At 45.2% G+C, this 144,179-nt stretch overlaps 5 protein-coding genes and 1 long non-coding RNA gene across 12 annotated transcripts in view; all 6 read right to left on the reverse strand.

The window, feature by feature from the left end:
• Window positions 1–6,966: 6,966 nt before the first annotated feature.
• gtf2a1l (general transcription factor IIA, 1-like) lies at window positions 6,967–66,384 on the reverse strand. Of its 3 annotated transcripts, XM_077237546.1 has the most exons (10): window positions 66,160–66,384; window positions 56,790–56,891; window positions 56,538–56,658; window positions 48,538–48,584; window positions 48,237–48,330; window positions 44,295–44,776; window positions 15,318–15,476; window positions 14,356–14,445; window positions 7,595–7,726; window positions 6,967–7,304 (listed from the first exon to the last, which is right to left on the reverse strand). In XM_077237546.1, exons 1-9 carry the CDS (start codon window positions 66,181–66,183, stop codon window positions 7,619–7,621), a joined length of 1,227 nt encoding a protein of 408 aa, XP_077093661.1. In that variant the 5' UTR covers window positions 66,184–66,384; the 3' UTR covers window positions 6,967–7,304; window positions 7,595–7,618. The 3 variants fall into 3 exon arrangements, with proteins under 3 accessions (XP_077093661.1, XP_077093660.1, XP_077093662.1); XM_077237545.1 differs by having other exon boundaries at window positions 6,967–7,726; XM_077237547.1 differs by lacking the exon at window positions 66,160–66,384 and adding an exon at window positions 57,080–57,129 and having other exon boundaries at window positions 6,967–7,726.
• On the reverse strand, window positions 53,269–54,297 carry LOC143745444 (uncharacterized). Its single transcript, XR_013205993.1, has 2 exons — window positions 54,116–54,297; window positions 53,269–53,367 (listed from the first exon to the last, which is right to left on the reverse strand). It is a non-coding gene; the product is annotated as an uncharacterized LOC143745444 (long non-coding RNA).
• LOC143745430 (uncharacterized) lies at window positions 57,407–60,105 on the reverse strand. Its single transcript, XM_077237528.1, has 5 exons — window positions 60,020–60,105; window positions 58,647–58,825; window positions 58,148–58,333; window positions 57,883–58,056; window positions 57,407–57,441 (listed from the first exon to the last, which is right to left on the reverse strand). Exons 1-5 carry the CDS (start codon window positions 60,103–60,105, stop codon window positions 57,407–57,409), a joined length of 660 nt encoding a protein of 219 aa, XP_077093643.1.
• A 398-nt stretch (window positions 66,385–66,782) lies between the features above and the next one.
• LOC143745432 (general transcription factor II-I repeat domain-containing protein 2B-like) lies at window positions 66,783–74,780 on the reverse strand. Its single transcript, XM_077237530.1, has 3 exons — window positions 73,922–74,780; window positions 72,897–73,540; window positions 66,783–66,845 (listed from the first exon to the last, which is right to left on the reverse strand). Exons 1-3 carry the CDS (start codon window positions 74,778–74,780, stop codon window positions 66,783–66,785), a joined length of 1,566 nt encoding a protein of 521 aa, XP_077093645.1.
• Window positions 74,781–82,244: 7,464 nt separating this feature from the next.
• ston1 (stonin 1) lies at window positions 82,245–106,452 on the reverse strand. 5 transcript variants are annotated; one of them, XM_077237540.1, is made up of 5 exons: window positions 106,343–106,452; window positions 105,974–106,068; window positions 90,735–92,570; window positions 88,310–88,512; window positions 82,245–83,987 (listed from the first exon to the last, which is right to left on the reverse strand). In XM_077237540.1, the coding sequence occupies exons 3-5, from the start codon at window positions 92,539–92,541 to the stop codon at window positions 83,922–83,924; spliced, it is 2,076 nt and encodes a 691-aa protein (XP_077093655.1). In that variant the 5' UTR covers window positions 92,542–92,570; window positions 105,974–106,068; window positions 106,343–106,452; the 3' UTR covers window positions 82,245–83,921. The 5 variants fall into 5 exon arrangements, with proteins under 5 accessions (XP_077093655.1, XP_077093657.1, XP_077093656.1 ...); XM_077237542.1 differs by lacking the exon at window positions 105,974–106,068 and having other exon boundaries at window positions 106,343–106,441; XM_077237541.1 differs by lacking the exon at window positions 106,343–106,452 and having other exon boundaries at window positions 105,974–106,330.
• Window positions 106,453–106,770: 318 nt separating this feature from the next.
• Window positions 106,771–144,179, reverse strand: part of ppp1r21 (protein phosphatase 1, regulatory subunit 21) — a 54,744-nt gene continuing 17,335 nt past the window's right edge. Inside the window, exons 6-22 of the mRNA XM_077237564.1 lie at window positions 140,616–140,674; window positions 139,961–140,055; window positions 139,806–139,858; window positions 139,584–139,733; window positions 138,428–138,529; window positions 137,742–137,830; window positions 137,445–137,581; window positions 133,181–133,273; window positions 132,986–133,113; window positions 127,002–127,148; window positions 126,204–126,296; window positions 125,866–126,129; window positions 116,675–116,710; window positions 116,392–116,508; window positions 110,064–110,162; window positions 109,855–109,983; window positions 106,771–107,998 (exon numbers count right to left, since the gene is read on the reverse strand). Coding sequence (XP_077093679.1) covers window positions 107,969–107,998; window positions 109,855–109,983; window positions 110,064–110,162; window positions 116,392–116,508; window positions 116,675–116,710; window positions 125,866–126,129; window positions 126,204–126,296; window positions 127,002–127,148; window positions 132,986–133,113; window positions 133,181–133,273; window positions 137,445–137,581; window positions 137,742–137,830; window positions 138,428–138,529; window positions 139,584–139,733; window positions 139,806–139,858; window positions 139,961–140,055; window positions 140,616–140,674 — 1,821 coding nt within the window. The 3' untranslated portion in view covers window positions 106,771–107,968. The remainder of the gene's footprint in view (window positions 107,999–109,854; window positions 109,984–110,063; window positions 110,163–116,391; window positions 116,509–116,674; window positions 116,711–125,865; window positions 126,130–126,203; window positions 126,297–127,001; window positions 127,149–132,985; window positions 133,114–133,180; window positions 133,274–137,444; window positions 137,582–137,741; window positions 137,831–138,427; window positions 138,530–139,583; window positions 139,734–139,805; window positions 139,859–139,960; window positions 140,056–140,615; window positions 140,675–144,179) is intronic.

The raw sequence follows: 144,179 nt of genomic DNA on the forward strand, positions 1-144,179 counted from the left end.
AATCTAAGTTGACAATGTAAATAAAATATAACATTAGGTTTCAGGCTTAATGTTGTGCTCTACTACTTCAGTAGCAGGTGGCAAGGTAAGTCATGTTATCTATAGGAATACCAACACTACGTACAGTTTAGGCACCCCTGTTCATTATTAAGATTTCAGTTTATCATCTGCTGCGCAGACACTAGGGACTAAGCAGTGGCCAGAGGAAGCATTTACATGCTGTTGCAACTTTTGCACCAATTATTGTATTATTGTTATTATATAACACTGTTGAAGTTGATTCTATAAATGTAATTTCATATGTCAAATATCACTATTTGTAAAAAAAAAAAAAAAAAAAATATATATATATATATATATATATATATATATATATCCAAAGGAAGTTACTGCTTTCAAAGCCCAGCAGATGATAAACTGAATTACCAGGGGTGCCTAAACTTGCCTAAAAAAACAACAACAAAAAACTGTATAGCCTACATCTAGACACTTAACTCACTATCATCTCTGGTTAACCTACCAACATAGTTTTGCATAATACAGGTTAGAATCTAACTGAATAAAAAGCAATGTATTAGGCTAACTTACAATGCTCATGGGTTGTGGATGTTTGTCGCTCATCCAAGAATGAAGTCTCCGGAGTTGTGTCAGAGTGGAAGTGGGTGCATGCACTCTAATCTATGTAAGCAATTGAAACACATTGCATTAGGCTACAGTAAGGCTAATTTAAAAAATTGCTAAAGGATAAATCATGCATTTTCTGTAACAGTTCATTATTTATGCATGCCATCATGCGAAATAAAGATGTTGCATAAACTAATTACTTACGAGGTTCTTCCTGTTTGTGTTACACTTCAGTGTTGCTGGTCGAAGCTGATGTATGACTCACGTTATCAGGTGCAAGGATAACTTGGAGGTACAAGCTGAGTGTTTGCCTTTTCTTAACTGGTTGTTGTTCATAACCAAGGAATAACTCCGGATTCCGGTGGAGCTCCGTTGGTTTGTGTTCGATAAAATGGTAAGAACAGACATCTCTTCGGTGGATTTTTTAGCTTTAGGGCTGCTAACCATTCTTTTGTTTTTTTCCTGTCCTTGGGCATTGAATGGAGTGTGTAGGGTGCTGGGCAACAGGTCAAGCGGGTAAGTTTATGTTGGAAACAGGTCCCATTCATAAAATCCTTCAGTTTTTGCGTGTGGTTTGTGCACCCGACAATGGCACACGTTGAGCCACAAGGAGCCATTGCTTAATCTGTCAGCATTAGTACTTGTCAGTTTCACTCATTTGTTTCACTTGTTTGTACCACGAGTATCCCTTGTGTGAAAGATCATTAAGCATTGGGCTAAACCGGAACTGGGATACCATCAACAGGAAGTATCGTCATGTCGACGCCCAATTAGACTCGCAGGAAATTTGTGAATATAGTCTATAGTCTCAAATTTACTTTAAAATCAAACTATCATAACAGTGTGTATCATAACATATCACTATGATCAGATACTTTCTGAACTGCCGTTTTCTCACCGCTGACATTGCTATTGTGTATCGTGTGTCTGTCCGAGGAGAGGCTCTGAGCTCTCCGTGTTCAGCCCGATCCCAGAGTCCCCTGTATCTCTGGTTAGGAGAGTAACCAGGCAAGTGTGAGGAGAGTAACCACATGAGGGTGAGGAGAGTAACCAGGCGAGTGTGAGGAGAGTAATCAGGCGAGTGTGAGGAGTGTAACCAGGTGAGTGTGAGGAGCGTAACCAGGCGAGTGTGAGGAGCGTAACCAGAAGAGTGTGAGGAGAGTAAACAGGCGAGTGTAAGGGCGAGTGTGAAGAGAGTAACCAGGCGAGTGTGAGGATAGTAACCAGACGAGTGTGAGGAGCGTAACCAGAAGAGTGTGAGGAGAGAAACCAGACGATTGTAAGGGTGAGTGTGAGGAGAGTAACCAGGCGTGTGTGAGGAGAGTAACCAGGAGAGTGTGAGGAGAGTAACCACGAGTGTGAGGAGAGTAACCAGTCGAGTGTTAGGAGAGTAAACAGGCGAGAGTGAGGAGCGTAACCAGGCGAGTGTGAGGAGAGTAAACAGGCGAGTGTGAGGAGCGTAACCAGGCGAGTGTGAGGAGAGTAAACAGGCGAGTGTGAGGAGCGTAACCTGGCGAGTGTGAGGAGAGTAACCACATGAGTGTGAGGAGAGTAACCAGGCGAGTGTGAGAGAAGTACCAGGAGAGTGTGAGGAGAGTAAACAGGCGAGTGTGAGGAGAGTAACCAGGAGAGTGTGAGGAGAGTAAACAGGCGAGTGTGAGGAGAGTAAACAGGCGAGTGTGAGGAGCGTAACCGGGCGAGTGTGAGGAGAGTAACCAGGAGAGTGTGAGGAGAGTAACCAGGAGAGTGTGAGGAGAGTAAACAGGCGAGTGTGAGGAGAGTAACCAGGAGAGTGTGAGGAGAGTAAACAGGCGAGTGTGAGGAGAGTAACCAGGCGAGTGTGAGGAGAGTAACCAGGAGAGTGTGAGGAGAGTAAACAGGCGAGTGTGAGGAGAGTAACCAGGAGAGTGTGAGGAGAGTAAACAGGCGAGTGTGAGGAGAGTAACCAGGAGAGTGTGAGGAGAGTAAACAGGCGAGTGTGAGGAGAGTAAACAGGCGAGTGTGAGGAGAGTAACCAGGAGAGTGTGAGGAGAGTAAACAGGCGAGTGTGAGGAGAGTAAACAGGCGAGTGTGAGGAGCGTAACCAGGCGAGAGTGAGGAGAGTAACCAGGCGAGTGTGAGGAGAGTAATCAGGCGAGTGTGAGGAGAGTAATCAGGCGAGTGTGAGGAGAGTAACCAGGCGAGTGTGAGGAGGGTAACCACATGAGTGTGAGGAGAGTAACCACATGAGTGTGAGGAGAGTAACCAGGCGAGTCTGAGGAGAGTAACCACATGAGTGTGAGGAGAGTAACCAGGCGAGTGTGAGGAGAGCAACCAGGAGAGTGTGAGGAGAGTAACCAGGAGAGTGTGAGGAGAGTAACCAGGAGAGTGTGAGGAGAGTAACCAGGAGAGTGTGAGGAGAGTAACCAGGAGAGTGTGAGGAGAGTAACCAGGAGAGTAACCAGGAGAGTGTGAGGAGAGTAACCAGGAGAGTAACCAGGAGAGTGTGAGGAGACTAACTAGGAGAGTGTGAGGAGAGTAACCAGACGAGTGTGAGGAGAGTAACCAGACGAGTGTGAGGAGAGTAAAACCAGACGAGTGTGAGGAGAGTAACCAGATGAGTGAGGAGAGTAACCAGGCGCGTGTGAGGAGAGTAACCAGGCGAGTGTGTGAGGAGAGTAACCAGGCGAGTGTGTGAGGAGAGTAACCAGGCGAGTGTGAGGAGAGTAACCACATGAGTGGTTACTCTCACAAATTTCCTGCGAGTCTAATTGGGCGTCGACATGACGATACTTCCTGTTGATGGTATCCCAGTTCCGGTTTAGCCCAATGCTTAATGAAGCTAGCACACAAGGGATACTCGTGGTACAAACAACTGAAACCAGGTGTGTGAGGAGAGTAACCAGACGAGTGTGAGGAGAGTAACCAGGCGAGTGTGAGGTGAGTTACTCACTGGTTACTTCTCTCACACTCGCCTGGTTACTCTCCTCACACTCATGTGGTTACTCTCCTCACACTCGCCTGGTTACGCTCCTCACACTCGCCTGTTTACTCTCCTCACACTCGCCTGGTTACGCTCCTCACTCTCGCCTGTTTACTCTCCTAACACTCGACTGGTTACTCTCCTCACACTCATGTGGTTACCCTCCTCACACTCTCCTGGTTACTCTCCTCACACACGCCTGGTTACTCTCCTCACACTCACCCTTACACTCGTCTGGTTTCTCTCCTCACACTCTTCTGGTTACGCTCCTCACACTCGTCTGGTTACTCTCCTCACACTCGCCCGGTTACTCTCTTCACACTCGCCCTTACACTCGCCTGTTTACTCTCCTCACACTCTTCTGGTTACGCTCCTCACACTCGCCTGGTTACGCTCCTCACACTCACCTGGTTACACTCCTCACACTCGCCTGGTTACTCTCCTCACACTCGCCTGGTTACTCTCCTCACACTCGTCCTCACACTCACCTTGTTACTCTCCTCACACTCGCCTGGTTACCCTCCTCATACTCGTCCTCACACTCACCTTGTTACTCTCCTCACACTCGCCTTGTTACCCTCCTCATACTCGTCTTTACTCTCGCCTGGTTACTCTACTCTCACTCGCCTGGTTACTCTACTCGCACTCGTAACCAGTAACCAGGCGAGTGTGAGGAGAGTAACCAGGCGAGTGTGAGGAGAGTAACCAGGCGAGTGTGAGGAGAGTAACCAGGCGAGTGTGAGGAGAGTAACCAGGTGAGTGTGAGGAGAGTAACCAGACGAGTGTGAGGAGAGTAGCCAGGCGAGTGTGAGAAGAGCAACCAGACGAGTGTGGAAGAGTAACCAGACGAGTGTGAGGACGAGTGTGAGGAGAGTAACCAGGCCAGTGGTCGCCGCCACGTCTGTTTCCGAGCCGGTATCTGTTCCTGTGCCCGAGCCGGTGTCTGTTCCTGTGCCCGAGCTGGAGTCTGTTCCTGTGCCCGAGCCGGTGTCTGTTCCTGTGCCCGAGCCAGTGTCTGTTCCTGTGCCCGAGCCAGTGTCTGTTCCTGTGCCCGAGCCGGTGTCTGTCCCTGAGCCAGTATCTGTGCCTGTTCCTTAGCCAGGGTCTGTTCCTGTTCCACCGCCCTGGCCGCCCGAAGGGTCTTCACCGTCCTGGCCGCCGGATGGACTGTCTGCTTTGCCATGGGCATCTGAAGGGCCTGCTCCGCCCTGGTCACCAACACAGCCTGCACCACCCTGGACCTCAGCCGGGACTCCTGATAGGCTTGAACCTCCCTGGCTCAACCCTCCCATCGCTCCCTGGTTATTGCTTTGGACTTTATGGACTCTGTTGTGCAACCCTGTTCACATTTTAAATAGTACAAATTGAATTATTGATTACAAAAATGCATCCTGTGAGTGAATAAAAGCTAAAATGGCTTGTCATAGCATGTCACTGTGCTTTAAATGATAAAAGCAATACTTGATGGTTATTATTTACTGAGGGATATACATCCATATTGACCAGTATGTCCAGCCAATCAACATTTTAAATGCAATATAGCCTATGAATCAATAGTCAATGTCAATACATTGCTTTTCTTCTTGCTTTATTGCAGAGTTGTAACTAAACTGACTTGTGGACTAGATAATCATTGTCTAGTTTTAAAAGTATGTGCGTCTATAATGAGGAGTGCCATCACGCCCATACTGTACTGGTCCCCACAGATCTGTAGCTGGAAACTCCGTGTTTCTTTTCGTGCACGCACATATGAATTCATGTTAAAGGCGCCACGGATATCTTTTTCGAGCTGCAGTTTATAAACAAACACCATTGATCTTTGCCTTTATCAAACGTAATTAATAGTTCTATTTCACTCTCACTTTTTTTTGTCAGGCACAAAGTCACAGAGCACAGCCCCGGCCGGCATTAGCAAACAAGACAGACAGACCAAAAGATGCACTGGGTTAGGGTGACACAGACAGACAGACTAGAGAGAGAGATGCACATAACTTAACTTTACTGTTCTCTGCTGACGTCACACTCAGAGAGGAGAGAACACAAGTCTACCTGATCGCTGTTCCCGGGATTCACTCTTGTGGTGTTTTTTTCTCTCTATTCGTAACCAGAAGGATAGTTCCGCTTAATTTTCTCATCGATATTCTAAACTTTGATTGACGCGCTTTGACGCGAGGCCTTGAGTAATTTGTGGGGCCCTACGCAACTAGTTTAGTGTGCCTATAGGGCTGATCGGCTCTAGTATTTACTTCGCTGCCCGTCTTGGTAAGTGGCCTGGCCTATAAGATTGTGGAGACCCTGCATACAGACCCTTTAACATCTCTTGGAAAGAGTCATCGGATTCAAACAGTGAAAGAGTGATTCAGAGAGCATGAGGAATTATTTTCACCACAGAGTCGTGACCTTTAACCCCACTGAAAGTCTTTGGAATGTGCTGGAGACTTTACAGAGCAGTTGTCAATTCAAGATCTCAGCCAAACATTTACGCAACTCTTGATAAATGTTGTGATGTTGCATAATGTTGTCGAAACATTGCAATGAGGAATGCACACTAATCAGAGTGAGACATGTTTTTTTTTTTGGCCAGCTTAGAATGAAGCTGCTCTAAACCAGTCTAACTGTTTATCTAGTTGAGAAACACAGAAGACAGAATATGCCATGGAACAGCGGCTCATACGCCGTTGTCAGGGTCAGTGAAGTTAGGGTCAGAGAAGTTAGGGTCAGTGAAGTTAGGGTCAGTGAAGTTAGGGTCAGAGAAGTTAGGGTCAGTGAAGTTAGGGTCAGTGAAGTTAGGGTCAGTGAAGTTAGGGTCAGTGAAGTTAGGGTCAGTGAAGTTAGGGTTAGGGAAATGCTTTCCCTGCAGCTCTCCCAGTTTTAGTGCATGTTTCTTGCAGCTGAAGTTTCCCAGCTCCAGGTTCATGAGGCATTTGTTGAGCTGAGATAATCTCTCAGCGCTGATTCTGAGGAGATACAGAAGGAGAATACAGGAGTGTGTCCTGAGTGTTAGACGGATCTGGCCCTCGTCTGTAGGAGAACGTGACCCTGAACTCTGTGTGTGATCCACGTTCACCAGCTGCAGACTCGTCTCTCTCTCTCTCTCTCTTCTCTCTCTCTCACAAACACACACACACACACACACACACACACACACACACACACACACACACACACACACACACACACACACACACACACACACACACACACACACACACACACACCTTAGGAACGTAGACCGGAGGTTGATGGCCTCCATTGTGTCCTTGTTCTCCTTTCAGAGCACGAATGCTTTCCAGGGGCTTCAGTGGGAGACAGAAAAGAAGAGATGAAAGACACCAAATAAAAAAGGACAAAATAATTAAGCACAGGCTGAAACATATAACTGACTTTAAATGCTTTATTTTATTTTCATAAAGAAAACATACATGGTCAACACCAGCAAAGCAACAGCTATGCAGGGTTAGAGTATTGATGAAAACAATCAATGAAGCTTCACACTGTTCGAGCTTCGACACTTATGCCATATTATATTTTGAAGACTTACAACAATAATTGTAGAAAGTAAATCTCTGTCGAGTCATTAGTATAATTCAATATAATCAATATAAAAATATGTATATATATAATTCTGCCGAGTTCAATATAAATCAACCACATTTCCTGATGTGGACTTAAACATCTTTATAACAGTCACAGTGTTCGGGTCCATCACTGTCGTCAGCTGGGAAAAGAAAAGCAGCAGATGGCAGAAAACAAACAAAAACAGAAGTCCACATTTCAAAAATAACAAAAACATAAAACACAGGGAATCATATTTAATGAAAACTACACCTCTACATTTATCTTGTCAGACCCATTTAAAAAATATTTAATTATCTAAACATTTTTTCAATTCAATAAGCATCAACATTAATTTCTGTATCACAGAATACAGTATCAAATGTTACAAACTCGTACAAAGAAAATCTGAAGATCGTGTAAATTAATAATTATGCAAGATAAGGAAAATACTTGTGAAAGAGTAAATTCTCTCCATCACCACTCCGCCTCTCCTACAGCCTTGGAGAACACATAGTCTTTCCCTCCGTAACACATCACACCATCTTTCAGGTAAAACTTCCAGCGGTTTTTGCTACGGTGAATCTATAAAACACAAACAAACAAAAAAGTAAACAATTTAAGACATTTAAAATATTATTTCTTTGAAAATGGTTTTGTATGGGAGATTTGTTCCAACTAAAAACTAAAATACAAATGAATGTAGATTTAGTGCGTTTACATGAGCAGTTAAACTGAACTGGAAGATCTTTATCTGTCTGTCCAACACAATGAGTGTCACGATGGACTTCATTCACATAATGAAAACAACACATTGGCATTAGAATTTATTAATATTCTCAACCATGTCGGATTCAGACAAAATGTCTTCCACTCACGGTCAAAATCATAAATTAGATTTAGTTCTGTCATAAGGACTTTTTTGCCCAAGATCAGACCTCCTTTGTTCAAACGCATCGCACACACATTTGAGTTTTCAGTGGCCACCTACAGCACGACACATGCACAGACACTTTTCAGCTGTTTTCACATGCTTCATATTCTCAGTATTCTCTGCAAAACTCAAAAAATGCCATTATTCTGCACAGGTTTAACCATGTTCTCATTCAGAAAACACAAAGCCATAAATAACTACTGCCAACGCAACCTCTACATGCACACACATTAAGTAGTAAAACTGATGACACATCAATCAGAATCTCAGGATGAACAAAAAAAGCGACATTGCCACAGAATGAACCCTAACAGTGGTGAAAGAGCTGAAGAGCTGGGACACACAGAACATCAGTTCCTTATGAAAGGCAAGCAGCACTAGATGATGATTTATAATTATTGGATTAAAACAAAATCGGGTTAGGTTAGGGTTAGGGTTAGAGTAGGGTTAGACCCCGCTCGCTCGCTCCCTCACTCTCGCCGCCTCAGTCTCGCTCGCTGCCTCAGTCTCGCTCGCTGCCTCAGTCTCGCTCGCTCGCTGCCTCAGTCTCGCTCGCTCGCTGCCTCAGTCTCGCTCGCTCGCTGCCTCAGTCTCGCTCGCTGCCTCAGTCTCGCTCGCTCGCTGCCTCAGTCTCGCTCGCTCGCTGCCTCAGTCTCGCTCGCTGCCTCAGTCTCGCTCCCTCCGTCTCGCTCCCTCCGTCTCGCTCCCTCCGTCTCGCTCCCTCCGTCTCGCTCCCTCCGTCTCGCTCCCTCCGTCTCGCTTCTCGCCCCCTCAGTCTCGCTGCCTCAGTCTCTCTCGCTCGCTGCCTCAGTCTCTCTCGCTCGCTGCCTCAGTCTCTCTCGCTCGCTGCCTCAGTCTCTCTCGCTCGCTGCCTCAGTCTCTCTCGCTCGCTGCCTCAGTCGCTCTCGCTCGCTGCCTCAGTCGCTCTCGCTCGCTGCCTCAGTCGCTCTCGCTCGCTGCCTCAGTCGCTCTCGCTCGCTGCCTCAGTCGCTCTCGCTCGCTGCCTCAGTCTCTCCGCTCGCTGCCTCAGTCTCTCTCGCTCGCTGCCTCAGTCTCTCTCGCTCGCTGCCTCAGTCTCTCTCGCTCGCTCCCTCCGTCTCGCTCCCTCCGTCTCGCTCCCTCCGTCTCGCTCCCTCCGTCTCGCTCCCTCCGTCTCGCTCCCTCCGTCTCGCTCCCTCCGTCTCGCTTCTCGCCCCCTCAGTCTCGCTGCCTCAGTCTCTCTCGCTCGCTGCCTCAGTCTCTCTCGCTCGCTGCCTCAGTCTCTCTCGCTCGCTGCCTCAGTCTCTCTCGCTCGCTGCCTCAGTCTCTCTCGCTCGCTGCCTCAGTCGCTCTCGCTCGCTGCCTCAGTCGCTCTCGCTCGCTGCCTCAGTCGCTCTCGCTCGCTGCCTCAGTCGCTCTCGCTCGCTGCCTCAGTCGCTCTCGCTCGCTGCCTCAGTCTCTCCGCTCGCTGCCTCAGTCTCTCTCGCTCGCTGCCTCAGTCTCTCTCGCTCGCTGCCTCAGTCTCTCTCGCTCGCTCCCTCCGTCTCGCTCCCTCCGTCTCGCTCCCTCCGTCTCGCTCCCTCCGTCTCGCTCCCTCCGTCTCGCTCCCTCCGTCTCGCTCCCTCCGTCTCGCTCCCTCCGTCTCGCTCCCTCCGTCTCGCTCCCTCCGTCTCGCTCCCTCCGTCTCGCTCCCTCCGTCTCGCTCCCTCCGTCTCGCTCCCTCCGTCTCGCTCCCTCCGTCTCGCTGCCTCCGTCTCGCTGCCTCCGTCTCGCCCGCTTCGTCTCGCTCCCTCCGTCTCGCTCCCTCCGTCTCGCTCCTCGCCCCCTCAGTCTCGCTGCCTCAGTCTCTCTCGCTCGCTGCCTCAGTCTCTCTCGCTCGCTGCCTCAGTCTCTCTCGCTCGCTGCCTCAGTCTCTCTAGCTCGCTGCCTCAGTCTCTCTCGCTCGCTGCCTCAGTCTCTCTCGCTCGCTGCCTCAGTCTCTCTCGCTCGCTGCCTCAGTCTCTCTCGCTCGCTGCCTCAGTCTCTCTCGCTCGCTGCCTCAGTCTCGCTCGCTCGCTGCCTCAGTCTCGCTCGCTCGCTGCCTCAGTCTCGCTCGCTCGCTGCCTCAGTCTCGCTCGCTCGCTGCCTCAGTCACGCTCGCTCGCTGCCTCAGTCACGCTCGCTCGCTGCCTCAGTCTCGCTCGCTCGCTGCCTCAGTCTCGCTCGCTCGCTGCCTCAGTCTCGCTCGCTCGCTGCCTCAGTCTCGCTCGCTCGCTGCCTCAGGCTCGCTCGCTCGCTGCCTCAGCCTCGCTCCCTCCCTCAGCCTCGCTCGCTCCCTCATCCTCGCTCCCTCCCTCATCCTCGCTCCCTCCCTCAGTCTCGCTCGCTCCCTCAGTCTCTCGCTCCCTCAGTCTCGCTCGCTCCCTCAGTCTCGCTCGCTCCCTCAGTCTCGCTCGCTCCCTCAGTCTCGCTCGCTCCCTCAGTCTCGCTCGCTCCCTCAGTCTCGCTCGCTCCCTCAGTCTCGCTCGCTCCCTCAGTCTCGCTCGCTCCCTCAGTCTCGCTCGCTCCCTCACTCACTCCCTCAGTCTCGCTCGCTCCCTCAGTCTCGCTCGCTCCCTCAGTCTCGCTCGCTCCCTCAGTCTCTCGCACCCTCAGTCTCGCTTGCTCCCTCCCTCTCGCTCCCTCAGTCTCGCTCGCTCCCTCAGTCTCGCTCGCTCCCTCAGCCTTGCTCCCTCAGTCTCTCGCTCCCTCAGCCTTGCTCCCTCAGCCTTGCTCCCTCAGTCTCTCGCTCCCTCAGTCTCTCGCTCCCTCAGTCTCTCGCTCCCTCAGTCTCGCTCGCTCCCTCAATCTCTCGCTCCCTCAGTCTCTCTCGCTCCCTCAGTCTCGCTCGCTCCCTCAGTCTCTCGCTCCCTCAGTCTCTCGCTCCCTCAGTCTCTCGCTCCCTCAGTCTCGCTTGCTCCGTCTCGCTCGCTCCCTCAGCCTCGCTCGCTCCCTCAGCCTTGCTCCCTCAGCCTCGCTTGCTCCCTCCCTCTCGCTCCCTCAGTCTCGCTCCCTCAGTCTCGCTCGCTCCCTCAGTCTCGCTCGCTCCCTCCCTCTCGCTCCCTCAGCCTCGCTCCCTCAGCCTCGCTCCCTCAGCCTCGCTCCCTCAGCCTCGCTCCCTCAGTCTCTCGCTCCCTCAGTCTCTCGCTCGCTCCCTCAGCCTCGCTCCCTCAGCCTCGCTCGCTCCCTCAGCCTCGCTCGCTCCCTCAGTCTCGCTCGCTCCCTCAGCCTCGCTCGCTCCCTCAGCCTCGCTCCCTCCCTCTCGCTCCCTCCCTCTCGCTCCCTCAGTCTCGCTCCCTCAGTCTCGCTCGCTCCCTCCCTCTCGCTCCCTCAGTCTCGCTCGCTCCCTCAGCCTCGCTCCCTCAGTCTCGCTCCCTCAGCCTCGCTCCCTCAGTCTCGCTCCCTCAGTCTCGCTCCCTCAGTCTCGCTCCCTCAGTCTCGCTCCCTCCCTCCCTCTCGCTCCCTCAGCCTCGCTCACTCCCTCCCTCTCGCTCCCTCAGCCTTCGCTCCCTCCCTCTCGCTCCCTCAGTCTCGCTCCCTCAGCCTCGCTCCCTCCCTCTCGCTCCCTCAGTCTCGCTCCCTCAGTCTCGCTCCCTCAGTCTCGCTCCCTCAGTCTCGCTCGCTCCCTCAATCTCGCTCCCTCCCTCAATCTCGCTCGCACCCTCCCTCTCGCTCCCTCAGTCTCGCTCCCTCAGTCTCGCTCCCTCAGCCTCGCTCCCTCAGCCTCGCTCACTCCCTCCCTCTCGCTCCCTCAGCCTCGCTCACTCCCTCCCTCTCGATCCCTCAGTCTCGCTCGCTCCCTCAGCCTCGCTCGCTCCCTCAGCCTCGCTCGCTCCCTCAGCCTCGCTCCCTCCCTCAGCCTCGCTCCCTCAGCCTCGCTCCCTCAGCCTCGCTCCCTCAGCCTCGCTCCCTCCCTCAGTCTCGCTCCCTCCCTCAGTCTCGCTCGCTCCCTCAGTCTCGCTCGCTCCCTCAGTCTCGCTCGCTCCCTCAGCCTCGCACCCGCTCACCTGCCTATAATTATCAAGCAACCCTGAACAGCTTGATTAGCTGGTCAAGGTGTGTTTGATTGGGGCTGGAGCTAAAATCTGCAGGACAGTAGCTCTCCAGGAGCAGGGTTGGAGACACCTGCACTAGCGGGAGAAGGGAGGTGCAGCGGGGGCTCCCCCTGGTGGGGGGTTGTGGACTAACATAATATTGTACTTAAAAACATGAAATAAAAAAAATAATTAAAATAGACATAACATATTGTGTTTGATATGGGATTAAAATGATGGGCAGTGTATAAGATATAAACTAATGATTTAAATGAATGATTTTAATATTTCGTTGATAAAGGACTAGCCTACACCTCAGGAAGTGCTTTCAGAAATGTGGAATATGTAGTTGAGAAAATGCAAGATGGAACAAGTCGAAAAGTGGACGACAAAATGGGGATTTAAGTTTTCAGTGGAAAAAACAAAAGTTATGTTGTTCACAAGAAAGAAAGTCAGGGAATGGTATTTGGTAAAAATAATTTAGAGAGAGTTGAAAATTTTCGTTTTTTGGGAGTATATTTTGATGTGAGATTAACATGGAGGGAGCATATTAGATATGTAGTTAAGTGTAAAAAAGTTATAAATGTCATGAGGTGTTTTGCAGGATTGGGGTGGGTAGTGGATGTAGCATCGCACCAGCAGCCATATCACCCTGTAGCCCCTAAGCAGGGCTGAGCCTGGTTAGCACCAGGATGGGAGACCTCCTGAGAAAACTAGGTTGCTGCTGGAAGAGGTGTTAGTGAGGCCAGCAGGGGGTGCTCACCCTGTGGTCTGTGTGGGTCCGAACGCCCCAGGATGGTGACAGGGACACTATACTGTCAAAGAGCACCATCCTTCAGATGAGACGTTAAACCTAGGTCCTGACTCTCTGTGGTTATTAAAAATCCTAGGATGTCCTTGAATAAAGAGTAGGGGTGTAACCCCGGCATCCTGGCCAAATTTGCCCCTTGGCCTCTGTCCATCATGGCCTCCTAATCATCCCCATATACTGATTGGCTTCATCACTGTCTCCTCTCCACCAGTAAGCTGGTGTGTGGTGGGCGTTCTGGCGCAATATGGCTGCCATCGCATCATCCAGGTGGATGCTGCACACTGGTGGTGGTTGAGGAGATTCCCCCTTCCATGTGAAGCGCTTTGAGTACCTAGAAAAGTGCTATATAAATGTAATGAATTATTATTATTTATTATTAAAATACATATATATAGCCTTAATAAGGTCAAGGTTAGACTATGGAAGTATTGTATATGGTTCAGCAGCCAAATCTGTGTTGGCAGACCTGGATGTTATACAAGCTCGGGCTTTAAGAGTGTGTGTAAGAGCAGTTAGAACCTCCCCAGTATGTGCTCTCCAAGCTGAAGCAGGTGAAATGCCATTGTGGTTAAGGAGGAAGCAGCTGGGGGCTAATTATTGGGTTAATTTAAGAGGGCATGGAGATAGTCATCCAGCAAAAAAGGTGCTGCAGACATGCTGGGAGAAGGAGACAAAACAAAAAACAAGTTTTGGGTGGACAGGGGATCAAATGGCAAAGGATACAGGGGTTTATGATAAAGAGTTTGGCGCAAATGTGGTGTGGCCTATCAGTACTGTCTGGGAATTAGAAATACCGTGTGTAGATTTGGAGCTATGTAAGATTAAACGTAATAAGAATGCTGATTTAAATAGTATATATTATAGTTATAAGGAATGTAAGTAGAAGGAAAGTATACAGATTTTCACAGATGGGTCAAAGGACATGCAAACAGAGGCAACAGGGTCTGCAGTTGTTATTCCTAGATATAAGCTGGAAATTAGTAAAAGGACATCGGATTTTCTGAGTGTATTTGCAGTTGAAATGTTTGCCATATTGATGGCGTTGGAATGGACAGAACAAATTAGTGACCAGGAAATATTAATATGTAGTGACTCATATTTGCAATATTAATATGTAGTGACTCATATTTGCAATATTATAAAAAGTCTTGATTTTTATTGTTTTTACCAAGATTGTGTAAAATTACATTTGTATTACATGGTGATCTCAAACTTCTGAACGCTAGTGTACATTCAGATATATTTTAACACTCATAATTCTACAGGTTTTTTCTTTTGGGCAACCCAATCTATGAACCCATAACTTATAGCTTATTTTTCCTGTACAAAACGGTACGGTTTCATCTTTACCCAGTGTATGATTTGCAAAGGCTGATTTTCTACTCCTTTCACCTCATTCAATAAAATCACCCCCAAAAAGTTTCTCTGTAGTTTTTACCTTGTCATACTGGCAAACGATGACATTCTCTGTGTCAAAGATCTCTGGGATATCTTGGTCACTCACGTCATCTCCAGAGTTCAGCGGATCCTGAGAGAACGCATGAGAAGAGAACAAAAGCGTTAATTTCTTCGCCTTTAAACTAGATCAGACTTTCATGAGCACAAGATTGACAGAATCAGTGTGTGTGAAAATCTTCCAGCTCGTTCTCTTATAATGAGACCTGATTTTAGTCATCACTCACAGGCTTTCGATTCAAAAGCAATTTATGGATTTCCGTGATTATTATTATTTCCATAATTATATTGAATTCTCTGAAATGTTCAGGTTTTCCTGAAAAGTTCAGAGTTTCTTTATTTTTATAACCGGTGATTCCCTGGAGGTCAAGCTTTAAGGTCTAAAATAAACACTTATAACAAGTTTACCTTAGTGAATCAGAGCAAGGCAAAAACACGCTTTAGAAGACGGATTTACGACACACTCACTTCACTGTTCAAATTTGGTTAATCAGTATCGGCACTTGTCAGATTCTTGTAATCCTCTGAAAACTGACAGACCGGCTCATTCTTTGATTCAGTAACTGGTCTATAGTGTATCGTGTCTGTAAGAATTCAACTCTCACCAATAACATAATATTAGATCATGAACAAATAAAATGTCTCCACAATCTCCTTTTGAAGAGAGATTGCTAGTATGGTGCTACACTGCACATTATATCAGATTCTATCACAACACACTGCCCAACGCCACGTATATTCACATCTCGTGTTAAACAGCGCAGCAGAAGAAGTGCATGCCATTACAATTTTTCAAAAGAATCAAATCAATCTAAAGATTTGACTGAAATGATTTGTCCGTAAACTGGAACGACCTGGATACAGTTTATATTTCTGATGAAAGAAAAACAACAATAACATAACAGGAACCATTGGTGTTCTGTGTACTGTAAGTGCTTTCATTACCTCTTCCTCTTCCAACTCCTCATTGCCATTGATCATTCCCAGAAACTCTTCCTCTCCAACGAGCCCCAGATCTTCATCATCATCATCATCTTCCTCCGTGTCGGAGCTGCTGTCAGCGACTCCATCCAGTTGTGTGATGAAGTTTAGATCCGTCTCAAGCTGATGAAACATCATCAGTTACATATTCTGTGTTTGAAACGACAATCTTTGAGCAGAAACATTTATATGGCTTCATTAAAACTGCAAGGCTACATGATGAAAGAGTTTTTACTAAAATGAAAATGGTTGCTGATCTCAAATACACGTGATTTCCTTTCTTCTACCCTCAAATCTCATTAACATTAACATATTTAACTGAAGAGCAATATTCAGTTACAACCCATTTTACATGCACATTTTTTAACGGATTAGGCAAACGCTTTTACCCAAAGCAATTCACATTTAGTTCAAGGTCTACTTTTTCATGCATCGGTTCATACATAAGTCTGGGGGGCAAAAACAATTTGCCTAACTAGAATAGATATAATTCATATTCAATTGCTAAATTTTCGTCTTTGCTTTTATAAAGGTAATTTAAAAATTGGTGCAAATAAAGCATTGCTTTATTAATAGGGTTGCCCTCGACTAAAGATTTTTCTAGTTGACTAGTATTCATTTATTTAAGCAATTTATTTAATTTAATTACTTGAATATATACAGGGGGGTAGAATATATTCCTATTCCGTGCTCAAGAGCTCGCATAATTCTTGCTGCAAAGCACTGGCAAAAGTAATGATTATGAATGTATCAGAAAATTTAAGCAAGGAGACATTTTAATTGTTTATTAATGAACTAGTGTTTTCTTAGTCAGTGTTTTCTGCAAAGATGAAGTTAACGAAGCTGACTCGCCAGTGGGCGTGCCTATAGAGTGAAATCCAACTTTCATTCGGATTAAAAAATCAGAGAGTATTTGTTTTCCATTTTAATTGGTTCTGTAGCATCTGGACCAATCACACACACACAAATTATTCATTATTTCACTCACTCTCCCAACAAAGATCTGTATAACTTCCCCCGAAACTAACATGACAATGAAACTAACACCACTGGTAGAACTCAGGATCCTGTTACATCGATAAGAATTGTTATGACCCCAAAAAGGGAATTCCCTAGAGATGTGACACTCACTTAATTCTTACTGAGAAGTAAACCCTGTTATTTAACATATTTATATATATATATATATATATATATATATACAGGTCCTTCTCAAAAAATTAGCATATTGTGATAAAGTTAATTATTTTCCATAATGTAATGATAAAAATTAAACTTTCATATATTTTAGATTCATTGCACACCAACTGAAATATTTCAGGTCTTTTATTGTTTTAATACTGATGATTTTGGCATACAGCTCATGAAAACCCAAAATTCCTTTCTCAAAAAATTAGCATATCATGAAAAGGGTCTCTAAACAAGCTATTAACCTAATCATCTGAATCAACTAATTAACTCTAAACACCTGCAAAAGATTCCTGAGGCTATTAAAAACTCCCAGCCTGTTTCATTACTCAAAACCGCAATCATGGGTAAGACTGCCGACCTGACTGCTGTCCAGAAGGCCATCATTGACACCCTCAAGCAAGAGGGTAAGACAGAAAGAAATTTCTGAACAAATAGGCTGTTCCCAGAGTGCTGTATCAAGGCACCTCAGTGGGAAGTCTGTGGGAAGGAAAAAGTGTGGCAAAAAACGCTCCACAACGAGAAGAGGTGACCGGACCCTGAGGAAGATTGTGGAGAAGGACCGATTCCAGACCTTGGGGGACCTGCGGAAGCAGTGGACTGAGTCTGGAGTAGAAACATCCAGAGCCACCGTGCATAGGCGTGTGCAGGAAATGGGCTACAGGTGCCGCATTCTCCAGGTCAAGCCACTTTTGAACCAGAAACAGCGGCAGAAGCGCCTGACCTGGGCTACAGAGAAGCAGCACTGGACTGTTGCTCAGTTTTGCATGTCATTCGGAAATCAAGGTGCCAGAGTCTGGAGGAAGACTGGGGAGAAGGAAATGCCAAAATGCCTGAAGTCCAGTGTCAAGTACCCACAGTCAGTGATGGTCTGCGGTGCCATGTCAGCTGCTGGTGTTGTTCCACTGTGTTTTATCAAGGGCAGGGTCAATGCAGCTAGCTATCAGGAGATTTTGGAGCACTTCATGCTTCCATCTGCTGAAAAGCTTTATGGAGATGAAGATTTCATTTTTCAGCACGACCTGGCACCTGCTCACAGTGCCAAAACCACTGGTAAATGGTTTACTGACCATGGTATTACTGTGCTCAATTGGCCTGCCAACTCTCCTGACCTGAACCCCATAGAGAATCTGTGGGATATTGTGAAGAGAAAGTTGAGAGACGCAAGACCCAACACTCTGGATGAGCTTAAGGCCGCTATCGAAGCATCCTGGGCCTCCATAACACCTCAGCAGTGCCACAGGCTGATTGCCTCCATGCCACGCCGCATTGAAGCAGTCATTTCTGCAAAAGGATTCCCGAACAAGTATTGACTATTGTGTGCATAACTGAACATAATTATTTGAAGGTTGACTTTTTTTTTGTATTAAAAACACTTCTTTTATTGGTCGGATGAAATATGCTAATTTTTTGAGACAGGAATTTTGGGTTTTCATGAGCTGTATGCCAAAATCATCAGTATTAAAACAATAAAATACCTGAAATATTTCAGTTGGTGTGCAATGAATCTAAAATATATGAAAGTTTAATTTTTATCATTACATTATGGAAAATAATGAACTTTATCACAATATGCTAATTTTTTGAGAAGGACCTGTATATATATATATATATATATATATATATATATATATATAACCACTTGAGAAATGTATAAACATGCATCTAATTTTCCCATCTCATTATTTTCCTTTTATGATGCTGTGGCGAGGAGGGCGTGGTTCAGCGAAGTCTGGACGCTGAAAGTGGAAAGAGTGTTGCCTGATATAGTGGAAAGAGTGATATTTTAAATAGTGGAAAGAGTAATATTTTTATATAGTGGAAAGAGGAGCAGGGGGGAGAGGGGGGGAGGCTGCAGGCTGAACGGCTCCCCGGCCTGAGTCGGGCGGTGGGGGTATGTGGCGAGGGGGGCTTGGTTCAGCGAAGTCTGTAGTGCGAGAGCAACGACGGAGCCGAGCAGTGAGTAAGTAGGTTAAGTGCAAAATGACGAACACCTGTCTCTGATTGCAGTAATTGGCGTGGGGAGACCGCATAAAAGCCGGCTGGTGCAAGAGAGCAGAAAGAGAAGGACTGGGTACTCGTGCACGAGATGTGAGCTGGACACTGAAAGTGGAAAGAGTGTTGCCTGATATAGTGGAAAGAGTGATATTTTAAATAGTGGAAAGAGTAATATTTTTATATAGTGGAAAGAGTGTTCTCTGAACGAGGTTTATGTTAGAGCGCGCACAGCGCATTTCTTCTGTTTTTCAACCAAATAAAAGTGTACGAGTCCCAGCCACGCCGACCCCTGTCTTCTTCCATCACACCAACACCGAACCTTCACTACACTGGTGCCGAAACCCGGGATGGAAGAAGAGGCCGCTGATCCCGTTGCTGACCGGAGAAGCCCAGATCGCCACACAACAGCTGCCAGTCCAGAACCTCCTGGTCTACGAAGACCTCAAACGCGCCATCCTGCAGCGGGTCGGCCGGACCCCGGAGCAGAGCAGACAGCGGTTCCGGTCACTGGAGCTCGGGGAATCTGGCCGACCCTTCGCCTTTGCGCAGCAGCTCCCGGACGCGTGCCGCAAGTGGTTGATGGCCGACGGACGCGACGTCGAGGGAATTATAGACCACGTGGTACTGGAGCAATTCGTCGCGCGGCTCCCCCAAGACCGCGCAGTGGGTCCAGTGCCACCGCCCGATGTCGCTGAAGCAGGCCATCCAGTTGGCGGAGGACCAGATGGTGGCGTGCCCAGGGGTCGGCGAACCCCTACCAGCAGCTTCTCTCTCTCTCTCTCTCTCTGAGCCTGTTCCCGCACCCAGAGCGCCGCCCAGGGGAACATTGGGGCGGCGGGAAGGACTGGGCCGGCCTGTTGGCGTTGCGGGGACTCTGGACATTTTATCGACCGGTGCCCCGTTATGGAGGTGGGGACACTGGTCAGGGTCCCTGACACACCGCAGGCTGCCCCCGATCAAGCTGGGTTGTACCAAATACCAGTGAGTATTAAGGGGGGTACCGATCAGGCTTTGGTGGATTCAGGCTGTAACCAAACCTCCATCCATCAAAATCTGATACAACCAGAGTCATTGGATAAGAGCCACACGGTTAGGGTTCGGTGTGTGCACCGGGAGGTGATGGATTACCCTTTAATGCCAGTCATTATCCAATTTCAGGGCCAAAAGCATAGTGTGGAGGTGGCCGTTAGCCAACACCTCCGGCACCCGTTAATTTTGGGGACCAATTGGCCGGGGTTTAAAACACTATTGGGTTATTTGTGTGCGGGTGCTTCTGGGACAAAAAGGAAGCAGGAGAGGGGAGCGGTCGCTCAGGTTGGAGAGGCTGTGCTGGGGCCTTCGGTACCTGTCCCAGAGGTTCGGAACGCGGTTGAAAGAAGGATTCTTTCAGAGCGTGATGACTTTCCTCTGGAACAGTCCCGAGATGAGACGCTTAAAAATTCGTTAGACCAGGTCCGTACAATCGACGGGCAGCCCCTCCACCCCGACTGATCGCCCACATATCCTTATTTTGCTATCATAAAAGATAAGTTGTATCGGGTGACCCAAGACACCCAGTCAAAGCAAGATACAACTCAGTTATTAGTTCCGAAGAGCCGTCGGGAAATGCTTTTCCAGGCGGCTCACTGTAATCCGATGGCTGGACATTTAGGGCAGGCAGCTACACTAAATCGTTTAATGACCCGATTTTTCTGGCCGGGCATTCACGAGAACGTGCGCAAGTGTTGCGCGTCTTGTCGTGAATGTCAGTTGGTGAATCCACCGGCCAACCCAAAAGCACCTTTGTGCCCTCTTCCCTTAATGGAGGTCCCCTTCAAAAGAATTGGAATGGACCTCATCGGGCCATTAGAACGATCTGCACGGGGGCATCGCTTTGCATTAGTCCTGGTGGATTATGCAACGCGATACCCAGAAGCAGTGCCGCTTCGCAATATTTCCGCTAAAAGTGTGGCGAGCGCACTGTTTTAATTGATCTCCCGGGTGGGAATCCCGAAAGAGATTCTCACCGATCAAGGCACGGCGTTCATGTCACACACTATTCGCGAACTGTACGAATTATTGGGCATTAAATCGATCCGCACCAGCGTCTATCACCCACAAACAGACGGCTTGGGGGAACGTTTTTAATTGCACATTAAAATCCATGATTCGTAAGTTTGTGCAGGAAGACGCCAAAAATTGGATTAGTGTCTAGAACCCCTCTTGTTTGCTGTACGCGAGGTCCCCCAAGCCCGCACGGGGTTTTCCCCCTTCGAGCTTCTCTATGGGCGTCAGCCCCGCGGGGTGCTGGACGTGCTTAGAGAGGCTTGGGAGGACGGACCTTCGAATAGCAAAAACGAAATTCAGTATGTCTTGGACCTGTGAACAAAACTCCACACTTTGGGGCGGCTCTCTATGGAGAATTTGTTACAGGCTCAGGACAAGCAAAGTCGGCTGTACAACAGGGGGGCTAGACTACGCAAATTTGCACCAGGAGATAAAGTACTTGCATTGCTCCCCACATCCAGCTCTAAATTACTCGAAGTGGCAAGGGCCGTTTGTGGTCACACGGCGAGTCGGGGACCTCAACTATGAGGTTGTCCGATCAGATAGGGACGGGGCACATCAAATTTACCACCTCAACCTCCTTAAAAAAAAAAATGAGGCGGAGTCAGTGATGCTGGCGACAGTGGTAAGTGAGGAGGAGGATCTCGGTCCAGAAGCGAGTTCAAAACCCCAATCTCTCGCTCTGGCATTTGGTGGAGACCACCTCTCGCCGTCCCAGATCACTGACACACGTAATTTACAAGCAGAGTTTGCTGATGTGTTCTCGCCCCTACCTGGTCGGACAAATCTCATTCAGCACCACGTTGAGACCAAACCGGGTGTAATAGTACGCAGCTGGCCGTATCGTTTACCTGAACATAAAAAGAAAATAGTTCAGGATGAATTAGAAGCTATGCTGGACATGGGGGTAATAGAAGAATCCAACAGTGACTGGGCAAGCCCGATAGTTTTAGTGCCTAAAACCGACTGCTCCGTCCGGTTCTGTGTGGATTATCGCAAGGTGAATGCTGTGTCGAAATTCAATGCATATCCAATGCCACGGGTTGACGAATTACTTGATCGGCTCGGTACCACTCGATTTAATTCGACACTGGATTTGACAAAAGGGTATTGGCAGATCCCCTTATCTCCAATATCTAAAGAAAAAACTGCTTTCACAACAACGTTTGGATTACACAAATTTGTTACTCTTCCTTTCGGCTTGTTCGGGGCTCCCGCAACCTTCCAGCGCCTGATGGACAGAATTCTCCGGCCGCATACTGCATATGCCGCTGCTTACTTGGATGATATTATCATCTATAGTAACGACTGGCAGCGGCATATGCAGCATTTGCGAGCTGTCCTCAGGACGCTGCGAGGGGAAGGGCTCACTGCCAACCCAAAGAAGTGTGCAATTTGGCGCGTGGAAGTTAGGTATCTGGGCTTCCACTTGGGTCATGGACAGGTGGGTCCCCAAATTGATAAGACCGCAGCAGTTGCGACCTGTCCGAGACCTAAGACCAAAAAGGAGGTTAGACAGTTCCTGGGGCTAGCTGGATATTACAGAAGGTTTGTGCCTAATTATTTGGACCTTGCTAGCCCGCTGACTGATCTGACTAAAAAGGAAGCACCAGATACTGTCCAGTGGACGGAGCGGTGTCAGCAGGCCTTTACTCAGATAAAGGCTGCTCTATGTGGCGGACCGCTCTTACAGGCTCCTAACTTTTCTCTCCCTTTTTCCCTACAGACTGACACGTCGGACAGAGGGCTGGGCGCAGTCTTGTCCCAGGAGATAGAGGGTGAAGAACGGCCGGTGCTATACATTAGTCGGAAGCTCTCGAAGAGAGAGACTATGTACAGCACCATTGAAAAGTAAGCTTTAGCCATCAAGTGGGCCGTTCTCACCCTCCGCTACTACCTCCTGGGTCGAGAGTTCACCCTCTGTTCGGACCACGCTCCCCTGCAGTGGCTCCACCGCATGAAGGATACCAACGCGCGGATCACCCGTTGGTATCTGGCCTTACAGCCTTTTAAGTTCAAGGTGATCCACAGGCCGGGTGCACAGATGGTTGTGGCTGACTTCCTCTCCAGGAGGAGGGGGGAGAGGGGGGGAGGCTGCAGGCCGGACGGCTCCCCGGCCTGAGTCGGGCGATGGGGGTATGTGGCGAGGGGGGCGTGGTTCAGCGAAGTCTGTAGTGCGAGAGCAACGACGGAGCCGAGCGTTGAGTAAGTAGATCAAGTGCAAAATGACGAACACCTGTCTCTGATTGCAGTTATTGGCGTGGGGAGACCGCATAAAAGCCGGCTGGTGCAAGAGAGCAGAGAGAGAAGGACTGGGTACTCGCGCACGAGACGTGAGCTGGACGCTGAAAGTGGAAAGAGTGTTGCCTGATGTAGTGGAAAGAGTGATATTTTAAATAGTGGAAAGAGTAATATTTTTATATAGTGGAAAGAGTGTTCTCTGAACGAGGTTTATGTTAGAGCGCGCACAGCGCATTTCTTCTGTTTTTCAACCAAATAAAAGTGTACGACTCCAGCCACGCCGACCCCTGTCTTCTTCCATCACACCAACACTGAACCTTCACTACAGATGCTTTGGCCAATGTTTTCTTGTAAACTCTAATGGGTTAATGTTTCAGACTTTGCATACTATGGTTAACCAAAATCATATGTGTGGCATGTTTGATCTCTATAAACTTCAATCTTCGCTCCCCATTTGTTAATTTACTTTACATTTTGCTAACTTTGTGACGCATGGGTATTATAAGAATCTTGAAGATTCTTTTTCTTAAACACCCAATGAAATTACAGATTCAAACGCCTTGCTCGAACACAAAGGGTCGTAAACTCTCCCTCCAAAGTGACAACTTCTTATTGGCTCACACACCTCCAGAGGGTGTGGCATCTTCACACTTTAAATTCACTGAACACAAGATCATCTTCTCTCTCTGGACCCACTTGACCCTCTCGGCTTTTTGATCTCTTAGCGATCTCTAATCCCTCTCTTTCTCTTGGTCCTTCCTGAGAAGTCCTGATGTGAAGATGATGCTAAACTAGAAGTTTTTTTAGGACCCCCATGCTAGTGCCAGGCTGCGGCCTTGTCTTTCCACCTTAGATTGCCAATACTAACCTACGACCAGATATTGTTTGGTGGTCTGGATCAGCACGCGTTGTTCAACTGATAGAGTTAACAGTGCCATGGGAGGATGCGGTAGATGAGGCATATGAGAGGAAGAAACTGCGGTATGCTCATCTGGCCACTGAAGCAGAACAGCAAGGATGGAGAGTCCAGGTTTATCCAGTGGAAGTGGGTTGTCGAAGGTTTTGTGGCACACTCTACAACCCGGTTCCTCAGAGACGTCGGATTCAGTGGCCAAGAGTTGCGTCGCACAGTAAAGAACTTATCTGAAGCAGCAGAAAGGAGCAGCAACTGGCTGTGGTTGAGACGGAAAGATTCTAGCTGGCTGTGTACAGGCCGCCATGCTACGGTTTAGTAGAATTCTTGAAAACTTGAAGAGTCTTGGTTTATTTGTATAGGTTGTATAGTTATTACAGTCATTATGTTCCTGTGTATATTGCGTGAATGACGGGTGGTTGGGCAGATATTGTGTTTTGCAGTGGTATGCCATACGGAACCGTTGCCACTGAAACTGCATATTAACGCACCAGTGGGGCTCGACAGCCTTAGTCAAACGGGTTGGCGTGTATGGTTGGGTTGCGGAGAGATTGTGAGATTGTGGTTAGGTCTCAGCAGCAAGAGGGAAGTAGAGGTCGGTAAGCTGGGCTGAGTTGAGTGGGGACGGAGGGGGGTGACTCTGGGACGCCAGAGTCACTGTCGAGCCCTCTTGAGGTGTCATGGGCTAGTCGACGAAACACTGAGGACGGAAGGTGCCCACTTGAAGACCCTAGAGATGTTCCCTACTCCGCTCAATCCAGAGGGTTGTCATGGGGGGACCGCACTGTGGTTGCAGCCGTTGTGTGTGCTGACGCGTGTTAACACTAGACAGAAGGAGATTTACATCACCATATGGAAAGAAGCGTAAATGGATGGAGAAGCATAGGTTACTGTAAAGCTATGTCTTAGTTGGTGCTTATCTTGGCGAAAGCCGAGTACAAATCTGCATAAAGTTTTAACATCTACTCTCCTGTAATGGAAATCGTCATATGCTCTCATTGACAAATGTAGAACAATTAGTTCATGCCTTTATGACCTCAAGGTTAGATTATTGTAATGCTTAACTGGCTTGCCCTGCACGCTTAATAAACAAACTACAGCAGGTCCAAAACGCAGCCGCTAGAGTTCTTACCAGAACCAGGAAGTACGACCATATTAGCCCGGTTCTGTCAACACTGCATTGGCTCCCTATTAAACATCGTATACATTTTAAAGTATTGCTGATTACTTACAAAGCACTAAATGGTTTAGCTCCACAGTACTTGAGCGAGCTCTTAACGCATTATAGTACTTCACGTCTATTGCGATCTCAAAACTCTGGCCAGTTGATAATACCTAGAATATCAAAATCAACTGCTGGCGGTAGATCCTTTTCCTACTTGGCACCAAAACTTTGGAACAATCTTCCTAACATGGTCCGGGAAGCAGACACAGTCTGTCAGTTTAAATCTAGAGTAAAAACACATCTCTTTGGCTTAGCATACACATAACACATTATAGATTGCTATAATTCAATGTTAGGCTGCATAGTTTAGATCAGGAACCGGGAACACTTCACATAAATCCTAATGTACTTTGTACATCATAAGAAGGATGGCGTCTACGCTAATATTAGTCTCTCTGTTTATCCCGAGGTTTACCGCAAACCGCCGGATCCAGGCCATATCCAGATCTGATGAAGGACCATCACATGGACACGACGACAACGCATCCCTGAAGTGCCAGCCTCATCAACACTGTGAAGGCCTCATGGACACCTCAACAAACTCGTCTCCATACCGGCGTGATGACTCCGACCCCTAACCAGATGAACTGGATAAATATTGTGAAAGTTCTGATCCAATCTGACCTCTGACCTATAATGATGCCTAAATCATAATCATACACTGTTCGTTTGTTGGCCAAAGGAGAACTGCCCCCCGACTGAGCCTGGGTTCTCCCAAGGGTTTTTTCTCCATTCTGTCACTGATGGAGTTTTGGTTCCTTGACACTGTCGCCTTTTTTCGCCTTCATTCGCCATTGGCTTTTGGCTTGCTTAGTTGGGGACATTTAACATTTAATTTTGAATTTAACAATACTATTACAACTTTACTTTCCTGTAATCTCTGTAAAGCTGCTTTGAAACAATTTGTATTGTAAAAAGCGCTATATAAATAAAGGTGACTTGACTTGACTATTCTTATCTGTATGACCAAAACTGACAGAGCATTTTAAGTTAAAGGGGTCATATAACGGTACATGCACTTTTACAAGTTGATTGTACTGAAATGCGTGTTGGCAGTGCCTGTACACAACCATCATATAATGTTAAAAATCCATCCAGTGTTTTTGTTTTAATCTCCTTATATGTTTTTCCCCTGCCTCAAATTGAGCCGTTCGATTTTGTGACATCAATAAAACCGACGCCCCTCCCACGATTGTTAATTGACAGCAGCGTTTCAACACAGAAGCAGAATGGCGTCCAAGCGATTGTGGTGTTCTGTTCTTGGCTGTAATAAGGAACACAGCAGTAATTTTGGTGGTCCTAAATTCGAACCGCTGAAGACGCAGTGGCTGAGTTTTATTTTTGAAGGGAATATTCACAAAGATCTACGTAAATGCTTTGATGTTTGCGCACAAGACTTTTTATCATTTGTCACCAGACTGCTTTATAAACGAGTGTCAGTGTAAATCTGGTTTTGCTAAGAAGCTGGTCCTGAAAACAGAATCGGTACCAACTATTCGTGTTCCTGCTGCACCTCCAGAAGAAGTGAGTGTAACGTTTTATTAACCTTTAAATATGAATCTTTGCAAATCGCTTGCACGCTTCACGATGAACGCGGCTAATGTTTACACACAGGGTATATTACGGCATGTTTTCTCTGTAACGTTACGACGTTCTCAATATAATTCATAATCCCACGTTTATAATAATGAACAACGCGTTATGGTTAATGTTTCAGCACTGACAGTTGTACCCAGTAGCGTACCGTGGGGTTTCAGTCAGGGCCTTCAGTAACGCACCCCCCCCCCCCCCCCCAAAATATTATGTGAAACGATGATGTCATCACCACACGTCGACTAGTTAGCCACGCTAAATCAGTAGCCTAACATCAACAACAACTGCGACTACATGCTTGTGTTCCTGCTTCAGAAGATACTGAGCCTCTTTTATTTATTTATTTATTATTTAGGCCTACTTTAATGTATTTTTATTTTACTTCTTTATTTATATTTCTTTCTTATGCTATGATGCTTGTATTTTGTCTGATTAAGACATTTCGTATTTTGTAAGGAAGGGCATTTCCAGCAAAGATAATATTTGACGATCGCTGGCAATAATTTGATTATTATTCAAAACCCCGCCCCCCCTTTCCATTTCATTTCATTACATTACATTACAATACATTTCTCTGTACTGTAGGCCTACGTTTTGTAGCCATTAAAGTAAAGTTAGTTTCAAATTTATGTTTAAATAATATGTTATTTTTTCCATTTCATCAATGTTGATTATATGAAAAGTGATCAGCCTATCAGCCAGTATGAGTAGCCTAATCATAAGATGCGTAATATCGAGAGACATCATTTTGACCGCTTTATTAAGTTTTGTTTTGTATAAAGCCTTTCTTTAAAGTGAATTTCGTTTTGTATAAATTGTATCTTAATTTTAATCAATGTTTTAACCATTTGCCTGGATTTAATAAATAAGTAGCAAATATAGCAGACAATAGCCTATAATCAGGACATGGAGGCGCCGACGCGATATAACTTGGATCGCACGTGAACTGGAGCTTGTCTCATAAATGAACAGAAACTCAGAAATATATCTAAGCTTGAAATGTCTACTTTTAAACAAAACAATTCAAAACGAAAATAAACAGACAACTCTCTTATAATCGTATGAAGTGTGCATTTCTCTCTGTAGGCACCTTCACAATACTGCGAAGGTGGCAAAACAGCATCGTCACAGAAAACACTATTTATTAATAAACAATTAAAATGTCTCCTTTTTATATTTGACACATTCATAATGATTAGGCTACATTTGCCGGTTCTTTGTGGCGAGCTTTATGCGTCTTCTAACTCAGGGGTTCCCAAACTTTTCAGCCCACGACCCCCAAAATAAAGGTGCGAGTGATTCGCGACCCCTATACTTACAACACAAAATAACACAACAGTCAAAACAACCATTATATTATTTTATATTAAATATTAACATCACCTAATGAGATGGGTGCATAGACGTTGGAACAGGGGGGGCACGACCGCCCCCTAAATTTACATAAGTACTAAAAAACAATACATTTAGAGTTTGTAATATACACACTGATGTTTATGGAAGAGGTAATAATAATCCTTTCCATTATAATTCGACACATCTTTTATTCATATCAGATACACATTGTGTAAGTAACTTTAATGTTTAGGCTACTCTATTTTTCCAGTTCACCAGCCACTACTTTAAGTATTTCAGTTCAAAACTGAGTCCCAAAAGTCCGCGCAAGAAGCATAACTGTACGTTCACACCGCCGCCGACTTGAGCGGTAAAGAAGCTCTGGCCGCCCTGTAGAGGACGCTTGTCAAAAAGTACGGGGAAGCTTATTGAATCTTGTTGACGCTTGTTAAAGCTTGTTGACGCTTTGGTCGCTCTGACGTACCAGCATTATGTTCGCGAGAAGTGTCACAACATGAAATGTACACAGAAAAACAAGCAATACATTGGCACTAGAAACCTTTTATAATGACAGCATTTTTTTATTGCCTTTTCCGCATCTCAACGTACACATAAAGCTTGCCACAAAGAACCGGCCAAAGTAAGGATTGTGCATTAAACATTTGAATCGTTTATTAATAAACTAGTGTTTTCTGTCAGTTTTCGGTTCATTTATGAGACGCGCTCCAGTTCACGCGCCGGCACATCCGTGTCCTGATTATATTGTCTACTATATTTGCTTTTTATTTATTAATCCAGTCAATTTGTTGATGAAAACATTGATTAAAATGAAGATACAATTTATACAAAACGAAATTTACTTAAAACAAAACTTAAGTGGTCAGAATTATGTCTGACCCATTCCAAATGTTTTCCGATATATGGTGACTCAAGCACTGACGGACCAAAGAGCGCGCATTTTGACATTTGCAGTAAAAACTTGAAATATAAATTCTCAGAAAATGCATTTAATACAAATATATTGAAAAGTCTGTTTATATAGGCCTACTCCGTTAATAAAGTAGTCCGGACATTGGAAAAATATCAGTCCACATGCGTTTTATATTTAATATGAGGGAAAAATGACAAAAAAAATCTTTAACCTTTAGGTAGCAAAAAATTTAGAAAATTCTACTAGACGTCACTCATAAATCATGAAATTCCACACATCCACCATCTCTTGAGTTTTATTAAAAATCTTTAACTTTTAGGTAGCAAAATTTTTTTTAGTAATTCTGTCAATTACACTTCTGGAAATTATCTCGCGACCCCCCCTCGCTGTCTCAAGACCCCCCGGGGGGTCGCGACCCCTACTTTGGGAACCCCTGTTCTAACTGATCGAATATCGTGACATCCCTATTTTGTACCGGGCCATTTATGGTTTTTCACATTGTTCAATAAGGTTCTTGGTAAAAAAGAAAAGAAGCTACTGTGCCTAATATTATTGTATACAGCTTGTATTTATAATAAGTCTTCTTCTCTGTTTAACAAACGGCTCTTAGCCACCAATTACATTAAACTCATAGTTTAGCTAAGGACTTATAGTTTAAAAGTGTATATAACATGGATTTAAAAATAATATGAAACAACCATGATTGTTGAAAATATTTTTGTGCATTATTTAAAATGATTAAAATATATTTAAAACTGATTACAATATTTCTAAACATAAAAAATAATTCATACAACGTAACTTTTTTTATTAATAAGCTAGTCGATGAAAATGGTTGCATAGCGACAAAACGTCTCGGTTACGTATGTAACCCTCGTTCCCTGAGTAGGGAACGGAGACGTTACGTCGGATGACGACGAATGGGGTTTCGCTTAGAACGCCTATCGACTTCGAGTATTACAAAACGAGCCAATGGCAAAGAAATGCCATGGGTCTGCGGAATTTGCATAGCGTATCTCCGCCTTACCTCGTGGGTATAAAAGGAGGACACCGGCAACAGGCAGATATGTTTCTTCGCTGAGGAGCCAAGACTGAGCTCAGGCGATCCCCGCGGTACAGCGGAGAGTGGCAGGAAGACGTAACGTCTCCGTTCCCTACTCAGGGAACGAGGGTTACATACGTAACCGAGACGTTCCCTTTCGTTGTCACTCCGAGTTACGTCGGATGACGACGAATGGGGTTACCAGTCTAATCACGCCACCTTCTCAGCTGTCTTCCAGTGCCCTGCGTAAATCTGAGATCCCTGTCGTGAGACTGGCACGGACGAAGGACTCCTATTTAGCCCAGGAATACCAAGGTACACTGGGGAGCATATCCCAAAGTTTAGGGGAAATATGCAATTACTGCCAACCCAGAGGGGGGGACTTAGAGAATACACATATGACCCGAAGGAGACATATGGAGAACACTGGGGTGTCCAGCCGCAGGTGGAATATTTCAACCCCAGGGGTGGCAAGGTGGCTTGCCAAGGGAAAGACACATGCTCAAGAGGCTTACAGTGGAAATACACATGTGGGGGTCGCTCAGAGGAGGGACCATGCACACGGGAGGCACCTAGCCGACGCGCAGGCAATAGACCCTGGCGCCGACGTCAGGAGTGCTGGAGGAGCTCAGGGCTTTCGGGGAAGCTCACCTGAGGAGAATATCGCACGTATCCAGTCCGTGGAGTGGAATGGCGAGCAAGCGAAGACACCTGAGCGGGTCCGGTACTAGCTGGTTGAAGCGAGTACATGAGAGGACACTGGCTCCACTCGGAGATTATAGAATCTGGCGAATGTGTTAGGTGTCGCCCAGCCTGCAGCTCTGCAGATGTCTGTTAGCGAGGCGCCATGCGCTAGAGCCCAAGAGGATGCCACACTCCGGGTGGAGTGGGCAGTCACACCAAGGGGGCACGGTCGACCTTGCTGCTGGTATGCCAAAGCAATGGCGTCCACTATCCAGTGAGACAACCTTTGCTTTGAGAGAGCCTTTCCCTTCAGCTTCCCACCATAACAGACAAAGAGCTGGTCTGAGGTCCTGAAACACTACGTCCTGTCTACATAGGCGCGGAGAGCGCGTACTGAACAGAGCAGTGCAAGGCTGGGTCTGCCTCCTCCAGGGGCAGCGCTTGCAGGTTCACCACCTGGTCCCGGAAGGGAGTGGTAGGAACCTTGGGCACGTATCCAGGCCGGGGTCTCAGGATCACGTGAGAGTAAGCCGGCCCGAACTCCAGGCACGCTTCGTCAACGGAGAATGCGTGCAGGTCCCCTACCCTCTTGATGGAGGCCAGTGCAACCAGGAGCGCTGTCTTCATAGACAGGAATTTAAGCTCAACTGATTGCAGGGGCTCAAATGGAGCACTCTTCAGGGCAGTTAGAACCACTGAGAGGTCCGAAGAGGGAACGAGAGGAGGGCGAGGCGGATTTAGTCTCCTCGCTCCTCTCAGGAACCTGATAACCAGGTCGTGCTTCCCCACCGACTTACCTTCGATGAGGTCATGGTGTGCGGCAATAGCGGCAACGTAGACCTTCAGGGTGGAGGGAGACAGCCTTCGCTCCAGCCCCTGTTGAAGGAAGGAAAGCACAACGCTGATCGAGCATCTCCGGGGGTCTTCTCAGTGAGAAGAGCACCAGCTGACGAAGAGGTTCCACTTCAACGCATAGACGTGTCACGTGGACGACGCCCTAGCGGAAGTGATGGTAGCCACCACCGCTGGTGGTAGGGTACTCAAACCTGCCTCGTCCCATCGAGGAGCCACACGTGGAGGTTCCAGAGATCGGGACGAGGGTGCCATAGGTGGCCCCGTCCCTGAGGAAGAAGGTTCTTCCTCAGAGGGATCGGCCAGGGAGGTGCTGTCGCGAGGAGTACTAGTTCGGAGAACCAGGTCCGGGCGGGCCAGTACGGCGCGACCACAATGACCTGCTCCTCGTCCTCCCTGACCTTGCGCAAGGTCTGCGCAAGAAGGCTCACTGGGGGAAACGCATACTTGCGGCCCTGCGGCCAGTTGTGCGCCAGAGCATCCGTGCCGAGCGTGCCCTCGGTCAGGGAATAAAACTGGGCGCAATGGGTTGAGTCGTGGGAGGCAAACAGATCTATCTGTGCGTCCCCGAACTGGTCCCAAATCAGCTGGACCGACTGGGGATGGAGTCGCCATTCTCCAGGGAGTGGCTGAAGCCGTGAGAGCTTGTAGGCTGCACAGTTCAGGGCTTCTGGGATATAAATGGCATGAAGCGGCCTCAGATGCTTCTGACTCCTTATGGGGAGGTGGCGAGCGAGTTGCGACAAATGGCGGGAGCGTAGACCACCTTGATGGTTGATGTACGCTACAGTGGCGGTATTGTCTGAGCGGACTAGTACGTGTTGGTTCTTGAGCACGGCCCGGAAGCGGCGCAAAGCAAGACGTACGGCCAGCAACTCGAGGCAATTGACATGCCAGAGGCGACGGGGTCCTGTCCAGGAGCCCGCGGCAGCACGTCCATTGCACATGGCACCCCAGCCCGTGGAGGAGGCATCTGTCGTTACAACAACATGCCGCAAAGTTCGTTCCAGGGGCACTCCGGCCCGTAGAAAACTGAGGTTCGACCACGGGGTGAAGGTCTGATGGCAGGTCGGAGTAACTGTTACTCGGAGGGTGCCGTGTTGCCATACCCACCTCGGGACTCGGTCGCGAAGCCAAAGCTGAAGCGGTCTCATATGAAGCAATCTGAGCGGCGTTGCCGCGGCTGCAGAAGCCATATGCCCCAGGAGCCTCTGAAAAAGTTTCAGTGGAACCGCACTCTTGCCCTCGAACTGTCTCAGGCAAGTCAGCAGTGACTGCGCGCGCGCTAGCTCGTAAGCTGCGCGGACATGGCGACCGAGTCGATATCCATACCGAGAAAAGAGATCCTCTGCACGGGGCAAAGTTTGCTCTTCTCCCAGTTGACCCGAAGGCCCAGACGAGCTAGGTGCCGAAGCACTAGGTCCCTGTGTTCGCAACCTGAACTCGAGAGTGAGCTATGATCAGCCAGTCGTCGATATAACTCAGGATGCGAACCCCGTGTTCCCGAAGGGGAACAAGGGCAGCCTCGACGACCTTCGTGAAGATGCGAGGAGACAGGGCTAGCCCGAAAGGGAAAACCGCGTACTGGATGCCTGCCCCTGAAAGAAAACCGAAGGAACGGTCTGTGTCAAGGAGAATAGAGACATGAAGTAGGCGTCCTTCAGGTCGATCGCTGCAAACCAATCCTGGGCCGTATGCATTCGAAAATGCGTTTGAGCATCTTGAACGGCATCCTGTGAAGGGAGCGGTTCAGCACGCGCAAGTCCAGGATTGGCCATAACCCACCGGTTTTCTTGGGGACAATGAAGTAGGGGCTGTAGAAGCCGGACCTCATCTCGGCTGGAGGGACAGTCTCGATTGCACCCTTCGCCAGCAGGGTGGCAATCTCTGCTCTCCTGATGGGGGCATAGCCACCGACAAAAGTGGAGCGGACTCCCCAAGCGGGGAGGAGACCGTGCGAACTGAATCGCATAGCCGAGCCTGATGGTCCGCACGACCCAGCGGGACAGACGGGGAAGCTCTAACCAGGCTCCCAGGAACTGAACCAGCGGGATCATGCGAACCACAGGCGTCCCCCCGGAGGGGCAGCGAAGCGGAGTAACTGGCCCAGACGTGGACGGCATAGCGCCCCGATGTGGGGGCACAGTTAGCAACCGCGCCCTGGCAGAGGGGCCAGGGGAGGACCAGGCTGGTCGTCCCGCGAGGGCCTGCTCTGCCAGGGGTCTGGCGACAGAGGGGGACAGGGGCGAAGCGGTCCGTGGACGGCGTGCATTGTCAACTACCTCTGGGACAGAGGGGGACGAGGAGAGCACGGCTTGTGGGTGGCGCTCTGTGACGTCCGAGAACTCTGTGCTCAGAGACGGGAGAGTCAGCTCTTTGGAGAATAAGGATTCTTCCCCGGCCCTCCCCCGGGGAAAGGAGTGGTCCTGCTACCAACTCCTGGAAAGAACTGAGTCCCATCTCTGAGGAGCCTAACTCAAGAGCGCCGCTTAACCCGGCGTGTAGCGGGGTGCGGGGCTGGAGAGGACTGTGGCGTCCGACCGCGGAGAGAACTGTGGCGTCCGACCTCCAGAGCCGACCCGGGTGAACGGGCGGGGTGGGAGCCGCGGGGGGGCGCCCTCGGCGGTGGGCAGACCGAGGGATCTGAGCGGACGGCGGGGCCGTCGGGACAGAATCAACCTCAGTCTGCTCCATCGCCGAGGAGCCCGTCTCACGAGCGCCGCTTAACCCGGCGTGTAGCGGGGGGCGGGGCTGGAGAGGGCTGTGGCGTCCGGCCGCGGCCCCCAGAGCCGGCCCGTGAACGGGCGGGGTGGGAGCCGCGGGAGGGCGCCTTCGGCAGTGGGCAGACGAGGGATCTGAGCGGACGGCGGGGCCGTCGGGACAGAATCAACCTCAGTCTGCTCATGGGCGGCTGAGAGCTGTTGGGCAAGCCCTCAACTGCACCGCCGAAGAGGCCGACCTGGGATAGGGGAATGTCGGACAGACGGGTCCGCGCGACATCCAGCACATCAGACAGGTTCAGCCACAGAATGGTGAGCATCACCTGACCCAGGGAGCGTACGGCCACTTTCGTCGCTCAGAGAGCAAGGTCAGTGAAGAGCCCTGGGTCAGTCCCGCCCTCGTGCAGGTCCATGAGCATCTGGGTCAGGTGGACCAGCAGAATGACCATGGCATGCAGTGAGGCGGCTGCCAGTCCCGTGGCGCTATAGGATCTCGCCACAAGCGTAGACGAAAAACTACAGGCCACGGGCGGGTGCTTAGGATTGCGCCGAGAAGCACTCTGAGGACACATAGCATCGCAACAGAGCGTTCAGCCGGGGGGACCCCAGTGTACCCATGGGCAGCGGCCCCATCAAGGGGAGGAAAGGCGGATGAGATCAGCGAGCGGTCCCGAGAAGACAAGGGGGTCTTCTTGGACTTCGAGATCTAATCATGCACGTCCGGGAAGAGTGGTATTGGGGTTTGCCGTGGACGAGGGTCGGCGGCCTTACCCAAAACCCATCGTCCCAGGAAAGCATGGTCGTCATCTCCGGATCAGACTCAGGCACAGCCGTATGCACACCGGAAGGTGGCAGCTGTGACGAGCCCTCACTTCCAGAAGACTCAAACCCACCTAGTGATGCTGCAACAGACATGGCATCTTCCTCTGTAGCTTCAACTGAAACACGCGGGCCACCAGAGGGTAGACTCGCGGGAATCAGCAGTTCACTAGCGGGCACCGTCATTGAAGAGGGGGGCTGGGGTCACGGACACATAGTCGGCGCCTTGATCCAGACCGTAACCCTCAGGTCACCCTGGCCACCAGCCGAAGATCGGGGGGTGGATGAGGGGACTCTCACTCTTGCGAGTTCACCGAGTCTCGACCTATATATGACGCCATGATCACGTTCCCAGCGAGAACATGAGTCACCCACGAGCGCTGTTCAAGCATGATCAAAGCCCAAACACACTAGACAGCGCTCGTGCCCATCAGAGTCCGATGCCAGTCCGCTGCAACCAGAAATGCACGGGCGAGCCGTCAGCTCTTTTATGAGAGGAAAAAAAAAAAAAAAAAAACTCTGCGATGTTGAAGCACACAGGGAGACACACACACACACTGGCAGATCACTGCACAGATCAGCAGGCACTGTGAGCTCGCTGCAGATCGCCGTCACACCAACACCGGAGAGAGAAGCTCGTCTCGTAGAGCGAAGTCAGAGATGACTGTGGAGCGAAGAAATACTCTTGGCTCCGAAGCGAAAACATATCTGCCTGTTGCCGGCGTCCTCCTTTTATACCCACGAGGTAAGGCGCAGATACGCTATGCAAATTCCGCAGACCCATGGCATTTCTTTGCCATTGGCTCGTTTTGTAATACTCGAAGTCGATAGGCGTTCTAAGCGAAACCCCATTCGTCGTCATCCGACGTAACTCGGAGTGACAACGAAAGGGAACTTACTCTTACTCTTTTACAAAACATTTACAAAAACTTGGTCCCAACAGGGCCTTTAACGTCAACATGTTGAACAAGTCTGCTGGCTCCAGCATTAAACAGACAGACGTGAACGTGGTTCCTCACTGCACTTTGGTTCCTCATCCCGTTCCTCACTGCACTTCCTGTTTGAATGATACTGTGTGTGTGTGTGTGTGTGTGTGTGTGTGTGTGCGTGCGTGCGTGCGTGCATGCATGTGAGGGAGAGAGAACAGGGTGCAGCTGACAGCACTGCGAGGGTAACAAGCTTACTAACACCCCTCACAGTGTTGTCAGCTGCACCCATAGACAGTAAAAGAAAGGCTGCACACCGTTCCTCACTGTACTTCCTGTGTGAATGATACTGTGTGTGTGTGTGTGTGTGTGTGCGTGCGTGCATGTGAGGGAGAGAGAACAGGGTGCAGCTGACAGCACTGCGAGGGTAACAAGCTTACTAACACCCCTCACAGTGTTGTCAGCTGCACCCATAGACAGTAAAAGAAAGGCTGCACACCGTTCCTCACTGTACTTCCTGTGTGAATGATACTGTGTGTGTGTGTGTGCGTGCATGTGAGGGAGAGAGAACAGGGTGCAGCTGACAGCACTGCGAGGGTAACAAGCTTACTAACACCCCTCACAGTGTTGTCAGCTGCACCCATAGACAGTAAAAGAAAGGCTGCACCCCGTTCCTCACTGCACTTCCTGTGTGAATGATAAATAACCTGTTCCGCTCAGTGATAGCTGTTAGCCAGTCATAGCGGTCATAGTTACCCTCAGTGAAGTGCCGCACAAAACCTTTTCCGGCCTTGGTCAGCCCATCCAGCTTAGGTGTAGATCTTCCTTTTTAAATGATCTCTTTCTTCTCTCCAAACATACGCCTTGAAAAAGGCACACGAAGGAGATCGTCAACTGGACCAGTAAGAGGTGTGAAGGCAGCGGCCATATCTCAGTTCACTGACATTGCTCACAACCCGCCAACATTTCAAACGGTTGATGACATCAGCGGGGGCTTGCGCCGACACATCGCTGGGCCCTGACGGCGTTCTGTCACTGCGCATCGATATTTGATTGGCTAATGATACACGTCAGTCAAAGTTATGATCAAATGGGAAATGGCAGCTTCAACGGAAGGGTAGCTATACTTCTAGTGCTGGTCCACGGAGCTGTGATGCGTTTAGATGACCATATGGAAAATCCAGCTCAGCCTCACAAAAAATAACCATATTCTTTATGGAAATATAATCGTAAAAATGAAAAATATATATTTTACATATTATATTATATTATATTATATTTATATTTAAGATTCTGACAGGGCAAGCAGAGAAGGCCCTGATGGCCCTGACAGCCCACCTCTGGTTGTACCTAACACTGAGATAACATTACGCATCACTGACAAGTCAAGTCAAGTCACCTTTATTTATATAGCGCTTTTACAATACAAATTGTTTCAAAGCAGCTTTACAGAGATAACAGGAAAGTAAAGTTGTAATAGTATTGTTAAATTCAAAATTAAATGTTAAATGTCCCCAACTAAGCAAGCCAAAGGCGAATGAAGGCGAAAAAAAAGAAAAGAAAAAAGCCAAGCCTACATTTACCAAAAAAAAGTTTTTCAACATCAATCTGTAAACGAACTAACCTACACATCAGTAAACACATAGCGTCTGTATCTCACTACTCTAAGTTACCTTGCCAGTACATAAGTTACAAAAATAGATCAAAGTGACATTACGTTAACCAACCATTCAGAAACGTCCTGTTCGAGCCTAAATTGTCGAACTTCTTCGGTGCCGTCATCTTGTTCCGGGTCCGACTCCGGTTCAGATTAGTATGGTAGAACAGATGTTTCCTCAGAGACTCCCGCTGCCATTCTTGTTGCAAAATATACCCTCAACTGTTGTCAAGGCAACACTCAATGTGCAAAAACGCCCCACAGAACAGAGGGGCGGAGTCAGCAAAGCTCATTATCATTTAAAGGCATATGCACTGAAACGGCGTGCTGAAAACAGAGCTGTTTTTGACCATGTAAAATTAGTGTTTTCTTACAATACAAATGATAATTTTTAATAAAAGTATATTACAAAGTTTTCATTTAGACCCTAAAGATTCATATTAACTTGTAGAAAAATGGCATTATATGACCCCTTTAAATGTTTGAATTTCCTGCCCGACATACTGTAATTACAACAAGGACCCGTCATTAACGATCTGTCCCTCACAGACTGCCTGACTTCGCCACTTTCTGTGACAGGGACAGCCCTATTTAGTAGGAAATACATAGCAAACTTTTAGGGGGCTTTCACACTAGCACTTTTGGTGCGCACCCGGGTTCGAATGACGTCAGAGTTCAGTTCGTTTGGATGATGTGAACGCTGTCTTCCGAACTCCGGTGCGCACCCGCGAATCGTACTTGGGTCCGCTTAAAAAGGTGGTCTGGGGTACGGTTCATGTGAACTCCAGTACGGTTTGCTGCTGATATGAATGCAATCGAACCAAACCGTGGAAGTGTACCGCTATTGATGACGTATAATGTATAATGTGGTCGACAGGAAAGTCGTCAGTGCGCGCACGTGTGTGTGTATACACTTAACTTGATGAAAAGCAGGATTGACGCACTGCAAGCAGAGAGATGATTTGTGCTTGCCTCCACAAAAATTGTCTTTGGCGGACAGCCAGCTGTCTTTGAAACGATTTTAGTACTTTTGCAGCAGACAGACGCATGTGTGTTTCTGTATGCTTTCTTTTGAAAACAAAACCAAAGGTTAAAAAAAAGAAGAACAAATGTGGAATCAAGAATCAAGAATCAAGAATTTTTTTATTGCCAAGTAGTGTTGTGCACATACAAGGAATTTGCTTTGGTAATAAGGTGTTACCGAGGCTGCTATATTCAGCGCCAACTTGAGAAAAACAAAAAAACAGCATGACATGAGGAGAGGTGAGGAGAAAAAAAAGGCGACCCCCAGACTATGCTCCTGTAAGGAGAACAGTCTGGGAACAGGAAAAAACACCTCAGCAACATTAGCACATAAACAGTACACTCTACAAACAAGACATTGCAACATGGTGGGGAGTGGGGGATGGAGGTAGTCCAGCCCAGGCAAGCAGCATCCGGTCCTGCAGCCATTATGGCGCTGGTCACAGACCCGCCTGTCAGACTGGGGGTACGAAGCGGCGAAGGCGTGGGATGGGGTGTGGGTTAGGTGCATATCTGTGTATGTGTAAGTTCATGTGTGTGTAGGCCTGGAGAGAGTCGCTAAGCCAGCACCATAATCTAGGAGCCTCAGTCCGCAGGATTGTCATAGCGATACACAGCAAGTTGCCATGGAGACAACCTTGATCATGTCCCAGGCAGAGTCAACAATCAGCAGGTGTCTGAGGAGTCGGGGAAGGAATGCAAGAGCGGCTCACTGCAGTGCTCTTCCGGGAGAGTTGTTGTTCCAACAGCGGCCTTGGCCAAGGCCAGTGCTGGTAGGGGGGTGCCGAAACAGATAAGATTGGGATTGTTTGGTCTTCGGGCGAGTAGCCGCATTCAATTTATGCAGGCTATTCTCCTGGTCCGTTTTGGTCTCTGAAACGATCCATTTGCCTTTGCAAAGCTGTGAGCTTCTCCATGATGTTATCCATATTGTGGTTCATAGACCCAGTCTGAGTGCAGACAGCTCTGCCCACCGCCTCAATCATCACGGGCAGCCTTGCGGGGCTTTTGACAGCTGTCACCGTCTCCTTAGTTCCTCGGTAAACCAGGGCAATGCCTAATCCAATCAGCAGAAGACCTGTTATCATGGTGCCGAATAGGTAGATATCTTCAACGTCCTCCACGGAAAGAGCCGCCAGACACACGACCCGCCACTTCTCCCACGCGTCCATCGTGTAGCCAGCTGCGAACGTCCCGGCAGGGCAGTCAGGTTCCCCCGAACCCAAGCTTCTCGTCGAGAAGATGGTGTCAATTGCGTTGAGAGACCAGTTGATCAAATCCATAATTTCTTGGTTTTGGAGAGCAGTGTAGCGAGGGTCTCTCAAAGTACAAGACAGTAGACGTGACGAGAGAAGCAAAGCAGGAGAGGCGAGGGGAGGGAGAGGGAGAGAAAATGCGACCGCCTTCGTTGAGAGCGAGCTATTCTATCCATTTTGACGCCTTTTCATTCATAGCGCCACTGCAGCTTGATGACGCAAGCGTACCACGGTTCGGATACAAATAATATAATGTGAACACAGTCCATCGAGGGCAGGGGGGAGGGAGGAGCAATCGAACTCGGGTTCGGAACAGGCAATCGAACCAAGTGTGAAAGCGCCCTTAGTCATAATGGTGCCGACTTGTATTGTTCCCGGGTGCAAGTCGTCAGAGTCAAAGTTTAGTGGGAGTGAGTTACTTTTGGTTTCCAGTCAAGGTTCCAGTGCATTGTAGGCAGCGACTAAAGGCTGCAAAGAATCATAAATACGGAGAGAACGCAGTGACGGAAAATCTGAAAAAAAAACTCCCTGTGTGTAGTCATATTGAACTGGATGACCATGAACAGTGTTTTAGGCCGAATGCAAGGTAAAATATAAAAGACACTGCCATTCTGTCTGTTCTGCCCAAAGCAAAACACTGTTGAGTACAGGTAAGAAAGCCATTGCCATAGTGATCCATTTTACCATAATGCTACACAAAGTAAAAAAAAGTACAATACAATTTTCAGTGATAAACCCACTCTTCGAATAACTGTTGTTAATAATCCTCTGTCGATCCGGCTGTCCGTGGGCGAGGACACAAAAATGCAGAACATTAAAAACTGAAGAACATATCAGCGGGAAATTTACAGACATATTATCCTCTCATGCCATTACAAATGCAGCGTTTGGACTGCACTTCTGCATGAGATGAGAAGGTCTTGGTTACTTATGTAACCTCGGTTCCCTGAGAGAACTTGGAACGAGTATTATGTCTATGGGGAAAACTCCTTTTTCTCCGAATTCTGAAATCTTTTATTTAACAGCGCAGTGCCACTGCAAAGCCACAACAGAGGCGATCTGAGCGCTCATTAGCTCCTCAGTGGGATCTGCACGAACCTATGGCAAGGAGAGACCCTCAAAAGGAGAGGGGCATCTGCCTATAAAAGCAGCTCATTTCCAGTCCCTAGATGGTAGGGGTAGGGAAGGGAAATATATGCCTACAAGGAAGGGTAATAGCAGGTTGAGCTTGCCCAGAAGTCAACTCCAACTAGACAGAGAGGATGTGTGCCTGCAGAGCAGGGACCTCCAAGTTGTAAAATCTGGCTAAGGTGGACAGTGAGGACCAGCCGGCCACTGCACAGATGTCACCAATAGGTACACCACTGGACCACGCACAGGACGAGGCCATGCCTCTGGTGGAGTGAGCTCTGATGCCGATGGGGCATTAACCCTCTGGGGTCGGCGGTATCGCCATACACCTGAGAAGATAATGACCGCATAATGAGTCGCATAATGAGCCTTTCACACAGGTGTGTCACTGGGTACCAAAGAATGCGAGGACAAAAGAATTATATATATATATATATATATACGACTCGATACACTTTTTAGTTTCTAGGTTTTCAATTTACGGTCAGGCGGACAGCTTTTTCGAACTAGCGTGCGTTGAGACACGGACGTCTGATAGGGTGTGCCTACTGCTTGTCTTTACGTGATTCGTCACAATCTGTAGTAAGTCACGTAGTGCCCTCTTGAAAGTGTAGTTTATGTAACGTTAGGTCATTATCAATCTCTCTGACACTGACGCTTTTCCTATCAGTGGTAGAGTACTGGCTACATGTGAGAAGAAGTAGTACTCAAGAAAAACTGCAGGTACACTTAAGAGTAAAATTTAGAAGTGAGTACCGCCCCACTTCGAGCACTGGTTGCTGCCCAATTAACTAACTTTCTCCATGTTAAAGGGATACTTCAGGAATTAGCATTAAGCTTTGTATCAGTAGAAAACCAGTAGTATTTTAAAATTACCGTGCTTCCACCCCTCATATCCCCCTGATATGAGAGATTTATGCATTTTTAGTCTGGAAAAAAATCCTCCGATGACGCAAAAATCGTCATTTTGCGTCAACTGAGGAGTTTTGGGCCAGAGGCTTAAAACTACAGCCAGTATTAGTAGCTAGTTCCGAATGTTTTCACCACACCCATATGGGTAGTTTTGAAGTTGAAATGGCAGAAGGGGACTTCGAAGATCTGTTGCGAGAATCTGATGCTCGCGGCTACCTGTACGAGCCGCAATACAAAAAAAATACATTTTCTGCCTTTTCGCAGTCTAGAATGCTTCAATTTCAAAAATAAATTTCACATGTCTACTATATAAATGACCACAATTAAATATACATTCAGGGATTCAAGGCATGTGCCACATTAAGGCACATTTTGACAGGATGTAAGGTGGCTCTTAGCCAGGGTCGGTTTACTTGGCGCCATGACAAAGTATTGCGATGTTTGGCTTTAGCATTGGAAGGCAAGCGTAGTATGACCAATAAATTGCCGCCTGTTCTAGCAAAACATTACACGCAGAAGACAATATTCCTCCGCCCAGGCGAGCAACCACCAAGAAAAAGTGCTAACACCAATTCTCGCCCAGGACAACTGGAAGCTGCTAGGGACTGGAAGATGCTGGTTGATCTTGATCAACGGCTTATTTTTCCACCTGAGATTGCCACCACTAACCTACGACCAGATATTGTTTTGTGGTCTGGATCAGCACGCATTGTTCAACTGATAGAGTTAACAGTGCCATGGGAGGATGCGGTAGATGAGGCATATGAGAGGAAGAAACTGAGGTATGCTCATCTGGCCACTGAAGCAGAACAGCGAGGATGGAGAGTCCAGGTTTATCCAGTGGAAGTGGGTTGTCGAGGTTTTGTGGCACACTCTACAACCCGGTTCCTCAGAGACGTCGGATTCAGTGGCCAAGAGTTGCGTCGTACAGTAAAGAACTTATCTGAAGCAGCAGAAAGGAGCAGCAACTGGCTGTGGTTGAGACGGAAAGATTCTAGCTGGCTGTGTACAGCCCGCCATGCTACGGTTTCGTAGAATTCTTGAAAACTTGAAAGGTCTGTTGGTTTATTTGTATAGGTTGTATAGTATTTACAGTCATTACGTTCCTGTGTATATTGCGTGAATGACGGGTGGTTGGGCAGATATTGTGTTTTGCGGTAGGTGGTATGCCATACGGAACCGTTGCCACTGAAACTGCATATTAACACACCAGTGGGGCTCGACAGCCTTAGTCAAACGGGTTGGCGTGTATGGTTGGGTTGCGGAGAGATTGTGAGATTGTGGTTAGGTCTCAGCAGCAACTGTTGGTTTATTTGTATAGGTTGTATAGTATTTACAGTCATTACGTTCCTGTGTATATTGCGTGAATGACGGGTGGTTGGGCAGATATTGTGTTTTGCAGTGGTATGCCATACGGAACCGTTGCCACTGAAACTGCATATTAACGCACCAGTGGGGCTCGACAGCCTTAGTCAAACGGGTTGGCGCGTATGGTTGGGTTGCGGAGAGATTGTGAGATTGTGGTTAGGTCTCAGCAGCAAGAGGGAAGTAGAGGTCAGTAAGCTGGGCTGAGTTGAGTGGGGGACGGAGGGGGGTGACTCTGGGACGCCAGAGTCACTGTCGAGCCCTCTTGAGGTGTCGTGGGCTAGTCGACGAAACACTGAGGACGGAAGGTGCCCACTTGAAGACCCTAGAGATGTTCCCTACTCCGCTCAATCCAGAGGGTTGTTATGGGGGGACCGCACTGTGGTTGCAGCCGTTGTGTGTGCTGACGCGCAATACACTGTATTAACACCAGACAGAAGATTCACGTCACCAGATGGAAAGAAGCGTAAATGGATGGAGAAGCATAGGTTACTGTAAAGCTACGTCTTAGTTGGTGATTATATTGGCGAAAGCCGAGTACAAATCAGCAGGAAGTTTTAACATCTACTCTCGTGTAATGGAAATCATCTTCCCAGAGGTGAAGTATCCCTTTAAGAGCTACAAACACCCTCAACCTGGCCTCACTGCGCGCACTAAAGCTGCTAGCAGACGCAAGGATACTTGGACAAGTAAGACACGTGAATGGGTTTTTCCACTGAAGTTCTGTAGGACTCCATGATTTGCAGGAAAAACAAAAATTGCTTGAATGAGTCAGACATATCTAACACAGAGGAGTTAATTCATCCAGTCCCTGAAAACAGTAACAGTAACTCAGACTGCCAAGAAATTGACCAGTTGTAGGTGCAGGCAGCAAAAAGCAATAACATACAGAAGAATAAATGTCCTATTAAGAATAGAAAATGTATTAAAAAGCTTCATTTCAGCAACCTGTCAGATAACACTTAGCTCCATATTGTTTTGGGGCTTTTAATTTGTCTGCTATCTCTATTTGGAGCAAGAAACAACTAGAACACAACACTGGTTTCATATTTATAGGTGTCTTGCATGTTGCATTGAAGTTTACCTTAATGTCTTGATTAGTTTCAGCCTTCAAGTCTGGAAGAGCAGTTGATTCATCAGTTGCTCTGTCTGGCTCTTTTAAGACCGTCTCAATCATATCCTGGGGATAATCTGAGCGCGGGCCCTGTGCTGGCGGAGTGAAGAACGATGAGGCGCTCATGTCAATGGGCTGCGGGCTGAATTCAATGCCGTCGAGGTTGAACTCGCTTTGACTGTCAGAGGCTGATGGGGAGGGTTTGTCGTCAGTTTGTTGGCAGAGCTGATGGTGCAACGGTTGTGGAGGGTTCGGCAGGGTCTCAGACGCTACACAACCAGATGGCGCTGGAGGACAGGGAACAGACAGATGGGCTGGGATGCTGCGAGCAACGGCCATGGGACGAGGAACCGGGTTAGAATTCTGCTCAATGCGGGTCGGAGCAGGTCGGGTTAGGACATGCTGAGCTCCCCGCGTGACCATTACAGGAACATTGACTTTGTAGAAATGTCCTGAAGGTGAGAGAGGAACAGGGAAGAACATCTAAACATTATTTCAGCCATTATTTCAGCTCATTTACATCGAGTGGTTGGAATGGGGGATTCAAAGTCTTAGACAGTGGTCTTCTTCAACTGGGTCTTGTCCGTGGGAATAAATAAACTGTTACAGGGGTGCAAAACTAAGTTCCTGGAGGGCCACAGTATACAGGTCCTTCTCAAAAATTAGCATATTGTGATAAAGTTCATTATTTTCCATAATGTAATGATAAAAATTAAACTTTCATATATTTTAGATTCATTGCACACCAACTGAAATATTTCAGGTCTTTTATTCTTTTAATACTGATCATTTTGGCATACAGCTCATGAAAACCCAAAATTCCTATCTCAAAAAATTAGCATATCATGAAAAGGGTCTCTAAACGAGCTATTAACCTAATCATCTGAATCAACAAATTAACTCTAAACACCTGCAAAAGATTCCTGAGGCTTTTAAAAACTCCCAGCCTGTTTCATTACTCAAAACCGCAATCATGGGTAAGACTGCCGACCTGACTGCAGTCCGGAAGGCCATCATTGACACCCTCAAGCAAGAGGGTAAGACAGAAAGAAATTTCTGAACAAATAGGCTGTTCCCAGAGTGCTGTATCAAGGCACCTCAGTGGGAAGTCTGTGGGAAGGAAAAAGTGTGGCAAAAAACGCGGCACAACGAGAAGAGGTAACCGGACCCTGAGGAAGATTGTGGAGAAGGACCTATTCCAGACCTTGGGGGACCTGCGGAAGCAGTGGACTGAGTCTGGAGTAGAAACATCCAGAGCCACCGTGCACAGGCGTGTGCAGGAAATGGGCCACAGGTGCCGCATTCCCCAGGTCAAGCCACTTTTGAACCAGAAAAAGCGGCAGAAGCGCCTGACCTGGGCTACAGAGATGCAGCACTGGACTGTTGCTCAGTGGTCCAAAGTACTTTTTTCGGATGAAAGCAAATTTCGCATGTCATTCGGAAATCAAGGTGCCAGAGTCTGGAGGAAGACTGGGGAGAAGGAAATGCCAAAATGCCTGAAGTCCAGTGCTGCTTCTCTGTAGCCCATGTCAGGCGCTTCTGCCGCTGTTTCTGGTTCAAAAGTGGCCAGGTAAACATTTCTTGAATTCCTCGATTTCCGAATTGTTATCATATTTGATTGATGGATTGGATTTTGAATTAATGTTCCATTACCTGGACAATAAATTGTAAACATTTGATTTTATTCTGACTGATTCTGAAATTGTTCTCCCAAGTAGATTAACTGGATTCGTATTTTACCGCAGTTTGCATCAGTTTGCGTCAGATTAGTGACGACTAATATTTGGCACTAATTCAAGTGTACTTGTTTTGCAGAAACAAGTTATTTCTGTTTAGGGCAGCAAACGCGCTGCTTGACCAACCTAAATCTGGGTGCGTCTGTTTTACTTCTGTTTTAATTTAATGTTACTTTACATAAGTGTACGTGGTAAACCACGGGATGGCCAATCCAAAGTTATTATAAGATAAGTAAAGTTGGTGGGTTCAAGTGTATGCAAATTCAAGGGGGCTATATAAAAGTTCTAGCAAAGTTCAGGGAAGGAGGAGGCGGGAACCGGCGAAGATTCAAAATAATTTATTTAAAATAAAACAAACAAACCAAAAATAACCACCAGCAGCCCCTCGCGGACGACTGCTGGCTACCGAAAATAAAAACAAAACACAACATAAAATCAGGTCTGTTCCTCTCTCGAGGTCGTCGCTCCCCCTTTATGCTTCCGCTCCACCGTGAGAGATGCGAGACCGGTGACACTAATTGGCTAATATTTTAGATGGTCGGATTCACCCTTACACAATGAAAGATACTTTTGTGGCGAACAGGACGAGGCCGAGGGACGTGAGAGAACGGCGCGAAGCCAGTGGTGCGAGTCGAGCGTGGTGTGGAGTCGAGCGTGGTGTGGAGTCGAGCGTGGTGTGGAGTCGAGCGTGGTGTGGAGTCGAGCGTGGTGTGGAGTCGAGCGTGGTGTGGAGTCGAGCGTGGTGTGGAGTCGAGCGTGGTGTGGAGTCGAGCGTGGTGTGGAGTCGAGCGTGGTGTGGAGTCGAGCGTGGTGTGGAGTCGAGCGTGGTGTGGAGTCGAGCGTGGTGTGGAGTCGAGCGTGGTGTGGAGTCGAGCGTGGTGTGGAGTCGAGCGTGGAGTGGAGTCGAGTGTGGTGTGGAGTCGAGCGTGGAGTCGAGGGTGGTGTGGAGTCTAGCGTGGTGTGGAGTCGAGCGTGGTGTGGAGTCGAGGGCGGTGTGGAGTCGAGCGTGGTGTGGAGTCGAGGGCGGTGTGGAGTCGAGCGTGGTGTGGAGTCGAGCGTGGTGTGGAGTCGAGCGTTGTTTGGAGTCGAGCGTTGTGTGGAGTCGAGCGTGGTGTGGAGCGTGGTGTGGAGCGTGGTGTGGAGCGGGGCGTGGTGCGGAGTCGAGCGTTGTGTGGAGTCGAGCGTGGTGTGGAGTCGAGCGTGGTGTGGAGTCGAGCGTGGTGTGGAGTCGAGCGTGGTGTGGAGTCGAGCGTGGTGTGGAGTCGAGCGTGGTGTGGAGTCGAGCGTGGTGTGGAGTCGAGCGTGGTGTGGAGTCGAGCGTGGTGTGGAGTCGAGCGTGGAGTCGAGGGTGGTGTGGAGTCGAGCGTGGAGTGGAGTAGAGCGTGGTGTGGAGTCGAGCGTGGTGTGGAGTCGAGCGTGGTGTGGAGTCGAGCGTGGTGTGGAGTCGAGCGTGGTGTGGAGTCGAGCGTGGTGTGGAGTCGAGCGTGGTGTGGAGTCGAGCGTGGTGTGGAGTCGAGCGTGGTGTGGAGTCGAGCGTGGTGTGGAGTCGAGCGTGGTGTGGAGTCGAGCGTGGTGTGGAGTCGAGCGTGGTGTGGAGTCGAGCGTGGTGTGGAGTCGAGCGTGGTGTGGAGTCGAGCGTGGAGTGGAGTAGAGCGTGGTGTGGAGTCGAGCGTGGTGTGGAGTCGAGCGTGGTGTGGAGTCGAGCGTGGTGTGGAGTCGAGCGTGGTGTGGAGTCGAGCGTGGTGTGGAGTCGAGCGTGGTGTGGAGTCGAGCGTGGAGTGGAGTCGAGCGTGGAGTGGAGTCGAGCGTGGAGTGGAGTCGAGCGTGGAGTGGAGTCGAGCGTGGAGTGGAGTCGAGCGTGGTGTGGAGTAGAGCGTGGTGTGGAGTAGAGCGTGGTGTGGAGTAGAGCGTGGTGTGGAGTAGAGCGTGGTGTGGAGTAGAGCGTGGAGTCGAGGGTGGTGTGGAGTCTAGCGGCGTGTGGAGTCGAGCGGCGTGTGGAGTCGAGGGGCGTGTGGAGTCGAGCAGCGTGTGGAGTTGAGGGGCGTGTGGAGTCGAGCAGCGTGTGGAGTCGAGCAGCGTGTGGAGTCGAGCAGCGTGTGGAGTCGAGCAGCGTGTGGAGTCGAGCAGCGTGTGGAGTCGAGCAGCGTGTGGAGTTGAGGGTGGAGTCGAGTCTCACCTGAGGCCGTCTGCAGTGTGACGCCAGCTGGAATCTGGACCGGATACGTTATTCCAGGCGGCAGAGAGAATGTTGCAACAGAACCACAGCTGTTCTGAAAGTCATGGAAAACACATTTTCATTTCACATTCACAATTTCAAAAGAGCTTTAACTTAGATCAACATTAACAGGAGTTTCATAAAGGGAACTTTATTGTATGTGATGCACATTAAGATTGAATAATTGAACAGATAATTTTAAGACATTATAATGCTGATTATACACATGTTTAAGCGATGAGGACAGTGTTTGTTAACTTACTGTTTTGGAGGTGAAGTTCTGCACATTCTGAGCAGCTGGAATGACGACTGAGAAAAGAGAGGAAAACATCAAGCACACGACCAGACTCAGAGAAAACCGCGAAAGTGTCCAAAACGAAGTGGACACAAGTGTGAGTAAAAGCATGCGGTGAGGTGACAGTGCTCGTGATCAGAGACTGAGAACACACTGAAGCGGTCAGTCACATTACGACATCCCTCGGCTCTGACGCCTCAAAGCACTGCACACAGAAATAATTTGACACACTTCCTGAGTCCAAGGTATTGCTTCAGTTGTTTGCAATGGGATTGACACTTTATTAAAATGGATGCAAAAATTTTGGGTAAAATGGGTATTAATGTGAAAAAAAATGATTGGAGGAACATTTCGTGGCCATGAGTGTAGCAGGTAACCAACCAGATAAAAAAATAACTAAACAAATTGCACCTCCAAAGTGCCGGACAGCCGTCATCATCAACTAAACACTCTGGTGGTCACATGACCTGACATTGCGTTTACACTGCTGTGAAGTGGGCGTTTCCAGATACTTCTGTTGCTTCTGAGCAAAACTCTCGCTGGAGGATTGTGGGATTGACAACGGATGTGAGCATTGCAACACCAGGCAGTGACGTTTGTCATAAGCATCTGTCATTTCATTTAGGTGCTTTCATTTTGCTTTCCAACTGTAATTATTTGTGTATATATGTTGATTGCACTGGCTAAAAAACATCTATTGCGATCTCAAAGTTCTGGCCAGTTGATAATACCTAGAATATCTAAATCGACTGCTGGCGGTAGATCCTTTTCCTATTTAGCACTAAAACTCTGGAACAATCTTCCTAACATTGTCCGGGAAGCAGACACAGTCTGTCCGTTCAAATATAGACTAAAAACACATCTCTTTGGCTTAGCATACACATAACACATTATAGACTTCTATAATTCAATATTAGGCTGCATAGTTTAGATCAGCCGGAACCGGGAACACTTCCCATAAATCCTGATGTACTCGTTACATCATAAGAAGGATGGCGTCTACGCTAATATTAGTCTCTCTGTTTATCCCGAGGTCTACCGCAAACCGCCGGATCCAGGCCGTATCCAGATCTGATGAAGGACCATCGCATGGACACGACGACAACACATCCCTGAAGTGCCAGCCTCATCAACACTGTGAAGGCCTCATGGACACCTCAACAAACTCGTCTCCATACCGGCGTGATGACTCCGACCCCTAACCAGATGAACTGGATAAATATTGTGAAAGTTCTGATCCAATCTGACCTCTGACCTATAATGCTGCCTAAATCATAATCATACACTGTTCGTTTGTTGGCCAAAGGAGGACTGAGACTGAGCCTGGGTTCTACCAAGGTTTTTTTCTCCATTCTGTCACTGATGGAGTTTTGGTTCCTTGACACTGTTGCCTTTCTTCGCCTCTGTCGCCATTGGCTTTTGGCTTGCTTAGTTGGGGACATTTCATTTTATATTTAACAATATTATTTCAACATTATTTTCCTGTTATCTCTGTAAAGCTGCTTTGAAACAATCTGTATTGTAAAAAGCGCTATATAAATAAAGGTGACTTGACTGACCAACTCAAGATTACACGACCCTGTATGTATGTATATATATATTTTTTTTTTAATTATTTTTTTATTTATATAAAAGGCTATAGAGACACCTAATGACTACAGTATGGCTTTTTTTATTTATTTCTTAAATAATAAATACTACTTCTAGCTTATACACAATATTTAAAAAGTCTACACCATCTACATGTGTATTTTAAAATGCATGTTGATGAAGGCCGTGAACTTTCTTAATTTCACTGACTGAGTTTCACTTTTCCAGCTAATTTTCTACTAGAAACTTACATACAACTGCGATCATACACAATCGAATTTTAAATCACAATCTCTAAATTTGAGCTGACATGATTTAACGTGTGCTAGTTGGATGTTGAGTCCTTTCATACAGAAAGCATCTTCATAGCTGGAAGGCATGATTCGCACTATACACATATGTTGTTTCCTTTTTCTTCTTTGAAAACAAAATAACTGCAATTTCCAGACATGAAAACCTTTCCCCCGCCGGAAGCATCATAATTAATAACTTATCTGCATCTGAGGAGAATAACTGTAGACAGGTGTTATTTGCGCTCCCGTGAGTTGAGACTATAATCAAGCAGCGTTTAATATAGCGTTATTATGACAACATTTATTTAGTTTTAAATTAAACCATTGTAATCCTGATAGTAATCACATTTTTTACTAAATGTAAGTGTATTCTGATTACTTTGTTTTTTGATGTAATCATTTGAATGAGTCAATGAACCCACTGGTGGTTTTAGACAGGCCTAAACCAGCCAGCACAAGATATCGCCTCATCCTTGTCATCCTCGTTTATATAGCGCTTTTAACAATGTAGATTGTTTCAAAGCAGCTTTACAGAGATAAACATATAATTTAAGGTAACAGAGATTGTTACCTTGTGGAGAAACACCGCCAAAAACATCGCTTTTTTTGTCAGTCACATACAATTTCGGCCATAAGAATGAAAATATATAGGCTACAATAAATATATAATATAATATATGTTATAATTAAATTAATTATTTGTATATACATAATACATTATTTGTATTTATTTCTACATAATACATTATTTTTATTTCTCTCTCTCTCTCACACACACACACGGCTACAAGAAATATATAATATAAATAATTTATTATATTATATTATATATATTATATTGCTCTTTAATATTTTCTACAGTATAAAGATGTGAATTAATGTAGTGATTAAAACTTATTTTTCAATCTCAAAACATATCCAAGCTGTCATTCTGACACAATGACAATTCTATTAATTCATTCTAACAGGGCTTTTATTTTGAAGTGAAGCACTTCTGTTTTGGATCTAATGAATAGAAGTTTTTACTAGTAAGAATACAATTGTAGAGCGCCATAACTGGAATTGTTAATAGAAAGAATTGAATTGTAGAGGTCTCTAATTTAAGTGAAAATGCCATTACGACGAGTAACGCTGGGAAGATTGTAAACTGAGGCATAGGCGCCGATACCGTGTGTGTCAGACTGCCAGTAGGCTACATTCATTTAACATTAATCATTGCAGTCGGTGCTATGTGAAGCGCCTGTCACACTGTGATTGGTTATGTCGCTGTCAGTCGCCTGCTCCATATCCTATCCACCAATCACAGCGTTTCTCGGATGAAAACGCCTCTGATCGCGGTTACGTGTCAGTTAAACTTTTGATCTCCAATCCTGTCTGTATTTGTGAGAAGTGGCGCTGTCTGAGTTCAAAGATAGCCTACTTTACCTTTATTATCAAGTAAATGGGTGTGTGCGTTCGTGTCGGCGGCTGTCCATTTGCTAAAAGGGGTCGCACACCGGACGAGAAGCGCAGCTACGGCTATATGACCTTGTTCAAAATCCTGCCGTGCCACAGAGCGCGATTTACATAGTTTTATATTAAATTTAAATGTATTTGTCTCAAATCGTCGTTAATGTACTGACTTCAACCTGTGCTGCAATATACATGTATTTTATATTAATTTACAGAAATCAGCTGCTTGAATGAAAATTGCTGATGTTATCGGATTTTCAGGTGATATTCTCAATTCATTCAGTTAACGGACCCCCCGGTTGTATTTAATTGTACAGTACAATCGTAACATAGTAGCCTACAGACATTATCTTAATTCCATAATGTCCTTAAACATAACATTACAATATTGCTGGCCATAAACTGACAAAGTGCACGTCCGGTGTGCGATAGGCTACCTCGAGTTGTCAGACGCAGCGCTGCGCTTCTCGTTCGGTTCTGAAATGCAAACATTTTTTGACTAGGCCTAACGTTACTTTTTTTTTTTTTTAAAGGGCGTGCGCCCATGAGCACCCACGGAGGAGAACATAAATCGGCGCCTATGAACTGAAGCGGCCCAGTATGGGCTGAGAATTGTTCCTTTATTCCAAATAAATAGATTATGATCCACAAATAAATGTAAAGAGATTCACAACAAATTATAAAACTCACAAATATATAAAATGAGATTTGCAAATAAAAAAATATATTTATAAATGTGTTTTATACCACAAACACAACTCCGCCTGGCATTTATTTGTGAATCGGTTCCTGTGCATTTGTAAATCTCCTCACGCATTTGTGGATTCTGAAACACTTCTAGTGTCGACATGCAGACAAATCAACAAATAAGTGTCTCCACCCACCCTTTACCTAAGACAATCAGATAACGGCCACATTGAGCTGACCAATCGTAGCACGTTCTCACTACAACCAATCATGTTAGGCTTTCCACTCGGGGCAAGAACTGGATCTGATTAATTTTGCAGATATTATCAACACCCCTGAAAACATCTGTAATGGGAGCTTCATTCAAATGAGCTGTTTGTGTGGTTAAAACACCCCGTTTCCAAAAGATTGTTGGAGTTTAAGGCTTCTTTATATTTATTATTCTTTATTATTAACTCAGGATTACACACAAATGATCATCACAGATCCCGAGCATCATAACCCTCTCTACCGGAGTCAAGCGGCGCGTCAAAAGCAAAGCCGATTATCTTCCCTGCCGTACAGTTTCACATCATGTAAAACTAACATGTTTGCAGTGTCACACATTTTGCCCATGACGTTTGTTTTCTTCCCTGAAGATATATGACGTATAATCTTCTTTATTGACTATGCTGGCTACATGAAAATTCATAATTCGTGATAGTGTCTACACTGGACGCGGCGAAGCGCGACACGATGATTCACTGATAGTAAACGGATGCCCGTTCTTCTTCTTCTGAAGCGGCTACTACACGCAACTACACGCTACTACACGCTACTACACGCTACTACACGCTACTACACGCTACTACACGCTACTACTGCCACTACACGCCACTACACGCCACTACACGCCACTACACGCCACTACACGCCACTACACGCAACTACACGCCACTACACGCCACTAAACGACACTACACGCAACAACACGCAACTACAGGCAACTACACGCAACTACACGCCACTACACGCCACTACACGCTACTACACGCAACTACACGCTACTACACGCAACTACACGCTACTACACGCTACTACACGCTACTACACGCAACTACACGCTACTACACGCAACTACACGCCACTACACGCCACTACACGCCACTACACGCCACTACACGCAACTACACGCCACTACACGCCACTACACGCCACTACACGCCACTACACGCCACTACACGCCACTACACGCCACTACACGCCACTACACGCCACTACACGCCACTACACGCCACTACCACTACACGCCACTACACGCCACTACACGCCACTACACGCCACTACACGCCACTACACGCCACTACACGCTACTACACGCCACTACACGCCACTACACGCCACTACACGCTACTACACGCCACTACACGCCACTACACGCCACTACACGCTACTACACGCTACTACACGCCACTACACGCCACTACACGCCACTACACGCCACTACACGCCACTACACGCCACTACACGCCACTACACGCCACTACACGCTACTACACGCCACTACACGCAACTACACGCCACTACACGCCACTACACGCTACTACACGCCACTACACGCCACTACACGCCACTACACGCCACTACACGCCACTACACGCCACTACACGCTACTACACGCCACTACACGCCACTACACGCCACTACACGCCACTACACGCAACTACACGCCACTACACGCAACTACACGCTACTACACGCAACTACACGCTACTACACGCTACTACACGCCACTACACGCCACTACACGCAACTACACGCCACTACACGCCACTACACGCTACTACACACTATACAGAGGAAACGTCATTTGCACATTTGCTTTGTCCAATGTCCAATCGTTGTGACAAATAGCTAGCTATAGGACATAAATACTATGTAGAATTGTATTTATATTGGATGCTGTAAGTAACTTTTACAATACAGTATTATTAAGTCTGATATTCATATGAAATATTTTTTGAGTGATCAAGTATTTTAACGGATCACCCCTCCCTTTCGAAGAAGCTACGGTGCCTGAAACTGGACAAACATATCGTCGTCTGAGACAGCAGAGAATAGCCAGAGTAAACCAAGTTTCTGTACCACAGTCCATTATAAACCACATCATGGATAAAGTTTACAAAGCCATAGTCAGGCGAGGATCAAGGGTCTTAATATGTAATATAATAATAGTAATCAGCTGATTGTCTCACGAACATAACCAGCACATTTCTCCCCACATATGAAACCCATAATACAGCGAGGGAGAAGAACCACATGAAACTATGCAACTATATATTTTTTCTAACAGGGTAGTAAAAGTTTAGCTGGCTAATATGAGCTGTTACTGTGGCTGAGATGGTTAAAGCGTAAAGCATTGTTTATACTGGACGCGTCCGCATGAGCCCAAAGGTGCGCGCGGCAGAAATGACGTGATTGTAACAGCGCGCGCCTCCGCATCCCCTAGACACCATTTACTACACACAATAGGCTTTTTTTCTCTGATTTTGGAAACTCAATCGACTTAAAATGCTTCCAAGATCGACGGGTTGGTGATTCCTGTAACTGTTTTACGGTCAATGACAAGAGTACTAATCAGCTGTCTCACGAACGTAACCAGCACATTTATCCCCACATAGCAAAGCCATAACACAGCGAAGGAGAAGAACTAAGTTACATGAAACAATCCAACTACATATTTTACACTACTGACAAGGGAAAAGTCACTACTCACGGTGTTTATGGCTAGCTTATAGCTTTCTGCTGCTTCTCTTTCAAGGTAGTGACGAAACGCGCTCTGTAACGCTGTGTGTTCGCTGTCGGCTACGGTAGAAACATGACGTCACAATATGTCGACCTTCATAGAAGGGGATTCCCGAGCCTATGTAGATATAAATCCCTCATTCTAAGGTAATAAAAACATTACGGTTTATTAAGTAAGTTCTTTATACACCACTGAACACATAGTTATGGATGTCATATTGCATTTCTGTTAATAGATACTCAATTTTTACACATTGCACCTTTAAAACTTGACTGGAGAAGTGGGAAAAGCTGTTGTGACAGTAATTTCCCCAATATTACACAAACTCGCGTATGTATCACGAGGTTGAATCCAGTTATTCATTAGTCAGCAACGCATTGATGTTTTTCTGTTTTATCATGAATAACGTGACGCTTCCATAACGCGTTGTTCCCATAACGCAAGCGCTGTTTCTCTGGCATTTTCAAAGGCTCATAAAAATGTGTCTTGGCTTGATACGCAGTCTCATGGTCTAACTCTAACGAAATCCACATTTTAAACATTTTACTGAAGCAATATTATGGGTCTTCCTTAGCCTACACTTCCTATTTGACCCAATGCAGATGAACGAGCAAAGTTATTTCAGGGCAAGACCACCCCGAGTGTAAAGCCTAACGTGATTGGTTGTAGCGAGAACGTGCTACGATTGGTCAGCTCAATGTGGCCGTTCTCTGATTGGCTTAGGTAAACAGTGGGTGGAGTCACTTATTTGTGGATCTGTCTGCACGTCGACGCTAGAAGTGTTTCAGAATCCACAGATGCGTGAGGAGATTTACTAATGCACAGAAAGCGTTCACAAATAAATGCCAGGCAGAGTTGTGTTTGTGGCATAGAACACATTTATAAATACATTTTTTTATTTGCAAATCTCATTTTATATATTTGTGAGTTTTATCATTTTTTGTGAAACTTTTTACATTTATTTGTGAATTTTATATATTTTTGTGAATCTCTTTACATTTATTTGTAGATGATAATCTATTTATTTGGAATAAAGTAACAATTCTCAGCCCATAGCCCAGACAGGGCGTACGAGCTCGAGTGTTTGAGTTCAGTGTAAACGCACCGTATATTCACTCTCTACAAAACAAGACTTTCACAGACTTCAGATCAGGACCAACCGCTGGGTTTATGGAGAGTCTGCGTGAAGTTTGCTGGCAGCTGCAGAACAAAGTTGGATGGATTGTTGTCTTTACTGAAACCCTCCACAGCTTTAGACTGAACGACCTTCGACTCCCAGAGCTGAAACACAGCAACACACACACACACACCTCTATCTCTGCGCACAGTGATAATCACCGTCATAGATCAGTTGAACTGGCAAGCTTGTTTAAGGCATCTTGTTTCTGTCGTGTTTGCTGTGAGACACTGACCTGTCTGAGGTTGTCCAGCACTCCTTCATCCACTCCTTCATCGCAGAATAACTCTCGGAGACTCTCCATCACATCCTCGATGACGGACAGATACAGCTTCGGCTGAGCAATCACATTCAAATATCATCTCTACTTTCACACTAACTCATAATATTACCTTCGAGTCGAGTCAGAATCGAGTTTATTACCAATCGAGTCCAACTATACAATATTTCATCAAGTCAATTTTTTTTTTTAAATCTTATCTTTCAAAAAAAAACATGTGAATTTTAAATGTAGCAAAAGCAAACCTCTATTGCATCTTGCTTGCATTTTTGATTTCAACTCGTATAGTATATCCTGCTCAACAGAGTCATGTAACGGAAGCCGCTGGATTTCTGTATTGTGGGAGCAGCTTGTTGAATGTAAAGGGCTTGACCTATACACCTATAACTGTATGAACTGGTAATCGGGGTAACTGGTGATGGGAACAGCCCAGTGCTACTGAAGCTCTTCTCGGGGTCAGGCTGTGTGTTTATCGTGTAGCTCTGACTGATCTGACGAGTGTGTCGCACAGAAACTCTCTCAGCTTGTATCGAATTGATTGTATAAACACGCAAGACTTAAAAACACATGGGTTATTCTACGACAATGGTGGCTTTCCTGTCCCGGCCTTAACCACCAGGAAAAACACTTCAAAGTTTCAGATAATGACACCAAATATATGTTTTTTGTTTTAATTGAAGTGTTTTATTGTTAATAAAACATATGTAAGACAGTTATATTGCAAACTATTTTTTTTAAATCTTGTAGAACACGGTCAGTACCGTGAAATTTGCTTGTCCCTTGGGTCAGGAGTCGTGGTTTACTGACATATTTTGAGTTAAAAAATATATTTTTCTCCTTCTTTAAATGTCATAATACAAAGGAAAGTAGTATATTTATTTAGTGGACTACTTAAACTAAAATATTAACTAAATATTATAAATAATTTACAGGGAATAGCTGTCCCTCAATTTCATGTCACTGGTGTTACAATTTATAAAAAAACACTACTTTGAAAAAATGCAACATCCTTGCCATCTTGAAGGACATCTCGATTCTCTAATAGCACCGCGAGGAGTCGAGGATGGAGGATGGAGGAGTCGAGGATGGAGGAGTCGAGGATGGAGGAGTCGAGGATGGAGGAGTCGAGGATGGAGGAGTCGAGGATGGAGGAGTCGAGGATGGAGGAGTCGAGGATGGAGGAGTCGAGGATGGAGGAGTCGAGGATGGAGGAGTCGAGGATCGAGGAGTCGAGGATCGAGGAGTCGAGGATCGAGGAGTCGAGGATCGAGGAGTCGAGGATGGAGGAGTCGAGGAGTCGAGGAGTAGAGGATGGAGGAGTCGAGGATGGAGGAGTCGAGGATGGAGGAGTCGAGGATGGAGGAGTCGAGGATGGAGGAGTCGAGGATGGAGGAGTCGAGGATGGAGGAGTCGAGGATGGAGGAGTCGAGGATCGAGGAGTCGAGGATGGAGGAGTCGAGGATCGAGGAGTCGAGGATGGAGGAGTCGAGGATGGAGGAGTCGAGGAGTCGAGGATGGAGGAGTCGAGGAGTCGAGGATGGAGGAGTCGAGGAGTCGAGGAGTCGAGGATGGAGGAGTCGAGGATGGAGGAGTCGAGGATGGAGGAGTCGAGGATGGAGGAGTCGAGGATGGAGGAGTCGAGGAGTCGAGGAGTCGAGGATGGAGGAGTCGAGGATGGAGGAGTCGAGGATGGAGGAGTCGAGGATCGAGGAGTCGAGGAGTCGAGGAGTCGAGGATGGAGGAGTCGAGGATGGAGGAGTCGAGGATGGAGGAGTCGAGGAGTCGAGGATCGAGGATGGAGGAGTCGAGGATGGAGGAGTCGAGGATGGAGGAGTCGAGGATGGAGGAGTCGAGGATGGAGGAGTCGAGGATGGAGGAGTCGAGGATGGAGGAGTCGAGGATGGAGGAGTCGAGGATGGAGGAGTCGAGGATGGAGGAGTCGAGGATGGAGGAGTCGAGGATCGAGGAGTCGAGGATCGAGGAGTGAGGAGCTTCCAGAGGAGTCATGAGCGAAGATACACAGCTGTATCCTATGCAGAAGTGTTTTATTGACTAAACGTGACGCACGTATACATTCTCCTCCCCCTTCACATCGGTCACAATCTTTTTAATTTATAGTTTACCTATGCAGTTTATATAAACCACACATCTCACATATTTCAACAGGGTATCTTGCTTTATTATTATTCATTATGAATTTCTTAAATAAACAAACTTCAACAACATAAGGGCAGATGCTTTGAGCGCTGCTGATGACGCTGTGAAGTGACGCTCGGGTGATCAAGTATTCCAATGTATAAAAAAAAGCTTTCATTCGATTCCTCCGTCCTCATTTTCTATGGAAGTAAAATAATGTCAAATGTTTTTGAAATAAAAAGCCTGTTGAATTGCACTACTTTAACAAAAAAAGGCATTGCATTAACCCTGCTTGCATTTTAATGCATTGTATTTTTAGGGCTTGCATTTTTATGGGCTGAAATTCAACATGGTTGAATATTTAAGCTGTGAATATTTCAATTAAAAACATTTCAAACACATTTTCATTAGTAAAAATTCAATAATCCATATTCACCCTTCATATTTCACTTCCAAAATATTATAACTGTTTAAAAATACAACCTATAATATTCAACAGGCAATTTCGGTCCATTTTATTTCGCTTCTACAAATTCAGTGGTTGAAATTCGACAGTAAATTCACCATTGACGTCCAGAAACTGCAGGAAAAGCAGTAGATTGCCGAGCATACTCTCCATCTGCTGTTAGTCGACCTCACCAGCAGGGGGTGCAAGCGCGTGTTGTTGACGAAGAACAGCTAAATTAGAGCAAGTCATTCATTCATAAAACTCATTTACAGCAATGTAAGTTTATTTGTGATTATTATGACGGCTGTTTTTGTTAAATTCAGTGCCTTCACGGTTACTTTTCCTGTGTAGCCTACATGCATATTTCTCTACCGTGAACGAGATCATAATTTTATTCCCCGATGCGGATATACAGATCCAATGTTACATTTTTGAGGTTGACATATTTCTCTTGGTTGTTTAGTTGCCTTAACTTTATATTGTGGCGATGTGCTGCATGCAGGCTATTAGGGTTTCCTTCAATACTTCAGGATTCCCCTGCTGGACCTGTACAACGCTTAACGTAGCTTAATGGACTAGTGATGTAAAAGGCCAAACTCACAGGCAAGCAGATGGACTCAGAATAACGCGCACAGCTGAGCGTTTCCCAGTGATAGACTGGCATAAAGATGGCTTGATGTTGGACATTCGCACATTTAGGGACCGTCTCTGAAGTTTATACGACTTTGGTATACACGTTTCTAAGTTTAATAGCATTTGAATAGAACGACTTACAGTCATAAAACCAACTGTAAAGTGTTCATGTAGTGTCAGGCATAATGTGCACCCTTTGGATTTTTGACATTTATTCAAATAAATTTAAATTTGCTATTGAAGTTAGAAACGTACATGCCAATGTTGTATGCAACTTTAGAGACGGTCCCTAAATGTGCGAATGTCCAATGTCAAGCCAATTTTACATTTAGTCATTTAGCAGAGAGAGAGAGAGAGAGAGAGAGAGAGAGAGAGAGAGAGAGAGAGAGAGAGAGAGAGAGAGAGAGAGAGAGAGAGAGAAAGTGTTAGTATTAATTGATCAAGTGATGATTTTATGCCAGTATATCACGAAACGCTCAGCATGAAACTTTGCGCGTAAAGTTTATTATATGAGTCCATCTTCTTGCCTGTAGCCTATATAGTAGCCTACAGCCTACATCCCCAATAAGCAAGATTGGTCTTTCATATCACTGTATGTGTTAAGCGTTTTGTCCCAACGGAAAGGGAATCCTTGAGTATGAGGTAATGAGGGAAACCGATCATAATCCTGTTCATGGTAGAGATTAGAGAAAGCTGATGACATAGAATACACAGGGAAAGTAACAATGAAGTTATTGAATGAAACATAAACACAGCTTTTGTGTGTTTATCATCTTTTCCGCATATACTGTCACAGATAATCATTTCCATTTTATGAATGAATGTCTTCGTCAACAACAAGCGCTTGCACCCCCTGCTGGTGAGGTCGACTAACAGCAGATGGAGAGTATGCTCGGCAATCTACTGCTTTTCCTGCAGTTCCTGGACGTCAATGTTGAATTTACTGTCGAATTTGAACAACTGAATTTGTGGAAGCGAATTTGCAAAGCGAAATAAAGTGGACCGAAAATTACCTGTTGAATATTATAGGTTGTATTTTTAAACAGTTATAATATTTTGGAAGTGAAATATGAAGGGTGAATATGGATTATTGAATTTTTACTAATGAAAATGTGTTTGAAATGTTTTTAATTGAAATATTCACAGCTTAAATATTCAACCATGTTGAATTTCAGCCCATAAAAATGCAAGCCCTAAAAATACAATGCATTAAAATGCAAGCATGGTTAATGCAATGCCTTTTTTTTCCAAGTAGTGCAATTCAACAGGCTTTTTATTTCAAAAACATTTGACATTATTTTACTTCCATACTTTTCTTTCCTTGCATCCTTCCCTCGTATCCTACAGGCGAGGAGCTGAGGCGCGAGGAAAGGAAACGAGCATGCACTAATAAGAAATGAGAAGCACGGTGAGTTTGCTCTCTCTCTTCATATTTTAGCAATTTGATAATTTGATAATTTCATGTGAGGACTTAAGATGCGTCACTGGTGTTCTACAGATTATAGTAAGGGGAAAGGAAATTTGATTAAAATAATTGTTCAATTTGCATGATTAAGTGATTTATTTACAATTTAAGAAGTGTGGTTTGAGCTACTGTGGCAGCCATCTTAGATATGTCATCTTGTCTGCAGATTTGTCACTGGTGTTATCGTCACTGGTGTTACTGATGCTGCTGGTAACACCAGTGACATGACGATAACACCAGTGACTATTAATAACACCACTAACTTTTTTCTCAACATAAGCCTCAACAATTATATCAATAAAGCCTTATTTGCATTTTATTACTGTTTCAATATTGTAAACACTAAATATGGCTTTCCTTTTGACAGATATGGCGAAATGAAGTGCTGCTGAAAAGCAAAGAACCTACAGACAGCGCAGGGATGCTGACCCAGACCTTAAACAGAAACACCAGACTTACTGCAAGGATTTAGAGACTCAAAAAAGAAACCGAGTGAATGATCTCACAGAAAGGGAGAAAAGACAGGAGCAAAGGAAATGGCGGGTCAGACAGGCAATACACAGAGAGAGATTGAGAGCAGGAAAGACAGTGTTGACCCCCATCCACTCCAGACAGTCAACCCAGTATCGCAAGGTTAGAATTGGACAAAAGTACTTATCAACAGAGTTACTTAAAGAGATAGTTCACCCAAATTACAAAATGACATATTGGTTTCACTTATCGTGTATGCAGTCTATGGACAAGGTATGACAGCAAGCCATGCTTTTGTTTACCTGGCCACTGTTTCAAATGCTAACTTTTTACGTTTGTGGCACAAAACCAAAGCATGAGACATATCTTCTCCATAGACTGCTTACGCAGTAAGGAAACCAATATGTAATTTTGTAATTTGTGTGAACTATCCCTTTAAGTAGGCCTACACAATATTTGTAACATGGCACGAGAATTGATATATACTGTTTTAACAAGCTGCATAGTTTTGTGTATAGGCATGACAGAAATAGAGTAATATTATGTTGCATGCATCTCACATTGGAAATCTAATACAGTTATATATTACATCTTTATGCTTTACAGACAACGAATCCAAGGGCGGAGAGTGCACAGGAGAGAAGCACAGATAGGCCGAAGAAAATGTCAGGAGTTGCAAGAGAAGTTAGAAAAGCACAAAAGACTATACCACAAATACAAGAAACGTTTTCACCGCTTTCAGGGTAAAAATCAAGACCTTGAAAGTCCAAGAACGAAGACGAGAAGCACTCTACAAGACTCTCCTGCCTCTTCATCAATTAAAAGAACTCTCAACTTCCATTATGCTCTCTTGGGGGATCTAAGAGCAAAGTACAAAGCAGACAAAGCCAAACAGGGGGTTGTAAAAATACTGACAGGAAAGCTGATAAAGAAATACAAATTCAAAAAGTTGTGCGAGCAGATGATTGTTTTTTCATACAAAACCCGGAAGCCACAAAACAGAGTTCGACAAACAAGCTTGGCCAAAATAAACGAGAGCTGTAGGACAGTTCTACCAAAGAGATGATGTCAGCAGGCAAACCCCTGGCAAGAAAAACACCATCACACTATCAACCCTAACCCTAAGAAAGATTAAGAAACAGAGGAGGATCCTTTGTGATTCCCAGAAAAACCTCCACAGGAAATTTGTTGCTGAACATGGGCAAAACATTTCATACGCCTTCTTCTGCAGGGAGAGACCCTTTTGGGTGGTGACACCGAAGGAGAGCGACCGAGAAACTTGCCAGTGCAAGACCCATGAAAACTTACAGTTTATTGTGGATAAAATGCAAAAACTTGCTCTTTCACAGCCCAGCAATCTGGAGGAGATGGCAGATAGCACAGTCTGTAACAATTCAAAGACATGCGCCTATGGTGAATGCCAAGAATGTGAACACTCCACTGTCCCACCGGCCAGACACCAATCCAACAAAGAGGTGTCGCTCACCCAGTGGTGTCTGGAGAAGATAGAGCACAACAGAGCAAATGAAGAACAAGAGAAAAGTAGCTTAATCACTGTGAAGAAGGAAATAGCCATAATTGTGTTTTTTACCCAAGCCATGATTGCCTGATCCATCTAGACTTTAGTGAGAACTTCACTTGCAAGTACGCTTCAGAGATCCAGACAGTTCACTTCGGGGGGTCACACAAGCAAGTGACGCTTCACACTGGTGTCCTCTATGTGGGTGAGGAGCCCCCATCTCCTTCTGCACCATCTCACCCAGCAGACGGCATGATCCAGCAGCCATATGGACCCCGTCCTGGACATGATAAAACACTAGTACCCTGCCGTGCAACACCTTCACTTCTTCAGTGATGGTCCAGCCTCACAATATAAACAGAAGGGCAACTTTTACATGGTGTGCACAGACCCTTACAAGAAGGGCTTCCAGGGGACTACGCGGAACTTTTTCGAGGCCAGTCACGGAAAGGGTGCTGCGGGTGGAGTGGGGGGTTCATTAAAGAGGTCAGCTGAGATCTTGGTCCGCCACGGGAGAGACATGACGGATGCAATGTCTTTCTATCAGGAGTTGAGGAACTCTGGCAGTCAAATACAGATGTATTATGTCAGCGAGGAAGAGGTGGAAGTGGTGTTGGCTAATGGCCGAGATCTCTCACCTCCACATCAACCCGGATACCTCAGCTCCACTTCGTTCAGATGTCATCGAGTCTCACCACAGTGGTCAGTGGTGCATCGTGAACTATGACGAACAACCATACCCTGGCTTTATACTGGAGATCGAAGAACATAATGTGAAAGTTAAGTGCATGCAAAGGAATGGAGACAACAAGTTCTACTGGCCAAGCCCAAGAGATGATATCAACTGTTATGGAGATGACCAGATTGTTTGTCTGATGTCAGTGAACAAAAGATCAGTTCAGATTGACCACAATATCTGGAAGTACTTGGAGGAGCACCTGAATGTGTGAAAGTGGCAGATGTGAACTGGCACATGAAATGCGTATCAGTGCTGTTGGAAAAAACAGGTTTAGTTTGCGTTCAATGGGTCTCATTCATGAAACACGAGCAGAACGAATTTTTGTGTAAATCGTGTGTAAAGTGGTTCTGGCGTAAATTTTCGGATTCATTAAAATGTTCGTATTTTCCAAATGTTAGTTGGTACACAAGAAATCTACACCTGCTCCCAGCCACGCGTAAATAGTGCGCTTAACACCCGAACGTTTTGCTCATTAATAAGGCTGCATTTTAATTCACCTTAATCGGGTACATATTTACACAGCATTTTGAAAAAATATTATATATAGTAATTACATCCGTTTTTTCTTATTATGAGAGCCAGTAATAGCATCTGCAATGGTGGTCCTTCTCCAGTTTTAATACGATTTTTCCGAAGTGAACAAATTCGTTTTTTGCTCTCAAGCTTAATGTCGAACCATTTTCTTCTCACTTCTGGGAATGTTCGATTAACAGATGAAACTCCATTGACTGCATCTGTAATATGCTGCCGGCTTCCTTTTTTTTTTAGGACCCGATACGCCACTATGTACGCTTGAAAATAAAATGTGGCATTTTGAATGAACTTCTGATAATAAAACTTCAATTTCTGCATCTGAGAAAAAAAAATTTCATTCGCATTCATTTCATAATATGATACCCATATATAGTTGTCAGTCGGATTTAATGGGCGGGATTTATGGTGATAGAGAATGAACATGCACGCGCATCCCATTTACGACTGATTGGAATTCCTTAACACACACACACACATTTCACGATCACATCTGACGTTTACGAAGTATTTGTGAATCAGGAGAAGAGTTTTCGGGAAGGTCTCTTTACGCGCAAATCACTCGCATGATAAAATATTAAAACTGATCAAAATTTGTTTGAAATATTTTTATGTTATGTCATTGGTTTCACATTGCGTCACTGGTGTTACTGCATGGCATATTGGTGTTCTGGCATCAGAGTTCCCAGTTTCATAGAATATGGGTTTTGTATCTACCTAAATGTTGCTGCATTCATTAGTAGGCATTTTAAGGATATGATCATTCAATTTTGATCACTCAACCTCAATTATTTCTAATGTTACAACAAAAAAACACAGTGGTAGAAATAGAAAAATATCACACAATAGAACTTTACACATATCTGTTTAATTACCTGTTCATTATGTATGCAAACGAAATAGTCAAATTACATCCTGGAAAGCCTGAATTGACTTCTAAAATATAGGCAACACCAGTGACAAAAAGGCAGCACAAGCTTTTTTTAATGTAATGTAGTGAAAATATCCAAATACATTAAGCTGTAATTTAAGTTGATGTATAAAGTTAAGAGGTTAACTATTATCTGACTATAAGTTTTGGTATAAAAAATAATACATTTTTTAAAAGTTGTCTGTTCAAAAAGCCACCATTTTCATAGAATGACCCACATGCGAATGATTGAATTTCGTGACACTGCAGTTTTGACCCAATCTGGCCAATAATTCCGTCAACTGTCCTGATATTTCACAGAATCGCTGGACTCGGGAACATTTTTCGAGTCCCAAACGCTCGAGTTCCGAGAAGCCCAACTCTACTAACATTACAACCGCAATGTTTTGTTAATGATTTTTTATACTATAGCCTTAAATGTGGAAATAGTAAATATAGGGTTATTTACTCACCAAAATATTGGCGTTAGAGAGCATGTCGCCTTCACTAGTTGGTTAGTATGGGCATTGGCACTGGCGCGCGCACACACTCACTCACTCCAGCACCACTGGTCGCCAATTAAGAGCTTATGAACCACACTTCTTGATTAAATTAATTTACAATGGACCGTAAGTAAGACACTGATGTATAAATCCTAAATGATCACGCAACGAGGTGAAAAAAATATGACTATACTGAAACACATGAAATGAGGGAAAACTCGACGCGTCTTTCACGCGCAGTGACGTCACTGCCTGATCGCGTTACTGTTATTTGGGAGGTTACATTAATGTATTTTTGTAATCTTGTTCCAACCGTCAGTTTCAATCTGATGTAACTTTCAATTGTTTCCTTAACAAATAAAAACGTATCATCACATGCTTTCAAAACACTTTGTAACATAAACAATTGAACATAATTTGTAATACAGAAAGAAAAACGGATGAGGTTCTGTGGCATATATTACAGTACTGTTTGTCCATTCAATCATCAGTGGCAGCTCTTCTGCATGGGTTAGACCCATAAATGCGCAGTTCTGGTTCAGTTCTGGTTCAGTTCTGGTTCAGCTCTGGTTCAGTTCTGGTTCAGCTCTGGTTCAGCTCTGGTTCAGTTCTGGTTCAGCTCTGGTCTCAGTCAGGAGGATTTGAGCCAGTCTGAACTGAACATGCACACCATCTTGTCACTGATCACAAATGATGGCGCAATCTGTGACATTGAAGACACCAGACAGGAAAAATATGTCTTCAATAAAGACTGACCTGTAATGTAAATATAAAAGTGGTGCTGAATGCAGAGCCAGTGGGTGGAGCTTCACCTGATGGAGATAAATGGAGCATAGCTGGAAGAAAACAAAATTAGAAGTTTTTTCGTATTTCGTGTAGAAAGAGCACGATTGCTTACAGAGAGGCTTTAAAAGCTGCTAGATCTGCTTATTTTTCAACCCTATTAGAAGAAAATAAACACAACCCTAGTTATTTATTCAAAACAGTGGCTAAACTAACGAAAAATAAAGCTTCGACACCGGACGTTTCCAAGAAACACAGCAGTAAGGACTTTATGACCTTCTTCACTTACAAGATTGATAATATCAGAGATAAAATTATAACTATAGAACCGTCTACTACAGCATCACATCAGACAGTGCAGTGTAGTCTCCCTGAGGAAAAAAATAATTAATTCATTGCTATAGGAGAGGAAGAATTTTGCAAACTCGTTAATTCATCTAAATCGACAACATGTATGTTAGACCCTATACCGACTAAACTATTGAAAGAGATGCTTCCAGAAGTCATAGATCCTCTTCTTAACATCATTAATTCATCTTTGTCTCTAGGATACGTACCAAAAACCTTTAAGCTGGCTATGATTAAACCGCTTGTTAAAAAAACACAACTTGATCCTACAGAATTAGTCAATTACAGGCCGATCTCAAATCTACCTTTTCTGTCAAAGATACTAGAAAAGGCAGTATCCTCACAACTGTGTTCCTTTCTTGAAAGAAATGGTATCTGCGAGGATTTCCAGTCAGGATTTAGACCGCACCATAGCACAGAGACAGCTCTCATTAGAGTCACAAATGATTTGCTCTTATCATCCGATCGTGGTTGTATCTCTCTATTAGTGCTACTCGATCTTAGTGCTGCATTTGACACCATTGACCACAACATTCTCTTAAATAGACATTGTGTAGGAATTTCTCACATCTAGCGGTGAAATCGTATTTTGCATTCAAACGAATTGTGCTCTCCAGCGCCTCGCTTTTTCAAATGCGTGTTCTAATAGCACTTCGTTGAGTTTTCCTTCGGGTGAACAGGTTTGCTATTTCAAACAAACTGCAACTTGACACAACGAACAAACGAATGTTACAGTATGAATAATAACAGTGCAGTGCAGCCTTTTAAACTCGCCGGGCCGTGAAGCGCCTCTCACTGCTCTCTCCTCCGGTTCTGCTGCGTTCAGTCACGTGACGCTGGCTCTGAACGAAAACGCCTCGTGGAAACGTGTTGGTCAAGTACTTTTTGACCCTCTCTGCTATTATAGTTTTTCAAGATGGTGGAACGACATGGAAGCCTCCGTGGACCTACCCGTCACATGTATATAAAGATAAGTCAGATCATTGGCAGAGGTATTTGTACACCATTGAGGACATATTTATAATAAAATACCTAAAAAACTACACATAGTCCCTTAAAATAGACACGAAAATTATGTTGGCATTAGTGGAATTGCACTAGCATGGTTTAAATCATAAAAATTTGGATGACTAGTAATTTCCTACTACTAAATTCTGAAAAAACAGAGATTCTAATTAATGGACAAAAAACTTCCACACGTAATAACCTAGAATACCGTCTAACACTTGATGGCTGCTCTGTTAAGTCTTCGTCGTCAGTTAGGAACCTGGGTGTGTGTGGGTGTGTGTGTGTGTGTGTGTGTGTGTGTGTGTGTGTGTGTGTGTGTGTGTGTGTGTGTGTGTGTGTGTGTGTGTGTGTGTGTGTGTGTGTGTGTGTGTGTGTGTGTGTGTGTGTGTGTGTGTGTGTGTGTGTGTGTGTTTGTGTATGTGTGTGTGTGTGTGCTCTTTGATAGCAATCTTTCATTTGAAAGTCACGTGTCTAGTGTCTGTAAAACCGCATTTTCCACCTTAAAAATATATCTAAATTACGTCATATGCTCTCAATTAAAAATGCAGAACAATTGGTTCATGCGTTCATGACATCAAGGCTAGATTATTGTAATGCTCTACTGGGTGGTTGCCCTGCACGCTTAATAAACAAACTACAGCTAGTCCAAAATGCAGCCGCTAGAGTTGTGATGTCAGTCTGTGTTCCCCTGTCTTTTCATGTTTAGCAGTTCCCTCTTATGTTTATCAGTCTTTAGGTTTGTGTCTCAGATTTGCCACGCCCCCTTTTTATCTTGTTTAGCATGTTTGAACTTGTATTTAAAGGGGCCATGTGTAAGAACTTGAGGTAAAATATCCAAAAAATGAGCTACACGCATCAAAAGAATGAGAAGAAATAAGGGTGATGATGTCATTAAAAAAATGAAAATTTATAGTGCTGCTGAGATATCAACCTGAATTAGCATGCTAAATTACTAGCCCCGGCCCGACAGGTGTCATAATACCAGTTTCGGCCATGGGAGGCGGTATGCGGGCAACACCAGCCAAACTGCAATACACGAATAAGTCGCACTGCTTGTGGACGTACTTGAACCTGATGTCAGTCGTGTGGAAAGTACAGCCCACTACAACAGTTCAGTACAGGGAAAAGAGCGGAAGAATGGCTGAAGCCCTTGGCAAGAGACCCTTCCCACAACCATCCGCTGCAGGGAAAAAACGCGCTCGGAATCAAAAATAAAATCGGATAAAAAAAGGAGCAGAACCAGAAAAAACATTGGCACTGCTTTCCATCGCTGGAGACAACTAATGGACATGAAAGAAATGAGGTTTGACTCCGACTTGCAACATTTCTTTTGGATTGGTAAGTAAGATGCTGTTAGTATTTTGCTAGAAGTTTGTTTTATATGTTTGTTTAGTTTTTTCGGGAAGTTATAACATAGAAATGTATCGAAGGCTGTTCGATAAAAGTCTACCCACAGATCCGATCCGGTTTTCACCTGTTATCTACCAGAGCCCGTCTCTACCAAGCTGATGATAAAATGTAACATTAGCTAAGAAGCTTGAAATGTCTTCGATGATAATGAACCCAGATATGGACACACGAAACGTAACGGAAAACATTGCAAGGTGTAATGAGACACAATGTTTTTTGGTGACTAATGATAACTTAGCTAGAAGAGGTATTGCTAATGAAAATCAAACTTGATATATGCTGCTAAATTAGCATCAGGCGGGCAGCATACGTAACACTCTAAATAGATGTTGTCCCTAGTTTCACTTGTATATGTGCAGATAAGAATACTTCATAATTTTTAACTAAAGTAAAACTACAACATTTTTGACGATGTTAGGTAAAGTGATGGTGAAGTTATGCAGTGGCGATCGACTGGCCAGCTGATTTTGGGATCTGAGAGGCATAACATTTGGCTTCGGCTATGGCTCTAGGGTCGTTGTGAAGGTAGGGGCGGAGCATAGAGACTATGCCGTTTCTCGTTTGTTACTCTAGAGTAGACCAACTCACTTTCTGGAGGTATACTGCCCCCATCTGGTATGGAATGTGGAGTATGAATTGATTTTGTTGCCGGACATGACACATGGCACCTTTAAGCCCTGTGTTTTAGTTCAGTCTTTGTGAGTTCTGGTGTTGTAATGTTGACGTTGGTTGTTCTGTTCCCGATTCACGTTTCCTAGTCTGAGTCCTTGACTAGTTTTGAGTTTATCTAATAAAGTGTGCTGCACTTTGATCCTGCTTCTTCCTTGCTTCAACCGCTTCGTGACAGCTAGAGTTCTTACTAGAACCAGGAAGTACGACCATATTAGCCCGGTTCTGTCAACACTGCATTCGCTCCCTATTAATCATCGTATAAATTTTAAAATATTACTGATTACTTACAAAGCACTAAATGGTTTAGCTCCCCAGTACTTGAGCGAGCTCTTAACGCATTATAGTCCTTCACGTCTATTGCGATCTCAAAACTCCGGCCAGTTGATAATACCTAGAATATCTAAATCGACTGCTGGCGGTAGATCCTTTTCCTATTTAGCACCAAAACTTTGGAACAATCTTCCTAACATTGTCCGGGAAGCAGACACAGTCTGTCAGTTCAAATCTAGACTAAAAATGATTATTTTACCTGGCATTAATATAGAACAGGGGTTCTCAAAGTTTTGATAGGTGAGGGCCAATGTAGGAACCCAGCATTGAACTGAGGGCCGCCAAAGGGGCGGGGGAGAAAAAGAAAAAAAACTGGAAAAAAATGACATTTGAAATAATTTTAATGACCAGGTTGCATCTCTACAGTTTACATTCATTGCAAATAAACACATTTAAATTCATAACTGAGGCAAAAAAAAAAAAAAAAAAATGCAATGCAATGCAAACAAAATCCCTGGAGTGTCTACCCTCAACAGACAAATTTGGGATATAACAGTCCTGTGTGCAGTCCATCTCAAGTAGGCTACAAACTTATTTAGAACAAACAGTCTACTTATCAGCATAGGCCTTACTGTGCGTTCACACCGGACGCGAATAGCGCGTCAAATTCGCGTCTACCGCGTCTAGTTTGACGCTTGACCACTTTGTGTTAATTCGCGCGACAAGAGTGAAATTGACGCGAGTAAAAACAAAAGTTTGAAGCGAAATTTACGCGCGTCTCGCGCGTCAGAGGCGAAAGTTTCAAAAGTTTCAAACCCCGTTGGCGGCCATCTTTTTACAAGATGTCTGTTGTTGATGGGTCATTTATCGAGAGAGTCACCGCTCTGTATTTGCTCTGGAGAGCAGAACAGCGGCGTAGGGATCATCATCGCCGTATTTGGGTCCACCAGACCCTTCGGAGACGAACCCAGTTCGGCGAGTTTCACCATTTGCTCCAGGAGCTGCGCCTGGATGACGGCCACTTTCAGCGGTACTTCCGCCTGTCCCGCGCCCAGTTCAATGACCTGCTGTCCCGCATCGGAGCGAGGATCACCCTCGCCCTCGCCCTCCTAATCTGTCATTTATTTTTGTTTTGATGATAAATGGAGCCAGCCTAGGCTACTACAAAAGTGATTAAACTGTCCTGTGTTTTTTCCCCCTCACACAACACAGACACGAACTATGTTCTTGCACTAAAGTATGTTGGTTCCCTTTACATTAGAATAATAGTAATGTTTCATATAATCTAGATTAGATAGGGAATAAATAGCATACAAAATTAATGTCTCATATATTAAAATCAAGTTTTTATGTGGTAAAATATTTACTTCACCATTATTCAGGGGCAATTATAGCTACCAAAGCACCACAGGAAAACCTGAGAGAGAGAGAGAGAGAGAGAGAGAGAGAGAGAGAGATTTTTCAAATAGAAGCTTACCAAACAAGTCATCATCATTCATATCTATCATTGCCTGTCAGTCGCGTTTCCATTATTGCAGATTTGCGCAAATGTTTTGCGCTATTATTATCTTTTTTAACCCATAACTGAAAACTGTCCCGTAACTGTCTTTTTAAAACGCAAAGTTGAACACCAAAATGCTGCGCAAAAAAAGTAAATATCGACAGACTTTTTCAGATTTTTGTTTAAATTACTTTTTGCCCCTTTATTAAACATTTCAAATATTCACAAATTAATATGGAAAACATGTCGATTTTACTGGTTTTCTAAGGCCAAATTAGAACTCCATCTCCGCTGTTAAGCAGATGCGCTTTTAGAGAGAAATGCACCTTTCATACGGATTACATAATCAGAAGGTATTAGCTTTCGATTCGAATTTGTTTGTTTAAAGTGGACATTTCAAGCTTTAGCCTACATAGGCTATATTTTGTTTCAGTTCTCGCGCTCCAGTTCACGGAGATCATGAAAGCGCGTACTGATTGTTTTATTTTATTTAAAAAAAGCACAACGTTTTCTTGTTATTATGAGTTTACACAAATAAAAGTAGTTGCGAATAATATATTATTATTTTCTGTATGACCAGAAATGATAGAGTATTTTAAGTTGTTTCCCCTGTTGATAGGAAAATGCAAGTGTTCGCGCCAGCGAAAAATTTGAAAAGTAATGGAAACGCGGCTATTAATAAGATTGTCATTAAGTCACACTGAATATTGATTACTTGGTCAACATACCCATGGGATTTGTGGTGCTTTTTTCGGTTTGCCACGATTCCTCTGATGTCCGGCTCCATCTCCGTCGTTGTGATACGAAGGACAGCATGTAGATGGCCATCTGTCAGCCTGGATCTCAGCTTGGATTTGTTGATGGCCATGGTGGAGAGGGTCTTCTCACAGATGTATGTGCTTCCGAATAAAGATACCATTCTGACAGCATGCTGGCGAAGTGCAGGGCATGTGGATGGGGAAAGTCCTTTGTAGAACTCGATGAGATTCTTGTCACGATATTCTGCTCTGGCCTCTGAGCTCTTCTGCAGGTCGATGAACTCAAACTGCATTTCTGCAGGCTCTTCCTCAGGCACACATGAGAAAGGATTTTGGAAAAGGTTGAATGCCTTCTCGTGGTCCCTGAAATCGGAGAAGCGGTGGTTGAATTCCTCTCGGAGTTTTTTTATTAGGGTATGGTTCTTTTCTGAACGCAGGTGACTTAAAACTTGGCTCCCATCTGTGTCTGTGTCATCTACGAGCGACTTACAGGCAGGAAAATGAGTGAGATCTCCCTTTCTGAGCTGTCCCTGCAGCAGTTCAAGTTTACGCTGGAAAGCTTTGACGTTGTCAAATAGAGTGGAAATAAGCTTCCCATGGCCTTAGAGCTTCAGATTAAGATCACTGAGACAATTATTCATGTTAGCAAGGAACGCTAGGTCACAGAGCCATTTAGTGTCACTTAGCTCTGTCACATATTGTCCTTTTGACTCCATGATCTCTTTTATTTCTTTTCTCAAGTTAAAAAAACGTTTCAGTGTGGCACCTCTGCTCAGCCACCTGACGGCAGTGAAGTATATGACGTCCCCAAAATCTCCCTCTGACTGCGCCAAAAAAGCCTTAAATTGGCGGTGATTCAGACCTCTGGACTTCAGGAAATGAACAGTCTTCACAACTATGTCCATGACATGTTTCATTTCAAGTGTATGAGCAGCGAGGGCTTCTTGATGTATTATACACTGGTATCTGACTAGTTTCTCACCTCCGTTGTTGACCACTTTCTCAGAGAGCAGCGACACGGCACCTGCCCTACTCCCGACCATTGCCGGTGCTCCATCTGTTGTGACACCGACCATAGATGCCAGGTTCACTTTGTAGGCATCGAGACTGTGACACACAGCATCACAAATGTCGACTCCCTTTGATGTGTCTTTCATACTCTCCACGCTTAACAGCTCCTCGCCAATGTCAAAGTTCTCCGTGACTGTACGGATGAAAATCAGCAATTGCGCTGTATCGGAAATATCCGTGCTTTCATCCAGTGCAATGGAAAAAGCTCCCTTTCCTAGCCCCTCCACACGTTTTCCCAGTTGCTCTTTCAGATCATTGGCCAGATCTTCGATTTGTCGTGTGACTGTCTCATTCGACAAACTTACGTCTCGGAACTTTGTTTTTTGCTCTGGACATAAAATGTCGGCCACTTTCAACATGCAGTCACGCACAAATTCTCCGTCACTAAACGGCTTGCTCCACTTAGCTATTTCTTGAGCTACCACGTAGCTAGCCTGTGTTACAGCTTCACCGGTTTTAACCAAATTTGTGAAAAGTGACTGCTGTGCAGTGTAGCCTCTTTTAAGTTGTTCAAGCTTACTGGTGCGCTCCTTGCCACTGAATTTATCGTAGTTTTTATGTTTGGTATCATAATGGCGTTTTATATTGAAGTCCTTGCGCATTGCAATTACCTTCTTGCAGATCAGGCAAACGACTTTATCCGACCCGTGAGGTTCGACAAAGTAATCGTTTGTCCATTTATCTTGAAACTGCCTTTTCTTCTTGCTGACATGACGTTTTTTTCTCGAAGGGCCAGGCTCCCGCTCTGGCTCTCGCTCCATCATCTCCATCTTCAGACAACCACTGTTCCGTTGATGGCCTTCTGGGAGTGAGGTCAAGTGTGATCGGTCGGACCACACCTGTAATTACCGCTTATGCCTATAGATGCCGCTAAAGACCACTAAACGGAGAGATTCATTTTTTCAAAGCAATACAGATGTTTTACAGATGTTATTGCGGGCCACCAAACGGCCCGCGGGCCGCACTTTGAGAACCTATGATATAGAACATTATACATTTCTATTTTTCAAATCAATTAAATGATTATTAGGCCGGGCCGTATCCAGATCCGAAGGTGGACCTGCGCCTAGACACGACCACAACGCATCCCTGAAGTGCCAACCTCATCAACCCTGTGAAGGCCTCATCGAGACGACAGCCACCGGCACTGATCCTCAACAAACTCGTCTCGATACCGGCGTGATGACTCTGTCCTCCAACCAGATGAACTGGATAAATATTGTAAATGTTCTGATCCAATCTGACTTCTGACCTGTAATGCTGCCTGAATCATAATCCTACACTGTTCATTTGTTGGCCAGAGAACTGAGCGACTGAGCCTGGGTTCTCCCAAGATTTTTTTCTCCATTTTGTCACTGATGGAGTTTTGGTTCTGTGATGGAAAAATTTGATTTCAATTGATTTGCAGTAGATATTACAAAGCATTGTGAGTCACATGTATCTATGTGACTGGGACGGGAGATGTATGTATGTTTGTACATCTGAAATGCAGGAGTGAGACACTTCAGGAACAGCTGGGTAGGGGGTCTGAGGTAAGAGGTCATCTAGTTTGGGGGGGTCTTAAGGGTCAGCTAGTAATAAATCGAGGCTAGCAGCCATGGGTCCTTTATCTAAAGAATGTGGCAGAAAGGAGCCCTAATTCTAGGAAGACCTTGAAATCAGTATAAAAGGCTGCCCAGCTCTTCCTGGTGTTGTCTCACTCACTCTACAGCGTAACTTCTGTGTGGTGACTGGGCCTTCTTGCAAGAATAAAAACCTTTTAAAAGACAATTTGATTCAGAGTGTCGCTTACGCAGTGATGATGGTTTGATAATCATTTTTTGCCACAACAGTTCCTTGCCAATGTTGCCTTGGCTTTATTTAATATTCAACAATATTATTGATCTGCCTTACTTCAGGTGGACGATGATATTATTTTCTTCTAGAATCAGAAAAATCAGAATCAGAATCAGAAAGAGCTTTATTGCCAAGTGTGCTTGCACACACAAGGAATTTTCCTTGATACTGAAGCTTCCAGTGCACATATACAAATACAGATACAACAGTTGGGTTTTGTCAGAATAAATATTTACAGAATATGAACATATTTACAGTATTTTGAATAGTATGAATAAATATAAATAAATGTAAATATCACCTGAATTTTTAAGATATGGCACTAAACAGTGGGAGTATTGCACTTACAGGCATATGCCTTGGGAGATATGTTAACTGTTCAGGAGGGAAATGGCCTGTGGGAAGAAACTGTTCCTGTGCCGAGATGTTCTTGTGGCCAGTGATCTGAGTCTCCGTCTTGACGGTAACAGTTCAAAGAGGAGTTGTCCAGGGTGAGTGGAGTCTGTGATGATTTTACCTGCTCTCTTCCTCACTCTGGAAGAGTACAGGTCCTGGAGGTTTGGCAGGGGGGCACCAATAATCCTCTCCGCAGTCCGGACTGTCCGTTGTAGTCGCCTGATGTCTGATTTGGTAGCTGAACCAAACCAGACAGTGATGGATGTGCATAAGACAGACTCAATGACGGCTGAGTAGAACTGAATCAGCAGCTCCTGTGGCAAGTTGAACTTCCTCAGCTGGCGAAGGAAGTACAGTCTCTGCTGGGCCTTTTTCACAGTGGAGTCAATGTGATTGTCCCACTTCAGGTCCTGAGAGATGGTAGTGCCCAGGAACCTGAATGACTCCACTGCTTCCACAGTGCTGTTCATGATGGTGAGTGGGGGGAGTGCTGGGCTGTTCCTCCTGAAGTCCACGATCATCTTCACTGTTTTGAGCGTGTTCAGCTCAAGGTTGTTATAACTGCACCAGACAGCCAGCTGTTCAACCTCCAGTCTGTAAGCAGACTCGTCACCGTTTTGGATGAGACCGATGACAGTGGTGTCGTCCGCAAATTTCAGGAGCTTGACAGTGGGGTCTTTAGAAGTGCAGTCATTAGTGTACAGGGAGAAGAGCAGTGGGGAGAGAACGCACCCTTGAGGGGCGCCAGTGCTGGTGGTGAGAGTCCTGGATATGAGTTTCCCCAGTCTCACTCGCTGCTGCCGGTCCGTCAGGAAGCTGGTGATCCACTGACAGATCGAGGATGGTATGGAGAGCTGGGTCAGTTTGGCTGTGAGAAGACCAGGCATGATGGTATTGAAGGCCGAACTGAAGTCCACAAAGAGGATCCTTGCATAAGTCCCAGGTCTGTCGAGATGTTGCAGGATATAATGCAGTCCCATGTTGACTGCATCATCCACAGACCTGTTTGCTCTGTAAGCAAACTGAAAGGGATCCAGCAGGGGTCCAGTGATGTCCTTCAGGTGGGCCAACACCAGTCTTTCAAACGACTTCATGACCACAGACGTGAGAGCGACAGGTCTGTAGTCATTAAATCCAGTGATTTTGGGTTTTTTGGGGACAGGAATGATAGTGGAGCGTTTGAAGCAGCAGGGAACTTCACACTGCTCCAATGATCTGTTGAAGATCTGCGTGAAGACCGGGGCCAGTTGGTCAGCGCAGGCTTTTAGACAAGCAGATGAGATGCCGTCTGGGCCTGAGGCTTTCCTAGTCTTCTGTTTTTTGAAGACTCGGCTCACGTCCTCCACACAGACCTTAAGCTCAGGTTGGATGGCAGGAAAGGGGAGTAGTAGGAGTGCAGGAGGTGATGGTGAATGTGTGAAGTGCAGGTCAGAGCCGGTGTGTGGTGTGAAAGAGGGCTTTTCGAACCTGCAATAAAATGAGTTTAAATCATCAGCCAGGTGTTGATTGTCCACAGATCGGGGGGATGGTGACTTGTAGTTGGTGATGTTCCTCAGGCCATTCCAGACTGATAATGGGTCGTTGGATGAAAACTGTTTTTTCAGTTTTTCAGAGTAGCTTCTTTTAGCAACTCTGATCTCCCATGTCAATCTGTTTCTGGCCTGGTTATACAAGATTTTATCCCCACTTCTGTAAGCATCCTCTTTGGCATGACAAAGTTGTTTGAGTTTCCCAGTAAACCATGGTTTATCATTAGTAGATGATAAGAATGTCCTGGTAGGAATGCATGTATCCTCACAGAAGCTTATATATGATGTTACAGAATCTGTGAGCTCATCCAGATCGTTGGTAGCAGCTTCAAAAACAGTCCAATCAGTGCAATACAAGCAGGGCTGTAGATTCTGCTCTGCTTCATTAGTCCATCTTTTTACAGTCCTTATTACAGGTTTAGCTGATTTCAGTTTCTGCCTGTAGGTCGGTATGAGATGAACCAAACAGTGATCAGAGAGCCCTAAAGCTGTTCGTGAAACGGAGTGATACGCATTATTTATTGTGGTGTAACATTGGTCCAGTATATTACTGTCTCTGGTGGGACATGTAACGTGCTGTCTGTATTTTGGTAGTTCACGGGAAAGATTTGCTTTGTTAAAATCCCCAAGAATGATTAAAAGAGAGTCTGGGTACCTTTGTTCCGTTTCAGATATTTGTTCAGCCAGCTGTTGTAGCGCCGCGCTCACGCACGCGTCTGGAGGGATGTAAACATTCACGAGAATGAAAGAGGAAAATCCCCGAGGCGAGTAGAAAGGTTTACAGTTTATGAAATGTGCCTCTAAATTAGGAGAGCACATCTTCAGTGCTGTTACATCTGAACACCAACTTTCGTTAATGTAGAAACACAATCCACCACCTCTCTATTTCCTCGTTAGCTCCGCGATGCGATCCGCTCGGAACAGCTGGAAGCCCGGCAGATGTAGTGCGTTGTCCGGTATGGCTTCACTCAGCCAGGTTTCAGTAAAGCACAGAGCAGCAGAGTATAAAAAATCCTTGTTAGTGTGGGTGAGGAGAAGAAGTTCATCCGTTTTGTTAGTGCGGAGGCCGCGCACTGCACTCAAACAAACGTTGTTGTGTTATTGTCATGTTATCACTGTGAAGCTGCTTTGATACAATCTTTATTGTAAAAAGCATGATATAAATAAAGGTGACTTGACTGATCAGGGTTAGGGGCGGGCAGTGATTGGACCTTCTGGAGGGCTGGACGTCAAGCTCCACCCATAGGCACTGCAGTTTCACGTCTGAAAATCTGATTTAAAAACGCTTCAAATCACTTAAAAAATTAATTCTACAGATATAATTATTCAGTATTATGGTATTGCTGTTATTTACCATCACTGTTCTATAGACGGTACATAAATAGTAATGTCAGAGTACAGTAAAATCATATTCAATTAATATAAGAAACAAGGTAAAAGTTTACAGAGAGTGATGAGGACTGAGTGGAAGCTGTCGAGAAGAGAAGAAAGAAAGGGGAGAAGAGAGAAAATATGGAGATGAGAGAAGAAAAAGATCAGACTTCAGGTGCCAAATCATTTTCATGTAGTCAAGTCAAGTCATCCTCATTTATATAGCGCTTTTAACAATGTAGATTGTTTCAAAGCAGCCTTACAGAGATAAACATATAATTTAAGGTAACAGAGATTGGTTTGGTTTTATAGTGGCTCTTGAAAAATGTTTTTTCCAGCTAAAGTTAGTTTTGATTGATTCACTTCCGTCTAAATGATCATTTGTTATTAAATTAGGGGCCGCTAAGACGACACCGTTCTCTCTAAACAGACTTTAAACGTGAACCTGTGATAGACGCTGATGGCGTTCACATGCGCATTAAGAATTGATTCTATTGTTATGTGCGTTTGAATATTTGTGCGCAGGTTTGTAATTCCTTACAAACCATGCCTAAACAAACTACTTGTCTATAAATTTTGATGCAGAATTTTTATTTTATCTTATCACTTTGGGTAGGTACGCGAACCGAAAAATTCCACAACGCTTTATCTGTAGAGTGGTATAGGGATCCTCCATAGGGAGAGGCTAGTTGGCACTTCAGCACTGCATTGTCATCGGGTCCAGGCGAAAGTCCTTCGTCAGATCTGGAAACGGCCTGGATCCGGCAGGCTGCGGGAAAACCTCGGGATAAACAAAGACACTAAAATTAGCGTAGATGCCATTCTTCTTATGATGTAACGAGTACATCAGGATATGAGGGAAGTGTTCCCAGTTCCGGCTGACCTAATCTAAGCAGCCTAATATTGAATTATAGAAGTCTATAGAGTGTTATGTGAATGCTAGGTCAAAGAGATGTGTTTTTAGTCTAGCTTTGAACTGACAGACTGTGTCTGCTTCCCGGACAATGTTAGGAAGATTGTTCCAAAGTTTTGGTGCTAAATAGGAAAAGGATCTACCGCCAGCAGTCGATTTAGATATTCTAGGTATTATCAACTGGCCGGAGTTTTGAGATCGCAATAGACGTGAAGGACTATAATGCGTTAAGAGCTCGCTCAAGTACTGGGGAGCTAAACCATTTAGTGCTTTGTAAGTAATCAGCAATATTTTAAAATTTATACGATGTTTAATAGGGAGCCAATGCAGTGTTGACAGAACCGGGCTAATATGGTCGTACTTCCTGGTTCTGGTAAGAACTCTAGCGGCTGCGTTTTGAACTAGCTGTAGTTTGTTTATTAAGCGTGCAGGGCAAGCACCCAGTAGAGCATTACAATAATCTAGCCTTGATGTCATGAACGCATGAACTAGTTGTTCCGCATTTGTCAATGAGAGCATATGACGTAATTTAGATATATTTTTAAGATGGAAAAATGCGGTTTTACAGACACTAGACACGTGACTTTCAAATGAAAGATTGCTATCAAAGAGCACACCCAGGTTCCTAACTGACGACGAAGACTTAACAGAGCAGCCATCAAGTGTTAGACGGTATTCTAGGTTATTACGTGTGGAAGTTTTTTGTCCAATAATTAGAATCTCTGTTTTTTCAGAATTTAGTAGTAGGAAATTACTAGTCATCCAATTTTTAATATCAACTATGCATTCTGATAATTTTGTGAATTGGTGAGTTTCGTTAGGTTTGGAAGAAATATAGAGCTGAGTATCATCAGCATAACAGTGAAAGCTAATTCCATGTTTCCTAATGATATCTCCTAAGGTAGCATGTACAGAGTGAACAGCAGCGGTCCTAGTACTGAGCCTTGTGGTACGCCATACTGAACTTGTGATCGATAAGACATCTCTTCATTTACTGCTACAAACTGATAGCGGTCAGATAAATATGATTTAAACCATGCTAATGCAATTCCACTAATGCCAACATAGTTTTCTAGTCTATTTAAGAGAATGTTGTGGTCAATAGTGTCAAATGCAGCACTAAGATCGAGTAACACTAATAGAGAGATACAACCACGATCGGATGATAAGAGGAAATCATTTGTGACTTTAATGAGAGCTGTCTCAGTGCTATGGTGCGGTCTAAATCCTGACTGGAAATCCTCGCAGATATCATTTCTTTCAAGAAAGGAACACAGTTGTGAGGATACTGCCTTTTCTAGTATCTTTGACAGAAAAGGTAGATTTGAGATCGGCCTGTAATTGACTAATTCTGTAGGATCAAGTTGTGTTTTTTTAACAAGCGGTTTAATCATAGCCAGCTTAAAGGTTTTTGGTACGTATCCTAGAGACAAAGACGAATTAATGATGTTAAGAAGAGGATCTATGACTTCTGGAAGCATCTCTTTCAGTAGTTTAGTCGGTATAGGGTCTAACATACATGTTGTCGATTTAGATGAATTAACGAGTTTGCAAAGTTCTTCCTCTCCTATGGCAATGAATGAATCAAATTTTACCTCGGGGAGACTATAATGCACTCCCTGATGCGATGCTGTAGTAGACGCTTGCATAGTTATAATTTTGTCCCTAATATTATCAATCTTATAAGTGAAGAAGTTCATAAAGTCATTACTGCTGTGTTTCTTGGAAACTTCTGGGCTTGAAGCTTTCTTTTTCGTTAGTGTAGCCACTTTTTCAAATAAATACCTAGGATTATGTTTATTTTCTTCTAATAGGGTTGAAAAATAATCTAGCAGATCTAGCAGCTTTTAAAGCCTCTCTGTAAGCAATCGAGCTCTCCTTCCATGAAATCCGAAATACCTCTAGTTTTGTTTTCTCATGTACCATGACACGTGCTTAAAATGCTTACTATGTTTAAAATTCTGGAGTACCATAGTACTTTTTTGTGTCTGTTTATGTGTGAGAGAGAGGAACAGAGAGAAGGAGAGAGAGAGGGAGAGATTATGGAGTTACTGATAATGGAGGGAATGGAAACATTAGGCTGAATATATAATGAATAACAGGGATGAACTGAGAGAAGAAATGACAGCGCGGAACACTCGTTTTCTCATCATTTAGCATCACAGAAACTCTTTGTTTATTACCCACACTTTTCTTGAGACAATATAATTTTATTAAACCACATAAATAACAGTAAATACATAGACGTATGGTAATAACCAGATTAGGAAACAAACTACATAGGCCCTAAAGTGACCCTTGCATTAAAAATTCCCTTAGCCTTTCATGTGCACATTTTAATTAAGTTTTTACTTTTGCCAAAGTTTCTTGCAGGCACACAAATAAGGAAGTTTCAGCGTTTTTATTTATGAGTAAAATGTATGTCTTTGCAAACATTTGACAGACAAATGCATATTATCTGTATGTACCTGTGGTCCCATATTGTTTTTTCTCACACACACACACACACACACACACACACACACACACACACACACACACACACACACACACACACACACACACACACACACACACACACACACACACACACACACACACATATAAAAATGTGAGAATTGTAAAGTGCAGTAATACTATAACTTGCTGGATAAGACCATTATAGGTATTAAAATATTCAAAAAATATATATTTTTTTTTTCTCATGGTTAAAGGAGAACTCTGGTCAATTTTAACATTAAGCTTATTTTTTTGTAAATTTGGAGTACTGTCAGTACAGAGAACAACGACAAAAATCGGTGTTGCCTACACCGTGTTATCCTCTTTTTAAAATTTGCACCCTGTTGACTTAAATGGGGCAAGTTTTAAACCTGCTCTAGCCTCTTAACATCCTCGATGTGTCATTACAAGTGCACAACCATGTGAGTGATTTTATTCAGAGTGAACACAGTGAATCTGACTGCAGTAGATGTGAAAGATATGAATAAAAGTGATGTTAATTCAGCCAGCTCACATATCTGTATTTACTTCCTGTTTTCGGTCGAAGTCCACAGTAGTCGCGCGCGATCATTCGTGTTCAACATCTGATTCGTATGAACTTTCCATTTGAGCTGTTATTCTCAGAACACCACACAGCACCGTCATCGGCTGACAGTCTGAGTCTCCACTGTTGCTTAGTTACCAATGATCGTGCGCGCACTCGACAATCGACTACTGTGGATTTCGACCGAAAATAGGAAGTAAATACAGGTATGTGAGCTGGCTGAATTAACATCACTTTTATTCATATCTTTCACATCTACTGCAGTCAGATTCACCGTGTTCACTCTGAATAAAATCACTCACATGGTTGTGCACTTGTAATGACACATCAAGGATGTTAAGAGGCTAAAGCAGGTTTAAAACTTGCCCCATTTAAGTCAACAGGGTGCAAATTTTAAAAAGAGGATAACACGGTGTAGGCAACACCGATTTTTGTTGTTGTTCTCTGTACTGACAGCACTCCAAATTTACAAAAAAATAAGCCTAATGCTAAAATTGACCGGAGCTCTCTTTTGATAAACATTTGTTTACCTAATGGTACCAGATGTGAATTCTTAATGAAAAATGGCAGTAAAACTAAAACTAAATCTTGCCGAGCTCTTCTGCGGTCAGAGTAATCTTCATCCTTAAGCCTGAGGGTCGATTCTCTCTTCTGTGTGTAATGAGCAACATCATCATCATCATCATCAATACCATCATCATCACCACTAACATCTTCATCATCAACATCTCCCTTCATCATCAACATCACCATCATCATCAGAGCAGGTGAAATCAGTCCCGTTCCTCAACATCTTCATCATCATCAGACCCGTTTCTCATCATCACTGTGTTGCGCAGCCCGAACGCTTCTGACACTCCGTCTCAATCAACTTCTTCTCCATTTCCACCTGGGGATGAAAAAAGATTCATATCTTATGTTTGTAATATGTTTGTAAAACGCGCTGATTTAAACAGTACTGAATAATTGTCCAGTATGAAGTGGTGTTCCCCGTTAGTGTACTGGGGTTCCCCGTTAGTGTAGTGGTGTGTGTAGCGGTGTTCCCCGCGAGTGTAGTGATGTTCCCCGCAAGTGTAGTGGTGTTCCTCAAGAGTGAAGTGGTGTTCCCCGTGAGTGTAGTGGTGTTCCCCAAGAGTGTAGTGGTGTTCCCCAAGAGTGTAGTGGGGTTCCGCAAGAGTGTAGTGGTGTTCCCCAAGAGTGTAGTGGTGTTCCCCAAGAGTGTAGTGGTGTTCCCCAAGAGTGTAGTGGTGTTCCCCAAGAGTGTAGTGGTGTTCCCCGCGAGTGTAGTGGTGTTGCCCGTGAGTGTAGTGGTGTTCCCCAAGAGTGTAGTGGTGTTCCCCAAGAGTGTAGTGGTGTTCCCCAAGAGTGTAGTGGTGTTCCCCAAGAGTGTAGTGGTGTTCCTCGTGAGTGTAGTGGTGTTGCCCGTGAGTGTAGTGGTGTTCCTCAAGAGTGTAGTGGTGTTGCCCGCGAGTGTAGTGGTGTTCCCCGCGAGTGTAGTGGTGTTCCCCGTGAGTGTAGTGGTGTTCCCCGTGAGTGTAGTGGTGTTCCCCGTGAGTGTAGTGGTGTTCCCCAAGAGTGAAGTGGTGTTCCCCAAGAGTGTAGTGGTGTTCCCCGTGAGTGTAGTGGTGTTCCCCAAGAGTGTAGTGGTGTTCCCCGTGAGTGTAGTGGTGTTCCCCGAGAGTGTAGTGGTGTTCCCCGAGAGTGTAGTGGTGTTCCCCAAGAGTGTAGTGGTGTTCCCCAAGAGTGTAGTGGTGTTCCCCATGAGTGTAGTGGTGTTCCCCAAGAGTGAAGTGGTGTTCCCCAAGAGTGTAGTGGTGTTCCCCGTGAGTGTAGTGGTGTTCCCCAAGAGTGAAGTGGTGTTCCCCAAGAGTGTAGTGGTGTTCCCCGAGAGTGTAGTGGTGTTCCCCGAGAGTGTAGTGGTGTTCCCCAAGAGTGTAGTGGTGTTCCCCATGAGTGTAGTGGTGTTCCCCGCGAGTGTAGTGGTGTTGCCCGTGAGTGTAGTGGCGTTCCTCAAGAGTGAAGTGGTGTTCCCCTTGAGTGTAGTGGTGTTCCCCGTGAGTGAAGTGGTTTTCCCCGTGAGTGTAGTGGTGTTCCCCGCGAGTGTAGTGGTGTTCCCCGCGAGTGTAGCGGTGTTGCCCGTGAGTGTAGTGGCGTTCCTCAAGAGTGAAGTGGTGTTCCCCTTGAGTGTAGTGGTGTTCCCCGTGAGTGAAGTGGTTTTCCCCGTGAGTGTAGTGGTGTTCCCCGCGAGTGTAGTGATGTTCCCCGCGAGTGTAGTGGTGTTCCCCGCGAGTGTAGTGATGTTCCCCGCGAGTGTAGTGGTGTTCCCCGTGAGTGAAGTGGTGTTCCCCGTGAGTGTAGTGGTGTTCCCCCTTGAGTGTAGTGGTGTTCCCCGTGAGTGAAGTGGTGTTACCCGCGAGTGTAGTGATGTTCCCCGCGAGTGTAGTGATGTTCCCCGCGAGTGTAGTGATGTTCCCCGCAAGTGTAGTGGTGTTCCTCAAGAGTGAAGTGGTGTTCCCCGTGAGTGTAGTGGCGTTCCTCAAGAGTGAAGTGGTGTTCCCCTTGAGTGTAGTGGTGTTCCCCGTGAGTGAAGTGGTTTTCCCCGTGAGTGTAGTGATGTTCCCCGCGAGTGTAGTGATGTTCCCCGCGAGTGTAGTGATGTTCCCCGCGAGTGTAGTGATGTTCCCCGCGAGTGTAGTGGTGTTCCCCGTGAGTGAAGTGGTGTTCCCCGCGAGTGTAGTGGTGTTCCCCCTTGAGTGTAGTGGTGTTCCCCGTGAGTGAAGTGGTGTTACCCGTGAGTGTAGTGATGTTACACGCGAGTGTAGTGATGTTCCCCGCGAGTGTAGTGGTGTTCCCCGTGAGTGTAGTGGTGTTCCCCACGAGTGTAGTGGTGTTCCCCGCGAGTGTAGTGGTGTTCCCATTGAGTGTAGTGGTGTTCCCCGTGAGTGAAGTGGTGTTCCCCGCGAGTGTAGTGATGTTCCCCGCGAGTGTAGTGATGTTCCCCGCGAGTGTAGTGATGTTCCCCGCAAGTGTAGTGGTGTTCCTCAAGAGTGAATTGGTGTTCCCCGTGAGTGTAGTGGTGTTCCCCAAGAGTGTAGTGGTGTTCCTCAAGAGTGAAGTGGTGTTCCTCAAGAGTGTAGTGGTGTTCCCCAAGAGTGAAGTGGTGTTCCTCAAGAGTGTAGTGGTGTTCCCCGTGAGTGTAGTGGTGTTCCCCGCGAGTGTAGTGGTGTTCCTCAAGAGTGAAGTGGTGTTCCCCGCAAGTGTAGTGGTGTTCCTCAAGAGTGAAGTGGTGTTCCCCGTGAGTGTAGTGGTGTTCCCCAAGAGTGTAGTGGTGTTCCTCAAGAGTGAAGTGGTGTTCCTCAAGAGTGTAGTGGTGTTCCTCAAGAGTGAAGTGGTGTTCCTCAAGAGTGAAGTGGTGTTCCCCGTGAGTGTAGTGGTGTTCCCCGCGAGTGTAGTGGTGTTCCTCAAGAGTGAAGTGGTGTTCCCCGCGAGTGTAGTGGTGTTCCTCAAGAGTGAAGTGGTGTTCCCCGTGAGTGTAGTGGTGTTCCCCAAGAGTGTAGTGGTGTTCCCCGTGAGTGTAGTGGTGTTCCCCAAGAGTGAAGTGGTGTTCCCCGTGAGTGTAGTGGTGTTCCCCGCGAGTGTAGTGGTGTTCCTCAAGAGTGAAGTGGTGTTCCCCGCGAGTGTGGTGGTGTTCCTCAAGAGTGAAGTGGTGTTCCCCGTGAGTGTAGTGGTGTTCCCCAAGAGTGAAGTGGTGTTCCCCAAGAGTGAAGTGGTGTTCCCCATGAGTGTAGTGGTGTTCCCCGTGAGTGTAGTGGTTTTGCCCGTGAGTGTAGTGGTGTTCCCCGTGAGTGTAGTGATGTTCCCCGTGAGTGTAGTGGTGTTGCCCGTGAGTGTAGTGGTGTTGCCCGTGAGTGTAGTGGTGTTGCCCGTGAGTGTAGTGATGTTCCCCGTGAGTGTAGTGATGTTCCTCAAGAGTGTACTGGTGTTCCTCAAGAGTGTAGTGGTGTTCCCCGTGAGTGTAGTGATGTTCCCCGCGAGTGTAGTGGTGTTTCTCAAGAGTGAAGTGGTGTTTCTCAAGAGTGTAGTGGTGTTCCTTAAGAGTGTAGTGGTGTTCCCCGCGAGTGTAGTGGTGTTCCTCAAGAGTGTAGTGGTGTTCCCCACGAGTGTAGTGGTGTTCCCCACGAGTGTAGTGGTGTTCCCCACGAGTGTAGTGGTGTTCCCCAAGAGTGTAGTGGTGTTCCCCAAGAGTGTAGTGGTGTTTCCCGCGAGTGTAGTGGCGCTCCTCAAGAGTGTAGTGGTGTTCCCCACGAGTGTAGTGGTGTTCCCCACGAGTGTAGTGGTGTTCCCCACGAGTGTAGTGGTGTTCCCCACGAGTGTAGTGGTGTTCCTCAAGAGTGTAGTGGTGTTCCCCACGAGTGTAGTGGTGTTCTCCTTGAGTGTAGTGGTGTTTCCCGCGAGTGTAGTGGTGTTCCTCAAGAGTGTAGTGGTGTTCCCCACGAGTGTAGTGGTGTTCCCCACGAGTGTAGTGGCGCTCCTCAAGAGTGTAGTGGTGTTCCCCACGAGTGTAGTGGTGTTCCCCACGAGTGTAGTGGTGTTCCCCACGAGTGTAGTGGTGTTCCCCACGAGTGTAGTGGTGTTCCTCAAGAGTGTAGTGGTGTTCCCCACGAGTGTAGTGGTGTTCTCCTTGAGTGTAGTGGTGTTCCCCACGAGTGTAGTGGCGCTCCTCAAGAGTGTAGTGGTGTTCCCCACGAGTGTAGTGGTGTACCCCTTGAGTGTAGTGGTGTTCCCCACGAGTGTAGTGGCGCTCCTCAAGAGTGTAGTGGTGTTCCTCAAGAGTGTAGTGGTGTTTCACCGTGAGTGTAGTGGTGTTCCCCGTGAGTGTAGTGGCGTTCCTCAAGAGTGTAGTGGTGTTCCCCGCGAGTGAAGTGGTGTCCCCCGTGAGTCTAGTGGCGTTCCCCCTGAGTGTAGTGTTGTTCCGTGTAGTGGTGTTCCCCGTGAGTCTAGTGGTGTTCCCCCTGAGTGTAGTGTTGTTCCTCAAGAGTGAAGTGGTGTTCCCCGTGAGTGTAGTGGTGTTTCCCGTGAGTGTAGTGGTTTTCCCTGTGAGTCTAGTGGTGTTCCCCGTGAGTGTAGTGTTGTTCCTTAAGAGTGAAGTGGTGTTCCCCGCGAGTGTAGGGGTGTTCCCCAAGAGTGAAGTCGTGTCCCCCGTGACATTACCTGGCAGTGATAGTAGGCTCTGCTGCTCAGTTGCTTCTGAGGCTGGACGTCACACTCGATGCCCAGTGATCTCACTCGAGTCTGAGACGCCAGCACACCTGCCACCTCACATTCCACACTGACCCACGGCATCCATCCCTCGGGAAGCTCCTGATCCGAAGACAACTCCAGCTTACACGCCAGTGACTGAGGCTGATCCACAGCTGACACACACACACACACACAAACAACCTGTGAGTTTACATCTCATTACATGCCAGTGACTGAGGCTGATCCACAGCTGAGACGCACATCAAACACACATCATTACACGCCAGTGACTGAGGCTGGTCCACAGCTGACACACACACACACATACACACACATACACCATTACACGCCAGTGACTGAGGCTGATCCACAGCTGGCTCACACACATACACCATTACACGCCAGTGACTGAGGCTGATCCACAGCTGGCTCACGCACACATCATTACACGCCAGTGGTAATGGCTCAGCTGAGGCGACCAGGAACTGCCTCAGAAAAGTAAATATTCATGAAATCTCTAGCGATATCAAATATCATGAGCAGATCCCACCAGAATGTTTTTTGTGAGTTCAGCAGTGAGTCTGGATACACATCAGTTTTATATCGGCACAAGCAGTATCTGTAGTTCTTACCTACAGACTTCATATTTAAATACCTGGGGGTACATATAAACGACAACCTCATCTGGAAAACCAACTGCAGCAGCCTGGTAAAAAAGGCTCACCAATGGCTGTACTTTCTGAGGGGGGTTAAACAGGCTGGCCTGGAAACAACAGTCCAGACATCTTTTTATAAGTGTATGGTGGAGAGCATCATCACCTTTTGTGTTACAGTGTGGTACGGGAACTGCTCAATTTCAGATAGGAAGGCCCTGTAGCGTATGGTTAAGACGGCAGAGAAGATTATTGGATGCAGTCTCCCGGTGGTCAGTGACACATACATCAGCAGATGCAGGAGTAGGGCTTCCAGCATTATGAAGGACTCCTTCCAACAGACTTTTTGTCCTTCTCCCCTCAGGTAGGAGGCTGCGCAGCATCAGAACTAGGACGAGCAGGTTAAAGACCCTAACCCTTTCCAGAAGCTGTTAGACTATTAAACTCTGCCACACACCAGGGGCCAGCTGCCTAAACATAGCCAATATGTTAAGTCTGTGTCTTAAGTTCTAGTATTACCAACTAGCGGTTAGTCAAGGGGCAATTAGTCTTACTTTTTAGTATCAAATTAGACCAATCTACGTTTATATATAACTGACTTAAAACAGTTATGAACAGTTTAAAAGAAAAAAATGTGATGACTAACTTTTAAGACTAGTCTTAGCAGTTTATGCAACTGGCCCCTGACTTATAAACTGAACATTTTGTCTTGAGTTATGATGCACTTATTGCTATGCTGCCAATTTTTCAAGTTGTATATATTCAGGTACGATTGTGTATTTTTATTTATTTATTTATGAGTTGCTAATCTTTTATTTACTTGAGATGGTTTTAACCGGACCTTAATATTTGTTGAATGTAATGATGATAAGTTAAGCATAAGTCAAAAAAGATGTTTTTTACATCAATCCAGAAAATGTTTTTTCTTTCAAACTGTTTTTGAGTGAACCAGTTCAGAAAAATGATCAAATTGTGCCTAACATGTTCTGATGTTTTTAATGTGCCAATAAAGTCACATACTGCTATTTAATGGGATATATATATATATATATTTTTTTTTTTTCTCTCTATACGTTTTAATAATAAGGGCAAGTTTGTCTCAGTTCGAATCATTGTACAGTGAACAATACTAAACCCATTTACATCTATTGACTGGAAAATTCTGTCGTGTTCATAAGTAAATTTATTTAAACTAACTTTATTAAAACCAACTTTTTTTGCATGTGTGCTCATAATTTTAGTTTTTTTAAATTATAATTAACATTCTGCTATTGAAGATACTTTTTGAGCTCTCCGGATCAATCTTAAACCTTTCTGATGAATTGCAGACATTCAGTCATGGGTTTGGTGAAACAGGTCTGAAAGAGATGCTGTGCTCTTCGTCCGGCTCAATATGGGTCATATATGTGCGAAAGCTAAGAGAATTTTACAGGTTTAATGAGTCCGATTGAACCTGTTCAGTCCGACTTTATCCAGTATAAGTTCAAAACTTATAGTAGAATTGAAGCAACCCAACTTTGATCACTCATTTGCCAAACATGAGTTGCTTCATTACGAGTCCATGATTTGTTTATTTTTAAGTGCAATATTTAAAATGAACAGTGATCTCCTTCTGTATGTCTGAGGTGAGTTGGAGACTCAAAGTCCTTCACCTCATAGTTCTGTGTATATAATGTTTATATTTGATTTCATTTATATCCACCATTGACACAAATAGAAGGAGTAATGTTCTGTTTTCTTACCCACATTCTTGGGCGGGAGCCGGTCGATTCTCCACACAATGGCTCGATGAACGTTCTCATATTTGGCGGCTCCGACAGACACGTGCATCACCGACGGAGACTCCGCCACATGGGCCGAGCCCAGACACGTGTTTCGGTTCATGCGAGCCTTAAGGGATTTCTGTCGCAGCAGAGACATGCTGTTCGGCACCTTCACCCAATCCCCCGGGAACGGCACTCGGACCACTACGTTCTCACATACAGTCTCTGAGCCTCCTGTGGGATGAGGGAAACCCAGCAGGACATTGAGGAAGACCTGGAGCTGGATACAGGCTCCCTGCACCGTCAGCAGGGCTTTAGTGGAGAGCGGCGGATCCTCATAGCATAGCGAGGCCGTCCTGAAGCGCATCAGCTCCACTCGACACCCGTCAGGAGGACTGAACCTCATCACACGCTTCTCCTTAAACTCTGCCTCTCTCACACACCCATGGAGACTGTAGTCTGTGATCTCCATCCACACCTCGTCCTCATCTGACCTGTATGCAGGAACTTGTCTGAGGAGCCCGAGGTCATTTAGTGTGAGGAAACATTCCACCGCTCCGTTCAGGAACGCCAAACAGTGGATCTGAGTAATGGCTGAGCACTCAAGAGTAGCCCCGTCCTGATCTCGCCTCATCCAGACCCGGTCCGAGATCTGCAACGACAGCTCCTGCTCCTCATAGTGCTTGTGCTGTAGATGAGGCACTGGCAGGCGGTTTAGCTCTTCTTCTATTGAGGCTAGCAAGTCCTCCAAGTCTCCGTATTCTGTGGTGCCGAACTTCAACAGTTGCTCCACTTCCGGTTCGTGGGTCACCTCGAGCTTGGGGTGGTAGCGCTTTCTCTCGGTGTAGGATACGTGCTCCAGCTTGACTGTGGCGATCCTGCGTGGCTCGCCATATCTCTCCAACTTTAGGGCCGAGAGGCGGGTGTAGGCGTGCAACTGGAGCTCTCGGAAGGGCTTCTCCAGGCCCTGCTCATAGAAGAGCTGAAGCAGGGCCCCGGGACACAGCCGCAGGTACACCGGACCCCACTGACGTGACGACATGCGGTTCTTCTTCTCTGGGATCCGCAGCATCAGGGACCAGCCGTGCCTCCTCTGACTGAGGAACAACCCCTGTGGGACGAAGGAGGACAGACATCTCTTTATCGCTTTATCTTTCCCAGCACCTGAGGGTCGACTCTCTCGGTCCACCTTCACATCATTTCCATCCAGCTGCTTCTCCTCGGTCCTCAGCTGCTCCAGTTTATGGCAGATATAGGAGTAGGAGTACTGAAGGTGGTCTTGGGTCGGCTGGTCACCATCTTTGGTGCGGATGAAGAACCGGGGCAAACTGGGTCCAGAGTCTGAGTCTGATGATGAGGTCCAGGACAATCGTTTATGTTCTTCTTCTTCCCCCCAGAAGGGGTTGAAATGGCCTGGCTCATCTTGGGATGCTTTGAGGGAACCAGTGCCTTCAGTGTTTCCCATTGAATCTTTTTGGGAGAAGCTGGTCAAACAGCGGGAGAAGTCCGGCGCTGTGGGCGTCGATCCCACCGGAGTGCACCTCGGAGTATTGCTCGGCACCTGGGAACTCCCGTTAAGCCCAAACTCCAGTGAAGGAGATTCTATGGCAGAGCTGAAGATCCATGATTCACTCCCCAAAGATGGAAGAACAAGTTTCAAGCCGTTGGGCCGAGGTATTGACCCGGAGCTCGATCCAGGAGAGTTCAGGGATTTCGGGGGTGAGGAGAAGGTCGTCGCTTCATCATCAAACGTAACCCAGTTGGCTGGGTGATTGGTGGAGCACATCGCTTTACTCTTCTTTATTCTACAGTCTTCTGCAGAAATACAAAGAGACAGACACAAATTAGGTACTTACACATTTAAAAAAAGAGATTCAAACCAGCTTGAATGGTCTGCTAATGTTGTCATTGTTCCAACTATGTTGTTTGGTCCTGAACAATTCAATTACATTTATTTGTATAGAGGTTTTCACAATACACTTCGTTTTAAAGCAGCTTTACAATGTACAATTTAGAGTGATCTGGAATTTCAGAAATGTACATATAAAAAATCACAGTTAGCAAAATATGTATTAATTTAAACAATGTAATAATTTAAGGCAAAAAACAATGAGCTCATTGAAGTAATGAATACTTGTTTGTTAACAAATGATTGACATTTAGAAAAATGAAACATTGGTGCACGTTGATTCAGAGTTTGCTTCATCTGAAGTTTTCGCAGGAGTTGGTACACACACATACTCTGGAGAGAGTCACACACACCGGGCACTGAAGGATTGTCACGTTAATCAACTGATTGACTTCGAAGACTTAAGGCCAGTTCACAGTGCACCAATAGACACCGTTAGACACCTCGTTGGGTTTTGTTGGATCCGTCAGCGTCTGTTAGCGCTGGTCTGTTGGGTCGGGGAATGGTGGGCGTCTGATGGTACAGTGTGAATTGGTCTTAAAAAGATTAAATATGACACATCTATAGTTATAACTACTAGACTATGGTCTCAAACTCTTGGAGGCCCACAGGCCTGCAGAGTTCAGCTCCAACCCTAATAAAACACACACTGTATCTTGTTAATCAAGGGCCTCAGGTTTACTAGGATCTTCAAGGCGGATGAGCTGGAACTAAACTCAGGAGCCGAGTTTGGGACCACTGTACTACACAAATGAGGAACATACTGTACTTTGGCAAGTCATGTTTAGTTAGTTATATAGCTAATGCTTTATACAATAGAGTTTGCTTCAAAGCAGCTTTACAGTGATAAGCAGGAGTTCTCTTCTGACTTTTCAGTATGAGCACAATGTAATTGATGATCAGAACAAGTAAACGTTCTTGTAAATGCATGGTATTCAGTTTCAAATATAAATCTAGTCACAGTAATCACAGTAATTAAAAACATCTAGTTTCACACCACTAAAGTATTCCATGAAGAAAGGGAAAAAGAGAAAAAAGAGAGAGAAAAAAAGATTGCACAATCGTCCAGTAGGTGGAGCTGTACATTAAGATTGTAAACCAGCATTAAAGAACAGAAGACAGTAGAAGTATAATTAGGGGTGATTAATCTGTCTGATTTCCCGATTCGATTCGATTACGATTAGTGAAGTCCCGATTCAATTACAGTCAATTTTCGATTATTAACGATTCTCGATTAGCGATTATTGATTTTCCATTTCACATCAGTAAACGAAAATACACTACAAAGTGATTGCAGTATCAAAAAAAGTCAGCTGCTGAATTACTTAACTCTTTTATTGAGTAACAACAACTCAAAGCACTTTCTGTGTCGTGTAGTTATAACTTAAGAATTATTTGTATGTAGCGTATGTTCTGTAGAACACAGAAATGAATACATCACATTGTGTTGTGACTCATCAAGTTGAACTAAACAATAACAAATAAATGAAAGGCTTATTTCCTTTAGGAAGTAGATCAGAACCAACATACTGTAGAAATTGGAAAATTTTCTTCTAGAAAGACAAGGTGTTGTTCAGGTGGAGGAAGACTGCAGGTTGCAGTCGAAACATATCAAGGTAAAGAAAAGGTTTTCTCTCCACCTGAACACCTTTCTAGAAGAAAATTGTCCAATTTAATCATTAAGAAGACAAAATGAACATTTTTGAACAACTTACTGTAACTTCAGTAACACCTATAGGGCTGTCATGATAACAAATCTTGCTGGGCGATAAATTGTCCAAGAAATTATTGCGATAAACGATAATATTGATAATAAAGTCGTTCTGAGACCATTTTCTTCTAAAATAATGATAATGGCATAATAATGAAGGTACACCTTTTCAAAGACCAATAAACTTTTATTTCTAAAGACTATTTAAATGAACAAAACAACCAAAAACAATAAAAGCAATGGACTGTCTCTGTTAACAAAAAATGCACTTACCAATGTGTGATTTCTGTTCACACTGAGAATCATATCATGTACTGTGTGAGCATGCGTCTCAGATGAGTATGTGCGCTAGTTTGTGTGTCTGTGTGTGTGTGTGTTTGTGTGTGTGTGTGCTAGCGTCTCATATGATATGAGTATGTGCACGGAGAGTTTGTGTGTGTTCCGTCTCATTGAGTTTGTGCGCGAGTTTGTGTCTCCGTCTCATTGAGTTTGTGTGTGTGTGTGCTCGCGTCAGTATGTGCGTGGAGAGTTTATGTGCGCGCGCGCGTCTCATATGAGTGTGTGCGCGCATGTCTCATATGTGCGTGGAGAGTTTGTGTGTGCCACGCGTGTCTCATATGAGTAGGCTATGTGGGTGGAGAGTTTGCATGTGCGCGCATCTCGTGTGTGTAGAGTTTGCGTGTATGTGCGTGAGCGACTTTAGGTGTGTCGTTGTGCATTTCATATGTATTTGTTTGAGCATTCAGCAGTATACATGCATGTTTGACTACTTAATATATGTGTATGCAAGTGTTTCATATATTATGTGTGCGTGAATCAAGTTTGATATAAGCCCTAAACGGCGCCTCATATGAGGGTAAGAGCGCGCGAGAGAGAGAGGAACGAGCGAGAGGTAGTGCTTGCGCTACGGCACTCTGCAATCAAAAACGATTGTAAATAGGATCAAACAGGCTTTTACACACCTGCTCTAACTCGCTCTGGCTGGTTACTCCATAGACAGTGCGTTACACGCGCTTGCTAACTGGAACTGGGCGCGTTCGTGATGTTCAACTTCCGGTATAATTTTTTTTACAAAATAAAGTAATGCAATTTTTTTTTAAATAAATAAAAAATCGATTTTTGAAGATTTAATAATCGATTCATACTCGTCCATAACATATTCGCGATTAATCAATAATCGATTTTTTTCACCACCCCTAAGAAGTATGGTGCACATTCTCTGCTGGGAATGTCTTTGTGTTTTCACTGGAACAGGTAACCGATCAGCAAGGTCTGGGTTAATCGACAGAGAGTTCAGGGTTTATGTGATGTAAGTTAACCTACTCTCTGGAACTGAACTTCAGGTGGATGACGATGGGCTCAATGAGCAACATGACATCATGACTTTGCGTAAACATACACGCCACTTTCAAGTCAAGTGGCGTGTTATCTATACGCATTTTGAGTTATCCGCGTGTATGTCCACGCCGAAATCTTTTGCGTGTATGTCTACGCCATTAAATGTCCGAGTGATTCCGCGTGTATGTGTACGCTGTTAAATGTCCGAGCGAAACGAAGCAAAATCTATATCTACATCTGTGGAGCGATCTTTTTTTTCCTAGGATGGTAGGAGAACACTCATAACTGGTATTAACCCCAGTGACGGGTAGGTTTAGGGACGGGGTTGGGGTAGGTCATATATCTATATATACATAATACAGTAATATAACGTTAAGTCAAAGGCGTTGATAAACACGCTGAAAAGCGATTATGCATGTTGATAGCACGCCAAAAATGGAAATACGAATTGGCGTGTCATACATACGCCATTTCATGAGATCAGTCTGCAATGAGAAACATCCACAGGGCTCAGTTTGCTCAGTATGGAGTCTGTAAATGGGATGAGAAGGTGTAGGTGGGACAGAAATACTGAAGTCAGCAGCTAAAAAAAAAAAGCAACAGTGTGAGTCTCATTGAACGGCTCCAGAAGAATCCTAGAATTCCTGACAGAATTCCTCAGGGACAGAGGGATAAACACCGGAAACACCAGCCCTCCGTCCCACAGCTCATTCATAGACGTCATGATGAGACTGGGTGTCAGACAGATATTTTACTTCTGTGGTTCAGTTCATTAACACACACTTGTGTAGAGTACACTACGCTCTAGTGCACTACACACTCGGATGATGTACTTCAGCCCAAACCAAAACATGTGCAATGTTGGACACCTTCTACACTCAACAAGTCAAGTCACCTTCATTTATATAGCGCTAGTAACAATATAGATTGTTTCAAAGCAGCTTTACAGTGATACCGTATTATCCGCACTATAAGGCGCACTGGATTATAAGGCGCACCTTCAATGAATGACCTATTTTAGAACATTAACTGTATATAGGGCGCACCGGATTATAAGGCGCATAAGATACTGCGGTCAAACGTTTGACTGGGTTTGCGTTATGCATCCACTAGATGTGCTATTTAATGTGCTATTAGTGCTATTAGTAAGTAATATTAATAAAGATGCGTTTATCAGTAAGCGTGAGCGCGCTGGGGCGGGCACGTAACTTACATTCGTAGCCTGACTCATATGAGTATTCATGTGCGGCGACTCGCTGACAGCCATGGCAAGCTGTTTCATATATGACGCCCGCTTACCTTGGCTTGAACAGGGAACGTTTTCTGAGAGCTTTGTAGCGAGTGCGCGGCGCCGGAGGCGAGGCGTTTATTAGTAAGCGTGAGCGCACTGGGGCGGGCACGTAACTTACATTACTGTAAGTGTACTGTACTCATATGAGTATTCATGTGCGGCAGCTCGCTGACAGCAACAGCTGGCTGTATTGAATGAGACGACCCGGTTACTGTGAACGGGGAACGCTTTATGAACATTCTGTGACGCGCGAGCAGCGCCGGGGACAGTGTGTCTGTTCGTATGTCTGTTAGTAAGAGTGAGCGCTCGTGAGCAGGCACGTGACTTACACACATAACCTGATTTATACGAGGTTGAACTGGCCGTGTGACAGAGCGGGCATAAGATTGACACGAGCGCGAGTTCGCTGGCGAATTTAATAACGCGGAGCGTTATTAACCAATTGATCCACATATAAGGCGCTCCGGATTATAAGGCGCACTGTCGTTTTTTGAGAAAATTAAAGGCTTTTAAGTGCGCCTTATAGTGCGGAAAATACGGTAATAGGAAATTACAGTAACAGAGATTGTTTTGGCTTTACAGCAGCTAACAATAAAGTTATTGTAGATAACCTAAAATAGATTCCAAAGTGGAAGCCTTGAAAAAAAAGAAAGAAGGTTATCTCTGCGCGAACCTCAAAAACGTAAACCCGCAAAAATGTCGACGGTGTGCACATGCGCATCACATGTTTAGTCTATAGGTATGCGTGTTTGAATATATGTGCGCTGGCGTGTAGTCCTTCTTTACAAACCAACCCTTAAAAAACTACTTGTCTGGCCTTAAAAATGTATAATAAAGAATCATTTATCACTTTCGCGTAGCCACGTGAACCGGAATTATCCCGACAACGTTTTATGAGTACAGAGGTAAAGGGAAGGGGGCGTTCACTAGGGAGAAACTAGGGACACTTCAGGGATGCGTTGTCGTCGTGTCCAGGCGCAGGTCCTTCATCAGCTCTGGATATGGCCTGGATCCGGCGGAATGCGGTAAACCTCGGGATAAACAGAGAAACTAATATTAGCGTAGACGCCATCCTTCTTATGATATACAAAGTACATCAGGATTTATTGGAAGTGTTCCCGGTTCCGGCTGATCTAATCTATGCAGCCTAACATTGAATTATAGCAATTAGAGCCCATAAAAATGTAAGCTTTATCGGCTTTGTATTCTGGTTTGCGATCTGGTCTCCCGATTATTAGTATTTAACAATATTCAATTAGTTATTCCACCGGACATGGAATCTTGTTTCTTTTCTCAAATCTTCACTCACGTCTCACCCATTTTTGCAGAGGATTATAAATGTTTCTTCCTTTGTTTCGCTTTTAATTAGGCCTATTATATTTGCATTCTTTACTGTGGTAGCCTAAAGTAGAAGAAATCCCTGTAGGACAGGTAGCCTAACCTTTTACTTGCATGTCAAATTCTTTTTAACACAGCTTTTGCTTGTTATTAGACTTGGTAAGGCACGTCAAATTTATTTGTAAAGCGCGTTTCACACACACATGTGATTTTAGTTTTGATTTCTCTGGCAGCGCAAAATCAAACATAGCCTACAGGTCCTTCTCAAAAAATTAGCACATTGTGATAAAGTTCATTATTTTCCATAATGTAATGATAAAAATTAAACTTTCATATATTTTAGATTCATTGCACAGGTGTTTAGAGTTAATTTGTTGATTCAGATGATTAGGTTAATAGCTCGTTTAGAGACCCTTTTCATGATATGCTAATTTTTTGAGATAGGAATTTTGGGTTTTCATGAGCTGTATGCCAAAATCATCAGTATTAAAACAATAAAAGACCTGAAATATTTCAGTTGGTGTGCAATGAATCTAAAATATATGAAAGTTTAATTTTTATCATTGCATTATGGAAAATAATGAACTTTATCACAATATGCTAATTTTTTGAGAAGGACCTGTAAATGTCTTGACACTGAGGTTGATAAAATTCACTCTTTTACAACAAGTAGAAAACATGAAGATATTAGAATAGAGATGGTCTCTTTCCTGCTCGTGTCCCACATCCCTGATCCCTCTCAGCGCAGAGCGGTAGGCTTAGGCTATATCATGCGTCTTTGTGTGGAAATATAAAACGAATGTGAAAAAAACCAACTTTATTATATTATTTAAGTAACCATTATTTACTGATATTTATTTCAATGCTTTACAGGCATTAGTATTGTTTCTTTGACAGAAGTGCTCAGATAAACACGCATGTCTGTTATGGAATGGATGTTTGAGCCATGTTTATTATTATTTTTTTATTTACCTCCAAACCTTTGAATATTCGATGTTGATTACTACGGAAACTTCGAAGCTCAAAAAATGGTATTCCAGCCCCAGTTATTTCACTGTTATTTCTTCTTGCCCTGACAAAACACACCAATTCAGAAAATTAACGGAATGCATAGCTGATATAAAAATTTGGATGACTGGTAATTTCCTACTACTTAATTCTGAAAACACAGAGTTTCTAATTATTGGACAAAAAACCTCTGCACATATTAACCCAGAATACTGTCTAACACTTGATGGCTGCTCTGTCAAGTCCTCTTCGTCGGTTAGGAACCTGTGTGTGTGTGTGTGTGTGTGTGTGTGTGTGTGTGTGTGTGTGTGTGTGTGTGTGTGTGTGTGTGTGTGTGTGTGCTCTTTGATACTGAAGGAATACAACTTTGTCAAATGTTTAATGTAGTTTCATATATAAACTGAGAAAGTTCTGTAACTTGAATTTAGCATTCAGCTGTGGAGCACGAATCTCCTGTCTTATTCTGTGTCTCTATATACAGCTGTCTGACGGGTTTTCTTTCTATTGTAAGTTAAATGAAACATGTTAATGAAACTCTTGGAGACTCTCGCTAAGCTTTTGTCTTAGCAAGAGATAGTCCTGTCACTCCTGTTCTGGAGTCTCAGGGTTTGAATAAGTTTTCCCCTCTCTCTTTTAATACCGGTTCCTAAACCTGTATATGAGTTTCCACCATCACAATGTAATCCCTCCCTCTTATAATGTATATATATTACAATGTTTGACTCAAGAAGTCAGACGATGTTGGAATGACTGCAGCTACCGACAAGCAATAAAAGAACTTCTGCTTGGAAAACTTCCTCCGTCTCCTTGTCTGAGCTTCTAACTTTTCTACAAGGAAAAAGTTCACTACAATACCGATCTTTCATTTGAAAGCCACGTTTCTAGCATCTGTAAAACCACATTCTTCCATCTTCAAAATATATATAAATTACAACATATGCTTTTAATGAAAAATGCAGAAGTTAGTTCATGAATTCATGACCTTTAGGCTAGATTACTGTAATGCTCTACTGGGTGGTTACCCTGCATTAGTGTTGCACGGTGCACCGATACTTCAAAAGTATTGCGATTCTCGGAAATTAAAAACGTCACGATTCCTAAATTTATTAGTATCGATACTTCTATGAATGACCGCGTTCCAGATTTGTAAGAGACGTATTTCATATTGGTATGTGCAACGCACGCTTCCAGTACCTCCCTATGGACATGTGTGTTTTTTCTCCTCACGCACGCAGCAAAGAAGCTGCAGCTGTCATGAGACAAACACTACAGCGAGATGGCTGCATGTGCGAGTGCAAGTGACACTGTGGCCGCCGGTCAGTAGCGGAGTGACAATCGGGAGAGTCGGGACTTTTCCCAGTGGGTCCGTAGTGTTTCGAGGCCGCGAGGGCCGGTCTGATAGTTATACATTGCAGGTTCTTAGCAACACCCCATCCGGCGGACTGGTGTACGGCCGCTGCCCGCTGGTCAAACTGTGCAGAGTAGAGAGTCTCCGCAACGAATAGAGAGTCTCCGCAACGGCGATAGATAGAAGCGAGCGTCACAGTGAAGACTGTGCGCGAGCCGCAAAGACACTGTATCCATGCAACTGATAGCACCTAAAAAGAGCGCTCAGCTTGATTTAAAAAACAACAGATTTTAGCGCTATATCTCTTATTTAATAACCAGAACCGGGGACACTTCCTATAACACCCGATGTACTTGTTACATCATAAGAAGAATAGCATCTATGCAAATGTTAGTCTTTCTGTTTAATACGAGGTTTACTAAAGTCAGCCGTATCCAGACCGTATCCAGATCAGATGGTGGACCTGCGCCTAGACACGACCACAACGCATCGCTGAAGTGCCAACCTCATCAGCCCTGTGAAGGCCTCATCAACACGACAGCCATCGGCACTGATCCTCAACAAACTCGTCTCGATACTGGCGTGATGACTCTGTCCTCCAACCAGATGAACTGGATAAATATTGTGAAAGTTCTGATCCAATCTGACCTTTAATGCTGCCTGAATCATAATCATACACTGTTCGTTCGTTGGCCATAGGAGAACTGAGCGACTGAGCCTGGGTTCTCCCAAGATTTTACTCTCCATTCTGTCACTGATGGAGTTTAAGTTCCTTGCCAATGTTGCCTTGGCTTTTGTCTTGCTTAGTTGGGGACATTTAATATAAAACAATATTATTGATCTGCCTTACTTAAGGTGGACAATGACATAATTTTCTTCTAGAAACAAACTTTGATGCATTATTTTCATGTTATCATTGTGAAGCTGCTTTGATAAAATCTGTATTGTAAAAAGTGCTACATAAATAAAGGTGACTGGACTTGACTTTACTTTGACAGAAAAGGTAGATTTGAGGTCGGCCTGTAATTGACTAATTTTATAGGATCAAGTTGTGTTTTTTTAAAAAGCGGTTAAATTACAGCCAGCTTAAACTTTTTTGGTATGTATCCTAATGACAAAGATGAATTTATGAACCAACAACTAGGACTTTATCTGGGACCAGTACTAACTTCTTTGATAAAGTCTGTATGGTGTCCTGGTGGCCTGTATACAGTAGCCAGCACAAATTTTAAACGTGATTTATCATTTACACTAGATAATGTTACATTGAGCACCAACACTTCAAAAGATTTATATTTAAAACAAGACTTCTCAGTAATTCTGAAGATATTACTATAAATTACAGCAACACCTCCCCCTTTGCCTTTCAGACGAGGTTCATGTTTATAACCGTAATCTTGGGGGGTGCACTCATTTAAAGTAATGTTATTGTTTGGTTTCTGTCAAACACAGCACATCTAGGTTATAGTCTGTAATCATATAATTAACAATAAGTGTTTTTGAAGTAAGGGATCGGATATTCAGCAACCCAAGCTTTATCATTTGTTCATTTGTATTATATCTGTTTTTTATTTGTTGAACATCAATCAATGGGTTTGGGAGTTCTTTGTATTTCCTAATTTGGAGAACAGAAACAGTCTCTATGTAATGATATCTAGGTGAAAGAGGCTCTATGTGATGGGATTTATCTGACCTTGGTGACGTGAGACAGCTAGCAGACGGTCGGTTTAGCCAGTTTGTCTGCTTCCTGACCTGAGCCCCAGATTGTCATGTTTGAACTCTAAGACTATGTGCCATTTTACTATAGAGAAGAGCAGCACCATCACAGGTAAATAATAATCTAAGAGAATTTACGATTAGCATTAGCCAGCACTTTTTAATTTGCTTTAATGTCAGGCGCTCTGGCTCCCGGCAAACATGTGACTATGGTGGCTGGTGTCTCTATTTTCACGTTCCGTGTAATAGAATCGCCAATAACTGGGCACTTTCAACAGGATCTCAGTGGGTGTTTCACTGAGTGAGGAGAATCTATTAATTATGGTAATCTGAACGGAAGAGTGGTGTTTTGTCCCACGACTACAGCGTCTCATGATCACCCAATTGCCCTGCTGCACGGACTCTACAGCCCGAACCGAACAATGTACAGAGTTTACTAAACTAGTCACATCCAAAGCAGTATCCAAAGCCCTTGCACTCTTACTATCCACGATTAAAGTTTGGATGCGTATCTCTAGTTCTAAAATCTTCTCCGTAAGCCTGACTGTGTCCCTGCATTTATCACATGTAAACCCTGTGCTGACAGAGAAGGCTATGCTATACATGTTACATGAAGTGCAAGTCACAATAAGAGGAGATGATGACATGACTCACAGTGTTGTTTGACTGATCCTACCTTTTGAAATAAAGAAGGCTGCAAGCACGGATGGCAGGTTAACAGGCTAGCGAGATACTAGCGTGTTGTAGGGGTTGAACGACTTCAGAACGACATAACAGTCGACTGTTATGACATCAAAGTCGAGTCGACGTTGACTAGTCGCCGACGTCATTCATAAAAACACAAGAGATGAGACTGCTTTGCAAAATGCCACAATTTGCAATTTATTAGCAGAAAATGATACAGATGCTGACAGACAGCTCATAATGGGGCCGTTTACACCTGGACACTCCATGAGTTTTCTGAGATCGGATAGCTATCTGATTTATCAAAATGATTCCATTTACACCTGGTCACATAAATGTGTTTTCGCAAAACGGATATAATTCCGCGCTATTTGCAGATTTAATGGAGTTCAGGTCACCGAAAGCAACAGTAATGAGCTGCATTTTATTGATCATCAGCTAATTTCAAAATCAAAGACCGCAATAAGAGAGAGCGGCAACAGCACTGGTAAGATCATTTTGTTTCTTTACTTTTAACGAAGATGATTGTGTGTTAAGCGTCTGCGATTTACTTTCACTTTGATTTGCGATAGTTTGCACGTTGGCTTAATGAATAAATGCTAATCTGCGGTTTTGCGCATTGCCATAGCTTCGTCATATAATGAATATAACATGACATAGCCTACACGCTCTCACACGTTTATTGTTTAGCATTGTTGGGAGGAGTCCAATTTACATATGTGGTTTCAACAACCAGATGCATTTGCACTTGTCCAGTTTGATCTGGAATGCGACCCAGTCCACCTCCTGAAGTGGTTTAAGCAATTGGATTTAAATCCGTCTCCAATGCGTTGCAGAGGGCATTTACACCGGGCCTTTTCACGACCACGTCTGCTATCAGACCACAAAAACACTTGAAGTGGCCAGGTGTAAACAGCCCGCTCTGAGAAGCCGCGCAAACCGGAATTATACCGATACTGATCAGTACAGAGGTAAAGGGAAGGAGGCCTTCACAGGGGAGAGACTAGTGACACTTCAGGACTTCAGCATGTACAGAGTAAACAGCAGCGGTCCTAGTACTGAGCCTTGTGGTACACCATTCTGAACTTGTGATCGATAAGACATCTCTTAATTTACTGCTACAAACTGATAACAGGGTTAGGGTTAGTATGATTTAAACCATACTAGTGCAATTCCACTAATGCCAACATAATTTTCGAGTCTTTTAAAAAGAATGTTGTGGTCGATAGTATCAAATGCAGCACTAAGATCAAGTAACACTAATAGAGAGATACAACCACGATCGGATGATAAGAGGAAATCATTTGTGACTCTAATGAGAGCAGTCTCAGTGCTATGGTGCGGTCTAAATCCTGACAGGAAATCCTCGCAGATACCATTTCTTTCAAGAAAGGAACACAGTTGTGAGGATACTGCCTTTTCTAGTATCTTTGATAGAAAAGGTAGATTTGAGATCGGCCTGTAATTGACTAATTCTGTAGGATCAAGTTGCGTTTTTTTAACAAGCGGTTTAATCATAGCCAGCTTAAAGGTTTTTGGTACGTATCCTAGAGACAAAGACGAATTAATGATGTTAAGAAGAGGATCTATGACTTCTGGAAGCATCTCTTTCAGTAGTTTAGTCGGTATAGGGTCTAACATAAATGTTGTCGATTTAGATGATTTAACGAGTTTATAAAATTCTTCCTCTCCTATAGCAAATAATTAATGGAATTTTTCGTCAGTGAGACTACACTGCACTGTCTGATGCGATGCTGTAGTAGACGGTTGCATAGTTATAATTTTGTCCCTAATATTATCAATCCTGTAAGTTAAGAAGGTCATAAAGTCATTTCTGCTGTGTTTCTTGGAAACTTCTGGGCTTGAAGCTTCATTTATCGTTAGTTTAACCAGTTTCAAATAAATGCCTAGGGTTTTGTTTATTTTCTTCTAATAGGGTTGAAAAATAAGTTGTGCTCAACAATACATGTGATACGTCTCACCTTACAAGAAATGTGGGAGCAAAATGGCTAAACATAAAAATATTTTAATTTCTTAATAATTATCTTTTCAAGCAATGATTATTTTTTAGTTCAGCTTTCTTTTTGACATTTTTGGCATCAAACAATATAATTCTTATTCACAGTAATAAATAAAAAAAGCTGATTAAAAGATCAGATTAAGAAATAATTGCAGAAGCAAGCATCTCGTGTTGTTCTCCTGAAGCCGTATGAGATCTGCATGTGAAGAACAGAGCGGATCTTAATGCTTTAATGCTGGAAACGGGAATCACATGACGGTTGGGTTAGTTCCTCACACAAATCTATCGTTTGGCTCAGGAATAGGCCTACTCCGAATATTTGAACTTTTTGAATATCTGCCTGTTGTGTCCTGTGATGGCTTGGGTTACCAATAGTAGAATCCTGCAATACCATTTCTAGACACCTTCTGATTTTGTGTTAGCGCCACCAATGAAAGGAAAACATGCACAGAAAATAACTTCATCGTGGCAAATTCAGCTCTTTCTTTCCAAGAATTTAAAACCAGAATGTGGCTCATATATTGAAACAAATTAGGCTCAATATTTCAAGAGGGTTATCAACGGAATGTTTTGGGTTAGGAGAATATGTTAATTACATTTAAATAATTAACAGTCTTTTCTGAATATCATTAACCAATACAGTAGCCTACTGAATAAGTGGTGTAAAATAATAACAACAATAACAAAAACTACGTTAGGTCCGTAGAAATGCGGTGCTGAAACTGATCAGGATTTTCACTTTTCCTGTTTCTGTACTTCAGTTAAGAGACTAGAACCTGTTTCTGATGACTGACTGTGGATCAGAATTAACGTTATATATTGTTTGTTTATCTCGAGATAAGTTTGCAAACTTACCCTGAAAGTTTCCTCAGTTTATGAATCCTGTCATCATCTTGTTCTATGATGCAGTTTTACATGAACTTCACTTGAGTCTGTTTTTCTCTGATGAGCTGAAAAAGATTTTACATCAAACAGGATTACATCAATTCAGTGTCACTGTTATCGCGACAGTCTAACGACTGGAACTATAATCGTCATCAAAGTCTTGACGTTTCCTCGCGGTGAAGATTAAATATGATTTCTGATGAACTCAGAGCCGCTTTAACTCTGAGATTCGCTGTTTCTTTGTTTGCAGAAACTTCACAACAACATAAAACAACAACAAACAACTGAAGCACAAGTGGAAACATTGGTTGTGTGTGTTTGTTTGAAATCTTTTGTCACCTCATGATTTTAGATGTATGATCCAGTGCAGAAACGCTATTTTCTCAAAATGGCAGAAATAACGGGAGCGAAAACATCCCGACGGGAAGCGGATTCCGCGATTCTACTATGACGAAGGATTATCATAAAGCAGGTCTTCACCATTGGACGGCGACCAGTCAACGTCATAATATCCTCATTAATATTTAAGAGATAAGCCTTCAGCATTGTGTCAATATTCATGAGCGACTATTCTTATTTAGGTTAGCATAACGTCACAATGAGCAAATTATTATTCATGAGCTCATCCCTCGCTGTAGTAAGAATCATAATTAGGCGAACGGAAGAACATCAGCTCCCAAAACTTTTTTTTTACTGTAGATGTTTTAGATGAAGATTGATTGAGTTCGTGAAATGAATACTGAAATGAACAAGTGAATGCAAAATGGTTTAGTTTATACCTTTATTTACTTGATTTAGGTTGAATCCAGTACATTGTGCTATTAAACAGATCAGTATAAAGAGAGATAAAAGAGATTAATATGAGATGATCAGACTCAGTACACTCATGCTGTCACAGATGATTTAATGATATATTCACATCATATTCTACCTCACAGCTGTTGAGATATGACATCATGAACTTGAGACAAGAAATATATTTAGAGCATAAAAAATCATGACTTTTTTTTTCTTGAGGAAAGTAAGCAGAAAGTCTGTGTCGATTCAATGTGTTTATTCACACAAACCCTTTTTATCCATACGATTTCATCATTATATTGGTGGGTTTATCACGATGACATCACATAATCAATCACACATATCTCACACAATCAAATCTGGCTTGGGATGTGTGTGTGTGACGTCTGTGTGTGTGTGTAAGCCAATATGTGATTTATCTAATCAAATCACGCACACACACACACTCGCACACTCACACGCACTCGCACAGACACTCGCACGCACACTCGCACGCACACACACTCGCACGCACACTCGCACGCACACACACTCGCACACTCACACGCACTAGCACAGACACTCGCACGCACACTCGCACGCACACACACTCGCACGCACACACACACGCACGCACACACACTCGCACGCACACTCGCACGCACACACACACGCACACTCGCACGCACACTCGCACGCACACACACTCGCACGCACACTCGCACGCACACACACTCGCACGCACACACAATCGCACGCACACACACAAGCACGCACACACACTCGCACGCACACACACTCGCACGCACACACACACGCACGCACACACACAAGCACGCACACACACTCGCACGCACGCACACTCGCACGCACGCACACACACTCGCACGCACGCACACTCGCACACTCGCACGCACACACACACGCACGCACACACACTCGCACGCACACACACAAGCACGCACACACACTCGCACGCACACACACTCGCACGCACACACACACGCACGCACACACACACGCACGCACACACACTCGCACGCACACACACACACACACACACACACACACACACACACACACACACACACACACACACACACACACACACACACACGAGATCTTCTGGTCTCGTGTCACTGTTGTGTGTGTCAGACGCAGGTGTTCGGCCCATCTGACGTCTGTCCATTATCGGCCCTTGTTCTTCTTTGAGTTTCCCTGCAAGAGTCCAGCAGATGAAAGCTTAGATTTCACTCAAGATCTCGTTGAGAAACATAATTTTAGAAATTTTACTAATAGTTCACCCACCCTTTTTTCCCAACATTTCCCCACTTCAAAAAGTAGAATCAGACAAAAGTAACTTCTGTTGACCATATTTGACGAGCTCCATAGATCAATGTTCATACAAAACAGAGTCTGATCAACACAGAGTCTGATCAACAACAACTCAACACAGAGTCTGATCAACACTAACTCGACACCGAGTCTGATCAACACTGAGTCTGATCAACACAGAGTCTGATCAACAACAACTCAACACAGAGTCTGATCAACACTAACTCGACACCGAGTCTGATCAACACGGAGTCTGATCAACACTAACTCGACACCGAGTCTGATCAACACTGAGTCTGATCAACACTGAGTCTGATCAACACTAACTCAACACCGATTCTGATCAACACAGAGTCTGATCAACACTAACTCAACACCGAGTCTGATCGACACAGAGTCTGATCAACACTAACTCAACACCGAGTCTGATCGACACAGAGTCTGATCGAGTGTTGAGTTAGTGTCGATCAGACTCGGTGTTGAGTTAGTGTTAATCAGATTCGGTGTTTATTAGATTCGGTGTTGAGTTAGTGTTAATCAGATTCGGTGTTGATTAGATTCGGTGTTGAGTTAGTGTTGATCAGACTCTGTGTCGATCAGACTCGGTGTTGAGTTAGTGTTGATCAGACTCAGTGTTGATCAGACTCGGTGTTGAGTTAGTGTTAATCAGATTCGGTGTTGATTAGATTCGGTGTTGAGTTAGTGTTGATCAGACTCTGTGTCGATCAGACTCGGTGTTGAGTTAGTGTTAATCAGATTCGGTGTTGATTAGATTCGGTGTTGAGTTAGTATTAATCAGACTCTGTGTTGATCAGACTCGGTGTTGAGTTAGTGTTGATCAGACTCTGTGTTGATCAGAATCAGTGTTGAGTTAGTGTTGATCAGACTCAGTGTTGATCAGACTCTGTGTTGATCAGACTCGGTGTTGAGTTAGTGTTGATCAGACTCTGTGTTGATCAGAATCGGTGTTGAGTTAGTGTTGATCAGACTCAGTGTTGATCAGACTTGGTGTTGAGTTAGTGTTAATCAGATTCGGTGTTGATTAGATTCGGTGTTGAGTTAGTATTAATCAGACTCTGTGTTGATCAGACTCGGTGTTGAGTTAGTTTTGATCAGACTCAGTGTTGATCAGACTCGGTGTTGAGTTAGTGTTAATCAGATTCGGTGTTGATTAGATTCGGTGTTGAGTTAGTATTAATCAGACTCTGTGTTGATCAGACTTGGTGTTGAGTTAGTGTTAATCAGATTCGGTGTTGATTAGATTCGGTGTTGAGTTAGTATTAATCAGACTCTGTGTTGATCAGACTTGGTGTTGAGTTAGTGTTAATCAGATTCGGTGTTGATTAGATTCGGTGTTGAGTTAGTATTAATCAGACTCTGTGTTGATCAGACTCGGTGTTGAGTTAGTTTTGATCAGACTCAGTGTTGATCAGACTCGGTGTTGAGTTAGTATTAATCAGATTCGGTGTTGATCAGACTCGGTGTTGAGTTAGTATTAATCAGATTCGGTGTTGATCAGACTCGGTGTTGAGTTAGTGTGGTTAGTGGGGTTACACAAAAAAAAGTAACAAAAAAAATGGTAACTTAACGTTAGTTCTGTGTTATTTGAAACATAAAAATAACCACAATTTAAACCACAGAGAGTCTGATCAACACAGAGTCTGATCAACACCAACTCAACACCGAATCTGATCAACACCAAGTCTTGTAACAAACATCTGAAGTGTGAGGCGCCTGACCTTGGAGGCGTGCTTGAGCGTGTCAATCTCGTCGCGCTGCTTGCTGAGCCTGTCATTCATGCTGCACAGGTGGTCGCTCATCATGCTCAGCTGATCTTCGTAGCTCCTCTTCGTGGTGCTGAGCTCATCCTGATCAACACACCAAAAGAGACACGTCACCAAAACTAGACTTCAGAAGGACTGACTTAGCCGAGCACGTCTGTTAGTACCTGTAGGCGAGTGATGTTCTGGTTAGCCAGCTTCAGTTCCTCCGTCAAAGTCTCACGTGATTTTTCTGCGATGGTGAGACGTTTGGCAACAGCTCGGCACTGAAAGAGAAAACAATGACATGCAATGTAATTAGAGTTTTCCCGATATTTTTCCAGATATTTAAGCATTTCCCCATAATTGGTATCGGTTTTGTAACATTGGATTCACCATTTTGAGAATTGCACGTAAAACCGCCATTAAACCACAGTTTCTGACAGGAGACGAGTCAACTACGGTAAAATAACTCGCATCCCTTAATTATAAACTTTATTTAATATAACAGCCAATAATGCACAAATGAGATAAGCATTTATGTAACATATCATATTTGTGCATATGTAGTTTAAACTTGGCGCTAAAAAAATAGAGACAAACTCACGGAGTCACGTAATCCGCCAAGTCCTGTCTCAATAAAGACGTAACTTTACATTAATTAAATAAAACGGCCATGAAATATGCATTTTTGAAAAAAATTGCTGAATTTAATTTTCTCTATGTTGTCTGCTCATCAGTCTTGTGAAGTCACGTTTATAGAGCCGTTCACTCACCGGGTTTATGTTTCAGCATGGCCACCTTATGCAGCTTTTAACACGACCCACTTTTTTAAAACTCCTTAAATTATATTAACATATTACTTTTGTATTAGCTATATTACTTTTATTTAGCTAAAAAACAAATTATTACAACTCTGTGGGAATTAATTATTATCTTCGAGAGAGACGTTCTTCGTAAATACACAGCACACAGTCAGGTATATCATAATCTAGACCAACAAAAACATGATTAATAATTCTGATAACATGCCAGATGAAATAGACTCGGTAACTGGGATAATGTATTCACTGTTTTGTTTATTTTTCTGACAATGTTTGCTGATCCAGCGAATATTCCAACATTTTCCATTCTCTTCACTCTTTAGCCCATCAACCAACACATAAACCTTTAAAAACTGTACTTTAAAACAAATGCTTATATTTATGGGGAGTTGATAGACTCTCCTGTCATTTATTTATGTTCTCTATTTGTTGTTATAAATAATAAGATGCAAAAAATGACAGCAGTAATGTTATTTTATTCAGGCAGTTCAGAATGTTTTAAGCTTTTTTAATTTGTTATAATTATTTTTACATGCTATATTCATTACCTGTTTGTAAACCTAAAAAAAAGACACTTTAGTGACAGTGCACTATATATATACACACACACACATATGCACTCTTTCAGACTCCATTTATTGATGTAGAAGTGTGTTTTGTTTATGTAAGGAGGGAGTGAAATTACAAAAATTACATTATTTAAAAAGTGTTAAATAAAACAATATATATATATATATATATATATATATAGGGCACATAAACATGCAAATAATTGGTATTGTATCTGTAATAAAACAAATCAATATCGGTCGATCTCTCAATGTAATGATCGCTTATACCATGTAAAATTCTTCTTTCAAAAAGCATCATGTATATACATGTTTATTGTGGCATGAATGGATGCTTCGTAACTCTTCAGTGCACAAGCAAACACTTCCAGAACATTTATACTAAACTAAGATCCACTAAGGTTCATTTGGTCAGGGGGGTTTTCAGCGGGTCTGAATATGCAGTGAAAGAATCAGTCACGCAGCAGACAGCATGTGCTTCTGACTCACCGCACTACTGCTGAAACACTCACAAACACCACAGCCGTACAAGACGCTCCATGCTCACAATAAATATATCATTAGTTCAGATATTATATAGCTATAGTCAACTATATATCTAATAACTCTAGATAATACAAGGTAAAAACAATCTGTGTTCAACACAGTCTTGTTTCTTTACCCAAATTCACTAAAGCAAGCTTACAATATTCATTTACTTTTTGAGCTGTCAGGTTTTTTTGTGGTGTTGCTGTAATTTATAGTAATATCTTCAGAATTACTGAGAAGTCTAGTTTAAAATATAATTATTATGAGGTGTTGGTGCTTAATGTAACACTATCTAGTGTAAATGATAAATCACGTTTGAGATTTGTGCTGGCTACTGTATACAGGCCACCAGGGCCTGGGTTCTCCCAAGGTTTTTTTCTCCATTCTGTCACTGATGGAGTTGATTCCTTGCCAATGTTGCCTTGGCTTTTGGCTTGCTTAGTTGGGGACATTTATTATTCAACAATAGTATTGATCTGGCTTAAGATCTGGAGTACTGGAGATTTTAACATTCACATAGATAATGCAGAAACCAATATGGCTAAAGAAATCAAAACTGTATTAAATACTTTTGATCTGACTCAGCATGTACATGGACCCACACATAATCGTGGACACACTCTAGATTTACTTATCAGCAAGGGTCTAAACATCGATTGTTATTAAGGATGTAGCACTGTCTGATCATTTCTGTATTCTCTTTGATATAATGATCTCTCCTACCATTGAAGCTAGATCTGTGTCTGTCAAGAAGAGATGCTTAAATGAGAACACTAGTGTACTATTTATGAAGGCTATATCTTTAACACCAAGCATATCTGCTGACTCTGTTGATTTTCTCCTTGATTCTTTTAACTCAAAAGTTAAGAGTGTAATTGATGATATTGCTCCTGTGAAAGTCAGGAAGAAGAGTGGCAGACAAAAAGCACCTTGGAGAAACTCAACAGCAGTGCAAAATATGAAAAGACAATGCAGAAAAGCAGAGCGCATGTGGCGGAAGACAAAACTTGTAGTCCATTATAACATCTACAAAGACAGCATCCATGCTTTCAATAAGGAACTAGGCAAAGCTAGACAGACTTTCTTCTCGAATATTATAAACAGCAATATAAACAACACGTGCACTCTTTTTGCTACTGTAGAGAGACTGACAAACCCCCCAAGCCAGATTCCCAGTGAAATGCTCTCAGTGAGAAAGTGCAGTGAGTTTGCTTCTTTCTTCTCTGAGAAAATCAATAATATCAGAAAGGTGATCAGCTCATCCTTGAGTTGCGCTGGGGTCAAGCAGATCAGACAACAGCATGAGAAAGTAGCCACTATGTCTGATTTCAAAGAAATTGATGGCAAAATTTTGGAAGAAACCGTACAGCACCTAAAAACATCAACCTGCGCCCTTGATGCACTTCCCACATCTTTTCTCAAAAATGTGTTACACAGCTTAGAAGCAGATCTCCTAGAAGTGGTAAATGTTTCACTTCTCTCTGGAGGTTTTGCGAACTCCCTGAAAACTGCTGTTGTCAAGCCCCTCCTGAAAAAGAGCAATCTGGATAAGACCATATTAACCAACTATAGACCGATCTCAAATCTTCCTTTCATAGGCAAGATCATTGAAAAAGTTGTGTTCAATCAGCTGAACAAATTCTTAAGCTCGAATGGATACTTTGACAATTTTCAATCTGGTTTCCGACCGCATCACAGCACAGAGACCGCGCTCATAAAAATAATAAATGATATTCGCTTAAATACTGATACAGGCAAATTATCAGTGCTGGTACTACTAGACCTCAGTGCTGAATTCGACACTGTCGATCACAACATACTTCTTGACAGGCTGGAAAACTGGGTGGGGCTTTCTGGGATAGTCCTAAAATGGTTCAGGTCATACTTAGGAGGCAGAGGTTATTATGTGAGTATTGGAGATCATAAGTCTGAGTGGACATCCATGACATGCGGACTCCCTCAAGGCTCAATTCTTGCGCCACTCCTATTCAACCTGTACATGCTCCCAATGAGCCAAATAATGAGAAAGAACCAAATCTCTTACCACAGCTATGCAGACGACACACAGCTCTACTTAGCCCTATCGCCTAACGATTACAGCCCCATTGACTCCCTTTGCCAATGCATTGATGAAGTAAACAATTGGATGTGCCAAAACTTTCTTCAGTTAAACAAAGACAAAACTGAAGTCATTGTGTTTGGAAACAAAGATGAAGTTCTCAAGGTGAACGCATACCTTCAGTCTAGGGGTCGAACAACTAAACATCAAGTCAGGAATCTGGGTGTGTCTCTAGAGTCAGACCTTAGTTTCAGTAGTCATGTCAAAGCAATAAATAAATCAGCATACTATCACCTGAAAAATATTGCAAGAATTAGATGCTTTGTTTCCAGTCAAGACTTAGAGAAACGTGTGCATGCTTTCATCACCAGCAGGGTGGATTATTGTAATGGACACCTCACTGGCCTTCCCAAAAACACCATAAGACAGTTGCAGCTCATACAGAACGCTGAGCAGAACCAGAACATATGAACACATCACACCAGTCCTCAGCTCTTTACACTGGCTGCCAGTAACATATAGGATTGATTTTAAAGTATTATTACTGGTATATAAATTACTCAATGGCCTAGGACCTCAATACATTGCAGATATGCTCAGTGAATATAAACCCAACAGATCACTCAGATCATTAGGATCACATCAGCTAGAAATACCAAGGGTTCACTTTAAGCATGGCGAGACCGCTTTTAGCTACTATGCTGGAACAGCTTCCAGAAGAGATCAGATGTGCTCCTACAGTAGTCACATTCAAATCCAGACTCAAAACACATCTGTTTAGCTGTGCATTTACTGAATGAGCACTGTGCCACTGTTCGTCCGACTGCTCGTACTGTATTTTATTATATTATTCATTCTAAATTGTTTTAATTATTCTGTATTTTATCTTTTATTCTAAACTGTTTTAATTATTCTGATTTCTTTTGATTATTTTAATTTCTTCTATGTAAAGCACTTTGAATTACCATTGTGTATGAAATGCGCTATATAAATAAACTTGCCTTGCCTTGCTTACTGTGGTGCATTGAGTACTGGGGTGCGTTAAGTACTGTGGTGCGTTGAGCACTGTGGTGAGTTGAGTACTGGGGGCGTTGAGCACTGTGGTGCGTTGAGCACTGTGGTGAGTTGAGTACTGGGGGCGTTGAGTACAATGGTGAGTTGAGTACTGTGGTGCATTAAGTACTGTAGAATGTTGAGTACTGTGGTGCGTTGAGTACTGTGGTGCGTTGAGTACTGTGGTGAGTTGAGTACTGGGATGCGTTAAGTACTGTGGTGCATTGAGTACTGTTGTGCGTTTATTAACCAACCACAGTCTTCAACGCACCCCAGTACTCAACGCACCAAAGTACTCAACGCATCCCAGTACTCAACTCACCACTGTACTCAACACACCACAGAACTCAACATACTAGTACTGTGGTGCGTTGAGTACTGTGGTGAGTTGAGTACTGGGGTGCGTTGAGTACTGTGGTGCGTTGAGTACTGTAGTAGGTTGAGTACTGTAGTGCGTTGAGTACTGTGGTGCGTTAAGTACTGTAGTATGTTGAGTACTGTGGTGCGTTGAGTACTTTTGGTGAGTTGAGTACTGTGGTGCGTTGAGTACTGTAGTAGGTTGAGTACTGTAGTGCGTTGAGTACTGTGGTGCGTTAAGTACTGTAGTATGTTGAGTACTGTGGTGCGTTGAGTACTTTTGGTGAGTTGAGTACTGGGGTGTGTTGAGTACTGTGGTGCGTTGAGTACTGTAGTATGTTGAGTACTGTGGTGCGTTGAGTACTGTAGTATGTTGAGTACTGTGGTCAGTGAGTTCTTTTGGTGAGTTAAGTACTGGGGTGCGTTGAGTACTGTGGTGCGTTGAGTACTGTAGTATATTGAGTAATGTAGTGCGTTGAGTACTGTGGTGCGTTAAGTACTGTAGTATATTGAGTAATGTAGTGCGTTGAGTACTGTGGTGCGTTGAGTACTGTAGTATATTGAGTACTGTAGTGCGTTGAGTACTGTGGTGCGTTAAGTAGTGTAGTATGTGGAGTACTGTGGTGCGTTGAGTACTTTTGGTGAGTTGAGTACTGGGGTGCGTTGAGTACTGTGGTGCGTTGAGTACTGTAGTACATTGAGTAATGTAGTGTTTTGAGTACTGTGGTGCGTTAAGTACTGTAGTATGTTGAGTACTGTGGTGCGTTGAGTACTTTTGTTGAGTTGAGTACTGTGGTGCGTTGAGTACTGTGGTGCGTTGAGTACTGAGGTGAGTTGAGTACTGTGGTGTGTTGAGTACTGAGCGTGTTGAATACTGTGGTGCGTTGAGTACTGTGGTGTGTTGAAGACTGGGGTGTGTTAATAATAATAATTTGTTACATTTATATATACTCAAAGTGCTTTACATAGAACGGAGAAATCTCCTCAACCACCACCAATGTGCAGCATCCACCTGGATGATGCGACGGCAGCCATATTGCGCCAGGATGCCCCCCACACACCAGCTTATTGGTGAAGAGGAGACAGTGTTATAAGTGTTGAGTACTGTGATGTGTTGAGTACTGACCTCAGCGTGGAAGTGGACGGCTTTGCTGTCACAAATCTGCAGTTGAGAAGTCAGATCTGAAACGCGGCTCATGTAATGAGTTTTGATCAGATGCTCACGAGATTCCTGATCTGCAGCCTACGGCACACAAACATCATCATCATCAACATCAACATGACATGAGCGGCTTGATTTAGCACCACGATTTCAAATAGGCTGGAAAGATGATTATGATATGGAATATACTGCATGAATCTGAATATGCAGATAAGGTTATTTAAGAAAGTAGAACATGAATACATACGCTCTCGCTGCAGGACGTGATGGTTAAAATGCCGACCTGATAATAGAGACAGATGATACAAATATTACAGCTGCACCAAAAGTTCAATATTTTTAGTTTTAAACCCAATAATATATTTTTATACTATATATATATACTGTACATCTCAAAAATGAGTAGTTTTTTTTCTTTTCTGTACATTATAACTCTAAACAGAATTTTTTTTATATATATACAAACACACACACACACACACACATATATATAAAAACCAAGTTCTGTTTGAAGTTATAATGTATAGTAAAAAAAAAATCTGTACTCATTTTTGAGACCTGCAGCAACAAAGAAATGGTAGACTTGACACTGTATGACAAATACATTTAAATGTGTCAGTGTTTCCAGAGCTTTTTCAAACACATGCTGATGCAGTTCCTGTGAATCCCTGAGCCGCACACCTGAACGCTGCTCAACTCTCACGCATTATGTCTGTGCATCACGCAAGTGAGCCATTTTTCATTTTTAAAACGGTGAATTTAATAAAATGCGAGTAATATGTATCCCTGACAAAGAATCTACATAGTGTGTTTGTCAGTTACTATGAAAGGATTGGTGAGGCTGCGGTGAACAAAACATCAGGTTACTTGCGTAACCCCAGTTCACTGATAACAGAAGTGAGGTATTTCACTAAGGGATCGCCTCCGGCGTGACCCACTGTGGAAGCACCAATTACACAACGTCTATCAGACTGACAGACCAATCGCTACAGCGATCAGGGGAGTCCCGGCTCCTTGGTATATACCATGCTATGCATATCTTCTTCACCTTGTAGTCTGCAAGGAGGGCGTGAGGTGAGATACCTCACTTCTGTTATCAGGGTACACAAGTAACCTAATGTTCTCCGTTCGGTATCTCACTAAGGGATATAGACCACTCCCGTATTGCCGATATGCTGTATGAACAGACGCAACAATGAAAGTGGAAACTAATGGCCTTGGTTCTGACACTAAAATGAAACCCATGCCCTCATAAGCCTCTATAAAACCCCAAATACCCCTTTTCCACCAAAAAAAGAACTGGTTCAGAACTGGTGCTGGTTCAAAGTTGGTTCAACTTGCGAACCTTCTCAGAACCTGTTTGTTTTTCCACTGACTAGAGAGCCCAGTGAACGATGTCGTTACGTCACTGTGTACGTCGCCGTATGTCTTAGCTTTCCCTGAAACGCTTGCGACAACTTTAAGCATAACAATTACAATGGCGGACTACATCGTCTTTCTGCAAATGTTTCTCCTGGCTTTGCGATAGATAGTCTTTGTGGTCAGACTATCTTTCTACTAGCACTGTGTTTTTAGCAATGGCGGTCACAACCTTTCCCGTCGTGTTGTTGGTCACCACGCCCCCAGCCCCCGACGTAAATAGACGTGGTAAAAGAACGGTTCTCTGGTTCTAGTCCAGCAAAGAGTTGGTGCCGCTTTGGAACCAATTTTCCTGGCCGAGAACAGGTTCTTTGTCTGTCGAAACACAAAGAACTGGTTCACGAGTAGGCACCAGCTCCGAACCGGCTCTCAAAATGCGTTGGTGGAAAAAGGGTAAAAGTGGACCAACATCAGGGTGTTTAACTGGAAACACAATAAGAACGAGAGATGTGTGAAGTGTTATGACTTTACACTCGCCGCTCCCACACCGAGCACTGAGTAAGCCAACGAGGGGCACAGTCACATCCAATCTATAGTATCTGACAAAAGTGTGCGGTGATGGCCAGCTCGCCGCAGCACATATGTCCTGAATGAAGACACCCCTGAACAGCGCCCAGGAGGGGCGCATTCACCATCCAATGAGAGAGCCGCTGACGTGAAATGGGTCTCCCCTTTTAACTGTTAGCCCACGAGACAACAAGCTGACTACTCCTTCGAAACACACATGTTCTCTGAACATAAGTGTGCAGAGTGCGCACTGACAATGTAACCCCTCTTACTCTGATGAAAAAAAGGTGGTGGAAAGAACGGCAACAAATCTACAGATCGTTTGCTCCAAATGTCTTCTAATGTCCACCCGCTGCACACTGCATACAGGAAGAATGTACGTCTGTACATTCTTCCTGTATGCAGTTTGCAGCGGGTGGCTCGAAAGTTTTGCTGAAAACTAACAAGGCATTCATTCCTAAGTTCTCCAGTTCCTCTTTCTCCAGTTACGCAACGCTCTCACAAACTCTTCTGTGACAATCACTCTCCAAAACGCGCACTCAGCAGGTAATTCATTTACTGGCTTTGCTGTAGTGAGAGCCAGTAGTAAAGCTGTCTTCAAAGACAGGCGCTGTAAATCAATACTCAGCAATGGTTCAAAAGGAGGCTGGGAGAGCGCATCCAGAACCACAGATAAATCCCAGGGTGGGATCAGGGAATTCATGACCGGAAGTAACCGTCTCGCCCACCTCATATATCAACATATCAAGGAGTGCTGGCTTATCGTTCCTGAATCCAACCCCATATGACATGCTGAGATGGCTGAAAGATAGACCTTTACCATTGGAAAGGCTCTACCTTCATCTAATAGGGAAATAGTTTCCTGCAGGAAACAGAGAACATCTGATACAGAGCATAAGAACGAGATCATTTGTCTCTCTGCACACCATCGTTCAAAAACTCCCCACTTATGATCATACAAAGAGTGCGTAGAGGCTGCACTCGCACTCTGAAATGTTTCGATCACATTAGGGGGTAACCTGATGGCGTTTAAATTCATCATCTCATGGACCAAGCCCAGAGAGCTATCTTGTGAGGGGCATGATGAAATATCTCTCCGTTTCACTGGGAGAGAAGGTCTCTGCGCAGCGCGAGAGACCAGGGCCCGGTTTCACAAAGATAGACTTTGACTATGGCTTAGATATAGTGGATAGTCAGACTTCAGATAGACATCTAAATCAGACCGTTGCACAAAGAACTTAAGACTCTGACTATCTTAAGTAGGACAACACTGCAATGCATTCTTGGTAAAATAAGACTTTTCAAAACAAAAAAACATGGCGAGTAAGCGCATTCAACCTCTCAGTGCAGTTTACCCCAGCAGAAAATATGTGCTTGTTGGAGGAGCATGTAGTGGAGAAGTGGAGAATGTAGTAACTAGAAGAAATGTTTAATTTGGAAAAAGATTGCTATCACAGTTAACAACGTTAATCCGACCGTTGAGCGGAGCGTTAAAGACGTACAGAAAAGATACAAAAACATGGTACAAGATGCCAAAAAAGAAATATTTAAGAGGAAAAATCATAAAAACTCTTTCCCTTCTCATAGCTCTCTCCATAACGTCATCAGAAAACCACAAATTATGAGCCATTTTCCCTTTTCTTTTGACTGTTTGTAATGTAACTGATTGTTACTGCTGGATGCCAAGGTAACAGAGTCTTAGACCTGAGTTAGCCTGGGGTAAGGGGTCTAATTTTTTTGGTCTAAATTAAGTAAGTCTTTATTTTTGTGAAATAGTCTAACGTGCATTAGACTAGTCTATGAGCAAATTTTAGACTTGTCTAACACTATAGACCGGTCTAAAATAGCTTTGTGAAACCGGCCCCAGGGCTGGTCATATAGAAGTGGAATTATCTCCGCTATCCACAAATTCCCCGGCCAAAACGGTGCAATCAGAATTAGCGAATGTCTGAATTCCCTCACCCTCTGAAGTGTTGGCCCGATGAGGCTCAGCGGGGGGAATGCGTACAACAGTGCGTTTGGCCATGGGTGGGCTAGAGCATCCTGGAGAGAGACCTGTGCGTTTTAGCGCGATGCGAAGAGATCTACGGCAGCCTGTCCATATCTCTGTCATTTCTGACTCACCACAGGAGGGTGGAGTGTCCAATCTTCATACATGGGATTTCCCCAGGACAACAAATCGGCTCCTGTTCATTATTCCCGGTACATGCATTGCTTGTAACGACAGGAACCGAGTGTTGCCCCACACAATTAGTCTCTGCGCAAGACTGTGCAGCTGTCCAGAGTGCACTCCCCCCTGCGTGTTTATGTATGCTACCACTGTTGTGTTGTCTGTTCTGACCAACACATGATATCCCTGAAGGAACTGAATAAAGTGGCTTAGTGCTAGCAACACTGTTAATAGTTCCAAGTAATTTATGTGTTTCTCCCTTTGAGATGGAGACCACACTCCCCACACCATTCTGCCCTCGAACACCGCCCCCCAGCCTGTAAGTGATGCATCTGTCGTCACCACCTTTCTTAGAGTGATCGGACCTAAAGCAGTCCCCTCCACGAGAAATGTGGGAGCTCTCCAGTGATGCAACGCTCTCACACACTCTTCTGTGACAATCACTCTCCGAGACGCGTGCTCCGAGTCGCTGTCCAGTGCTGAAAGTCTCTCATTCTCAACAGTCCCAGGGGAATTACGGCTACTGCAGTGGCCATCAACACCAATAGCCTCACACCATTCCATCCTGAGGTGGAACCGATCTATCTTTCTGAAAAAGAGAGATGCAACTGCACGAATTGGATCATCAAATACTCGTAGGCTTTGCTCTGAAAAGCAAACCTGAGAAATTTCCTATGAAGAGGAAAAATGTCTATATGGAAAGAAGCATCTTTGAGGTCTATCGATGTAAACCAATCTCCGTGATGGAACGTCTGGGACAGAGTTCGTAACCCGAACATTTAGAACCTGTACCTCCTGAGGTGTTCAGGTTCTGCAAATCTAAAATAGGGCGGAGACCTCCCCCTTTCTTTGGAATTACGTACCGGGAATTAAGTACCGGGAGTAAAACCCTGATGACTTTCCTCTCGTGGCACAGTTCTTATTACTCCTTTGCATAACCACTCCATCGAAATTTGGTGGTATTACAGTGAATTGGAGTCTGTAACCTTTCTTTATTGTGGATAAAACCCACCGAGATACTGCACATGCACGCCAGCTCTACATTTGCGCAGCGAGTGTGCGCAATGAGGAATTTTTTGGTCTTATTTTTTTGTTATTTTCACACATTTCTCCGCCCTTGGCTCTTGGCCTGGATGCGTGTGAATTTTTTTATTTCCACACCTGTTTTGCTTGTGCAAACATCCGCTCCTGACCTCATCATTAACCCCGTGGGTTGAGGTAGGGGAATAGTCTGGGTAGCCCCTTTTTGACTGTAGCGTTAAATTCACGCGGGCAGGCTGGTATGGTCAAGCTGTAGTCTTTCCAGGTAAGCAGGTCTCGAACACCTCTCCCTCCTTCCTCCTCAAGTCACACTGTTGGTGCATAGCTGTGACAGTAGAGCCAATCATAGCCTTGGAGTCTATGGGGGCGTCCAGAAACTCCACTCTTTCCTTCTCAGAAAGGCCTGAGAGACTGAGCCATAATGCTCTTTCCCCACTACAGCTAGCCCCATACTTCTGCCGCAGCTTTGAACCGCCCCACGTGATGTGTGGAGATTCAGATTCGCTATCACGCAAATCTCCTCCCAGAGCGCTGGGTTCGGAGAGCCAGCGTCCAGCATGCGGCCAATCTCCTCCAGTAGCTCCGCCTGGTATGCTGTCAGAGGAGATGTCACATTCAGGACCCTGATGGCCAAAGCAGAAGATTTGTAAATTTTTTGAAACACAGATGCTGAAAACCGCTCAGTTTTTCCCAGTAGTGTGGTGCCCGCCAACGAAAATGCTGCTCTACGACCTGGATGTAGGTGGTTGGCCACTGAAAGCTCCACTGGGGAAGTGTAATGAGTGAAACAAATTAGAAACAATTATTTGTTATATTTAACAAATAATTTTTAAAACTCACTCTGGGATCTACGGACCCATCCCCCAACTAGGGCAAGAAGAGCCTCAGTTGCCATGGTTACTCACTGATAAGGAGATTTATTGCTATAAAAAATGTGGTCACGTGGAAAAAGGAACAGCCATAGAAAAAACCCACAGCCCTTAAAACAGACTTTATGGACGAACTGATCTATAAATGAACATGCACCCCAGGACACTGTGTGAATGAATTTTATGATAACCAACAGTCAATGTAATCCCGACGGTATCATTTATCCTATCTAATTAATCCTCATTTAATGACTCACACTTTAGTGTACATCGCCTTCTCATAGAATGCAGTGTGTGTTTTTTATATATATCTGAGTATAAATGGACACAAACGGCAAGGCCCATGTCTAAACACCCTTGAGTGAGAGTCATAAATCCTCCCAAAAGAGGAATTTCCTGCTTAGAAATTTCACCTTTCTTATTGGTCGAGCCAACCCTGAGAGGTGGGACCTTTCTCAGGCTTTAAATTGCCTCTACACAAGCCCTTTCCTCTCTTGGCTTTCTTGTATGTTTGGGTTGCTGTCCTGCGTGGCCGACCCAGGCCACAGGGCAGCAAGCCTTGACTCACAACCAGCCACTTGCTCATCCAGGAGAGAGAGGACTCTCTCAACCACACTAGAATCAAGGACAACATCAGGAGTTTGGCACAATTTCTTCATTCAATGCAGAAGTCATCCATCGCAACTCCAACCATCAACTCTTCTGACTTCCTCCCTTCTCCTGGTTGCTCTGCGTGGCCTCTCCGGCCCAGGGCTGCCATGCCACAGTCTGCACTCTAGCCATGTGCTCATGGAGAGAGAGAGAACTTTCAACCAGAACAGAGTCAAACAAATCATGCCAGTTCATCTCCATTTCTTCATTCAACGCAGAAGAAATCGATTGAGACTCATGGAACCCTCAAAATCCTTCTTCAGGAACTTCACAAAATGCTTTCACTGCAAAGCCCATGCAAGTATACATTTAATGAGATGCTCTGAAAATACATTACATTTAAATTTATTCATTTAGCAGACGCTTTTATCCAAAGCGACTTACAAATGAGAACAATAGAAGCAGTTAAACTAACAGTAAGACAACAATACGTAAGTGCTATGACCCCTCTCAGTTTAATTTAACGCAATTTTTTTATTTTTTTTATTTTTTTAAATAGTAGAATAGAATAGAATAGAAGAGAATAAAATAGAAGAAAAGAGAAAGTGTTAGTATTACTGGATCAAGTGCTGCCGAAAAAGATACGTCTACAGCAGTTTCTTGAAAGTGGCTACTAACTCAGAAGCTCTGGTTGAGTTAGGCAGATCCTTCCACCAACAGGGAACAGTCATAGTAAAGGTCCGAGAAAGAGATTTTGTGCCTCTATGAGATGGTACCACAAGACGACATTCGCTAGCAGAGCGCAAGTTTCTGGATGGTACATAAGTCTGAAGTAATGAGTTTAGGTAAGAGGCAGCAGTGCCAGTGGTTGTTCTGTAGGCAAACGTCAGTGACTTGAATTTAATGCGAGCGGCAACTGGCAACCAGTGCAACTTTGTGAGGAGATGAGTGATGTGTGTCTCTTTGGCTTATTAAAGACCACTCTGGCTGCAGCATTCTGGATCAATTGTAGAGGTTTGACAGGGCAAGCTGGAAGACCAGCCAGGAGAGCATTACAATAGTCCAGTCTGGATAGAACAAGTGCTTGGACAAGGAGTTGTGTAGCTCTGTTAGGAAGAGCCTGATCCTTCTAATGTTGTGCAAGGGAAATCTGCAGGACCGGGCAGTTCTAGCAATGTGGTCTGTGAAGTTCAACTGATCATCAATTACAACCCCAAGGTTCCTAGCTGACCTTGATGGAGTTATGGATGATGAGCCTAGCTGAATGGAGAATAATTAATCATAAATTGTGAATAATTATTATTATTTTCCTTAAGAGCTAATTTGCTATAGGTGGGTCAGATAAACCCCAGCTCATATCCTGTATATCCAGACGTGCCAAACCCTTAACGGGCATCCGGTGAGAAAACGGTTTGTCCCAATGTCTTTTCATCTCCGCCATGCACGCAGGGACCGCTGGGAAGAATTGTCTGACGCGAGGCGTGACGGTAACCTCTTACCATTGTAGAGATGCCTCTCTGCCTTGGCCCACCTACTGGGAGGGCCAGTCGATGGAAAGTTTGGCCGGAGCCCTGCGACAAGACTTTTATGAGGTCTAAGTACATTGTGGGGGAAGAGGGGGGGTCCCCACTCTGGTTACTCGGTGGACGAGATGAATTAGGAGGGAGAATGTCGTCATCCTCTTTTTCTTCATCGTCGTCTAGAAGATGAGGGGATAATTCCTCATCTTCATCATCATCTTACCCGCTATTCCCGCGAGGACATCTCCAAAGAGAGGGGGGAGGTCTGGGGACTCCAAGTCCATAATCTCGCCCCAGGTCCCTGGCTCAGGAGGCTGTTTAACTGTCTCCTCTCTGGGCTGAGTCTGAGAGGAAAAGCATGGGTCCTTGTTTCCTGTTATTACAACTCTAAGTCTCCTTTCACGGATCTTAGTACGAAAACCAGAACAGTTATGGCAGCCGTTGGGCATGCTTAACACCCAAGCATGACATGCAGAGCGAATGTGAATCTCTCGCCGAAATCCATAAGCCACAGGAGCACATGTGAGGAGGAGCATCATTTCCTCCCGTGCTCTCTGCCGTTCCAGCCGTGGCCATCACTCTCCACTCTCTTCGTTCGGTAAACTCTCACGTGACGTGTAGGTTTACTATCCCGGAGCAGTGTATAAAGAGTAATTCTGAAAATAAACTTTTATTTTCTGGTATCTAATACAAACTGAATCGTATTAGTTTAGAAGGTAAGGTGGGACTCCCTGATCGCTGTAGCGATTGGTCGGTCAGTCTGACAGATGTGGTGTAATTGGTGCTTCCACAGTCGGTCACGCCGGAGGCAATCCCCTAGTGAGATACCGAATGGATGTTAGAAAGAGAACCCCTGAATGGCTTCCTGACAAACTTAAACACCTCTGATTGGACACTGTGTTCAAGAGCTAATGTCTGTGATTGGCTCAACCTTTCACAAACACACAGGAGCATCTGAATGCAGTCATCTATCAGGGAGTCTCTTTACTACCAGTGCTGTAGAAAACCTGGTATCATTGCATTGTTATAATTTCAGTATCGGCTTGGTACAGAGTTTTGACATACCTACTATACATGGAAACGTGTTGATGTTGATGTTATTGATGAAAAGTGCCGATGTAGTCATTATTCATAATTCTGTTGGATTCCATGTTTTCTGATGCATTTACAGTACTGTACGCAAGGCAATTGTTTGCCTGTAGTTACACACAATCAACACTGCACATTTTCTTCTGTTTAAAACAGCTGCTGACTCATGGGCAGGTGTGTCTGATTAGGGAGATGAACCATGGATTCACTGTTCTAGCATGGGGTCACTCACCAGGCTGGTGTCCTGGACGGGCTCTGGACTATCAGGACGGGCGGCACCGGGTCCGTCAGCAGTGCTGTGTGGTTCTGCTGGAGCCCCGGAGAGGATCTGAGCAGCGCTGTGTGCTTCTGCTGGAAACCCGGCGAGGATCTGAGCCTCCAGCTGAGCGATGCGCTGACTCTCCTTCTGTAATCGCACCTGACCCAGCTGAGCCTCCAGCAGCCAGTGCTCCTTCTCCTGCTCCAGACGACACATCTTCTCCTGACTCTGGACAACCTGACAAACACACACACCGTCAGACAGACGGCTGGACAGACAGACAGAGGAGAGAGACAGACAGGTTCAGGTACCTGCTGCATGAGTCCCTCTCGACTCTCAGTAGAGCTCGTCAGAACATGTCGGTTAGCTAAAGCTTCTCTGTACGGCACTGATTCTGGTCTGACCTGAAAACACAAGAACACACATCAACATTCACAGGACCGAACTGTGCAAATAGGCCTTGTAGCTGTCCATTTATTTGTGAAGTGCTTTCCACTATTGTCAAATATATTGTGCTGTGACCGATGCTGAACAACAAATAACGCAACAAGCTAGAAGAGGCTATTACAGTAAAGGTGATGATACACAGGGCAACTTTTTGAGCAATGTTGCTGGGCAATCTTGCCCAGTGATTGTTGCTAGGGCACTTTCTCATTGAAAATGGGCAATACATTTTTATCTGGATAATTTAGATCGGTCGTGGGCCCTGTGTCTCATCTGGTTGTCCGTTTACGGCAACATTGCCCAGCAACATTGCTCAAAAAGTTGCCCTGTGTATCATCACCTTAAGAGAAAACAGAACAGCTACAAGAGGCTATTACAGTAAGAGAAAACACTGTAACTATCAGTGAATCTCAGTCACTGCAAAAACACCATATCATCAAGATCAAGTGCTTAAGAACCTCTCCATTTCCTGACTGGACTATTGCAATCAGGCATGTGATCAGCTAAAACAGCATAGAGGACCGTTTCAATAGAGGACCAATGTTACTCATGTACTTTTATCTTGTTTTTATATTTTTCTACTTTGTATGAGCCTTTCTTCCCTCCTTCCCTTCCCAAATCAAAGCTTGACCTGTACTTTAAAGGAAAGTAATAAAGACTGTGACCTTCCTGATGGCGCTCATGTATGTGGCGGCGCGCCTCTTGTTCTCCATCACGCTGTGGGCCTGCAGCGGGTTCAGGACGCCTCCTCGCGGACCGTAACCAGGACACGACGCCAGGAAATCCAGGCTGTTGCTGAAGAAGGTGGCCATCTGTGTGAGAGACCGTTCGGCAGGCATCAGACAGTGAACCGGAGGACAGAGAGGCGTCAGAAGCAAGAGAGCGGTGTGTGTTGTGAAGCATGAGAGCGGTGTGTGTTGTGAAGCATGAGAGCGGTGTGTGTTGTGAAGCATGAGAGCGGTGTGTGTTGTGAAGCATGAGAGCGGTGTGTGTTGTGAAGCAAGAGAGCGGTGTGTGTTGTGAAGCATGAGAGCGGTGTGTGTTGTGAAGCAAGAGAGCGGTGTGTGTTGTGAAGCATGAGAGCGGTGTGTGTTGTGAAGCATGAGAGCGGTGTGTGTTGTGAAGCAAGAGAGCGGTGTGTGTTGTGAAGCAAGAGAGCGGTGTGTGTTGTGAAGCATGAGAGCGGTGTGTGTTGTGAAGCAAGAGAGCGGTGTGTGTTGTGAAGCATGAGAGCGGTGTGTGTTGTGAAGCATGAGAGCGGTGTGTGTTGTGAAGCATGAGAGCGGTGTGTGTTGTGAAGCAAGAGAGCGGTGTGTGTTGTGAAGCAAGAGAGCGGTGTGTGTTGTGAAGCAAGAGAGCGGTGTGTGTTGTGAAGCATGAGAGCGGTGTGTGTTGTGAAGCATGAGAGCGGTGTGTGTTGTGAAGCAAGAGAGCGGTGTGTGTTGTGAAGCAAGAGAGCGGTGTGTGTTGTGAAGCATGAGAGCGGTGTGTGTTGTGAAGCAAGAGAGCGGTGTGTGTTGTGAAGCATGAGAGCGGTGTGTGTTGTGAAGCATGAGAGCGGTGTGTGTTGTGAAGCATGAGAGCGGTGTGTGTTGTGAAGCAAGAGAGCGGTGTGTGTTGTGAAGCATGAGAGCGGTGTGTGTTGTGAAGCAAGAGAGCGGTGTGTGTTGTGAAGCATGAGAGCGGTGTGTGTTGTGAAGCATGAGAGCGGTGTGTGTTGTGAAGCATGAGAGCGGTGTGTGTTGTGAAGCATGAGAGCGGTGTGTGTTGTGAAGCAAGAGAGCGGTGTGTGTTGTGAAGCATGAGAGCGGTGTGTGTTGTGAAGCATGAGAGCGGTGTGTGTTGTGAAGCAAGAGAGCGGTGTGTGTTGTGAAGCAAGAGAGCGGTGTGTGTTGTGAAGCATGAGAGCGGTGTGTGTTGTGAAGCAAGAGAGCGGTGTGTGTTGTGAAGCATGAGAGCGGTGTGTGTTGTGAAGCAAGAGAGCGGTGTGTGTTGTGAAGCATGAGAGCGGTGTGTGTTGTGAAGCAAGAGAGCGGTGTGTGTTGTGAAGCAAGAGAGCGGTGTGTGTTGTGAAGCAAGAGAGCGGTGTGTGTTGTGAAGCATGAGAGCGGTGTGTGTTGTGAAGCATGAGGGTGGTGTGTGTTGTGAAGCATGAGAGCGGTGTGTGTTGTGAAGCATGAGAGCGGTGTGTGTTGTGAAGCATGAGAGCGGTGTGTGTTGTGAAGCATGAGAGCGGTGTGTGTTGTGAAGCATGAGAGCGGTGTGTGTTGTGAAGCAAGAGAGCGGTGTGTGTTGTGAAGCATGAGGGTGGTGTGTGTTGTGAAGCATGAGAGCGGTGTGTGTTGTGAAGCATGAGAGCGGTGTGTGTTGTGAAGCAAGAGAGCGGTGTGTGTTGTGAAGCATGAGAGCGGTGTGTGTTGTGAAGCAAGAGAGCGGTGTGTGTTGTGAAACATGAGAGCGGTGTGTGTTGTGAAGCATGAGAGCGGTGTGTGTTGTGAAGCATGAGAGCGGTGTGTGTTGTGAAGCAAGAGAGCGGTGTGTGTTGTGAAGCAAGAGAGCGGTGTGTGTTGTGAAGCATGAGAGCGGTGTGTGTTGTGAAGCATGAGAGCGGTGTGTGTTGTGAAGCATGAGAGCGGTGTGTGTTGTGAAGCATGAGAGCGGTGTGTGTTGTGAAGCAAGAGAGCGGTGTGTGTTGTGAAGCATGAGAGCGGTGTGTGTTGTGAAGCATGAGAGCGGTGTGTGTTGTGAAGCAAGAGAGCGGTGTGTGTTGTGAAGCATGAGAGCGGTGTGTGTTGTGAAGCATGAGAGCGGTGTGTGTTGTGAAGCATGAGAGCGGTGTGTGTTGTGAAGCATGAGAGCGGTGTGTGTTGTGAAGCAAGAGAGCGGTGTGTGTTGTGAAGCAAGAGAGCGGTGTGTGTTGTGAAGCATGAGAGTGGTGTGTGTTGTGAAGCATGAGAGCGGTGTGTGTTGTGAAGCAAGAGAGCGGTGTGTGTTGTGAAGCATGAGAGTGGTGTGTGTTGTGAAGCAAGAGAGCGGTGTGTGTTGTGAAGCATGAGAGTGGTGTGTGTTGTGAAGCAAGAGAGCGGTGTGTGTTGTGAAGCAAGAGAGTGGTGTGTGTTGTGAAGCATGAGAGCGGTGTGTGTTGTGAAGCAAGAGAGCGGTGTGTGTTGTGAAGCATGAGAGTGGTGTGTGTTGTGAAGCAAGAGAGCGGTGTGTGTTGTGAAGCAAGAGAGCGGTGTGTGTTGTGAAGCAAGAGAGCGGTGTGTGTTGTGTATGGGATGAAATTAGTCTCAAATTGATTAATAAATGCATTAGCAAAATCCAGAATTTCATGTATTTGCAGCATTTTGTACAAATAAAGATAGTTGTAAGTACAAAACCTCGATTTTGTATTAATGTAGGTCAGAATTTGTGCACGCAACAAGAGAGATGTGCATTTTTGGATCAGGTGACACGCAGGCCAGGCAAGACAAGGCAAGTTTATTTATATAGCGCATTTCATACACAATGGTAATTCAAAGTGCTTAACATAGAAGGAATTATAATAATCAAAAGAAATAATATTAATTAAAACAGTTTAGAATAAAAAAGGAAATAAAATAGTGCAAGCAGTCGGACGAACAGTGGTACAGTGCTCATCCAGTAAATGCACAGCTAAACAGATGTGTTTTGAGTCTGGATTTGAATGTGACTACTGTAGGAGCACATCTGATCTCTTCTGGAACAGTTCCAGTATAGTAGCTAAAAGCAGACTCGCCAAGCTTAAAGTGAACCCTTGGTATTTCTAGCTGATGTGATCCTAATGATCTGAGTGATCTGTTGGGTTTATATTCACTGAGCATATCTGCAATGTATTGAGGTCCTAGGCCATTGAGTGATTTATATACCAGTAATAATACTTTAAAATCAATCCTATATGTAACTGGCAGCCAGTGTAAAGAGCTGAGGACTGGTGTGATGTGTTCATATGTTCTGGTTCTGCTCAGCGTTCTGTATGAGCTGCAACTGTCTTATGGTGTTTTTGGGAAGGCCAGTGAGGTGTCCATTACAATAATCCACCCAGCTGGTGATGAAAGCATGCACACGTTTCTCTAAGTCTTGACTGGAAACAAAGCATCTAATTCTTGCAATATTTTTCAGGTGATAATATGCTGATTTAGTTATTGCTTTGACATGACTACTGAAACTAAGGTCTGACTCTAGAGACACACCAAGATTCCTGAATTGATGTTTAGTTGTTTGACCCCTAGACTGAAGGTATGCGTTCACCTTGAGAACTTCATCTTTGTTTCCAAACACAATGACTTCAGTTTTGTCTTTGTTTAACTGAAGAAAGTTTTGGCACATCCAATTGTTTACTTCATCAATGCATTGGCAAAGGGAGTCAATGGGGCTGTAATCGTTAGGCGATAGGGATAAGTAGAGCTGTGTGTCGTCTGCATAGCTGTGGTAAGAGATTTGGTTCTTTCTCATTATTTGGCTCATTGGTAGCATGTACAGGTTGAACAGGGATCTCCCAGTCACATGACCCCTAGCCGCATGTCAGCCATTTTGACGGAATACATCCGTCAGCTACTCAGTGGCAATGGATCTATTATTAGGGGCAAAGAGTATAGAAGTTGTTCCTCTATACTCTTTGTTAGAGGTGGGCCACCCCTAATAATAGATCCATTGCCGTGGGTAATATATATTATTAGTATATTATTATACTAATAATATAATTACATAAAAACGTTTTGACATTGGGCGACAGTGTGTTAGGCAAATGCATTTACCAGTAACGTTACTGACTCTGAAGCTAACTGAGCAGTTCCACGGCTCTCTTCTCTACTCGTTACTACTACTTTAATACTGTTTCTAGCTAATGTTGGTAGGGTTTTTTCACTGCTACAAAAAAAAAATGTAGAAAAATGTAGTCAACCCATACACCGTTAGAACCGTGAAAAAATGCACAATAGTTCTATCATAAAGGGCGACAGCTAAACGTTTGATTAAAAAATGATTTTCTGTTTAAAGCAACAACAAAAAATTATATATACATATAAGAGAGAAGTGAGGCATTTACCACTTCTAGGAGATCTGCTTCTAAACAGTTAAACACACTTTTGAAAAAAGATGTGGGAAGTGTATTGTGGCGAACAGAACGAGGCCGAGGGACGTGAGAGAGCGGCGCGAGGCCGGTGGTGCGAGTGTTAATGAACGACAGCTGTGAGCACACCGGTCTCGCATCTCTCACGGAGGAGCGGAAGCATAAAGGAGGAGCGACGACGTTGATGATCGAGAGAAGAACAGGCCTGTGTTTTATTTGCAGGGCTCGACATTAACGCTTGTCCGCTTGTCCGGGACAAGTGGATTTTTTGAAGGGACAAATAAAAGAGAATTTTACTTGCCCGACCGGACAAGTAGCCTGATTAGAACATCAATAACAAAAATAAACAAATAACTAGGGAATCACTAAACCGAGAGAATGATTCTGATTTTATTACATTTATTGTAAGTTGCGATCGATTGTGGATAATGTATTACCATAGACTGTAAAAAAAACTGACCGTAAGGTTGCGCTGTTGACGCTCGCGCAGCCTCTCGAGGAGAAATCTACACAAATGAGCGCAGCACACACACACACACTCAGTTAACAACATACTGCCTATAAAAAATCTAAATGTGGAGTTGTTATATTTTTAACATATGTTAAGCAACCTCAATTATTTTTCCTGAATACCATCACGATTGAAAATGTGACATTGATTTACTAAAACAGTTCAATAAACAGTTAAAATTAAGTCACTTACATTTTAGATGCAATATTGCCTGTTTTTGTTCTGTTTCAGCAGCGAAAATAGTTCCAAACAAAAATCACAGCAGAACCACGGCGCATCTCACAGGAGCACTCAACCTGTTTTCATTACTGAATGATTCAGCATTTTGAACGAATCGGTTGAGTCAAAGATTCCATGACCCATTCATAAACATGTCTCATTCTTGAATGAATCAGCCGTTTGAACGAATCGTTTGATTGAAATAATCAATGACTCACTCATTAAGACGGCCGCCACCTAATGGCGGTTTAGTGTTATGTTTAAAAGTAGTATCATTCTTTCCAACGTTTCTTATTTGTAAATCAATTTCATAACATTATTTTATGCAGTTTTAATTTTTCAGTGTAAATGATTTAATTTGATCAGCCCTACCTAGGGTAACAGCCCTATAATGTCTTATTATTCTAAATAATTGAATGTATTGATCAAATTTAGGAATTTAAAATGAAAGATGAAGCATACATTTAATACGATTGGGGAAGGAGATGCCCTTTAAAGGTGCAGATATTACAATATGCCGATTTAAATATCAAAGATGATTGAACACTGATGAGAATATTGCTTCAGAATAAATTAACACACACTAAAAAAAAAAAAAAATCCGGACAAGCAACTTTTTTACTCGGACAAGTGAATGCAAGTTGAAAGGCATTTGGTTGTGGATAGTAAAACATATCTGCAACATTTATGAAGTTCATGGATAATTGTGAATGCATTTATTAATCAATTTGAGACTAAATTCATCCCATAGTTGTGAAGCACGAGAGCGCTGTGTGTGCAGAGCGGTGTGTGTTGTGAAGCGTGAGAGCGGTGTGTGTGTGTGTTGTGACCTTCCCACAGCTGCTGGTGAGGGCCGCCAGAGACGCCAGCAGACACTCGTTGGTGGTGCGCAGCTTCTGTGTGGCGGTGGGCAGCTCCTGCTCCAGGGAAACCTTCTGACTGTAGTGTGTGGACAGCTCTGAGGAGACAGCAGATTTACACACCGAGACTCTTATAAAGTGCTCTGATCTCACCTGAACACACACCTGTGGTGACGTCGTGCAGGCTGTGTAAGCTCGCACTCATCTGGGTGAACACGGCGTTAGCACTGCTCTGACACATGGCATCTGAGCGAACACCTGCGGCAGAGAACATCACTGACCACTCAAATACGGGCACAAAATGCACTCAACACGCACACGACACACACACGACACGCACTCGACACGCACTCAACACGCACTCAACACGCACACGACACGCACTCAACACGGACACGGACACGACACGCACACGACACAGACACGACACGCACTCAACACGGACACGGACACGGACACGACACGACACGACACGACACGGACACGCACTCAACACGACACGGACACGGACACGACACGACACGACACGACACGGACACGCACTCAACACGACACGGACACGCACTCAACACGGACACGGACACGGACACGACACGACACGACACGACACGGACACGCACTCAACACGACACGGACACGACACGCACTCAACACGGACACGGACACGACACTCACTCAACACGGACACGGACACGCACTCAACACGGACACGGACACGACACGCACTCGAGACGGACACGACACGCACTCAACACGGACACGACACGCACTCAACACGGACACGGACACGACACGCACTCGACACGGACATGACACGCACTCAACACGACACGGACACGACACGCACTCAACACGGACACGACACGCACACGACACAGACACGACACGCACTCAACACGGACACGACACGCACACGACACAGACACGACACGCACTCAACACGGACACTGACACGACACGACACGACACGACACGGACACGCACTCGACACGGACACGACACGCACTCAACACGACACGGACACGACACGCACTCAACACGGACACGACACGCACACGACACGCACACGACACAGACACGACACGCACACGACACAGACACGACACGCACTCAACACGGACACTGACATGACACGACACGGACACGCACTCAACACGACACGGACACGACACGCACTCAACACGGACACGACACGCACTCAACACGGACACGACACGCACTCGACACGGACACGACACGCACTCGACACGCACTCGACACGGACCTGACACGCACTCAACACGACACGGACACGACACGCACTCAACACGGACACGGACACGTCACGCACTCGACACGGACACGACACGGACACGACACGCACTCAACACGACACGGACACGACACGCACTCAACACGCACTCGACACGGACACGACACGCACTCAACACGGACACGACACGCACTCAACACGACACGGACACGACACGCACTCAACACGGACACGGACACGACGCGCACTCAACACGGACACGACACGCACACGACACAGACACGACACGCACTCAACACGGACACGACACGCACACGACACAGACACGACACGCACTCAACACGGACACTGACACGACACGACACGACACGCACTCAACACGGACACGACACGCACACGACACAGACACGACACGCACTCAACACGGACACTGACACGACACGCACTCAACACGACACGGACACGACACGCACTCAACACGGACACGACACGCACACGACACAGACACGACACGCACTCAACACGGACACGACACGCACACGACACAGACACGACACGCACTCAACACGGACACTGACACGACACGACACGACACGACACGGACACGCACTCGACACGGACACGACACGCACTCAACACGACACGGACACGACACGCACTCAACACGGACACGACACGGACACGACACGGACACGACACGCACACGACACAGACACGACACGCACTCAACACGGACACTGACATGACACGACACGGACACGCACTCAACACGACACGGACACGACACGCACTCAACACGGACACGACACGCACTCAACACGGACACGACACGCACTCGACACGGACACGACACGCACTCGACACGCACTCGACACGGACCTGACACGCACTCAACACGACACGGACACGACACGCACTCAACACGGACACGGACACGTCACGCACTCGACACGGACACGACACGGACACGACACGCACTCAACACGACACGGACACGACACGCACTCAACACGCACTCGACACGGACACGACACGCACTCAACACGGACACGACACGCACTCAACACGACACGGACACGACACGCACTCAACACGGACACGGACACGACGCGCACTCGACACAGACACGCACTCAACACGGACACGACACGGACACGACACGCACTCAACACGACACGGACACGACACGCACTCAACACGCACTCGACACGGACACGACACGCACTCGACACGCACTCAACACGGACACGACGCACTCAACACGACACGGACACGACACGCACTCAACACGGACACGGACACGACGCGCACTCAACACGGACACGCACTCAACACGGACACGACACGGACACGACACGCACTCAACACGACACGGACACGACACGCACTCAACACGCACTCGACACGGACACGACACGCACTCAACACGCACTCGACACGGACACGACACGCACTCAACACGCACTCGACACGGACACGACACGCACTCGACACGCACTCAACGCACTCAACACGGACACGACGCACTCAACACGACACGGACACGACACGCACTCAACACGGACACGGACACGACACGCACTCAACACGGACACGACACGCACTCAACACGGACACGACACGACACGCACTCAACACGGACACGACACGCACTCAACACGGACACGACCTCAACACGGACACGACACGGACACGACACGCACTCAACACGACACGACACGGACACGACACGCACTCAACACGACACGGACACGACACGCACTCAACACGACACGGACACGACACGCACTCAACACGACACGGACACGACACGCACTCAACACGACACAACACGTCACGCACTCAACACGGACACGACACGGACACGACACGCACTCAACACGACACGGACACGACACGCACTCAACACGCACTCGACACGGACATGACACGCACTCAACACGGACACGCACTCAACACGCACTCGACACGGACACGACACGCACTCAACACGACTCGGACACGACACGCACTCAACACGCACTCGACACGGACACGACACGCCCTCAACACGGACACGACACGGACACGACACGACACGGACACGACACGGACACGACACGCACTCAACACGACACGACACGCACTCAACACGACACGGACACGACACGCACTCAACACAACACGGACACGACACGCACTCAACACGACACGATACGGACACGACACGCACTCAACACGGACACGACACGCACTCAACACGACACGGACACGACACGCACTCAACACGCACTCGACACGGACACGACACGCACTCAACACGGACACGCACTCAACACGCACTCGACACGGACACGACCTCAACACGACACGGACACGACACGCACTCAACACGGACACGGACACGACACGCACTCGACACGGACACGACACGCACTCAACACGGACACGACACGACACGCACTCAACACGACACGCACTCAACACGCACTCGACACGGACACGACACGCACTCAACACGGACACGACACGCACTCGACACGGACACGACACGCACTCAACACGGACACGACACGACACGCACTCAACACGACACGCACTCAACACGCACTCGACACGGACACGACACGCACTCAACACGCACTCGAAACGGACACGAAACGCACTCGACACGCACTCAACACGCACTCGACACAGACACGACGACACGGACACGACACGCACTCGACACGACACGCACTCGACACGGACACGACCTCAACACGGACACGACACGACACGACACGCACTCAACACGGACACGGACACGACACTCACTCAACACGGACACGGACACGACACGCACTCAACACGGACACGGACACGACACGCACTCAACACGGACACGGACACGACACGCACTCAACACGTACACGGACACGACACGCACTCGACACGGACACAACACGCACTCAACACGGACACGGACACGACACGCACTCAACACGGACACGACACGCACTCGACACGGACACGACACGCACTCAACACGGACACGACACGCACTCGACACGGACACGACACGGACACGACACGCACTCAACACGGACACGCACTCGACACGCACACGACACGGAACACGCACACAACACGCACGCACACGGCACGGACCAACACGCACACACACGGCACAGGGGCGTCGCGTGACGCAATACTCACTGGGCACGGCTAGCAGAGCGACGTAAGACTTGAGTTTGTGGAAGACGGCGGTCAGCTTCGTCATGTCGTTCTGTAGCTGCTGGTTCCTGGCCGTCAGCGCTGCCGTGCAGAGAGAAGCGTCGCACTCCTCCTCCAGACTGCACACACACACACACACACACACACGTGTCTAGTTCACTATCAATGTGGGAACTCTCCATAGACGTAATGGTGTGTATACTGTACAGCTGACGCTCTCGGCACACATCAGGTTCATTGACACCAACACTAGAGCTCATGACCCCTGTGACCCCTGACCTCTTGAGCTGGTACGGCAGGATCTTCTGCAGGAAGCTGCTGTAGGCGGAGAAAGATCTGGAGAAGTCCTGCAGTTTGGCCAGAGTTTCCTACAGATGTAACACACAACATGTGGATGATGACATCAGAGGCGCATGCGTAAGGCGATGACAGTGATGGCGTCCTCTGTGATGCTCTGGTGTAACTGTGTGTGTGTGTGTGTGTGTGTGTGTGTGTGTGTGTGTGTGTGTGTGTGTGTGTTGTGTGTCTCTCTCACCAGGACAGTGATGGCGTCCTCTGTGATGCTCTGGTGTAACTGTGTGTGTGTGTGTCTCTCACCAGGACAGTGAAGGTGTCCTCTGTGATGCTCTGGTGTAGCTGTGTGTGTGTGTGTGTGTGTGTGTGTGTGTGTGTGTGTCTCATCAGGACAGTGATGGCGTCCTCTGTGATGCTCTGGTGTAACTATGTGTGTGTGTGTGTGTGTGTGTGTGTGTGTGTCTCACCAGGACAGTGATGGCGTCCTCTGTGATGCTCTGGTGTAACTGTGTGTGTGTGTGTGTGTGTGTGTGTGTGTCTCATCAGGACAGTGATGGCGTCCTCTGTGATGCTCTGGTGTAACTATGTGTGTGTGTGTGTGTGTGTGTGTGTGTGTGTGTGTGTGTGTGTGTGTGTGTGTGTGTGTGTGTGTGTGTGTGTGTGTGTCTCACCAGGACAGTGATGGCGTCCTCTGTGATGCTCTGGTGTATCTGCAGTAGATCTTCCTCTAGTGGACGCAGATACGCCGCGTTCTCGTGCAGATACTGGGAGAACTGGAGGAGCAGCAACACAACACAGGCCGGAGAACTTCAATCCGTGAGCTTCATTCATTCAATCAACACCACAATTTGCATAAAATGAGAACAGATTGAGAATGTTTTTTTCTGTCATGCTGTGGATAGACACATGAAGTTTATGAATGTGTTTGGTTGATTATTAACAGAGCAGAGGAGGTGTGTGTGTTCGTACTGTGGCATCATGGGAGGGTGTGTGTGTGTGTGTTCGTACTGTGGCTTAATGGGAGGGCTTGTTGTAGAGGGCAGATACATTGCCCTCAGATGACTGGAGCAAGATGGCCACCTGTTAAGAACTCCATAACCCAGGCTGCCTGAGAGTAAAGACCGACAGCAGACTCTAATAGTGTGTGTGAGAAACTGTGGATGGTGTGTGTGGCTGAGGAAAGGATATGTACCTCTGTGAAACAAAGAAGATTAAGCTGTTTTGGGCTGAAGAAATTTAAGTTGTAAACCTTCTGTTTGATTATTAATGTGATTATGTGTGTGTGTGTGTGTGTGTGTTCGTACCCTCTGGCTGACGAGTGTATTAACGCAGCAGGTGTGTGTGTGTGTGTGTGTGTGTGTATGTGTGTGTGTGTTCGTACCCTCTGGTTGACGGGTGTATTAACGCAGCAGGTGTGTGTGTGTGTGTGTGTGGTTGTGTGTGTGTGTGTGTGTGTGTGTGTGTGTGTGTGTGTGTGTGTGTGTGTGTGTTCGTACCCTCTGGTTGACATGTGTATTAACGCAGCAGGTGTGTGTGTGTTTGTGTTCGTACCCTCTGGCTGACGGGCGTATTAACTCAGCAGGTGTGTGTGTGTGTGTGTGTGTGTGTGTGTGTGTGTGTGTGTGTGTGTGTGTGTGTGTGTGTGTGTGTTCGTACCCTCTGGCTGACGGGTGTATTAACGCAGCAGGTGTGTGTGTGTGTGTGTGTTCGTAACCTCTGGCTGACGGGTGTATTAACGCAGCAGGTGTGTGTGTGTGTGTGTGTTCGTACCCTGTGGCTGACGGGTATATTAACGCAGCAGGTGTGTGTGTGTGTGTGTGTTCGTACCCTCTGGTTGACGGGAGAGACTGCCTCGATGGACGAGTCGAGTGGGTAGATGTGGACTCTCTGCTCGGTGTAGGAGTGGAAGTTCAGCAGCGCCGACACCAGATTCTGCAGGAAGCCCAGAGCCTGAGCCGCCACATCACGAGCCTTCAGCTGCACACAGGAACAGGAAGTCAGTGCTGCTCTATCAGTCACCTGACACCTGATGACACCACACACGCTCACCTGATGCCGTCTGTTGTGCAGAGGGACGTTCAGACTGTTGTAGTCACTCGACTCTGAGGAAAACACAAGATTCAATCATTACACACATGAAGGAAAAGCTCAAATCTACTTTGTGTGTGTGTGTGTGTGTGTGTTCACGTGTGTGTGTTACTCACGGGTGTCATTAAAGGGCACTTTCTCCAGGATCAAACTGCTGCTGTGCTTTAACTGACTGCTCACTTCACTCTGATACTTCCTCAGCTGCTGCTGACTGACACACACACACACACACACACTAAATACATCGACTATCAACACCTTCCAATGGATGAAATCAAAGTTAACGATAAAGCAGTCTGTGTCACACTGTATGTGTGTCGGGTGAGTAGTCACTGACACGCTCATATAAACATCCGTCTCTGCCACACTAAACACTATAAAACACTTTATCCACACAATACTGCACAAGAGGCTTTTATGGGCAACATACAAAACATGGAATAACTCATTTTCAGAAATAGGCATCACACAGTGATTACAACCACAATATTTAGTCAGTCTGAGTAAACAGAAGCTGTGACCGACTTCAGATTGAGACGTGTGTGAGGATGAACAGATTTTAACGAATAACTGGAATAACTTACACAGATGAACAGAGTGATGTTATGCTGACTTCTAGGTTTGGATTAGTTAGGTGTGGGTGAATGTGCATTTGGAAATCTGACGAATAAATCGATTATAATAGACTAATCAGAATCAGTCAGTGTGAAACAGGCGTACTGAAGGATCACAGATAACATTAATGCGATCCGATCGAATGTGCATATTTACCACTCTTCAGTTCTGACCCGACAGTCCTTGGCTTCTCTTTCCAGGGTCTGAGCCGTCACCTGACACGAAATCATCATTAAACAAGCATCTCTTCGTACACGCACACATCAGCATCTCCTCGTACACACATACACCAGCATCATCACACATGAAGAACAGTAGGGATGTGCATGTTCAGCACTCGAGTATTATCAGACATATTATAAACATGTCATGTGCTCCATGCGGCATTGAGCGCCGCTACACAACACAGTGAGCGCAGCTACAGCATCACAGATACATGCCTTTCTAAACATGTTGTGCCATTGACACCCATAAGTGTGAAGCAGTGAGTGTGTTGTCATGACCTCGAGTACTCATGCCCGCCCCTAATAATCGTATCTGACATCGAGTACTCATGCCAGTCCCTAATAATCGTGTCTGACCTCGAGTACTCATGCCCGTCCCTAATAATCGTATCTGACGTTGAGTACTCATGCCCGTCCCTAATAATCGCGTCTGACCTCGAGTACGCATGCCCGTCCCTAATTATCGTGTGTCTGACCTCGAGTACTCATGCTCGTCCCTAATAATCGTGTGTCTGATGTCGAGTACTCATGTCCGTCCCTAATAATCGTGTCTGACCTCGAGTACTCATGCCCGTCTCTAATAATCGTGTGGCTGACCTCGAGTACTCATGCCCGTCTCTAATAATCATGTGTCTGACCTCGAGTACTCATGCCCGTCCCTAATAATCGAGGGTCTGACCTCGAGTACTCATGCCCGTCTCTAATAATCATGTCTGACCTCGAGTACTCATGCCCGTCCCTAATAATCGTATCTGACGTCAAGTACTCATGCCCGTCCCTAATAACCGTGTGTCTGACCTCGAGTACTCATGCCCGTCCCTAATAATCGTATCTGACGTCAAGTACTCATGCCCGTCTCTAATAATCATGTGTCTGACCTCGAGTACTCATGCCCGTCCCTAATAATCGAGGGTCTGACCTCGAGTACTCATGCCCGTCCCTAATAATCATGTCTGACCTCGAGTACTCATGCCCGTCCCTAATAATCGTATCTGACGTCAAGTACTCATGTCTGTCCCTAATAACCGTGTGTCTGACCTCGAGTACTCATGTCCATCCCTAATAATCGTGTCTGACCTCGAGTACTCATGCCCGTCTTTAATAATCGTGTGTCTGACCTAGAGTACTCATGCCCGTCTCTAATAATCGTCTGTCTGACCTCGAGTACTCTTGCCCATCCCTAATAATCGTGTGTCTGACCTCGAGTACTCATGCCCGTCTCTAATAATCGTCTGTCTGACCTCGAGTACTCATGCCCGTCCCTAATAATCGTGTGTCTGACCTCGAGTACTCATGCCCGTCCCTAATAATCGTGTGTCTGACCTCGAGTACTCATGCCCGTCCCTAATAATCGTGTGTCTGACCTCGAGTACTCATGCCCGTACCTAATAACCATGTCTGACCTCGAGTACTCATGCCCGTCCCTAATAATCGAGGGTCTGACCTCGAGTACTCATGCCCGTCTCTAATAATCGTGTCTGACCTCGAGTACTCATGCCCGTCCCCAATAATCGTATCTGACGTCGAGTACTCATGCCCGTCCCCAATAATCGTATCTGACATGCCCGTCCCTAATAATCGTGTCTGACCTCGAGTACTCATGCCCGTCCTTAATAATCGTATCTGACGTCGAGTACTCATGCCCGTCCCTAATAATCGTGTCTGACCTCGAGTACTCATGCTCGTCCCTAATAATCGTGTGTCTGACGTTGAGTACTCATGCCCGTCTCTAATAATCGTGTGTCTGACCTCGAGTACTCATGTCCGTCCCTAATAACCGTGTGTCTGACCTTGAGTACTCTTGCCCATCCCTAATAATCGTGTCTGACCTAGAGTACTCATGCCCGTCTCTAATAATGGTGTGTCTGACCTAGAGTACTCATGCCCATCCCTAATAATCGTGTGTCTGACCTCGAGTACTCATGCCCGTCCCTAATAATCGTGTCTGACTTCGAGTACTCATGCCCGTCCCTAATAATCGTGTGTCTGACCTCGAGTACTCATGCCCGTCCCTAATAATCGAGGGTCTGACCTCGAGTACTCATGCCCGTCCCTAATAATCACGTCTGACCTCGAGTACTCATGCCCGTCCCTAATAATCATATCTGACGTCGAGTACTCATGTCCGTCCCTAATAACCGTGTGTCTGACCTCGAGTACTCATGCCCGTCCCTAATAATCGTGTGTCTGACCTCGAGTACTCATGCCCGTCCCTAATAATCGTGTGTCTGACCTCGAGTACTCATGCCCGTCCCTAATCGAGGGTCTGACCTCGAGTACTCATGCCCGTCTCTAATAATCGTATCTGACGTAGAGTACTCATGCCCGTCCCTAATAACCGTGTGTCTGACCTCGAGTACTCATGCCCGTCCCCAATAATCGTGTCTTACCACGAGTACTCATGCCCTTCCCTAATAATCGAGGGTCTGACCTCGAGTACTCATGTCCGTCCCTAATAACCGTGTGTCTGACCTCGAGTACTCATGCCCATCCCTAATAATCGTTTCTTACCTCGAGTACTCATGCCCGTCTCTAATAATCGTGTGTCTGACCTCGAGTACTCATGCCCATCCCTAATAATCGTGTCTGACTTCGAGTACTCATAACCGTCCCTAATAATCGTGTGTCTGACCTCGAGTACTCATGCCCGTCCCTAATAATAGTGTCTGACGTCGAGTACTCATGCCCGTCCCTAATAATCGTGTGGCTGACCTCGAGTACTCATGCTCGTCCCTAATAATCGTGTGTCTGACGTTGAGTACTCATGCCCGTCTCTAATAATCGTGTGTCTGACCTCGAGTACTCATGTCCGTCCCTAATAACCGTGTGTCTGACCTTGAGTACTCTTGCCCATCCCTAATAATCGTGTCTGACCTAGAGTACTCATGCCCGTCTCTAATAATGGTGTGTCTGACCTAGAGTACTCATGCCCATCCCTAATAATCGTGTGTCTGACCTCGAGTACTCATGCCCGTCCCTAATAATCGTGTCTGACTTCGAGTACTCATGCCCGTCCCTAATAATCGTGTGTCTGACCTCGAGTACTCATGCCCGTCCCTAATAATCGAGGGTCTGACCTCGAGTACTCATGCCCGTCCCTAATAATCACGTCTGACCTCGAGTACTCATGCCCGTCCCTAATAATCATATCTGACGTCGAGTACTCATGTCCGTCCCTAATAACCGTGTGTCTGACCTCGAGTACTCATGCCCGTCCCTAATAATCGTGTGTCTGACCTCGAGTACTCATGCCCGTCCCTAATAATCGTGTGTCTGACCTCGAGTACTCATGCCCGTCCCTAATAATCATGTCTGACCTCGAGTACTCATGCCCGTCCCTAATCGAGGGTCTGACCTCGAGTACTCATGCCCGTCTCTAATAATCGTATCTGACGTAGAGTACTCATGCCCGTCCCTAATAACCGTGTGTCTGACCTCGAGTACTCATGCCCGTCCCCAATAATCGTGTCTTACCACGAGTACTCATGCCCTTCCC

The sequence above is a fragment of the Siphateles boraxobius genome, unplaced genomic scaffold (genome assembly GCF_051911475.1).
Source record: "Siphateles boraxobius isolate OS27281-9 unplaced genomic scaffold, OSU_SipBor_1 204, whole genome shotgun sequence".
Lineage (NCBI taxonomy): Eukaryota > Metazoa > Chordata > Actinopteri > Cypriniformes > Leuciscidae > Siphateles > Siphateles boraxobius.

Coding starts and splice junctions, on each gene's coding strand:
- LOC143745430 (XM_077237528.1), bottom strand. CDS start 60,105: ATGTCCAACATCAAGCCATCTTTATGCCAGTCTATCACTGGGAAACGC. Junction 58,334..58,646: donor CCTCCATCCTCGACTCCTCC/ATCCTCGACTCC, acceptor CGACTCCTCGAC/TCCTCCATCCTCGACTCCTC. Junction 58,057..58,147: donor CCTCCATCCTCGACTCCTCC/ATCCTCTACTCC, acceptor CTCGACTCCTCG/ATCCTCGACTCCTCCATCCT.
- ston1 (XM_077237540.1), bottom strand. CDS start 92,541: ATGTGCTCCACCAATCACCCAGCCAACTGGGTTACGTTTGATGATGAA. Junction 88,513..90,734: donor GCTCCCGCCCAAGAATGTGG/GTAAGAAAACAG, acceptor TGTGTGTGTCAG/CTGTGGATCAGCCTCAGTCA. Junction 83,988..88,309: donor GAGCCTACTATCACTGCCAG/GTAATGTCACGG, acceptor TTTCATCCCCAG/GTGGAAATGGAGAAGAAGTT.
- LOC143745432 (XM_077237530.1), bottom strand. CDS start 74,780: ATGGAGATGATGGAGCGAGAGCCAGAGCGGGAGCCTGGCCCTTCGAGA. Junction 73,541..73,921: donor GAAAGTGGTCAACAACGGAG/GTGAGAAACTAG, acceptor TGAAGCTCTAAG/GCCATGGGAAGCTTATTTCC. Junction 66,846..72,896: donor CCCATGGGTATGTTGACCAA/GTAATCAATATT, acceptor GTGCATGTTCAG/TTCAGACTGGCTCAAATCCT.
- gtf2a1l (XM_077237546.1), bottom strand. CDS start 66,183: ATGCTCTCTAACGCCAATATTTTG. Junction 56,892..66,159: donor TCTCTAACGCCAATATTTTG/GTGAGTAAATAA, acceptor GTGATTGCTCAG/CCGAAGCTGTATCTGTCCGT. Junction 14,446..15,317: donor AGGAGTTGGAAGAGGAAGAG/GTAATGAAAGCA, acceptor GCGTTCTCTCAG/GATCCGCTGAACTCTGGAGA.